At 38.8% G+C, this 143,709-nt stretch overlaps 12 protein-coding genes and 1 long non-coding RNA gene across 13 annotated transcripts; 6 read left to right on the top strand and 7 right to left on the bottom strand.

Annotated features, from left to right (window-relative positions):
• Window positions 1–19,004: 19,004 nt before the first annotated feature.
• LOC124199355 lies at window positions 19,005–20,097 on the top strand. The gene is made up of 3 exons (XR_006876793.1): window positions 19,005–19,199; window positions 19,267–19,349; window positions 19,412–20,097. It is a non-coding gene; the product is annotated as an uncharacterized LOC124199355 (long non-coding RNA).
• A 35,876-nt stretch (window positions 20,098–55,973) lies between these two features.
• Window positions 55,974–58,663, bottom strand: LOC124199354 (MAM and LDL-receptor class A domain-containing protein 1-like). The gene is made up of 9 exons (XM_046595165.1): window positions 58,397–58,663; window positions 58,116–58,304; window positions 57,836–58,003; window positions 57,589–57,771; window positions 57,379–57,528; window positions 57,102–57,238; window positions 56,882–56,999; window positions 56,541–56,639; window positions 55,974–56,408 (listed from the first exon to the last, which is right to left on the bottom strand). The coding sequence occupies exons 1-9, from the start codon at window positions 58,488–58,490 to the stop codon at window positions 56,239–56,241; spliced, it is 1,308 nt and encodes a 435-aa protein (XP_046451121.1). The 5' UTR covers window positions 58,491–58,663; the 3' UTR covers window positions 55,974–56,238.
• A 749-nt stretch (window positions 58,664–59,412) lies between these two features.
• Window positions 59,413–60,964, bottom strand: LOC124199353 (speckle-type POZ protein B-like). The gene has a single exon (XM_046595164.1). It carries the CDS (start codon window positions 60,809–60,811, stop codon window positions 59,657–59,659), a length of 1,155 nt encoding a protein of 384 aa, XP_046451120.1. The 5' UTR covers window positions 60,812–60,964; the 3' UTR covers window positions 59,413–59,656.
• A 960-nt stretch (window positions 60,965–61,924) lies between these two features.
• On the top strand, window positions 61,925–63,010 carry LOC124200554 (speckle-type POZ protein-like). The gene has a single exon (XM_046596822.1). It carries the CDS (start codon window positions 61,925–61,927, stop codon window positions 63,008–63,010), a length of 1,086 nt encoding a protein of 361 aa, XP_046452778.1.
• A 928-nt stretch (window positions 63,011–63,938) lies between these two features.
• On the bottom strand, window positions 63,939–65,216 carry LOC124199352 (methylmalonic aciduria type A homolog, mitochondrial-like). Its single transcript, XM_046595163.1, has 5 exons — window positions 65,022–65,216; window positions 64,869–64,954; window positions 64,654–64,803; window positions 64,432–64,594; window positions 63,939–64,365 (listed from the first exon to the last, which is right to left on the bottom strand). The coding sequence occupies exons 1-5, from the start codon at window positions 65,182–65,184 to the stop codon at window positions 64,205–64,207; spliced, it is 723 nt and encodes a 240-aa protein (XP_046451119.1). The 5' UTR covers window positions 65,185–65,216; the 3' UTR covers window positions 63,939–64,204.
• Window positions 65,217–66,341: 1,125 nt separating this feature from the next.
• LOC124199351 lies at window positions 66,342–68,992 on the top strand. Its single transcript, XM_046595162.1, has 4 exons — window positions 66,342–66,618; window positions 66,704–68,183; window positions 68,249–68,465; window positions 68,610–68,992. Exons 2-4 carry the CDS (start codon window positions 66,731–66,733, stop codon window positions 68,800–68,802), a joined length of 1,863 nt encoding a protein of 620 aa, XP_046451118.1. The 5' UTR covers window positions 66,342–66,618; window positions 66,704–66,730; the 3' UTR covers window positions 68,803–68,992.
• A 1,084-nt stretch (window positions 68,993–70,076) lies between these two features.
• On the top strand, window positions 70,077–71,174 carry LOC124200553 (speckle-type POZ protein B-like). The gene has a single exon (XM_046596821.1). The coding sequence runs from the start codon at window positions 70,077–70,079 to the stop codon at window positions 71,172–71,174; it is 1,098 nt and encodes a 365-aa protein (XP_046452777.1).
• A 4,852-nt stretch (window positions 71,175–76,026) lies between these two features.
• LOC124199349 lies at window positions 76,027–80,447 on the bottom strand. The gene is made up of 4 exons (XM_046595159.1): window positions 80,094–80,447; window positions 76,979–80,029; window positions 76,816–76,908; window positions 76,027–76,727 (listed from the first exon to the last, which is right to left on the bottom strand). The coding sequence occupies exons 1-4, from the start codon at window positions 80,373–80,375 to the stop codon at window positions 76,251–76,253; spliced, it is 3,903 nt and encodes a 1,300-aa protein (XP_046451115.1). The 5' UTR covers window positions 80,376–80,447; the 3' UTR covers window positions 76,027–76,250.
• On the bottom strand, window positions 80,420–84,438 carry LOC124199350 (E3 ubiquitin-protein ligase RNF213-like). The gene is made up of 3 exons (XM_046595160.1): window positions 83,388–84,438; window positions 81,032–83,314; window positions 80,420–80,962 (listed from the first exon to the last, which is right to left on the bottom strand). Exons 1-3 carry the CDS (start codon window positions 84,397–84,399, stop codon window positions 80,514–80,516), a joined length of 3,744 nt encoding a protein of 1,247 aa, XP_046451116.1. The 5' UTR covers window positions 84,400–84,438; the 3' UTR covers window positions 80,420–80,513.
• Window positions 84,439–86,434: 1,996 nt separating this feature from the next.
• Window positions 86,435–88,866, bottom strand: LOC124199348. Its single transcript, XM_046595158.1, has 2 exons — window positions 88,176–88,866; window positions 86,435–88,097 (listed from the first exon to the last, which is right to left on the bottom strand). Exons 1-2 carry the CDS (start codon window positions 88,821–88,823, stop codon window positions 87,114–87,116), a joined length of 1,632 nt encoding a protein of 543 aa, XP_046451114.1. The 5' UTR covers window positions 88,824–88,866; the 3' UTR covers window positions 86,435–87,113.
• A 5,195-nt stretch (window positions 88,867–94,061) lies between these two features.
• LOC124200552 (speckle-type POZ protein B-like) lies at window positions 94,062–95,080 on the top strand. The gene is made up of 2 exons (XM_046596820.1): window positions 94,062–94,649; window positions 94,706–95,080. Exons 1-2 carry the CDS (start codon window positions 94,062–94,064, stop codon window positions 95,078–95,080), a joined length of 963 nt encoding a protein of 320 aa, XP_046452776.1.
• A 993-nt stretch (window positions 95,081–96,073) lies between these two features.
• Window positions 96,074–97,712, bottom strand: LOC124199347 (speckle-type POZ protein-like). The gene is made up of 2 exons (XM_046595157.1): window positions 97,449–97,712; window positions 96,074–97,377 (listed from the first exon to the last, which is right to left on the bottom strand). The coding sequence occupies exon 2, from the start codon at window positions 97,304–97,306 to the stop codon at window positions 96,239–96,241; it is 1,068 nt and encodes a 355-aa protein (XP_046451113.1). The 5' UTR covers window positions 97,307–97,377; window positions 97,449–97,712; the 3' UTR covers window positions 96,074–96,238.
• A 269-nt stretch (window positions 97,713–97,981) lies between these two features.
• Window positions 97,982–99,389, top strand: LOC124199346 (protein roadkill-like). The gene is made up of 2 exons (XM_046595156.1): window positions 97,982–98,073; window positions 98,168–99,389. The coding sequence occupies exon 2, from the start codon at window positions 98,457–98,459 to the stop codon at window positions 99,261–99,263; it is 807 nt and encodes a 268-aa protein (XP_046451112.1). The 5' UTR covers window positions 97,982–98,073; window positions 98,168–98,456; the 3' UTR covers window positions 99,264–99,389.
• The last annotated feature ends 44,320 nt before the right edge of the window (window positions 99,390–143,709 follow it).

Here is a 143,709-nt window from a genome sequence, read left to right as displayed (position 1 = left end):
ACGATATTAATTTGTTAAAATTCAATTTTTTTATATAATTTGTAATCATAAATTAAATTTTTCCATTAGTTTCCTCTAGTGAGTTGACGAAAAACAATGGGAATTAAAGGCTGTTGTTTTGGCGAAGAGACGAATGACGGAGTCCGCTATTTCACCGTTCGTTGGGCTGATTCATTGCTACCCGAAGAACAAGTGACACTAGCTTCTCCTGCTCCTGTAAAATCATACTTAAGAAAGAAGGAGAAAAATTTTCTTGTACCAAGTATTGTTTTTTCTACAATAAATTGATTTCTTTCTTTGATTGTTCCTGTTGGTTTAGTAATAGTTTTTCAAACTTTCTCAAATTGCCTGTTGGATGTAACCCTTCTTAGTTCTTTCTCGTTTCTTTGGTTTCTCGTCGAGTTTTTCCATGTTTTCTTCTGAAAAATAAAAATGAAAATCACTACGAAATTGTTTGATACATCTAGGGTTACGAGACAGCAAGTTTTAACGATAAATACACATTCGTTATCTTGAGGTTGAAAATCGCGTGTGTATTTAGAACAAAACAACAAACATGGATGTACAGACACATTCTTTTGTAGTGCAGTCAAGGCGATTTTATCCTTATTTAGGCCGTTACGCCAACCAAGGTGGAATTGTGGCGAGTATTACGTATCATCCATCATCAAATCCTCTGGCATCATCCTAAGTGTCCACCTTAAGGATAACCAACACGGGGCAAAAGATTTCTTCGTAATTATACGCTATAGAAGGTTAAAAACATTTTTATATTGTAAGTTAGAATTCTTTGTAAAAAATAGGTTATGTTATATTTACCGTGACTTCAGTCAAAATGGTTGGGCCAACAACTATCAACAACCAACCATTTAAAGGTTCATTTTGAAGAAGAGAGAGAGAGAGATAAAGTCTTCTTAAGGGTCAGGACCGTGTCGAAGATAGTTTTCTCGATTCAATTCAAAGCAAACAAATTTTGAAAGAATCTGACGTTAAAGCCATAGATTTTTCAACAACTTTTAAAAAGCTAAGATTTACTTAATGGCGTTTAACAGTAATCTCCTATTTGGATTTTTCAAAATAAAAAATCATTAGAGCTCAGTAACACATAGAGGTTACGACAAATAGTCCAAATTTATACCTGGACCACATGATGGCGTCCAACAATACACTGAATTGTTGAATCGCTTCCTGGCTTCTTAAATCCTTGTGCAAAATGATGAACGATGGTAATATCGATGGAGCGACCCCCTAAGGCAGAATCAAAGGTGCAGGCCAACATCTATAGATCATAAAACTTTTAATGCACAATGTTTTCAGATGAAGTAATAACAATAACAATGTATACCTTCAATTTGCCTTTCTTGGAATGCCAAAATAGGAATCTGCAAAGCCGAAGAACCAAAATCAACGAAAGCGACATGACGGGGTGGCTGTTCGGCATTTGGCAGGTCAGTGGAAGTGACCTGCCAAGCAGAGTCTCGGAGCCAAGCATTCCGTCCGTTTCTGCAATTTGAAAAGGCAATGCAAGGTCTTTGATGGTTGCCATCTACATCATCACGAATTGCTCCATGACCCATCAAGAGCAGCCGATCGGGTGCCGACAGAGTCATCCAGGGGAATAGGAAACCCAGGCCCACAAGGAGTTGCCATGGGGATGATTCCCCTTAAGATCCTGGATGCTGACGGAAATGCGGTATGTCAATGCCTTCATTGAAGAAGGAAGCGATTCGACATTGATGCGGCAAGGATTCGCCAACCCAAATAAGATTTTCAGCGTTCATCAGATCCTGACAGTAGAAGGAGCAAGCGGAGTCGTGACGAAGTATCGATCTCAACGTGTGAATTTCAAGATTAACGCTGATCTGGAGAAACTTTGGATTATGTGTTTCTACTCTGTCTTCTACCGTAGCGAGCACCACTCCTGTGACAGACAGGGGAGCTCTCAAGAACCGCTGGTCTCATCTTTCCGACCTTTCGGTTGGGAATACTGGTGGAAGAGTTGATATTCTGATCGGCCAGGACCTAAATCATCTTACCGTAGCACTTGAATCTAGAGTTGGAAACGATTACGAACCCATAGCTACCAGGAGCCGACTGGGTTGGCTCATTCGTGATTTAATATTAGATAGCACCACTGTTTCAGCTTTCCGTATCCATACCGTCACCAGCTCTACTCAGCTATAAGACATCGCTTCCAAATTACGCCGCTTTTGCGATACCGAAAACTTTGGAACGGAATCTACGTTGGTGGCCATATTAGAAGAAGACCGACAAGCTATCAACATCTTGGAGACTGGTACGAAGAAACTACATCTTGGCTATGAAGTCCGGCTATTACCTGGAAAACTGGGGAGCCGAGTCTAGTGTGCGATTGGAAGATGGCTCAACAGCGACTTGGCGGATTACTCAGACATTTCAGCAGAGATCCAGCATTTGAAGTAGACTATCGAGCGATTCGAGCCGCTGTACAGAAGACCATCGACAAGGGTTACGCAACCATCTTATCTGAAGAAGAATACCTTTCAGCGAAATATTTTCTGGTTCATCATGGCGTGTACAAGGAACCAAAACTTAGAGTTGTCTTTGATGAAGCAGCCCCATTCCAGGGAATATGTTTGAACGATGCTGTTCTAAGCGGTACCGCTCTTCAGCCTTCTCTTCCGTTAGTCTTGATCTAGTTCAGAGAAGGAGCAGTCACATGGGCTTCTGACGTAAAAGCTATGTTTTGCCGGTTCAGGCTTAATCCATCTGACGCCAGTTATTTTTGCTTTCTGTGGCAGGATCTTTCTGCCAAAGCTTTAGTGTGTCGAATGGATCGGTTACCTTTTGGTGCGACATGTTCTCCCTTCATTGCCATTTAAACCACACATTGATCTGTTGCGGATGCAAAGGTTGGAGAGGAAGCTGTCAACACGGTGAAAAAGAAAATGTATGTTGGCGACTATTTGGGGTCCGAAAGAAGCGTTGATGAAGGATTGAAGAAAGCGTCTCTCATCCGAAAGACATTCGCCGACGCTGATTTGCATTTTCAAGACTGGATCTCCAATTCGGAAGAATTTGTTCAAGTGATCCAAGGCGAGAAGCGGACCAACTCACCAGATGTTCTCTTGATCGATGATGGCAACAAGAAGGTGCTGGGTGTCGTGTGAAATACCCGAGATGACGCGCTTGGTTTTTGAGTCGAAAACATGATGGAGGAGGAATATACGCGTGTCAGCCTTACCAGCAAAGTAGCCAATGTTTTAATGGGATTAGCTGCGGCGCTCATCGTCAAGGCCAAGGTCCGTCTCCAATAACTGGGAGTCAAAGGATTGAGATGGTCTGATCCAGCAGATGAAACGAATCATGTTTGGTGGGAATATTGGTTTGCAATCACGCTTGAACTTATTCACGTTTCCATTGAACGTTGTCTATTTCCGGAAGAAACTGAAATTGTCAATTCTCAGCTGCATGTGTTCGAGGACGCTTTGCAGGATGATAATCCGACTGGTAAAGGCTTGCAGCAAACTAGCGCCCAAGAAGACTTTATCCGTACTAAAATTGAAGCTGAATGCTGCTCTACTTTCTTCTCGCGTTGCTGCCGCCATCCAGTGCTGTATCACTCATCCAGTTCATCAGAGATACTTCTGGACGGACAGCAGCTCTGTGCGTAATTGGATACGTGCTACCGCGTCATTTTATCAGATCTTTGTATCTAACAGGATCGGAGAAATTAAAACTTTAACGGAAACACAAGAATGGCGGTTTGTCCCCGGAAGATTGAATCCTGCTGAAGCTGCTACTTGTTCTGCCATTGGAGAAGAAGTTTGGCCCTAGATCTGGCAAGACAGTCCTGAATTTCTCCTCAAACCCGAATCTGATTGGACCGACTGATCTACCTTGGTTGGCTGCTACAACGGAAGTCAAACAAACGAAGCAATATCACATTCAAGCAGCCGTTGATCCATTCAACTGGTCGGAGTTTTGTCTGAATCAAACTATTATCTCCTCTTTTCTTAAATTAGATGGCAGTGCTCTTAAGTTTGTGAAGCAGTGTCAAATGAAAGCCTTTTCTGACGACATCTATCGGCTCAGATGAAGACAAGCGTTAGCTATGAGTCCGACCATAGGAGAAGATGATTTATTGCACCTAGGAGGTCGAATTGGACGAGCGGAGCTGCCTTACGATGCTTGTCATCCACCTCTGCTGCTGAACAAACATCTGTTGACTGAGAGAGTTGTCAGAATTCTACACGAACAGATGCATCATGCTGGGACGGATTATCTAGTCGCAAAGCTCTGTCAGCATTTATGTATTATTTGAGGATGAGAACTCATCAAGAAAACAAGTCGGAGAGAACTCCCGCTGCCCAGATGATGGGTGATCTTCCAGCCAAACGCCTGAATTCCTGCTCTCCACCCTTTACACATGTAGCCGAGGACTATTTAGGACCTATTGAAACCAGTGCGGATCAGAATCGAGTTGTCAAGCGTTATGGAGCTCTATTCAACTGCCTAGTGAAAAGAGCAGTTCATCTCTTCAGCTGAATCTCTTTTAACCGAAGATTTTTTGTTAGTCTTTCGGAGATTCATCGGTCCTTTCGGCAAACCAGCATCGGTCCATTCGGATAACGGAACAAACTTCGTAGGAGCAGAGCGTGAATTGAACAAGTTGATCCTGTTGCTGAACGACGACCCGAAGCTTGCTAAATTCAAGACCGAAAAACTCATCGATTGACATATTCAGCCACCGCGAGCGCCGCATTTTGATTTGGAGCTCATGAAAGTCTGGTGCGATCTACCAAGAGAGCTCTAAATCGGGCACTGGATTTGGAAAAGGCTGGACTTCGCTACCCAACGGATGAGATGAAGCGGACTCTGCTAGCAGACATCGTAGGCTTCCTGAACGCGCGTCCTTTAACTTACGCGAGTTCTGATCTGGAAGACTTCCGACCATTGACACCAAACGACTTCCTCAATCGTCCGCCAACATCCGATCTACTACCAGGATCTTTCGATGATGTTCTACCGAGAGAACGATTTCGCTATGTCCAGCAAATGGCCCAGCCATTTTGGGATCCCTGGACGAAATCTTACCTGCCATCCCTAGTTCCACGAAAGAAATGGCAATCCGCCCAGCCTTTGGCGTCCGTTGGCGACATCGTTATGATGCTCGATCCTAATCAACCACGCGGACAGTGGAAAATTGGTCATGTGAGACAAGTTCATCCTGGAGACGATGGCCTCGTTCGAGTCGTCAAGTTTCAAACTGAAGATTGGATTCATTCCAGAGTGATTCATCGTTTAAGTCTACTAGAGCAGGCTCCTATCTCCGATGCCGAGTACAAAAAAGCTCCGATCAACGCCCAAGTCACCTCTCTTCAAACAACTAATTGTCTTTATTTGAAACGAATGTTTTCCGCCATGTAAGAAGATCATCAGTATTCCTATTCCACTAGATCGTAATCTGATTCGGGGGAGAATGTTCCAGCGAGAAAAACATTTAGTTTCATCATTTGCCATTTGAAAACATTTAAGCTTTAAGTAAAAATTCTCCTTCCCGTTGTCTTCGTCTGCTATTTAATGAATGTGCAAAACCACGCAAGTGAACTTCTCTTTAAGTTACCTCTGAACATATTTCTATTTTATGTGGGTTCTAACTTCTGTCAATCAGGTATGATAATGTGAAAATTATGTAAGTAACTCTTTTTTCAACTAGCTTTGTGTTCCCTTATAAAGTTTTTATATTGATTTGGCATGTCTATCAGTCTATGTCTGATCTGTTCAGTGAGTGTTTGGTTACCCAACTCACTTGGTAATTATTTTGTTCCTATATTATTTCAACTTTACTTTATATTCATGCTTCCCTTCCTTAAGGTCATTACCTTTGTCTATTTATCTGTGGTCTATGGTCTGGGTGGCATCTCAGCATTTTACTCGTGCCATCCCAGCTATTGATTCTTATATTTTTTTCCGTGCTTTATTCTTAACACCTTTCTTGTCTTACAGATACCACTGCTCCATACCTCTTGCCAGTCGTACTCATTTACTATCACACTGGCATTTATCTATTTGTCACTTGTATCGCTGCGACTCAAATGCAACACTTGTAATCAGAATATATCCGAGTGCCTTGCAAAGACTTTGAGTAAAGTAACGAGGCTCCTTATAATCGTAGCGTCGAAACAAATTGTTTTGGTAAATCGATTGATCAAACTGTAAGTTACGGTGTGTCACGCTGACTGTAATCATTGATAAGAACTTCAATGCCTCCATCTCTTTCAACAATGAAGCAAGACTCATTGCCAAAATCCATTCCAATTACTGATGGCCATCTTCCTATTACAACAAAAAATGTTCCGAATAATGCTTACAACTCGGTATGGGACTATAATTAATATATTATATACGGTCTGGGACTATATTCATCTCCAACGTTCAAAATTTGGCCGCGGTACAAGCCATTATCATGGATAAACTGGGCGAAACTGGCAACACCAACTTCGATTCAACCAAGAGGCTCTTTAAGAGCGACTGAAAAGTTAAATAATAATCGTGTTCAGTAGTGATCCTTTTAAAAATAATTTCTTTCAAATTTACCAAAGAATGCTGTCGCTAAATCGTCCATTAACTTTTCGAGAAGTGCAACAGCCTCAATTAAGTGGCAGTACAAGCTGTTCGGGTCCTCGACACAAACAATGTCAAGGTTTTTGTTTGCGCCTTGATTCCGGCTGGCACTGAAACGAGTAGAACTCACCAAAGAAACTAATGTAATAAAGAATAAAAGTTGTTCTCTCTAACTCGAAAAGATGGCCGAAAAACCAGACAACGTGTAGAAACCACGCCACACCACACTGGGCAAACCAGAATCAAGTGCAGAAGTAGACGGAATCTGGAATCCTGGAATCTCCCGAATTCGTGGCAGAAACCAGCGATGTTGAAATCGTGGCATGAACCAACGATGTTGTAATCGTGGCATAAACCAACTATGATGAAATCGTGGTTGGAATTTTTTTTTACCAATCATGGATAGTGTTGAGGAGGAAGGTCTAGTTTTCACAAATTTTCCCCGGATGGACGGCCAAAGTGATTTATTCTGTGAAATTGACGCGTGTATCAGAGAAGAGTGCAATTTGTGGAAAAGGTACAGAAACGAGGTCTTTTTGTGCTTGTGATGTAGTGAACCTCACGGAAAAAGGAATGTCCACCATGCCCTTGACTCCTTTTTCTAGGTAACGATGGAGTACTGTGCTTTTGTGGACGGCTGAGCCACGCAAAGAAAGCGCATGGAATCTTCAATCCGTCAACACTGTCTGGTAGGAATCCACTGATATTAATTATCATCCTAGCTTTTCAAGAAACCATGCACCACCTTGGAACAGATTTCGTTCTGTCCCATTTACGTCCACTCTCCACTCTCCCAGTTTGGTTGAAAAAGAGGGGATGGGTAGAAAAAGCTATACTATGGGGGAATAGCTCGAAAAATGGCCTAGGGTTAACCCTCGGCCAAGCATTTTCTTTTTCTGAAACTTTGCTGACTTGAGAAAAGCAATTAGAACATGCAACATGCGCCTCTTGTGGTGCAAAACACAATTTTAGTCTTTCGACTATGATAAGTATTCTTTGAAAAGAAAGAAAATTTTGATTTATAGAAATTACATTTAGGGAGTAAACGTAGGGTCTAAATAATTGAATTATAGTTCCGCCACTGAGTATAGGTCTTCGAGATTTTATTAGTTGGAGGTGGGCAAGGTTGGAATGTTTGAAAGGGTGGGCCTGGACGGCTTCTATTACACTGCTGACTGCTGACTTTCATCACATACTAGTCCACATTACTTGTCTAATATTAGCAGTAGTCTTAATTTCCACAGACTGATAATGTATAGAAACCACACTCCTATACATTTAAAGATTTAACAAGCGATCCACGACTCTAGTAGACCGAATTCCCGGAGCGGCTTTCCAGATCTAAATCCGGAAAAGGCCTTAAAAATATATAAAAAATATAGTCATGTTCTTCTCTGCACTCCAAATTTACCTGCGTTTGCAGAATGACGAAATTCCCACCCGTTTAGGAGTTATTTGGCTGTAAAGTTTTTTTTTTAATTTGTTGGAAAGTGGGGGTACTTTTGCATCGCTTTTTGTGAGGGGAAAAGAGCAAAAACAATTTTTTTAAAAAGGGTTATTGCTACCTCGACCACCGGAATCCAAAAGGAATTTCCTTTCCGGATTTTATTGGTTGGGATATGACTAATTTCCTGAGAGGCTCATTTTTCCCTTTTCCCTCGCTGCCTGGCAGCCATTTTTGTACTTCCTTGTAGTCCCATTAAATTTAAGACAAACATTGGGAGTCTTCAATTACCGTCCCTAAAACAATTTCGTGTGAAAACCAAATTTGATAGAATCCTTTTGCTTTTGCGTGAAATGTGGCATCCAAGTGTACCTTGACGGGATTCAGTAATGCGGACAATGGTTGTGAAACATTGAGTTTCTGCGTCCCCCAAAGTCACTCTTCTGAATAAAATGGATATTAATCATTCAAATCCATTCTTAAAAATTTAATAGAACATAGAAATCGGTATTTACGTTTTAAACAAAATATTTCATTCAATTTACCTATATCTTTCATTTGTGTTTATCAGCTTCTAGAAATGTTGTGCATTACGTGGGATTCCCGCAATATTTTGTTAGCGGGCGTGTTACATTATACTGCGGAAGAAAACAAATTGAGCCGGTGGACGGCCTTGAAATAACCGAAGATTCAACATATAAATGGCATGAAGAGATGTGTTTGTGCTCACAGCTTGTGCGCGGCACCACTTCGTGACTGATATTTTCTGATTAGGAACTGAAGATTTTCATGGTTGTGGTAGCCGTTAGCCGAAAATATTTCTTGCTCATTTTTCGTTTAACTTGCTAGCTGCATCTTCTAGTGGTAGTATAACTACAACATCGATACCTAAAGTATTTTGAATAATGAAAGATTATAATGTTGTTCCACTAAGAAAACAGAAAATTGTGATTTAACACGGATTACCCACTAAGTTTAATAATAAAATTAAATATAGAACTTATTGGGAATCATTCATGGCCTACGCTTGTAACCATGTTCAATGACTATTCTAAGAAGCCATTCATCAGAGAATCAGGCGGACCAGGGATGCGTCAATACATATACGTGCCTTTCAAATGGAGCAGTCCTGCTACACCATATCATACGACGTTATGGTACGGGTGTATCTTACCAGGCTAGGGCAATTGGGCTTGTTTAAGTCTCACTAGGTGAACGATTACTAGCTTCAAGTCCCATTATAACCGTGGCCACACCCGGGGGTGTCTAAAATTGCAAGGCAACTGAAAGACACACTATGAACAAGGTTTTAAACATGGAGAGCCAAGAAATAAAAGAAACATTGGGAAAATTAAATTTGAAAATTAACAAATAAAGATAAGGTAAAGAAAATATATGCTTCCGAACGCTCGCCTCTTGAATATGGGTTAAACTCACGGGGTAAAGGGTAATGGTGGACGAGGGGTTGGATAACACCTGGAGTCGATGGGATGTTATAAATAAGTTTTAAATAATAATTTGCAGATAATGAAAGATTAATTCAGAATTCTTGACAGAAACGAGGGCAAATGTGACATCCGAATTACAGGGCGGGGCAAGATCTGGGTTTAATCAATTCCTACATTTAGAAACAGTAGCAATTGCTTGGAAGAAAATTATATTCCTGAAGATAATATATATCTTGGTAATATAAATTACTTTCTATGCTAGTACGTTTTGTTTAAATCTTAAATTGGTCTATGTAACCAACTTAATATTTCTAGGACTTCTGGCAGATGATTCTTTGAAGGACTTGCCAGCTGGAGAAAAGCGAAAATTTCGTGTAAACTGCAGAAATTTTTATATCGCCGTGACTGATCATTTTCAGGCGAGATTTGACTTTGATGATCCCTACTTTCAATGTTGTCATCTTGAACTCCCGGAAAATGCCCGTAAAGCCGACCCAAAGCTCTTTTAGTCCATTTCCAACAAGATTTCACTTGTTAAAAGGCATACAATCTCTTGCAGAAAGGAAGTGGAGACAAAATGCACTGTTTAACAAGTCCAATTTCAATCGATATTAAGAGACCGATGTTGCGAGAATGTTTGTCGAAGACTACTGGAAAATTCTTTTGAATTTGGAGAAAGGAAAAACCAAAGAAAAAAGTTTTCAAATTTAGCTTTTTGCATTCAGCTCCTTTTACTACAACCTTGCAGCAATGCTTACAGCGAGAGAGCTTTCAGTGTGATGTGTAGTATCGAGAATAAAAGAACCGAAACAGGTTATGCAACGTAACTATAGCCAGTCTCATGAGAATAAAAAACTGAATGAAATCTGAAGATATGTCAGCTGACACAGCTTTGATTGATCAACGATGTCTTAGTCCAATGTGTAGAAAACTAAAGGCTAATGCGACAATCTTTCATCAGTCTCAGGAGTAAGCCAGCCGAGATTAAACTAGACTATTAACGAATAAACTTGTCATACCGCCATGTGAAAATTCTGATTTATTCCACTGATACTCGAGATATTTTTCTCAACAATACTGGTCATTTCATTTTTTAAATCTTTTGTGTGAATGATATCCTTAAACTATGAATATTTGTTGATTTCTAATGTGATGTTTTTGTGATTGTTTCATGCGGCACATTCATTTCAGTAAATAAAAGTACAAAGATTTTCTTGTTTTTTTATTGAAAAGTAACGACTAAGGTTTATAAATTTAGAACAGTTATTGAAAAATCTACAGTAAAATTTAGGGATTTAGAAAAAAAATACATTTAGGGATTTTTCTGGGTATTTTTTGGGGGAGGGGGAGGTGTGGGTTGGGTCCCTAGACTGACAACCTTCTAGGTGAGCCCCTTCTCAAAAAGTGGCAGTCCTGATTAAAAAAACACCCTTTTTATAGCTATTATTAGAAAAATCTATCAAGAAAAACAAAAGTTCGACAGATTTAAGTTGTTGTCCAAGACGTTTACAAAAAAGGGGTATGTCAACGCAGAAAAATTAGACATAGCATCGAATTAAGTTTCAATGAACTGGTTCGTGTAGTTTTCTTTCTTATGTGGCCACATACACAGTGGTCTAGATCAGTGTATTTATAACCGGACACAGGCAAGCGAAAACACTCGGGAAACTTCGAATGGCTCTAGGAAATCGGCCTATCGCGCGGACACGTGAAAACAGCTGAGTTTGAGCGGTTGGTTTCTGATGGATACTGTTGCCACATTAAATAAAAAAAGAGTAATTAGATAATGAACCTGTCAATATCTGGAACACTAATGTTCTTTGTTGCTAGCCACGTGATATGTCTTAGTTAGCAAGCAGAACACACAAATTCTGTGGTATTTAAAATATATCGACCTTCCTTGGTAATTTTGGAAATGATTACTTAGGAATGTCGATTCGATTCGCTGCTGTAATTACTGATAACAGCTATTTTGTAAGACCACAGCTAAGCAAAATGAGATTTACAACTGAACAAGACTTTTTACAACAATCGGTGTGCACGCAAAGTCACAAAGAGGAATTATTTACGAAGTAAATATGTCATTTTACCTGTTTTACACTCAGTGAACGTATATCCATGAATAATTTTTTTGTGTGCGTTCAAGAAACGTAAATAAATCCCAGTTTCGAATTAATATTCATTGGAAGTGATTTGGTCGATAAATATCAAATCACAAAAATCCAAGCCAATTAAGTTTTTTAATTATTACAATCTGCAAATTTAAATATATTATTCTATGCACCAAAAATTTGTTTAGGTTTTGCAAATAATTGTTATTGCCTTCAATACAAGAGCAAAAACTGAAACGTATTCCTTGTTTGTGTTTTATGAAATATTTTATTAATTGAACATATTTTGTTCATACTAGTTGCGGCTGTTTTCAACGATTTTGGAAAAATCTTGGGATTGATCAGAAAATTTATTTACTGATGTGATTGGTGATGGTGAATCAATTTTCAAAAACAGTTACTTAATAAACAAATCAATTTGATCAATTTAATCAATGTTATATTTGGCATATCATTCTATGTTGTGGCTATATCTTACCACGAAGCAAGTGGCAAGATATCTGTGGAGTTTTCTGTTCAACTAGTGGCGAAATAATTTCTATGGCAGCACAAATATAACACTCACTAACAGATAAGATGTGTCTCCACAAAAGACAAAGAAATTGAAGAATCTACATCTAGCTCTATATAGGTTGTTGAGCCATTCTTTTGGATGTGAATAACTGGTCCACGCTGACCATAAAACTCAGCTAGATTTTCAAGAGACACTTTTACACAGAGATGAAGAATAGAAGGACGAAAGTCGCAGTCTGCGAGAAAAAATTACAATTACTTGTTGCTTTGATTGTAGTTTTAACCTTTTTTATTATCTGATTTTTTTTATATATTTTTTATTTTCTGTAGAAACAAGAAACAGGCACTGTTTCGACGGTAGTTGATGAAAGTACTTCCTTGTTAACGCTTACCGATGAAATAGTTGACAGTATATTCACTGTTACAACTTCAGTAGTCTGAGTGGATGAGGACCGAAAAATCATCTAATTTGAATATTTTTTCAATTATTAATTGTGAAATTTAAATTAATTTACACAAAACTTACGAGTACAGCAGTACAGTATTTGATCTGGGTGGAACTTTATCCCTTCAGTTTCAAATCCTTCGTCATCGTTCTAAGATTCGTTCACTTTACTGTGGAACCAACACGGATACCATCTACACCAACAATATCACTTTCCTAAAACTGCAATTCACTATTCGCGTTAACGAACGTAAGCAACATAGCAGTATCATAATAGCGTCCAATTAAGATAGGGAAATGACAAGAGTTGAAACGACTTTAACAAGAACTAGAGCTTTCATGGGCGCGCTCGCTCATTTTGTGAGCTTTGAGCTCTTAAAAAAGTGCAAGCTTGAGCTTGAGCTTCTGCTTCTTAGAACGGAAGCTCACCGCCTGCCACGCCATCAAACCAAAAGTTTAAGTTGTTACAGAAATTAGACAATTTGGCTCTTCCCTAGCAAGACAAGTTTTCTGCTATCGACAAACAATTAATACAGGGTTTTAGATCTTTTCATGTTGGTCATTTTTAATATATGCTTTAGGGCGTGTAAATACAAGTCTAGATCTTGAAGTTGGAAAGCTGTCTGGTGTGTACTGTGGCTAATACTTGCTTACAGATTAGTGATTGACTTGAATTTAGCAACTAAAAAAAATTAAGTTGTTACCTTGTGAGTAAATCTTACTATTATATCAGTTTTCTGTATTGAATTCACACATTTTTTTAAAATTTGAAGCCAGAGAATCTAAAATTGAAAGTATTAAGAGACTAATCTGAATGGCGTCAAAAAATATAATAGCTTATAGAAGTTTACAAACTAAAAGTCTTGTGGCCACTGAAGGTGGTGATGATAAATTTGATTATAGAACTGTAACTTTAAAGAGTAATCATGACTCCGGCAGTGAAAAGTAAAGAAAATCCATTGAAATTCGGCTATATAGATCTATTGAATGTGTCAGTTGAATGTTGTCGACTGACTTTTCCTTTTGTGTTTCTTTTGTAACTCCTCGAGGAGTGGCCTGATCACTGATCCTGAATTGAGTGATCAACTGATTCTTTGACAATTTCAGCAGGGAATTCAGTGAGAATGACTGTAGGCTAACGAGACAATGGCCAGTACTTATGCGGGACATTCATGTGTGAAAAGAGTTATTGAGCTGCCAACCAAATTATTTCATTTAATCGAGCTTAAGAAAAATGGTAAAGGGTTTCTTGTTTAATTTTTAAAGTTTTATCTGTTACCAGGAACTCTGTGTTTAATAGGAGAAATATGGAGGTATTTCACTTTCTTTCATCTGGGTCTTGAATGGTAACTGAACATTACATTTATGTTTTTGTACATTATAATTATAGCTTTAAGCACCCTGAATCTCTATAAGAATTCAATTTTCTCTGGTCTGAAAAAGTAAATGACCATAAGACCAAAAATACTGACAAGTCACACTTGGTTTTTTTTTTCTGCAAACCCTCGTCGGTTCACTCGCCCCCATACTTCTAAAGAGAAGACGATTCCTACCCCAGAACCACCTCACGCCTCCTCCAAAGAGGCGTGGCTTAATTAGCTAATACCACATCTGTCTGCCAGAGGAAACACAACATCGCTGATCTCATTGCCTCACTTGGATGCGATTTTCTTGCAATTACTGAGACTTTGCTCAATGTCACCCACGGTGACCACATCCTAAGGTCGGCATGCCCCCTGGCTACACATCAATAGGCCTAGATGTTCCTCGTCCTGTTGCCACCAGGAAAAGGGTGGTGGCGTCGGGCTAATTTTCAATATTGGACAACACAATCAAAGTGCCAAAGTTTTTGGTGATATTCAAAAGCGCCTTGGCAAACTGTTTATCATAAACAATGACACCAGATGGAATTCGTAATACAATGCCCTGAAACGAGTCAATCATTTAATCAACAAGAAGCGTTCCGAGCATAAAGATTTTTTTTTAAGTCTATGGTATTCAGTATTTTCTCACGGCAGAAGAAGAACTGGTGCGTGAATACGTGAAAATGATGAAACCTATTGTCAGAAGCTCTGGATGTCCTTCAAGCGGATGTGAAGGTTTCAATCGGATATGCCAACGCTGACCATTCTTTTAAAAGGATAATGTTACATTTGTAATGGTCATCGCAGTACAATTTTGATTGAATATATGGAATATCTCACTGATTTTATTTATAGGTTTCACTCAACAATAAAAACTGTCTTAAATCACAAGAAAGTGAAGTTTCATGAGGTTTTTCAAGTTCTTCTTGATAAATATCTAAATCACTCTTTTCCGAACCATGGATTCTGACGGAAACAAAATTGAGGGGAGATTGAAATTCTCAACTAGGAAACCTCGTCCAGTCTTTCAAGGTCTAGCCAAATTATCCACTCCTTATGCATTAAAACTGTTAGAAAAAGAAATGTGTAGGAAAGGAGTTAAATCTTATTCTATTTTTGAGGTATGAGATTTTATGGAGAAATATTTTAGATATCAATTTAATTTTCATTTCACTAAATTGTTTTCAGTCAGGTTATGTCTTCCGTTTGACATCCAGTGTTGGTGAAAATGTTACTTCGGCCAATTTGCATACATGCAGCTGTTCCTTTTTCATGTCATATGGACTACCATGTAGCCATATCATTTACTTAGCTACTGAAAACAAGGTTTCTTTTCAAGAAACAGCATATAACTCTTGTTGGAATGTTTAAATTGTGAAAACGTGAAATGTTGTCGAAATCCGGAATGAAATGAGTTTGCCGTTTTCCCAATAAAGAGATTCAAAGCTAAAGTAGTGAGTCGAGAAATGTGTTTTAAAACAAACGCATTAGCAAGAAGTTGGTCCAACGCTTTGCACACTCTCAAACAAATGATTGCTACTTAATACCTTGTCATAGTTGACACATATTTACCTCGTGTCCTTCCCAACAAAAAAATTAGTTCAAAGATCTCTATATAACAGTTTGGCAATGCTGAAAGTGTTTTGATCTTGAGGTGGTTTCACTTTCGACCTAACTTTCAGCAACGCCATTGGTTTTCAAAGATCACGTGACCAAAACTAATTCAATCGGATACCGTCTGGACGCACCATTTGACGCTCTAAACGTTGCCGATATGTTGGAAATATTCAAATTTTCATGACGTTGCCATGCCATAAAATAAGCCGAGATTTTGATGACACAGAAAAAACATACAACTTGGAACATAGATTTAGATACAAGCACTATGGATATTTAAACACTTTTGAATAGAGATTGTGATGCGAGACGTCATGGGAATAAACACAGTTTGTTGTAAATGCAGAGTATACGACTCCAGAGTCAGACATTTCAAAAATTATACTATATTACGGGGATTAACATAGGAGATGCCATTCCATTTGTAGCTTGTAACTATAGATAACGGCTCACAATCTTGGATTTTATTAAATTAAAACAAAGCACGAAGGGGTGGTTTTTCTTCATGTAGTTCAAAAGCATGAAAATGTTTATCAAATAATGAATTGAAATGAGACACAATAAAAGCAATCTCGTCATTTTGAACAACTATTTTTTGGATTTTTCCAAACTCGGGATAACGAGAAATGGTTTCGAAGCTTTTTTTGGTACAATAGTAGAATTTGTCCGATACATCCAGCCATTAACTAATACCCAAGAAGGGGGAAGAACTGGGTGAATTGGTTTTACAAATTATTCTACTAGTGGGAATTTTTCTACTGCATTCAGGCTACTTAACACGAATAAATGGGGGCCAACCTCAACTAAATGTTTTTTAAATCCGTCATCGCTTTGCATATTTTCACAAAAGATACTTTGAAGGTGTTGAGCGATAGATTTAGAAATATTAGTAAAATTGAAATTCAATTGAGCTTTACGTTTTACAATGTTGTGAAAAGCCTCATATCTCATACACCAATAGCGAATAGGAGAGCCATGCATTTTTATGATGTTGGGATAGTGAATCATATGATGAAACTTGTTAATTGGATTCGTCCGGAAAAAGTCGGTTAAAATCAAAGTAAAAGTAGTCAATCATCTCACGTAACTGGGAAATATGAACGGGAGACAGAACTGGAGAGAAAATTATGTCCATAATATCTATAACGACAAAACTAATGAAAAGTAGGGATCTTTTCTAGGGATTAAGTCACCGAAAATATGTGGGAAATTTTTTATCAAACACCATGCCTGAGCGGCACGTTGTTTTATATTATAGTTGCCTTGTTCTCGTAAATTTTCTTGAGTAAATCTTGGTGATGGCTTGTTCGAGGAGTCAGAACTTCCATATGAATACATCCGAATTATGTCATTTAAAACTTAAGCAGAAATTCCATATTCTTTAACATTCAGTACAAAGTAACTTAATACTAACTTTAAAATGAAGGGGACAACGCCCTCAAGAAAATCGTGCATTGCGTCAAGCACAGGATGCAACAAAAAATTAAAAAAGCGACTTTTATTTAAGGCGCAATTTCTTTTTAAACTCGTATTGGAATCCCCTTGATTCATGTGTTCTGCAATTCGAACCCCAACATCGTAGTTTTCTGGAGTTCGTAATTCCAAATTGTCTGCATTACTGTGTGATCGAATATCAATGTTCCTGATAAGACAAATTCGGCAAAACCGATCGCAGGATGGCGACATCAACCCTCCCAACTCATGAGCACCCTTAGTGTCTGCGCAAAAACTTACTATTGTTCCCCTGATCCTGAAACCAGGGCGACACACGAAAATTGCGGGGATGGTCTAGAGGTCGTACGCGTTGCTGACCACTAGTGCCCGGCCCTTCATCATCCGTCTCGGCATCTTCTTCGTGCTTTTTTGGAAAGAAAAACAAATTTCTTTTACATAAATTATGACATAAAAAATGTTACACAATGTCGCAAAGGGAATACACACCATATTACTAAGTAACTAATTATTAGCCTACTTTTAAATTTTTAACATCGTACCATTATCACCATCCAGTATTCTATTTCCTTCTCCCGTCCGCAATTGTTCTTGAATATTTGTTTGTTCTTGTTGTTTCAAAAACTAGTTGTAGACAGCATCCGTAATCTTCTTTTTAAAATTTGGATCTATGAACCAAATGCACACCAAAGTATTTTTATCTTTTATTTTTAACTTTAACCTATTTGAATTATCTGCATTAAGTCGCCAATTTTCTTGTTCTGACACTTTAAGAAAACTATTTCCACCACAGGTCAATATAAATTTAACTACAACCTTTTCTTTTGCAATTAATTCATTCATGCCTGTTTATAAACCAAAACCTTCTCTGCATTAATGTGGGAATTGAATTAAACGTTTTCCTATATAAAAGTCCTGCGCAGGATTTATCATACCGTACCCTTTCAGAGCTAAACAAATTCTAACATGGAGAATATAATACGCGTGTAATTTTTAGTCTCTTTGTTGGCCTAAACGTTCCAAACCCTTCCCTCTCAACAAAAATAATGTCCTTCTATCCTTTTTGCTTGTTCTGTTGTTTCCTAATATAGGAAAAATTATCTTAAAATAATCAAAAACTAAATTGATAGCTGAATTGTATATATTTTTCGTTCCATTATCCGCAACGAAATGTTTCTAAAATAAAATTTAACTTCTTCTTTAGTTATACTTTTACATTTATAGTAGCATTTAATGTATTTATTTGAATTTTTTTGCATAATTTCATATTTCCGCTTTTATATCGACTTCGTCTGCTTGGCAGTAAAAATTTCTTGTAGAACAGCAATCCAAGCTGAAATTTTAGCAACTTGATACGACCCTTATCCTGGTGGGACAAATAGATAACTACCTCTTGACAAGAAAGTTTTAAAATATAGGTACTTTATTGTTGGTGGTAGGACTTCATTGAGCTTTCAGTGCAAACATTACTACTGCAAGCAAAACACGATTCTAAACAAATATAATTAAACTTAAGGAGGGGATAACGAGCTGAGGTGTGTGTGTTTTTTTGGCCATTTTACTTTTACTAGGCATGTTTTAGTCTACCGTGTATCTATCTTTGCGTCCGTTTGCTTAGCTCTAGGCCCTAGGATTTTCTTAGACCTTAGAGCTTAACGCATAGAGTCAAGTTGGTCTTGGGTCTCCTCCTCCTCCTTTCTCCTGTCGGAGGTGAGAGTGAGTCGATTTCAGCGACTCTATTGTCTTCACGCCCATTCTCAATCACCATACTTATCTACGCAGCTAAGCCGTAAATTTTCTCACTGCATCTGTGTGCATCGATGGCCGTCGATTGGCGGCCTAAAAGGTACAACCAAACCTAATTGGCTTCTATATGCCAAGCAGAGCTCGCGTATGCGACGCTCAACCAGTGTGGTGTAAATAGGTCCAGGTTCTCGCTGTACTAATGTTCCTTACTCATTTATTTCAGTCGTGAATTAACAGAATGGACTAGAAATGCTTGTTCCGGCGAAATTCTGTCTTTGAGCCGATTTATTGCAATCTGGCAACGTCCTCGCCTTTATTTCTCGCTGTCACTATATTTTCCTATTAGTCGTCTGCTTCTTGCACGTTTTGAAGTCGAGTGTGACATTCTGTTCTCGAAGATCACCGTTACTTGTCTTTCTTTCTGTGATTTCTGTTCGGTCTTTGTCTCACAAGGTTAGTCCAACGTGTTGTGTTGTATGTATATATTATTTATTAATTTCGTGTCATTGTCTTATCGCAGTTCACCCTGGAACTATTCTGCCTTGCCTTATTTCTGTGGTCAAATAGCCTGTGAGCCATTTTCTTCTATTTTCTGCTTCGCAGGTATTGCCCTATTCTGTTTATTATGTTATTCTTATTTCCTAAAATCTGTCTTTGCCTTTCAGGCACCATCGCTAATACCATTGCTACGTCAACATCGTTATCTCTCATAGTCATACTGCCATTCTGGCAGACAAATCTTTACTCGCAATACATTGAAGAGAAAACCCACTGCCGGCCTATGCTGAAATTTAGCTTCTGAACAATGCTAGTTGTTATTCTCAACCTGTCTTATGAACATGCGTTTATTTGCTATCTTCAATCGAGCTAATAGTTAAGTTCTGTTTTTATCTTTTTTATTTTCAGTCCACGATTCCTCGGCCATAAATACTATTAGAAGAACTCCTTCGCCACCTGATTCAACCGAGAATGCTTTGGATGGTCCTGTACTGCAAAATGTGAAGGTTGAACTCCTGGCGTTGCTTGAACTTGTAATAAACATCATCGTTGACTTCAGGTTGGAATGATGGAATGATGGAATCACCGCAAATTTTTTCTCGTGTTTAGTAGCATTGGGACATATGGGATTGTTGATGTATCTCTTTGTTTTTCAATATCGGCGAAGAAAAGAACGCAAAGCTTTTCAAAATTAGTTCCTATGTTGTATATGTTGTCGGTTATGTTCATTTTTGGTTGAAACTGTTAAAGGAAGGTTTTGCTACAAAGTGTTCGATTTTTTAAATAATTTTAGTCAGTAAATCTTAATATTTCATGTCAATCCTCTTTTTAAATTGAAAACAACTGCTTCAAAATTTGAATACAGATTTGATTAAAGACCATACTGTTCATGTTTGATATTGGGTAGAGGAGACGGAGAATTTTGGTTTGTTAATTTGTCTTCCGAGGTGTGTGTTTTTTGGCCATTTTACTTTTACTAGACATGTTTTAGTCTACCGTGTCGATCTCTGCGTCCGTTTGCTTTTAGCTCCAGGCCATATGATCTTCTTAGGCCTTAGAGCTTAGCGCGTAGAGTTCAGTTGATCTTGAGTCTCCTCCCCCTCCTTTTTCCCCGTCGGCCAGGTGAGAGTGAGTCAATCTTAGCGACTATATTGTCTTCATGCCCATTCTCAATTACCCTCTCTCTCTACGCAGCTAAGCCACAGATTTTCCCACTGCAACTGTGGGCATCGATGGCCGTCGGTTGGGGGCCTCGAAGGAGCAACCAAACCGAATTGCCTCCTATAAGCCAAACAGAACTCGCGTATGCAACGCTCGACAAGTGTGGTGTAAAAAGGCCCAGCTAGGTTCTCGCTGTAATAATGTTCCTTACTCATTTATCTCTGTCGTGAAGTATTTTATTCTCGTGTTTAGCTCATGCACTGATGTTCCTGCATGATACCTTATACTGATTTCTCATGATAGACTTATATGTAGACTTATACTTTATACTGTATTTCATTCCCAAAAGTAGTTTTCAATCAGGTCATCGCATCGTAATAGAGGAACTAACCCTCCCCTCCCTCCTCCACAAAATAAAATAAAAAAATAAAGTCAAATCAATGTTAAAAGGAAAAAATGCAGTCAACGTTTTTGCAAACCCACCTAGAAACAGATTGATGCTGCAGAAGAATCCAAAAAAAATTAACGTGGAATCTGAATTCAATAAACAATTAAACACGATTGATTTTTTGGTTTGAACGCGCCAATAAGAATCCGTTTCAAAGACACGAGGAAACCAAAATTCCCGTCCGTCCGTTTCATTGGCTGCTCACGCGCTTACATCTCTCATTCTCCCTTTTTTTCTCTTATCTTATTTTCTGTGTGTGTTTGACTCCATCATTTCTAGCTCGTTTTTTATTTTTCAACTTTATTCCACTTAAAGTTACGCAGTTAAAGCAAACTGATGTAATAAGAATCGGTACAAGGGAATTGGATGAAGTAGAAAACAAGAAAAACGGACCCGCAACCAATTTGCATTTGAAATGAATTTCAAGAAATTCTTAATGCTAAAGAACCATATTTTTTTCTGTAGTGTCATTGCAGTGTAAAAGAAGCAGTTGTGGCAACCACCGTGTCGGATCCTCCTCCTTAACATCAGGCTGCTGGCGGGGAACTTCGGTTGGAAGATTGGTTCACCAGACGAGTATGGAAGCAGAGCCGTCATAATCGATAAACCGAGAGAGATGACAACTATCCACTCCAATGGAGAATGAAAATGTATTTGTAGTACCTCAGATTATATCGCCCATCTTACGCTAAGGGCAACTAAGGGAAGACACTGTTGAACTACGACAGCCAGACCTTCCAAATTTTCAAGGTGAGCAGATTCAAGATGAAACGGAAGATGTTGAATCAGCCTATGATGATGGTGAGGAGTGAAGAACCGCTATCCAAGTGTCAGGGCTGGGGAGCCTAGCACGACGTTATCAAAGAGGTTGTATATCCACCCAGATGAGGCTAACGGATTGTTGTCGGAGGGAGTCCAGATTGATTGTCGGGATATGCTGGGCGATCCTCAGGAAGCCCAAACGCATCGTTACCGATTTGTTAACGAAGAAAACATGAACAAACCAAGATGACAGAAATTTCCCTTCTTTATGTAAAGTGGAGAATGCGTTTGGTGGTATTTTCTTTGTAAACCCTAAAATCCAACGAATCCTTTCATCAAATTGGTCATTCGTAAAAAATCTTTCATATGTTTGTATTAATGTGATGCCGCTCCTCTTTCATTTTTATGCCTCGTGTGTTATACTGTACTTTCCTCTTGCGCGTCAAGATTATGACTAATTTTCATTCTTAACTGAAACTTTTCTTCTGTAAAACAAGAGCTGCGTGAAGCTTTAACGTAATAGCAAAATGAAAAAAGATAATTGCGGGAAAAATTACAAACAAACGTACAAATTTATTAAAATCTATAAAATCTCCACAAAACTGAGAGATGTAGCCAAAAATGGTATTATTGCCTATTTATGAAATATTAATTTTAATTCTGGTAGTTTCAACTACTTTATGTCTTTCATAAATTTTTCGATGATGGCTCGGAAACCATTTTTTGTGTATTGCAATATAACAGACAGCCAATAAATTAACGCTGGGCAGCAACAGCTAAAGTGAACTGGCGAATTCTGACCACGTACAGCGATGGTAACATCGACGCGATATAAGCCACCTAGCGCTCGCGAAAACAACATTTCCCCCTCTTTGCCTTTAGGGTTTCTTGGGGTGGTCTCCCTTATAGCGTCAGTCTACACCTATCGAGGGGGGAGGGGGTGATCACCCCAACAGACCCTAAAGGCAATGAGGAGAAAATTTTGTTTTCACGAGCGCTAGGTGGCTTATAGGATGAAGCCCGGTATGGCCAAAAAACGAAGAAATTTTGGGAAATTTTTTCCAAAATTTCAATCATTAATATCTCGGCTTCTAAGCCGAGTATTTAAAAAATATTAAAACGGTTTGAAGAGACGGGCTATCGCATCATTTTAAACCAATTCGATTTTTTTAGGTGCAGCAGTTGACGAGAAAACTGCTGCACAAAAACCAAGAAAAAGTCAAAATTTCGGCTACCCCCTCTCAGTTTTTCTCAAATATCTCCTAAACTGGTAAAGCTAGGCGATTGCTATTTTCACCAATCTAATTAGCGAAAAATTTCGCACAAAACCCCTATATTTTTATATTTTTAGGACCCAGAGCGATGATTTCCGTAAAATCGAAAACCCCCAAAACGATCTCTTTGAGTCGTAGACGGCTTGTTAAAACGGACCGCACGCCATTTTTGGTGGGCGGTCCTTGAAATGTGATGAATTTTGTCTTTTTCCCCCCTTTTCACCCTTTTCGTCTTTCGCGGTCCTTGAAATGGTATGAATTTTTCTCTTTTTCTTTTTCACCCCTTTTTACCTTTTTTCGTACTGCCTATACCCCCTCTTTTGCCCTTAGGGCTGAAAGGCGAAATACGAAAAGGGTGAAAATGGGGGGGGAAGAGCAAAATTCATCCTCTGCTAAACGATCAGATCCACCCAGCGGATGATTTGAAGAAAAATGCAGTGGACTTCTTTCGGCGTTTTCCAAGCGAAGTGATGGCGACTGACGGGTGGAAAAAGGCGAAACAGGAGCATCCCAATCATTCTATTTGGGTTCTTGTTGTAGATATTTTGGAGAACGTTCATCGTCGTTAGTTTAGTTTTTTCCTATATATTCATTTAATTTTAATGATGTAGTGACGATGTTTTATCTGTATCCAGCAATTTCTTTTTCTATTAATTTCCCTCCGTCATGTTTGAAACGAATTTGCAGAATATGGCCTGTAGGTATCCAAAATAAAATTTGATTTTCATCACATTCTCATGCATTCGTAAACATAAACATCGTATGCATTCCAGTTTTATTAGGTCTTCTTCTTTTCAATCCCCTTCAGAATCCCACCGTGGCACCGTCAGCGTTTGACTTCAACGACAATGAACGTGATGGCTGTGGGAATTTGAGTGGTTTCCGTCATTTTTTAAATCTTATTTATTTATTTTTCTTTGTTTTTTTTTATTATTTCAATAATCATCTCAAGTTTCCAAATTGTCCAGCTAAAAAGCTGCTGACAAACACTTAGAAAATATTCTATTTATTTTATTATCTAACATTCTCGTCATCCTTGCTGATATGACAGGGAGAATATTCTGTAAAAAATAAATTTTAAACTGCAATTAACTGCTGCATACTGATGACAGTTAACTATAGCGCAGCGTACGGGAGCATCCAAGTTTCATTTTCATATAAAAATAACGAGTTAAAAATACATGTGCCAAACTTACAGAATTTATGGATGTATAGGCTTTAAACTCTATGCTTAATATTCACCACGCGTATTGTGTAATATAAGAGTTAAATTTAAGCTAAAACGAAAACATTTAGAGAGCGCAAGAAACTGAATAACTGTAGCGACCATGGTAACGACTTATTCCCACTGCGTCATTGTTCGTTAACCTGACGTCTAAATAAAAATGTGTTGCATTTCAATTCGCGTTCATAGAAAAACGACGTATATTTTACGAATTACAGGAAAATGTCTCTGATGAAGAAAGTAGATTATATCCGTTCTATTCTGTGGCTATAGCCACAGAAAAGAACTTTTCTTATTATATATAAAAAGAAAAGCAAATGAAATGTACGACATTATATTTATTCAAAATTAAGCCAATTTACAGAAAAAAGCTCATCAAAGCAATTCGTCATCATTTTATACTAAATTAAATAAATCAAACAAAAAAAAACACTTTCTTGGCCATCTGCTGACACGGAATATCTTTTCGAGTATCTTTTACGTTGCTTTTACGGTTTTCCTTGTATCAGTTTATGCTTTGTTATTTATTCTCGTTCGATGTTTCCACGAAAAGAAAAGTTTGACGTCTTTTTAATTGATCCGATGGAAAAAAACGATTCCTTGTCAATCTATACCAGCAGGCAGCACAGCCATGGGGCATGGGCTAATAGAACAGGATCAACTTGCTAAAAATAAAAAAAATAGGGAAAATGGAAATATAATACAAGTCGTAAAACGCCAGCTGCTGCCCTCCGGCCATTAGCGGATAACTATTGCATTTCTGTAATGCGCCAGTATTAGATAATGCTGACACTCTGCAATTGCAAATTATATATTGGATTACAAGGGACTTGATGATACTTGATGCTGAATCGACAGTTATATTCAGCTATATAGTATAAGTAGTATAAGTATAAGTAGAGAACGAGAGGGTTTTGCTGTTCTTGCAATAGCACAAAATATGGTTTGGATTGGTTTTCAGGCACAAGATTACGTTTACAGGCGTAACTTAATCTGAAGAACAAACTTTTGCTACACTTGCCCCAATTGATCACTTACTGATCGAGTTTGCGTGGGTTGCGTTTTCAGTTTCGAGCAAAAGTTTGTAAGTTGTGCAAGTTGTGCAAAACCCAACACAAGTTTAATTTGAGAAAACAACACAACTTTTTATTTCTCGATATTATTTTTTTAAAGTTTATTTAAAAATACTTTCGCTTACATTTTGTCTAAATACTCTTTAGTTTTAGAGATATTGATTTAAAAAAATTGATTTTTTTATTAATTTTATCAAATCTGGCAATAATTGAGCAGAAGACGTATTTCCCCAGTATTCCAATTTCACTACGGTTATCCTATCTTTACTTAAGTTTATATTTATGCGTAATAAATACGTTTTACCTCAGCTCCGTGGACACTACATACACATTTCACTGTTTAATTTTGTCGATACTTAAAATGTTTAGACTGTGTCCATTTAAAGTTGGGTGACTTGTTTTTTTAGTGTTTAGTAAACTTTTTTGAAGCCAGAATTACTTGCTTTCTCCTACAAATTTTGCAATAAAAATTTTAGGATCAAGCAAACTTGAAACTCGTTTCAAAAAGTTTATCAAACTTAACTCAAGTTTATTGAATTTTTTCAACTTTGAAGTTAAAAGAATATTTTTAGAAATTAAAAGTATTTCATTTCATCATAACGGAAATATTTTGAAAGTGCTTCTCCCGTGCCGAAATCTTAGTCCTTAGGCTTACAAAAATAGTATTTTCGATGTCCCATAGCATACTTTCTCTTATTCTCCCTCTTATTCTCCCATAGTATGCTCTCTCTTATTCTCCCTCTTATTCTCCCTTTTTGTCTACCGATATGCAGTATGCCCCTTCTCGTTCATTCTCTCGCTCCTTTCTACTCCTTTTTTCATTCTTTGTTATGTTCTTCAATCTTCTTTTTCTTTCTCACCCTTCCCTGTATTTCCTACTGCTCATTCTTTCTTTCTTTCGCATATTTACTGAACTATTTTTTTGTATTTATTTTTTTTTTATTTTTCTTATTTGATTCATTAAGGTTAAGTATATTTTTCTGGGATAAGCATATCAGAGAATATAAATGCGTAATAAGCATGTAAAAGCATTACACAGGCCTACATTGGCAAAAAAAAACAAAATAAACAAACAAAGACATTTTGGCTGAAAAGCAGGACAAAATTTTTTTAAATTTTCGGGACTTCCTTCCTCTTCTCGCTCCCAGTCCTCCGCAGGCAACCCGCTCCGATTGTAACGGCCTACGTTTCCTTGTTGAATCCACTTAGGAATATCTTCGATTAGCTGGGGCGCTGCCGGTGGGTCCCAATACATTCCCCACTCTTCTGGGCGTGGGTCTACTGGGCTTCTTCTGGGTGATGCTATGGCCCACGCATCTGGTTCGTCTCCCCATGCGTCTCCATTGTTGATACCTTGAACTTGTTCTTGTCTCTATCTCACGAACGGGGATACGTGGCCATCATTCTCTTCTCTTTGGTCGTCGTTGAAATCTTGAATGCGTTCTTCCCGTCGTCTCACGAACGGGACTCCGTAGTCTTCGTATTCTTCTTCTCGTTCTACTTCCCTATCTATCGCGCCAACGGGCTCGTAGTGGAAGTAATGCTGCTCCTGATCCTGTACGTTCCAGTTCAGTGGTGAAGGTCTCATGGCCGGATCCACATCAAGTATTGCCCTCATATTTTCCCTCACTTTGTCCCAATCGTCGTTTGTGACGGCCGCCGAGAGCCTTTTCATGTACACTGCTGTAATTAATCTTTTTGAGTTTTCACTTCGGTGGCCTAGAGCCTCCCAGTGGTCCTCACCTGGACCTAGGCAAATGTCTCCCGCGTTGTAGCGGTGATAAAATTCTAGGTCCTGCCGACTGCTACGCAATTCCCTAACCCTTTCATCGGGCATATTGTTCGGGAGGTATACTACCCGCCCGTCTTCGAACTCGACCCTTCGGTCATCACTTTCGTTGGAACTTTCACTTCGTGGGGATTCCATTTTAAAAGAGAACTTGAACTTTTAAGAGAACACACAATGGAATATAGCACACGGTACAAAGGTGAATGTTGGATTGGGTGAACAAGGATCAATCTCTTGGCTAATAATCCTCTTTCCTCCTATTGAATCCGTCGTGGGCGTTTCTATTGTTTTATTAGATTTTTAATTCGGTCAAGCTCTTTTTTTTTTTTTTTTTTTGTATTTTGGGTATTTGTTTGTCCATAAGCTGTTGTTCAGGCGCGTTTGCTTGCGCCGCGGCTTCATCAAATCTCCCGGTTTCAATTTTTAACCAAATAATAATAGGTAAAAATTGAGTAGCGCACATTTTCCGTATTTTAAGAATAGGAAAAGTAACATACATGTAATGCAGAGATTACACTGAGATAAAGAGACCGGGTTGAGTGGTAGTAGAAGATGTATTACGCGTGAGCTACTAGACGAGGGTACAGCGGGAGAGAGAGATAAGGGGAAGAAGCGGTGGCTTAAATGTGGCGGGATCGCCGCATCGGCATGTCTGTTGGCCGATCCGTGCTGTCTTCGTGGTTGGTCCGGTTTGTAACGCCGGTTGGTCCGAGCGTGAGTGAGGGCCAGTCCGGCCTAGACGAGTGCTGACTTGGGAGTTGCTGAGTCCGCGTTGTCCGATGCCGTGACGTTGGGGTGATGCCGTTCCTGACGTCATGGCGTGACGTCGGCGTGACGTCCTTGATGTGACGTCCTTGGCGGCGGCCATCTTGAAGAGGCGGGGCTGCCGCCGGGGCATTACAGAGCCGTCTCCTTTAGAGACGACTCTCGGAGTCGACATTTTAATATATTTAATTCAGCACACAACATAATGGGAAACTGGGGAACGTTGGATAGATATAAAAACGATGGTTATGGAAAAAAAAAATATGTATATATTGAGGGCAGATGGTTTTTAGAGAGAGAGAGAAAAAATGAACGCGGGGGAAACTGGGGCGGAAGACGGGTATGCTTGTTGTAAGATGGTATTGAAAAACGAGCTTGGGGATATATTCGGGAAAACAATCCCAGTAGTGTTCCAACAAGCACAAAACAATGGCCAAATAATTCGCCTCGAGCGAATGCTGCGTCTTAAAGTCGTAAGGCTCGAAATGGCTCGAGGAACCCTCCGACGACACCAGTGGCGGCGGGAAGCCATCATCTGTAGAACTCGCAGCCACCAAAGTCAGCGGCCAAAGAAAGAGGGAGAGAAAAAAAATATAGATTGTAATGTTGATAGTTGCGGATAAGTGTAGGAAGAGAGAGACAAAGGGTGGAATATTACGGGCACATGTGTCATAAGAATGCGATGGTGGGGGAAATTGGGGTGGAAGGCGGATTTAAATGAATATGGCACGTATACTATTTGAAGTGAGAAAACCAAGTTGGTACCTATGAAGGAATATAAGAAAGAAAACGAAATGGATAAGTGGGACTGTAAGGAGTAGAAGGAAAAAATAAAGCGCATATGATTGACGCTGCCTTTTTGTACCAGCGTCGGAAATAATGAGGCAAGAGGGAGGTGGAGAGTATGGCGGGTCGTCCGACCAACCAGGTGGCGGAAATTAAAGTTTGCATATCAGAATGCAAAATCTTGGGAAGAATCAAAGAATCAATTGAAAAATAATGTCGTCATCCTATTTTACTTGGTTTTCTCACTATAAACTGTTTCATAGCAGGCCCCTGAAATTCTCCTTGGGTCCGGGTTGCAAGGGAAAATTATTTAAAACTAGTTTCCGAGAGTTTTAGTTCCAAGTGAAACTCTACACCTATCAAGTCAGCATCTGGGCCTTGGTAGAGGCTTGTCTGAGCTTGATTGGTAGCCGGTCTGGCCGTCAACGCTCATTTTTTTTTTTTATTATTCTTTCTTTTCCCTGACATTGTCTTGATATGAAGGCACTTGCAACGAATAATCATGGACAAATAAAGATGCATAATTCAAAGACATAATATTCAAAATGCTGGTCATCCTCTTTTTATTCCATCTGGATCCGTTTCCAATTTCCATCATCCTCTCGCCTACAAGTTGCTGGATGCCGATCTGTATGAGGTCAGCGTCATATGCTAAGCGGCGAACTTGGTCCAAGTTTTGCCTGGCCTGTTTTGCGGTCTCCCGAAGACGTGTAAGAGTACGCCGGAGCTCTTTTAAGTGCCCTGGCAGGCTGTCTTCCACGTCGAACGGTCACTCGAGATGACGCTTGGAATCCTCGCTCTTACTTTTTCTGGATTTTTTCTCTGCTGGCTCGGGGTCCACAATGTCCCAGCTGCTTTGATATTTCATTATCTCTTCAACTTCCCGGTCAGTTGTATAAGCCGACCACTTATTCATTCGGATAGGAGGAAGCGCAGGTCCTTCGGTAGGCTCCTTCTCTCGTTCGCGCTCTTCCGGCGATGCAGGTGACGTGCGCATCAGTGATTGATGCAGCTGTCTCCAATCGCTGATGATTTTTTCTGCAATTACCTCGACTTCTACGTCGATTATTCCATCTTTGGTTGGCTCTGGTTCTGCTGGGCTGTTGGTCTGTTTGTCGTCGACAATGACTTCTCGTATACAGGTTAATGCTGATTTGTATGCTGGAGGATTTGGTTGAATTAAAAAATGGTTGAATTAAAAATGAAAAATTCTTTATTAAAATCGGGAAAGGCGACGACATGCAGCACGATGAGACATTCGCGAAGAATCTCAAAAACGGCCTGTTCCTTGTAACCCCAAATAAATGCGTCGGTACTGTTTCTGTCTTCCTTCATAATCAGACCCTTTTTCTTGTCTTTTTTTATCCAGTTTAACTTTCTTTTTTCTTGTAAGTTCAATCAGTGGATGGGCAATGTTGGCGAAGTTTCGAATAATACGCCGGTAGTAGGATGCCAGCCCTAAAAAGGATTGGATTTCTGTGATGGTTGTGGGACGTTTGACATTTTTCAGGAACTCCACTTGTCGCAGGGTCTGGTAAGATGCCATTTACTGAAATCACGTACCCTAGATATTGCACGGACTCACACACAAACTTGCATTTGAAGAGGCCAAGTTTTAAATTGGCCTCTTTTAAAAGGTTAAATATTTGTTCTAAATTTGTCAAATATTCTTCTTTTGATCTCGAAAACACAATTATGTCATCGAGGTACACCAAGCAGTTTTTCCCAATCACTGAGTGCAAAACAAAATTCATCAGGCGCTGGAAGGTACCAGGCGCGTTGGTTAAACCGAATGCTAGACGGTTCCAATCATATAAGTTATTTTCTACAATAAAGGCAGTCTTTTCTTTGGAGCTGTCGTCCATTTCAATTTGCCAGTATCTTGACGCTAAATCAAGCGTCGAAAAATCTCGCTAGCCATGGAACATGTCTAAAACGTCATCAATTCTCGAGCAATGGGAATGAATCTTTTTTCGTGATTTTATTTAATTTCCGATAATCCATGCAAAGCCTTATCCCCCTGTTCTTCTTCTTTACTAATACTACGGGTGCCGCCCATGGGGAAACTGACGGTCTTATAATTTTATTAGCCAATAATTCTTGTAAAATGCTCTCTTATTCGCTTCTGTAGTTTTGGTAAATTCGATAAGCGCGTAATTGAATTACTTACCCGCTTACTCCGCATCTGGAGCATGTCGGACTGGTTACTGATCTTGCGGGGTGGCGGTACGGGCAGACTACGAGTGTTAGCGGCCAAGAGATGCACATTTCCAAAAACTTTAGTTGGAAGTCGACGCTCCGCATATAGTCTAGGCCTAAAATTATAGGGGTAGTGATTTTTGAAATCAATACACAAAATTTCGGGTTGGTGGGGAGAGGCATGTGTATCTTTCCAGTGATGAAAAAATTAGACCTGGTCACGCAGTCGTAGTATTGGTCCGGGGCGTCATGTGGTACGACTGCCGTTTCCGATTTTGATGCGTATGCCGGTGACGCAAGGGAGACACCGAGCCCGGTGGCCCACACCGGTTTTGTATAAAGCACTTTTTCGTCCCCCGGCATTGGGAAGAGGGGATTTGTGTGTTCCTCCTCGTCTATTATTATAGTACCTTTGAGTGCTATAATTGTATCCATTCCAATGATTATCGATGCTCCTATTTCTTCGTCTTGCACGATGTACGCCATCGTCGATATTGGCTGATCTTTAGTCGTGAGGGTGAAGCGTATTTCCCACAAAAGTGGAAATACGCGGGCCGTTGCCGGGTCGATGAATGATACGTCCGGGCCAGATACCAGTTACAGAACACATTTCATCCCTTCCGCCACGGGTTTGCGGATGAGGGTTATCGCCAAATTTGTAGCGAAGTAGGTTAGACACGGATGTTGTTTACCACCACTGGAACATAAAATTTCGTCTCCATTTCTGGAATTGAAAGTTTAGTACAAAAGTTTTAACTTGTTGAAAGTGAAACTGTCAAATAGGTGGAGTGGGCACTGTGGTCACTGCAAGTGTTAATAAATTTCCGTCGGGGAGAGAAAAACTGGGGCTAGTGGCTCCGGTTCGTTGATGGCACTATACGTGTCAAACTAATAATAGGAATGAAGGTGTAAAGGAGGAATGGGCATGTAGGAAGAGTAAAGAAAATGTGGATAGGGATATATCCCCATAATTCGGGGAATTTAAATGGTAGGACGATAGAGAAAGAGAAGTGAGATAAGAAAAGAGACAAACAAAATGTATATATTGAGGCACACAAAAAAAATGGGTGCGGGTTTTATTTCAACGGCGTGTTGCCATCTTTCTCTTTCTTTTCTCGCCTATAACCAACTTGGAGAAAATACTGAACCATCCGACTGCTGTCATATCTGACAGCAGCCATGAATGGGGTGTTGCCATCCCTATCAGTAATCTCCATATCTATTCTGAACACATCGCGACTTAATTGTTTTGCCAAGTGAGGACTATTACTAATTGACAGAAAATGCATTGCGGTTCGTCCAACAGAGTTGGGAATATTGAAATTCGCGTCGAGGGGTCGCCGACTCTTTTTGGAAGTGAACCAAGGGAAAAATATTTTTTCCATTTTTTCTATTTTTTTCCCATTTTTCCATATTTTCCTATTTTTTCCAATTTTTCCATATTTTCCCAAATTTTTCCATATTTTCCCAAATTTTTCAAATTTTTCCCATTTTTCCCAATTTTTCCTAACTTTTCCCAATTTTTCCTAACTTAACCCATTTTTCCTTAGTTTTTCCTAAAATTTCCCATTTAAGCATAATTTTCCCCTTATTTCTCAAATTCTCCTTCATATAAGTATTCACCAACAAAATATGAATCATAAACAAATGATATCACAATACAATTGCAGGGCATTTATTTCAGTTTTGATAACAAAGGTTCTGCATCATCTACAATGTTTTGGGGATACACAATTTTATTACATGAAGGGATTGTTGGTGGAGGGAGACTGCAGATATAGCTAGGGAAAGGATGAAAAGCATGAACAAGAATAGCCAACTTTGTTCCAGTTGAGGACATTTTTTTAGTCCGTTTGTTTGATCATCGAATTTGTAACATGTACAATTGAAACCAATGTCTTTATCGGCTTTCTTATCTATACCAATTTGCCACTCGTAAATTTGTTTCTGCTTATTGCCTGACAAAAATTGAAATAGTAATACTCGCCCTAATAGAAACAAATATTCTCGCGTGTTACCCGGAAGTGTTTCAAATAAACACCAGTCTCCGATTCTTACAATCGCTGTTTTTCCCACTGTCTTCACAATAAATTTTCGGGAGTCAGGAAATGAAGCTAGCTGGAGGATCCTGTTCGACTTCACTTTCGGCGCAATCGTCACCGTCATCACGATCCTCTTGCTCTTCGTCTCTTTCTTCAAATTCAATTTCGAAATCGTCCTGTTTCTTATGGTTTTGCCATACGACGGATCAAACTGAAAGTTAATAGTATCCCTACCGTCTAATTCAATTCCCAGATCGTTCATCTTTTTCTTTGCAATTTGCATGCATATTTTAAGTTCATTCGATATATCCTCATCTGATGGTAACACGATCTTTTGTAGTGCGTAAGACGAACCCCCCATTCGGTTACTCTTTTCGATATCGCGACGATAAATAACCCCATCCTTGGCACACTGCTGCTGTAGAATAAGATTTACGTCTATTTTCCTCGCTCGATCTAAAAATTGATATTCCGTGACATTTGGTTGGTTCAGGCCAACAGGACATAAAGAACGCAATTGGCGGAAATTTTTTTCACATTGTTGACTGCCGAGTAACCAAGGGAGCAGTAGTTCTGGATTTTTCTCAGCTCGACACTTGCGAATAAGAAGGAGGAGAGAGTGGGCATTGATCTCAATTAACAAATAAGCATTAGAAGAAATAAAGTTTTTTCCCAGGGTATAAACTCTATCGCATGTCAGCCATAAGCGCCAGTACCGCAAGCAAAACACTACAGTCCAGATTTTGTTGATGCGCTGAAGAGGTGAAATATTCTTTTCTAGGAAAGATGACTTTACGAGATCCATCATTTCAAGATAAAAAGATGTACCAGCAGCATCCCCCTATTATATTTTTAGAAATTAGGAACTTTAATTATTGGCGATTAAAGTATTAGCTATATATAATACTATATACCTTCCAAACCTCGGCCAACATCTCACGAACTTTGGGATGACAGATTCGCTCAGCTGCATCAAAGTTCATCTTGTCAACCAAAGACAGATCGACTGCACAAAAAATTAAAAAATATATTAAGACATTGATAAAAACCAAAATTGAAATAAATTTAACCTAACCGTACCTTTTCTAATCAGCATTTTATCTTAGACTTTTGATCAATCAGACAGTGAAGGTCGTTTGACGTAGCAACATAATTGCCAAGGGCAATCAAATCTGTCTTAAGCAACTTAGTTCGAAGTTTCGTTAAGATGTGAGGAACATCTTGAATGTCGAAATCACCAGTTCGGATGTCACATGACAATACTGGACATAATCTCAAAAAACGATACTCTTCCGGGGTGTTCCTAAACTATGGAATTGGAACTTCCAAAATGGAAGTATAAAATCTGGAATTCGACAGAAAACTATGGAATCCGCTAGGTGGCGTTAGGTGTCTCAAACACTGGAAGTAGGAGCCTAAAGTATGGAAGTAGACGAAAAATATGGAATTCCAAAATTGAACACAGAAGTTAAAAAAAAAAATGGAACACGAATTAAATTCTTGAATTTTTATAGTTTATTATTATTCATTACAACATAATGAATTTATATATGTTAAGAAAGATCAAGCAAATAAAGAAAAATACGATTGCATATAAATAAAAGTTATGGCGGCGACCGTAGAACTCTAAAGACAGAAGAACTCGACCGACAATAGAACCCCAATATTTTAAATAATTTAAAAAATTTCTTTGTATGCGACAGTAGAACTCCGACGACAGTAGAAATCCAACGACATATAAGAACTTATTTTTTATATTATTTTAAATACCTGACAATAGAACTCCACTGCCCGACAGTATAACTCCACTACGCGACAATAGAATTCAAATAAATTCTTTAATTATTTTGAATGCTGCAACCTAACGCCGTCCGGCGCCAGTAATATTATAACCACTTTAGAATTAGAGCCATCCATAAATTGTGTGTTAATGTGTTAGTTCCCATAGTGTTAGGCCTACCCCAGAATAATATTGACAAGTGATCGTTTCACACGTCAACGTATTTGGGGGTACCCTTTACACAGGGCGATTATTAGTGAATAATGTGCCTTTGTCGCTGGACCAGATGGGCCCAGCTGTATGCAAAGTTTCGTCGCAAATGTGTGACAAACAGTTAGTTAGTCTCGTTCGACTCTCCGACTAGTTAGTAGAGCTCTTCCTAATTTCTGATTAGCTAGTTACTTATCGACTCCTTTCATTTTTCTCCGTTCTTCTTCAGTTAACCCAGTTCAGTGCCGATTACGAGTTATCTTTCCCATTTCTATTTCTCTACCTCCGTGTCGGTTTTGTGTGCGCATTTGCGCTTGCCTTGTCGTGTGTGTACGCACGTCTGCCACCGTGCGATTATCATCCGTGTGCTCTTTTGTGCCGGGTTCGACATCCCACAATATTTCTCATTAAGCGGTATTTTACATATACAAATCAAATTTATGCTCAGTTGCAAGTTTAGAGGCCACCCATTCGAAAATTGTGCGCACTGATTCCCCCTCTCTAAAGCATGGTTTTTCTCCCTGGGGACTAAGTCGCTAACCTTCTTAACTCACCCAATTTCAAAGGTGCGATTTAAAAAATCAATTTTTCAAAATAAAAATATATAGATTTCTTAGTTTATTCAGCTTCCTTATATTTTACAAAAAAATTGTAGGACAAGCAAAAAAAAATCTAAAAAAATAGAACAATATGTGGGTTGGGCAGTATTGGTGGCACTTATAAATAAATATGAATATGAAATGTATATGCCATCTAGTGCCACAAAAAAAAATGTGAATTTTTAGAATTTTTAGTTGAATTCCATTAATTTTTGGAAGTTCCATTTCCATATTTTAGACGGCAGAAATTTTGCTAAAATCTGGAAAGTCGGCCCTTGAATTCCATAGTTTTCGATCGAATTCCATATTTTATACTTCCATTTTGGAAGTTCCAATTCCATACTTTAGTAACACCCACTCTTCCGAGTTTTTTGGGAAATCAGAAATTTTCATTCCAATTCCCGTATGCTCTAGCATGAATTTCATTTCCCGACTGTCACCATCGGATCCATTCGCAATCACATCGATTCCTGCCTTTTTTAAGCACTCTTTAACGTAGGTATGCCTATTCTTCACATCAAGTGATGTCATTTTATTGTCACTGGCAAAAGTTCCAATTCGAATAGCAGGAGCGTCATCGGCCATCGGTTGTGCCATTATAACGAACATAACTATGGCTGCCTTGAAGTGCTTGAAGTACTGAACTATGTCTTCGACTGAATTCACGACGCCACAATATTTCCTATCAGGCAAACCATTATCCCCAAGCGGAAGGCTTCCGCCAAGGATGCGATTATATCTCAGATGGAACTCCCTTTTCGAAATGATGGCAGTAGCGTCTTCCGAAATCGAGACGACCATCGGATAGTTATTTGTTTTGATTGAGTCCAGCAACAGATCCAAATGTATGCTACCTGAAGAGTAGAAAAATTAATTATAAAATTAACCAATAGATCTATCGTCTATCAGCAATTATCAAATCTACCTGGCATGCAAGATGTGCTGAATTTTGCTAATTTTTCTCGAACGGTAGTAGGAGACGGAAGTACACCAGGCATATTCTCATGTAAAATCTCGTAAATCTTGCTTCCACAAGGATCCAAATGTTAAGAGAAAAATCCAAGAGGACACCATCCTTGTATCGCCTTCACCTTTTTTTTGTTTGATTGCGACTTGGCTTGCTCCATCATACGCTTTAAAAGAGAAATGGGATTAATTTCACTTTTGGCATGGTTTCCGATTCGAGTTTCCCTAACAGCTATAAAATCCTGCTGCTCTTTAGCTTTCACAGCCATTTCTTTCAGTTTGCCCAACGAGACGTTTTTCTTTGCAAGAAGGGAAATTTCGTCAAGAACATTGAAGTGGTTATGAATATAGGTTTGGTAAAGATCGGTGGCACCTACTCTTAGCATGCTTTGCTTTCTCTTTTCCGATCTTGATTGTTTTTCTCGAGCGTTTAATATCTTTTTCATGCAGGTGTTTCCATCAATGAATGAAGATGAGCGATAAAGTTTAGAACCCGATGTATTTCCCTTAGATCCTGATTTTACAACTTTATGTGGAGTAGCTGTAGGGGAAGCTTTAATACGTTTTCGAGATGCTTTATTCTTCCAATTATGATTTGTTCGGTCTTCGTTTGTGTTTTCTTGCTCTTCTTCTTGCTCGTCTTCTTGCTCGTCTTCTTGCTCGTCTTCTTGCTCGTCTTCTTGCTCGTCTTCTTGCTTGTCTTTTTGTTCGTCTTCCACAAAATCTTCCTTGTCATGTTCAGATTCCAGATCACTGTCGTCTTCATCACTTTCTTCCGGAAGCAGTATAGGCCTAAGTGAAGCACCATTTGCGATTTCTTCACTTCCTTGTCCCCCTTTTCCTGTATAAATCATATATAAAGGTTACACGATTTATTATAAAACTGTTAAATGTTAAGACAAATATTCTAATCTACCAGAGAGGGCTTTTTTTCAACTGATTTCCCATCCTTTTTTTATTTTAAATCCATCTTCTTATCTGTTAAAGAAAATTTCACCCCAAAATTACAAAGGTCTTTTCCATAATAAAAAATTGTTTATAATGTTAAAATACCTGATGTTTGTAGAGAATTGCGCTTTAGTATGTGATCAGTAAAAGTGGTTTTCCAGTACCCAGTAGTACTCAAAATGTACCGTGAATGTAATTTACAAGTCAAGCAGAAAATACGACCACTCGATTGAATCTCATAATTCTCAGCACCATAGATAAATTCACCGTGCTTTCTCTCGCACCAATCGTTGATGTAATTGGAAATGGTTCTGCCACAAGCATCCAATATATTTCTTCTATCAACTTCTTGATTTGCCTGATTTTTTCTTGTTTTGCCAGCCTTAATGGTGAATTGTTCAACTGCAGTATTGTTTTCTGGTATGGAAGGAGAGGCATACAGTGAAGGTATTTTATCCATCAGTGACATACACAACGATTTAATTGAAATAAGTGCTGCCCTCTCTCCTGGTAAAAACTTAAATTTGGAAGGATTTCCCCAGTACATCGGGGAAATCCTTCGTACAAACACTTTTTCTATAAAATATAATATCTATAATATAACAAACACGCGTTTTTGGTTCCACCTCCGTGCTGGTGTCGTGTACAGACTGCAAAAAATAGATTATTATGCCGTGCATTAGGTACATATAAAGCCCAATAAATGCCTAGCTCTACGTATATAAGTGGCGTGATGCGAAGATTCGCGGTCTACTGCTTTAATATACAGCAGAAAAATTTTCTGTGTGTAAATAATACAGTGGATCAAATTAGCGCGCGTGCATCAGCTGTTTGCGCTTATATCCTCCCTCGCCTGAAAATATTTAAAACAAGTTAAGATTATGGGCGCATAAACGAACTGGGTCAAAGACGATGTCGCTATACTTTTTTTTCCAAAGCGCACTGATTAAAGAAGGGTATACTCTTTAGAGTGAGAAAAAGAGAGAGATTGTATTTTATTTTATTTCTTTCTTGCTTCTATAGATCTTATTGCATTTCAAAAGTACGCGATTCCGTGGTAGTAGGTGGGAGTATAGGATTAGTCAAGCATAAAACAAATTCTAGTTCGGCTATAGGCCACAGTGGTGCGCATTGGCGTAAGCTGCGTACGACTTTTGGCTATGTCGCGTACTTTTGAATTGCAATAAGATCTATAGATTGTCGAAGGACGTATCAAAATTATTATTTCGCACCGTAGTCCTCCGTTTTTTTAATTTTACGATTTCGCCCGGGAGTATAAACAATTAAATATGACAACTTTTTAATTAAAATGTTTAAGAACATAATTACTTGGGACTTGAATTACTTATGGCTTATGGCTATCCACAGGAAGACCAGGATCGGCAACATCAGGCCTAGCTGAAGCCCCCTCATGTAGGGCATCTGAGTCTTCGGAAGCTGCTGATTCATCAAGACCTGAATCTTCGATGTCATTAGCCCTAGATGAAGCTGTAATTGCCGCTCGATTTGGAGCTCCAAAAACTGATTTAGAATTGTCTAAACTAATACTTTGGAAATCAGAGATAGTCTGGATGAAGAGCTTTTACCTCATAATGTTCATCTTAAGGTAAGATTTGAATAATAATAAAACACAATTTTTATTTATTTGTATTATAATTTGGACAGATCGAAATTTTGAGAAACAAGATTATCTATGAAATTTGTGTTTGGAATACTCCCATTCCTGTGGAGTAATAGTATTTGTTGAAATGGAATGATCATTTATTTCAGTCTATGGTTCTACTCAACTACTGTTCTAATTGCAAAATTAAAATTTAAAGCATAACAATTTTAAGTTTTTGCCACTTAATTGTTTAAAGATATAGTTTATACAGTATTTAATTGTAGCTACTACTTATATAGTTTGGTGTTTTCTTGTGATGATGACAGGTTGTGGAAGGAAAGCTAACTTTTTTGGTAGGTGGCCATTTCATCTGGTAACTTTGACATTCAAACTACAACAATATTTCATTCACATGCTGCTGTTTCTGAAAATTTTTACTTGTGACACAGGTAAAATGTATATGTTAATCTTTTATTTGGACAAACACATTGCAATTAAATATATACTTTGCTCACTATTGAAGCTGGTAGATTGCCAAACCCTGCAAGAATAACTTGCCTTCAACATGTTTTACTACACTGCTTCACCCATTAAACAGGCAGAATAGCCATGGGAAAAATAAGTTAAATACACACATTTTTGGTGTTATGTGAATATTTCATTTTACATTTTTCTTTCCATAAATGAAATGAGCTACTTTAGAATAACGATTTTTTTGTTTTGACTCATTATATTATCCCATATTGTAGACATTTAAAACTTGATCAGGGTTACCATATGTAATTTTTTGTTGTCATATGGTTATCACATAATTCATTAATTCATTTCACACTAGCAAGGGTAAGGGTAACTAAGGAGGGATTGCTCCTTACTTGTGAATTTAATTACTTGCAAAAAGGAAATACTTGTCTTGGTTGGCTAAATTACTTGTTGCCAGTATTACTTACTACCTTAATTACTTAGCTGACAGAAAATAATTACTCATGAATTTTATTATTCAATTCCGTATTTACTTAAGAGAAAAATTACTTACACCCATAATTATTGATCTTATTTACTTAATACCCCAAGTGCTTCTGAAAATAATTACTTGTGGTAAGGACTCAACCAGATGCAGGGATTAAAATTTCAATATTTTATGAAAAATTTACGATACCTACGGATACCTATTAATCAAAGAATCAAGGTAGTGAAATTTAATCAGGGCAATCAAAGTAATAAGTATTTAAAGTACTCGAAAGTACTCAGGAAATTTACGAGACTTGAGCATTGACAAGTCCTTAGCTATATAACACTATAACAGGCCTAGAAACGAGCCTAGAAACGCTAGAAAAAACGCTGTTGCCATTTGTTTGACAAAGCTAAATCCAGTACAGAGGCGCCAAATATGTCATATTTATTAATACTAAACATCAAAATCCAATATTTCAGTATGTTTCATAATTTTTCTAAATTTTCCCAATTTTTCCCATTTTTCCCATTTTTTCAAATTTTTCCCTTTTTTCCAATTTTTCCAATTTTCCCAAATTTTCCCAAATTTTCCCAAATTTTTCCCAATTTTTTCCAATTTTCCAAACTTTTTTCCCATTTTTTCCAACGAGTGAACCACGGAAAAAAGAGTCGGCGAGCCCTCGATTCGCGTACATGTACGAGAGAGAATCAATAGCCCTCTCTGATGAATTTAGAACCGCGTAATGCAAAGCTGTGTTTCCTTGGGCGTCTTGCGCGTCGGCGTCAGCTCCCAGAGCTGTTAAGGATGAGATGGCGCGGATTGCGCTAGCTTGTTCCGCCACAATCAATGGAGTCTCTATACGATTGTTCTGGCAATTTACCCACGGCCCGGCGACACTTTCGCTAACTCTTTTATTGTAGTTGTTTTGTCTGGCCAAACGGTGGAGCAGTCCATCGCCGTTTAACGGTTCACAATTGGCACGGACTTCGTTAACTCTACGTGAATTACTCATGGCACAGCACAGGGATGGGTTAATTAGGGAAAACTTTCACGAAAACTGAACTCGATGAAGTCTTGGGGCACACTGACAAAGTTTTTCGAGAACTATCGAACAGCTTTTTGTTAATTGTTTAATAGTTTGCTGAGGAGGTAGAAATGCGATATCAATTTCGAAATGTGTTTTGTTCAAGTGGGGGCAGTATATTGCTGTGTTTCCGATTTTTATTTTTCTTGGGTGGCTACTCTGTCAGCACATTATTTTGTCGTCGTCTGCGTTCTTGCACCCCCACAGCGAAATGGATCACAATTTTTTGCAGCCCCCCTATTCTTGATTTATACTTACATAGAAGAAAAATCACACAGATGGTGAGGATGAAAACTGAAACTTCTGTAATTAACGATGCTTTGATTTTCGCTGCCCAACTGCTGAAACTCCAGAAACGCGATTCCTCTTTTTCGTTAACTGAAATCGCTGACAAGCTTCTTGTATTAGATTCGTGGATCTTATTTACGATTTCGTTGACAGCATTAATTTTTTCGTATTCCGGTCTCTCAAAAATATCGTGGGAATTTAACAAATACTGAGCTTCGTTATCTTCTAGCTCTGTAAACTTTGATGTAAGTTTGAGCGTAGAGAGATGAACCGTTGGTTTTATTGCACTCCATTCATTGTCTTTCCAAATATATAGTTTTCCATTTAAATTGATGAAACTATTGAACTATTGAAGTATGAACTGACTAGAACTTTTCACATGCCAAGAGTGACAATTTTCTCCCCCCTTCCGTGGTATTTAATCCACTCTTTCCCTCTTTCCCGCAGATTTTGAATTTAATATTTCTCTTTTTGTTTTATATAGCGCCTTGACACACTCCGCCGTGTGGCTTATAACAGCGTCTTAGCTTTGGCGGTGGTTGCCTCGGCTAATTTGCTGTTATAGTGGGCACACGTCCGACGGTCAGCAGAATATTTGTAAAAGGATAGAAAAAGGAAAAATTTGTTGTAGTGGGGGGGGGACGAAAGGCTTTTCCCTTTAAAAAAAACAAATAACTTTACACACAGTCTAATTTTCGTCGCGGCATCCGTTCGCCACGAACGGATTACATCGCTGCTCTGACGGATCATCAGGTCTTCCCGATCGCTGGATTTTTCCAGGCCCACTTTTATGTTACGCTTCCCCCCGTAAAAAAAAATCTCACATTTCACATTTTATCGGCCTGCCCAAACGACTATACCAAGGTCGGTGAGGCATGTCTTCTATCTTATCTTCCGGTTCCCGTCCGTCCAAACATTCGACGGTGTTAACGGTACACTCTTTTAAATTCCTCTTCCGACGAAAGGAAGGAAAAAGAGAGGAAAAATTGTTTTAGTTTAGTCAACTGCTTTTACAATCCGAACATCTTTTAAGTAAGACGTTATGACTTCCGTCACAATAAAAAAAACTTTTTGAGGTAGTTTGTTACTATTTCCCTTTTCCTTCTTTTTTTTAAGCGAACTCGTCTGTACCGAATATTCCAGTCAACTCCCCCTTATCTGTTTGTAAACCGTTCCCTAGGATTGGTTAAAGTGATTTGTTTTACAAAATTAACCAAAAAATGTTTTCTGTGGTTTCGTTTTGCCATCACATTTCTCCCCGTACAGCGGAGCCTCACCGTGGGCTTCCTTTCTTCACTTTTTCTTAGGCCCATTTGTTCCCTTTTGTCTAGTACTCCTGTACTGTTTTCCTTTGTTCCAAATTTTCCTTGCTTATACTAGTTGCAAGATGGGTTCCACAACAATTCGCAACCGCAAGTTGCCTTATCTTTAACCCTTGTAAGCACAGCCTTACATATTATCTCCATAGCCGAGCTGGAAAAAATCAAACCGGTCGTCCGACCAACCAGGTGGTGGAAATCAAAGCCTGCATATAAGCGTGAAAAACCATGGGACGTTACCTTTCATTCGGAAAAATAATGCCGTCGTCATATTTTACTTCCGACTCTTCTAAGCTACTGTTTCACAGCAAGCCTTGTGAATGCTTCTTTTTTAAATATTATTATTGTGACAATGTCACTTTGACAGGCGTGTATTTGGTAAGTACTACAACTGAACACGTCTAGAAGCAGAAAGAGAGAGAGAAAGAGAAAGAGAGAGAGAAGGCACACTTTCCCCGTCTATTTAAGGGAAAGCGACCAACTACGCAAACCCACAAAGAACACTGCTACAGTTACATGGTTCCCTGATGGCCAGGCCATACACATGTCTGTTAAGGCCTAACACGTCTGATAACCTTTCTAGCTGGGAAGGAAACCCAATGAGGGGTATACGAGGAACCGGCCGTGAGCCCTAGTTCCTCGTGAACTAGTTACAAGTGAAAACCAATGAGGGGTGTCCTGTACGAAGAACCGGCCGTAAGCCCTAGTTCCTCGTGACATTATTGACCGGATGTCAATACATCTGTCTGATGCTTCAACTATTTAAATCCCAAACGCCTAAGTGCTCATTTTACCGACGGTTTTTCGTCATTTTCCAACTGACACCGTAGGTCAGCTGGATAATCTAAACTGTTTTTTTTTTCGATCAACCGAGTGTCCGAAATAAAGGCATGTAAAATGGTGTGTAAGATTACATCACACTAATAGTTATACGGTAATGATAACGCCGTCACGTGATAACGTTGTATTTTCCGTTTGATTTTATTTTTCTCACACGTGGCACGAAAAATTCAACCGATGTTTGCGTCTGCACGCCGTTCATCGTTACGGCCACCAGGTTGATACCATTAATAATCAACAGGTCAAAGTTTTTATTTCGCGTATTTGCAAAATTCAAGCAATCACAAAATGATTTTTAACGGGCGTAAGCGAAGTATTTAACGCCTAAGAGACTCTATGCAATTAACTGGAGGGAATAATAAACTAGGGGCCTGTAGGCCAAACGACTACTGGAAAAAAACCTTTTTTTTCTGGTGATTGAAAAACTTAAAGATCGGTCGGGTTTATTAACACCCTCAGACACAAACGCTGCGTATCCCCCATATAACCGCAAAAAATTAGTCACACATTTGCAATGCGTAAACCGAAAGTTGCCTGGATATCAATATGGAAAACGCACCGTCAACGTCCGCACTAATCACTATACGTAGTGAGGGGAACGAGTTTCCTAATGACTGTCTTCCCAAGCCCGCAATTTTAGATAGATTTTTGGGAATTCCCAGTAATGCTGACGGCCCTGAAGGTTTTCCAAAAAATACCGCAAATAATTACTTATTAAAATGTACTGAAAGACCAATTAGCACTGGAGCTACCAGTGCTTGATGGTAGGGGGAATGAAACGTAATCGTTCTAGCGAGTAAGAGAGAGAGAAAAATAATAGTTAAACTGGGGTTAATTGATCCTTTTCGGAGGAGCGTTATAGACCTCTTGCACCGTGCGGATAGCAGGATTCTTGTAGTCCGACAATGCTGCAATCCGCCATCTTAATAAAACCACACCCTTTTTTTACATGGGCTCTTATGGAAGTATTTTTTCAAAGTGTTTTTTCTCTGAGCTGGATAACAACTTCGATCAAAGAAAAAGATAGAAAAATACTACATCATTCAGATAATCTGTAGCATGTAAGTTTTCCACTATTGAAGTAGTGGAAGTCATATTAATTAAATGTTTTGTACAGGGCATATGGGCATTGTTTACATATGTAGGACCCAAACATGTATAGTATACTTATAATTTTTAACATTTTCCCACTGAAACACTTGGTAATTGATTTTTCCTTATTATTTAGATTGTTATTTAGATTTGATTCAATAGCTATTTGGAAAGGTGTCTTATTTAATCGCGTTCTAGTCGTGGGATGGATGGAGAAAGTAATCTACCATTCTAAGGCTGCCGTGTACGACAGCCACAATAAACGGATTGTATTCGTTGCGGTCGATTAAATCCATTTTTAAAAGGGGCAACTTTTTACATATCAGTTTAGCTAATTTAAAATGGTTTGCGAGAGCCAGCAAGTGCACCGCCGTTTGCTCGTCGGAATTTAGGATGTTAAAATCCGCTGCAGCGGTCGAGAGAATCTCATCCGCTTTTTCGACACGGTCAAAACGGCATAATGCAGAGCTGATTCCATTCCATTCCAGATTGGCAAGCGGTTTCAAGAATATCGTTGTTGTTGTTGTGGATAAGGTGGTTATGAGAGCTTGGCATTGCAGAACGGCATTGCAGTCAGCAATCCGGGATGGGAATTTGGTCGCCCCATAATGCCATGAATTCGATGCCCCATGATGGTTTTCGTCGATGAAAACGACAACTGACACAAGCAACTGTGCCAGTAAAGGGGAAAGGCACCAGCAACAATGGTGATGTGGGGTGTAGTGGCTAGAGCGTCAATGCTTTGGAAAAAGGCATTGATGCTCTGGGTTCGATCCCCTGCTGAACCCGTCATAAAACTGTTGGCCTGCGCCTTGAGGCTGCGGCATAACACTAAAAATGTTATTAGACAGGATCTTTGATTGCTTTCAAGGATATGACGTTAAATTCGCGTCATTAGAACTTTACTTGGATAGTGCGCGTTACAAATAAATCAAAAATCAAAAAAAAAAATCAACAATGGTTTGAGTGCCTATTTGTCGGCCGACTCGGTAAACGAAAGTGACTTGAGCTCCACTGTCGTCCTCTTCATCTGCTGCTTGGCTTGATTCCAGAAAATCACCGAACCAAAGTTAGCTCAAGTCCACAGATTTTTTATCAAAGCGCAGGTGCGAATTGATGCCTGGTGAAACGGGTATGAATAATAACAGTAGTCAATCCCATGCCGCTTTTACCCTCACAATTAATCAGGGTTTTTTTTACAAAAATCGATTGATCTATCTACTAATGTCAATTTTATATTGCTTTAGATTAAAAAAAGGGAGCTCCTCAACAATTACAACTAAGTACCATCCTGTTGACCTCGCTGGACGGGCTAGCAAAACGTATGCGGTTGGAGAAAGATTGTCTGAGGGAGTCTTTTATGAAGGTTTACTATCGCTTGGCATTGTGATGGATTCCCTATGCAAAAGGGCTAGAGTGGATATTCCATACCGACAATCAGATCTTACACGCTTTCTTCAAGATTCCCTTGGTATGTATTGGGTGCAGTGTAGTGGGTCTGCAGTTCCCATTGAAAAGGTCTTGCCAGAGCCTGTTTGGCCATTGGCAGGAATAGCAACATTGTAACCTTTAAAAATTTTCCCTACAATACTTTTTGCAGCAATGTCATACACTTTGGCTTTGGCTTTCATCTGGGCCAAATCGTATGTGAAACTGAAAGCTTCATTTGGACGTTGGATGTTCACTTGTGGTTGGTTAAAAACTTTGCTGATACATTGTTGAGATCTTTCTTTGGTCTCTTTGGGAAATAATGACCGAAATCTTACTGTCTTAGTGAAAAGGAATAATCAAAAAAAGTTAATTACGAGAATAAAATAAAAATTATAGTACAAAAAAAACATACCACTCGAATAGGAATCGCTTTGCCACTCATTTTAATTCAAGATTGCAACAAAATTCTTAAAATACACAGAGAATCAATTAAAATTGGATGTAATAAACCTTAAAAAATGACTGATAGTCAAACCAAGCACCACAAATATTCTATGACAGCAAAAAGCATTCAAAATTGTAATAATTTTCGACTTGTAAAAAACGCAACGACTTGTCAATTTTTTCTAAAAAGAAAGATATGTGCAGTGATGACGACACTGATGATCGTGATGAACGCATGAGATCGCCTAACCCCATGCGTCTGATGTCTGATGCACTTATGTCTGATGCACTGATGATCACCTCTGTAAGTCCAGCATCCTCTAACTACAAAGAAACTCTTGATACTCTTCGATTTGCGGCCGAGTCAGGAAAATTAAGAACAATCCAATCGTAAATTAGGTGGCGATGGTGGCAGAAGTCACGACCCAACGAGTCAAGCTCTTGGCGTCCAGCATTGATGAAAGCCTTAGTTATGCTAATTGGGCAGAAAATCAAATTATCCAACTTGTTCAACAACTCACAATGGCTGAAGAAAAGAACGTGAAACTTCCTCAACAATTCACAATGGCTGAAAAAAAGAACATGAAGCTAGCCCTTGCGTTACAGAATGCGAATGAGGGGAGACCAGTCGAAAACCTGCAAGTGGAGCTGATTATGGAAATACTTGAGTATGAAAATAATTTTGCGTAAATTGTATTCAGCATTCTCAATATTTTTTTTGTGTGTTTTAGACGCTTGGACAATAAAGAAGAGGCCACAGCATCTAACAATAATAGGAATAATAGGAAAGGAGTTTGTAGGTACGTAATTTCTAAATTGTAAAGAATTTTTGATTTGATGTTTTTTCTCTTTTAGTCGCCTGGACAATGAAGAGGCTAACAAAAAACTCGAATCGCCCGAGAAATTTACCACACCCTATTACCAGTGTGGTAAGAAAAATAAAAAAGCAGAATTGTATGTACGTAAATTCAAAGTTCATTAAAAGAATTTTGGATTTGATGTTTTACCTAATTTTCTCAGCAACTGTTCTTGTAGAAAGATGAATCGTAAGTGTACACCGAAGTGTTTGTGTATAAAGTTATGTAAAATGTGTACTAACGGAAGAACAGACCATATTTCCGTAAGGATTCTTAACAGGTTACACATTTTATTCATTTTATTTAAAACAGCTTTTCTTTATTAATATAAACAGATGAACACGATAAGAAGTCAACACGAGGCCATAGTTCCACAGCTAATTAGGCAGAAAATCAAATTATCCAACTTGTTCAACAACTCACAATGGCTGAAGAAAAGAACGTGAAACTTCCTCAACAATTCACAATGGCTGAAAAAAAGAACATGAAGCTAGCCCTTGCGTTACAGAATGCGAATGAGGGGAGACCAGTCGAAAACCTGCAAGTGGAGCTGATTATGGAAATACTTGAGTATGAAAATAATTTTGCGTAAATTGTATTCAGCATTCTCGATATTTTTTTGGTGAGTTTTAGACGCTTGGACAATAAAGAAGAGGCCACAGCATCTAACAATAATAGGAATAATAGGAAAGGAGTTTGTAGGTACCTAATTTCTAAATTGTAAAGAATTTTTGATTTGATGTTTTTTCTCTTTTAGTCGCCTGGACAATAAAGAAGAGGCTAACAAAAAACTCGAATCGCCCGAGAAATTTACCACACCCTATTGCCAGTGTGGTAAGAAAAATAAAAAAGCAGAATTGTGTGTACGTTAATTCTAAGTTAGGTTATGTATTCCGTTTGACATCCAGTCTTCGTGAAAATGTTACTTCAGCCAATTTGCATACATGCAGCTGTTCTTTTTTCATGTCATATGGACTACCATGTAGCCATATCATTTACTTAGCTACTGAAAACAAGGTTTCTTTTCAAGAAACAGCATATAACTCTTGTTGGAATGTTTAAATTGTGAAAACGTGAAATGTTGTCGAAATCAGGAATTAAATGAGTTTGCCGTTTTCCTAATAAAGAGATTCAAAGCTTAAGTAGTGAGTCGAGAAATTTGTTTTAAAGTAAACGCATTAGCAAGAAGTTGGTCCAACGCTTTGCACACTCTCAAACAAATGAGTGCTACTTAATACCTGGTCATAGTTGACAAATATTTATCTCGTGTCCTTCCCAACAAAAAAATTAGTTCAAAGATCTCTATATAACAGTTTGGCAATGCTGAAAGTGTTTTGATCTTGAGGTGGTTTCACTTTTGACCTAACTTTCAGCAACGCCATTGGTTTTCAGAGATCACGTGACCAAAACTAATTCAATCGGATACCGTATGGACGCACCATTTGACGCTGTAAACGTTGCCGATATGTTGGAAATATTCAAATTTTCATGACGTTGCCATGCCATGAAAATAAGCCGAGATTTTGATGACACAGAAAAAACGTACAACTTGGAACATAGATTTGGATACAAGCACTATGGATATTTAAACACTTTTGAATAGAGATTGTGATGCGAGACGTCATGGGAATAAACATAGTTTGTTGTAAATGCAGAGTATACGACTCCAGAGTCAGACATTTCAAAAATTATACTATATTACGGGGATTAACATAGGAGATGCCATTCCATTTGTAGCTTGTAACTATAGATAACGGCTCACAATCTGGGATGTCATTTAATAAAAACAAAGCACGAAGGGGTGGTTTTTCTTCATGTAGTTCAAAAGCATGAAAATGTTTATCAAATAATGAATTGAAATGAGACGCAATAAAAGCAATCTCGTCATTTTGAATAAATATTTTTTGGATTTTTCCAAACTCGGGATAACGAGAAATGGTTTCGAAGCTTTTTTTGGTACAATAGTAGAATTTGTCCGATACATCCAGCCATTAACTAATACCCAAGAAGGGGAAAGAAATGGGTGGTTTGGTTTTACATACATTACATACACATATACATTCTACTAGTGGGAATTTTTCTACTGCATTCAGGCTACTTAACACGAATAAAGGGGTCAACCTCAACTCAATGTTTTTTAAATCTGTCATCGCTTTGCATATTTGCACAAAAGACACTTTGAAGGTGATGAGCGATAGATTTAGGAATATTAGTAAAATTGCCATTCAATTGAGCTTTACGTTTTACAATGTTGTGAAAAGCCTCATATCGCATACACCAATAGCGAATAGGAGAGCCATGCATTTTTATGATGTTGGGATAGTGAATCATATGATGAAACTTGTTAATTGGATTTAAGTCCGGAAAAAATCGGTTAAAATCAAAGTAAAAGTAGTCAATCATCTCACGTAACTGGGAAATATGAACGGGAGACAGAACTGGAGAGAAAATTATGCCCATAATATCTATAACGACAAAACTAATGAAAAGTAGGGATCTTTTCTAGGGATTAAGTCGCCGAAAATAAGTGGGAAATTTTTTATCAAACACCATGCCTGAGCGGCACGTTGTTTTATATTATAGTTGCCTTGTTTTCGTAAATTTTCTTGAGTAAATCTTGGTGATGGCTTGTTCGAGCAGTCAGAACTTCCATATGAATACATCCGAATTATGTCATTTAAAACTTAAGCAGAAATTCCATATTCTTTATGATTCAGTACAAAGTACCTTAATACTAACTTTAAAATAAAGGGGACAACGCCCTCAAGAAAATCGTGCATTGCGTCAAGCACAGGATGCAACAAAAAATTAAAAAAGCGACTTTTATTTAAGGCGCAATTTCCCTTTAAACTCGTATTGGAATCCCCTTGATTAATGTCTTCTGCAATTCGAACCCCAACATCGTAGTTTTCTGGAGTTCATAATTCCAAATTGTCTGCATTGCTGTGTGATCGAATATCAATCTTCCTGATAAGACAAATTCGGCAAAACCAATCGCAGGATGGCGACATCAACCCTCCCAACTCATGAGCACCCTTAGTGTCTGCGCAAAAACTTACTATTATTCCCCTGATCCTGAAACCAGGGTGACACACGAAAATTGCGGGGATGGCCTAGAGGTCGTACGCGTTGCTGACCACTAGTGCCCGGCCCTTCATCATCCATCTCGGCATCTTCTTCGTGGTTTTTTGGAAAAAAACAAATTTCTTTTAAATAAATTATGACATAAAAATGTTTCACAATGTCGCAAACGGAATACACACCATATTACTAAGTAACTAATTATTAGCCTACTTTTAAATTTTTAACATCGAACCATTATCCCCATCCAGTATTCTATTTTCTTCTTCCGTCAGCAATTGTTCTTGAATATTTGTTTGTTCTTGTTGTTTCAAAAACTAGTTGTAGACAGCATCCGTAATCTTCTTTTTAAAATTTGGATCTGTGAACCAAATGCACACAAAATTATTTGTATCTCTTATTTTTAACTTTAACCTATTTGAATTATCTGCATCAAGTCGCCATTTTTCTTGTTCTGACACTTTGAGAAAACTATTTCAACACACAGGTTAATATAAATTTAATCTTTTCTTTTGCAATTAATTCATTCCTGCCTGTTTATAAACCAAAACCTTCTCTGCATTAATGTGGGAATTGAATTAAACGTTTTCCTATATAAAAGTCCTGCAAAGTCCTGCAAGGATTTATCATACCGTACCCTTTCAGAGCTAAACAAATTCTAACATGGAGAATATAATACGCGTGTAATTTTTAGTCTCTTTGTGGGCCTAAACGTTCCAAACCCTTCCCTCTCGACAAAAATAATGTCCTTCTATCCTTTTTGCTTGTTCTGTTGTTTCCTAATCGGAAAAATTATCTTAAAATAATCAAAAACTAAATTGATAGCTGAATTGTATATATTTTTCGTTCCATTATCCGCAACGAAATGTTTCTAAAATAAAATTTAACTTCTTCTTTAGTTATACTTTTATATTTATAGCTGCATTTCATGTATTTATTTGAAAAAATTTTGCATAATTTCATATTTCCGCTTTTATATCGACTTCGTCTGCTTGGCAGTAAAAATTTTCTGTAGAACAGCAATCCAAGCTGAAATTTTAGCTACTTGATACGACCCTTATCCTGGTGGGACAACTAGATTACTACCTCTTGACAAGAAGGTTTTAAAATATAGGTACTTTATTGTTGGTGGTAGGTACTTCATTGAGCTTTCAGTGCAAACATTACTACTGCAAGCAAAACACGATTCTAAACAAATATAATTAAACTTAAGGAAGGGTTGAACGAGCTGAGGTGTGTGTGTTTTTTGGCCGTTTTACTTTTACTAGGCATGTTTTAGTCTACCGTGTATCTATCTTTGCGTCCGTTTGCTTAGCTCTAGGCCCTATGATTTTCTTAGACCTTAGAGCTTAACGCATAGAGTCAAGTTGGTCTTGGGTCTCCTCCTCCTCCTTTCTCCTGTCGGAGGTGAGAGTGAGTCGATTTCAGCGACTCTATTGTCTTCACGCCCATTCTCAATCACTATAATTCTCTACGCAGCTAAGCCGTAGATTTTCTCACTGCATCTGTGTGCATCGATGGCCGTCGATTGGCGGCCTCAAAGGTACAACCAAACCTAATTGGCTTCTATAAGCCAAGCAGAGCTCGCGTATGCGACGCTCAACCAGTGTGGTGTAAATAGGCCCAGGTTCTCGCTGTACTAATGTTCCTTACTCATTTATTTCAGTCGTGAATTAACAGAATGGACTAGAAATGCTAGTTGTTATTCTCAACCTGTCTTATGAACATGCGTTTATTTGCTATCTTCAATCGCGCTAATAGTTAAGTTCTGTTTTTATCTTTTTTTTATTTTCAGTTCACGATTCCTCGGCCATAAATGCTATTAGAAGAACTCCTTCACCACCTGATTCAACCGAAAATGCTTTGGATGGTCCTGTACTGCAAAATTTGAAGGTTGAACTCCTGGCTTTGCTTGAACTTGTAACAAACATCATCGTTTGACTTCAGGTTGGAATTAAGGAATGATGGAATCACCGCAAATTTTTTCTCGTGTTTAGTAACATTGGGACATATGGGATTGTTGATGTGTCTCGTTTTTTTTTCAATATCGGCAAAGAAAAGAACGCAAAGCTTTTCAAAATTACTTCCTATGTTGTATATGTTGTCGGTTATGTTCATTTTTGGTTTAAACTGTTAAAGGAAGCCTTTGATACAAAGTGTTTGATTTTTAAATAATTTTAGTCAGTAAATCTTAATATTTCCTGTCAATCCTCTTTTTTAATTGAAAACAACTGCTTCAAAATGTGAATACAGATTTAATTAAAGACCATACTGTTCATGTTTGATATTATGTAGAGGAGACGGAGAATTTTGGTTTGTTAATTTGTCTTCCGAGGTGTTTGTGTTTTGGCCGTTTTTCTTTTGCTAGACATGTTTTAGTCTACCGTGTATCTATCTCTGCGTCCGTTTGCTTTTAGCTCCAGGCCATATGATCTTCTTAGGCCTTCGGGCTTAGCGCGTAGAGTTTAGTTGATCTTGGGTCTCCTCTCCCTCCTTTTTCCCCGTCGGCCAGGTGAGAGTGAGTAAATCTTAGCGACTATATTTTCTTCATGCCCATTCTCAATTACCCTCTCTCTCTACGCAGCTAAGCCACAGATTTTTCCACTGCAACTGTGGGCGTCGATGGCCGTCGGTTGGGGGCCTAAAAGGAGCAACCAAACCGAATTGGCTCCTATAAGCCAAGCAGAACTCGCGTATGCAACGCTCGACAAGTGTGGTGTAAATAGGCCTAGCTAGGTTCTCGCTGCAATAATGTTCCTTACTCATTTATTTCTGTCTTGAAGTATTTTATTCTTATGCTCATGAAGTGATGTTCCTGCATCATACCTTATACTGAATTCTTTATGATAGACTTATATGTAGACTTATACTTTATACTGTATTCCATTCCCAAAAGTAGTTTTTCCATCAGGTCATATATCCACTCCAATGGAGTATGTAACAGTTGGTTAAAGGCAGTAAAAACACGTAAACGAAGTGAGGGAGAACAGTTTGTATTGACGAGACACAGGTCTAGATGTTACATACAGTAACAGTGTACATCGTATAGTCTCCGCGGAGTCTCAGGTGGGCTCCGCTTAAGTAGTGGTGGGTTGCTGACGTGGCTGTGCCTTGCGGGTACAGACTGGAGGTCACTTTCCAGACGATCCAGATACGTGTTGATCACGTGCATCTAGCGTGCGGGTTGCCAGCTACTACCAATTAAGGAGTGTGTCGAGGCTGTCGCTAAGTGAACGGTCAAGCAACCGTTACAAGTATGAAGATGTATTTGTAGTACCTCAGAATATATCGCCCATCTTACACTTAGGGCAACTAAGGGAAGACACTGTTGAACTACGACAGCCAGACCTTCCAAATTTTCAAGGTGAGCAGATTCAAGATGAAACGGAAGATGTTGAATCAGCCTATGATGATGGTGAGGAGTGAAGAACCGCTATCCAAGTGTCAGGGCTGGGGAGCCTAGCATGACGTTAGCAAAGAGGTTGAATATCCACCCAGATGAGGCTAACGGATTGTTGTCGGAGAGAGTCCATAATTGATTGTCGGGATATGCTGGGCGATCCTCAGGAAGCCCAAACGCATCGTTACCGATTTGGTAACGAAGAAAACATGAACAAACCAAGATGACAGAAATTTCCCTTCTTTATGTAAAGACGAGAATGCGTTTGGTGGTATTTTCTTTGTAAACCCTAAAATCCAACGAATCCTTTCATCAAATTAGTCATTCGTAAAAAAAACTTTCATATGTTTGTATTAATGTGATGCCACTCCTCTTTCATTTTTATGCATCGTGTGTTATACTGTACTTTCCTCTTGTACGTCAAGATTATGACTAATTTTCATTCTTAACTGAAACTTTTCTTCTGTAAAACAAGAGCTGCGTGAAGCTTTAACGTAGTAGCAAAATGAAAAAAGATAATTGCGGGAAAAATTACAAACAAACGTACAAATTTATTAAAATCTATAAAATCTCCACAAAACTGAGAGATGTAGCCAAAAATGCTAACATTGCCTATTTATGAAATATTAATTTTAATTCTGGTAGTTTCAACTACTTTATGTCTTCCATAAATTTTTCGATGATGGCTCGGAAACCATTTTTGTGTATTGCAATATAACAGACGGCCAATAAATTAACGCTGGGCAGCAACAGCTAAAGTGAACTGGCGAATTCTGACCACGTACAGCGATGGTAACATCGACGCGATATAAGCCACCTAGCGCTCGCGAAAACAACATTTCCCCCTCTTTGCCTTTAGGGTTTCTTGGGGTGGTCTCCCTTATAGCGTCAGTCTACACCTATCGAGGGGGGGGGGGGTGGTCACCCCAACAGACCCTAAAGGCAATGAGGAGAAAATTTTGTTTTCGCGAGCGCTAGGTGGCTTATAGGATGAAGCCCGGCATGGCCAAAAAACGAAGAAATTTTGGGAAATTTTTTCCAAAATTTCAATCATTAATATCTCGGCTTCTAAGCCGAGAATTTAAAAAATATTAAAACGGTTTGAAGAGACGGTCTATCCCATCATTTTAAACCAATTCGATGTTTATAAGGTGCAGCAGTTGACGAGAAAACTGCTGCACAAAAACCAAGAAAAAGTCAAAATTTCGGCTACCCCCTCTCAGTTTTTCTCAAATATCTCCTAAACTGGAAAAGTTAGGCGATTGCGATTTTCACCAATGGAATTAGCAAAAAATTTCGCACAAAACCCCTATATTTTCATATTTTTAGGACCCAGAGCGATGATTTCCGCAAAATCGAAAACCCCCCAAAACGATCTCTTTGAGTCGTAGACGGCTTGTTAAAACGGACCCCACGCCATTTTTGGTGGGCGGTCCTAAAAATGTGATGAATTTTGTCTTTTTCCCCCCTTTTCACCCTTTTCGTCTTTCGCGGTCCTTGAAATGGCATGAATTTTGCTCTTTTTCACCCCTTTTTACCCTTTTTCGTGCTGCCTATCTCTTTTGCCATTAGGGCCGAAATGCGAAATACGAAAAGGGTGAAAAGGGGGGAAAAGAGCAAAATTCATCCCATTTCAAGGACCGCCCACCAAAAATGGCGTGGGGTCCGTTTTAAAATGGGGGGAGCTAATCTCCACTTTGAAGTGAGATTACGGGGGAAAATTATTATTTCAAAAATAAAAAAAAAAATACCAGAGAATCAGCGTGAAAAACTTATTCTTAGAAATTTTTTTTCAAACAAATTACCTATTCATGCACCAACCCTATTATTTGGTCGGTTTTCCACCCGGCCTAGCCACCAGCATTTTCTTAAAAGTTCCTCCCCTCCCCTCAAAGATGAAAGCCATAGCTAGTAGTTTTCCGCACCTTGGGGAAATAAATATGGAACTCGATGGAACTCTTAGCTAGATAAATGGGCCTGTAGCATGTGCCAAGGTCTATTATGAAGGGCGAGTACAATCAGTTTTGAAAATGCCAACTAATTATGAAAAAAATTGATTAGCTGACGAAGGTAATATTTACCAACGTCAAGCCGTTAGATTTATAATGAGGCAGTGAAAACTAAATTGTTTCGTTATTTTGCAACTGTACTTAGAACCAACTGATCAATTTTTTCTTATCGGATTTTTTTGTTTTGATGTTCATTTTTTTTACAATTTACTCGCTTAACGTTGTTAGTCTCTCAGTAATTGCAAGGGTTAAAATGAAGAATTTTAATAAAAAATCAAGATTGAGTGTTTAAGAAAAATTGCTCTTGTGGAAGATTTGCATGTGACACCTGCATTATTGTATTTGTGTGTCCACACATTTACACTTTTACCGTGAAATGTGTATGGTGTAGTGATATAGTATCCTAATGTAGCACGTGGTAGTGTCGCTATGTAATGTGTGCGTGGTTTTTAAGTGTTAATATACCCAACTAAAATAGACTTTTGTCTCTTCCCCAGCTGATCCGGATGGCTCAATCGCAGCTTGGGTCTATCCGCCAACTAACCGAGATGGATTTACATAATTGGATCACAGTCTACGACGACACCAACCATCACGAGCTAAAGAGTCGCCAAGTGCGGCGACTACGACGGTGACGACAATCATCCAATTTGGCAATGAAACTTGGATGCTGGCACCGGATGATGATGATTGCTGATTGGCCGTGATGACTGGTTGTTCATCTGCAGGCAGTCCCCCTGGGAAGCAAGTGAAAAAAGAATATACACAAAGGCGGGGAATAACCGAAGGGAATTCCGGAGAAGCAAATGATAATCAGTGATAGTAGTTAAATAGTAATAGTTAATCAGTACGAATAAACGTTTTATTACCTTGGGGAGGATCGCCATTTAATAATACACTAGTCGTTGACGCCGTCGTAGGGTTAGACGGCGGTGGGATCGTGCTCGACGGCTGGGTGGTCGTTGTTTCTAAACGAAAAACAAAGCGATTAATAAATCAAATGCAAATTCGTTTCAATCAAAATTGATAAACGAATTTATCCTGTCCATAAATAGCACTGCACATAATGTACAAGTATTTCAGTTGACTTGTTGATTATAGTTTGATGTCATTCTTTTTCATCGTGTGTTTTGCTTTCGTGAAATGAACGCAACTTGTTGCTGAGTTGTAACAACTCGAGCGCCTATATGAAAAGGTTAAATAGATATACCTGTGTCAGGCATCATTCTCTTCAGAGCTGCCAGACATTCCTCGCCCTTTGTCAACTGGACGTCGTCAATGGCCGAGTCGCCGGTGTCACCCGATCCTCGTACGCCTTCAATCACAACCTATATGGTGAAAAAAAAATCAAAAATAAAACGTGCTCCAACAAACAACAGAGAAGTTAAATAGACATTAGTACATCAAGTTGCGTAATGTAAACTATTTACCTGGAAGTTTTCAGTGACCGTGTCCAGCGAAATGTAACCTTGACGCCAATGATTGCCCTGATCTCCAGAGCGGATAAAGACCGGCTTCAGTTCCGACATTTTTTTACTTTCCGGTTTGATGTAGACATGAAGTTGACCTAAAATATAAGTTTTCAAAATAAATAAAAACAATAATAAGTTATTATATGCTATAATTAATAAGGAATAGCAACTGATCAGTAATAAAAATAACTAAACTTATATAGAATGATATCCGGATGAAGCTCGACAATCTTACCGGTTGTGCTGCCGTACATGTGGAACCAAAAAGAGAAACAAACTTCTTCGTTGACCGTGGCGGATGCTTTCGGTGGGCCGTAAATGGGCGAGAAGAGGCGGGCCGTACCGTTCAGGACTCGATTGGAAAACTCGATGAATAGATAATGACCTGCGCCCACAAGACACAAAAAATAATTAAAAATACCGAAATAAATAAATAAAAACTAACCGGCTTTTCCTTCGCCCAGAGTGTGATCAAACGACGGTCCGGTTCCAAGGTGAAACGACGATGTTCCGTTATCGTTTCGCCAAGCCCAGTCAAACTCGTCAGTCCGCGTGTCCTGGACCCATCCGCAAAGGTCTTGGCTCTCAAAGTCGCAACGCGTCGCCAACTGCTGCACGTCGCCGTTGGCTATAAGACGACATAACCAACTTATCGATATGAAATAAACAAATAAAACAAACACTGGACTGACCTTGGCAATGGGGGGCTGTTCCGTTCCAGACGAATCTGTCGACACAGTAGATCAAGGGCCAACCGGATGGTCTATAGCCCGGATCGCACTCGAGTCTCGTGACGGCCCCTCCGTCGCTGGGGATGAATCGTCCCGACGGAGGCGACAGAACGGACTGGCAGCCGTCAGCTGCGGCAAATAACAACAGCGAAAAAGCAGAAACGAAATACAATCATTAATACGAGTATAGTGTATAACATATAATTTACTCATGGATGTCAACCAAAAATCCTATACTCACTGGCACAGACTGGAGTCTCCGATGTCCACTCGCCCTGCTGGAGACACGTCGACGTGTTTTGGCCGACCAGGACGTAATATTGATTGCAGCTGTACTTAGCTTCACGGCCGCCCGAACCCAATTTAATTTTGCCATTTTTCGGGGGTGAAGCGTTGGGGCAAGTTAATTTCTTCCGGCTGATATTGCTAGCTGGACGCAGCAGAGAAAAAATACGAAATAATGTTATAGCTGCAATCTATATAAACGACGAGGATATAAACTCGAGTCAAATATTTCATTACCGGTTTGCTGCTGGCAATTGGCTGCGTTCAACCAGAGGACGACGGTTATTAACAACAGGGTCGGGCACTTCCAATGCCTTCTGGCCGCCATCATCTTCGCAGCGTCGTTTTCGTTTCACGAAGCAAACAAACAGTCAAAAATAATTGTGTGTGCAACAAAGCATATAGTACGACGGCGGTGGGCGTATAAATCAACAACTTTTACTAACGATGGTACAACGCGGGCCAACTGATTCGACTCGTATCACTTCGACTTTGTTACTGACGCCCAACTTGACGGAAAAAGTAAACCAAAATAACTTCAAAACGATTTATATAAAATTGAAAACAAAGCCTGACTCATTTGTTTCGTCATATCGCTTCGTTAATTTATTTCCTATATTTGGCCCGGCCCTCCTATATAGAAGCGGAAACTGGTCAGAAGCAGTGCTATAATATAATATCAAAAGTCTATAAAAAAAATTTGACTCACAATGTGGTCGGAACTAAAAGAAAGCTGCGAAGGATGTAAGTGCGTATTTTATCCCAGCCTTCAAAAATTTTTCCACCACTTCCCCTTTCCCCTTACCAAAAAACTGATAAGCCGATTATCAGCTCCATTATTATAGCTGAAAAACCCAGACAGCCAAATCTGTGAAAGGGGTGATTTTTTAAAAACACATTTTACCAATTTGTTATTAATTAAGCGCCGATGGATTTCCCGTATACTTCTTTTCTTTGAATGATAAATCTTCTTGGTTTTTAGCCAAACTATTGCCGAGTAGCCATCACTGTATCGCTTCATTCAGGCGCGAATCAGCGTAACTTCGGTACAACCGTGATGCATGCCAAGGTGTTTCCGGGTGTTTCCATCATGGTACCGCTCTACTGATTGGCGACTGAGCGCGCTAAAATTGATAAAAATCTTCATTTAATGAAATACACGAGCTGCGATCAAGGGTGCAAAGCCGAAACTCAATCCATGAAAATGAAATCCAAAAATGTGTATACATCAGAATAGAAAAATTAAAAAACGGTAAATTGAAAAATGTCTGTATTTTGTAACACCACTTAATAAACATGAACACTTCAGCGACACAAAAAAGTGAAAAATTCTTTATAGAAAGTACATGATTTCAGGGGACGAATTAATATTTTTTCAAGCGATACAAAGCCAAATCTTTTGCTGAAAATTATTCGCGTAAATTCTGCGTATTCTGCTAAAGTTTGAGTAAAAATTTGTTTGAAGATAACGTCTCATTTTTGTTTCTCTCTCTCTTCCTATAGGATAAATGATGGTGCTGAACTCCTCGGACGGTATACCTTCTCCATGATATCTAGGGCGAAAGTCCACAAGGCATGATTGACGGGAAATTCTTTTTTGGCCTTTTTCCATCCGTCGGTCGCCATCACTTCTCCTGGAGAACGCCGGAAGAAATCGACAGCAGCCTGTTTCAAATCATCTGCTGGCGGGTTCCGGTCGGTGAGTAGAAGCAATTCGAGACAATCGTCAGCAGACATTTGACGAATCAAATGATTTTCGCACTCGATTTTCAGTTGATCCAACAAGTATTTATCGGCGGCAGCCATGAGTCCAATAGCCATCTGTTCCATCTTCGCCAAAGGCATCCGGCCTGTGTAAATAAAATGGAGGAGCTCTTGAAACACGTCCGGATCAATGCCTTCAATCACTACGTTATTAGACAATTTTTCAGTGGTCTGATGTTCGAACATGGCAGCAAATACTTTGCTTCTTGTCGCCAAAATGTTCTTGTGCGCTTGGAATTCACGTCCACCAACGTTGATGACGACGTCACTGAACTTCTTGCTTTCGTATAATTCTTCGAGTTGGCCCACCAATTGATCGCTGCAACTAATACAGCCATCGTTTACACCAGCAGCAAGTTTCCCTGTCACGTTTTTAGTGTCAACTACACATTCAATGTCATAGCAAATGGTGAGACTGCCATCCAACTGCAAAGAATCGAACGCCAAATATTTGCCAACCTTAAAAATGACATGAGGAGTTACGGTATTTTTTGGTAAGAAGACTTCCTGGGCTGAAACCTTTTCTTTTTTTTTATTTACAATTGCGGTTGTCACTCGATACACTTTAGGGGTATGATGTAATTCTATTCTGGATCCGGTAAAGTCGTGTCTGCCGTATATCTTCAGAGCGACAGAAATCTCCCGTTGGTCTCCACCGACTATTTCCAGACTAAAGTCTTCAAATCCGTTAACTAGAATCACATCTGACTCACAATTAGTACCATTTCGAAGCTCAAAATGTTTTATGTTCCACTCAAAATGAAATGTTTCGATATCACATTGTGAAACGCACCAACTTCCCCCAGATGGTTGAAAGTTACCCGACGGTAATAATGCCACTAGTTTTCTTTTCTTATGAACTTGTTCAAAAGCCTCGCGTTCATTCATTCTAGAATTTAAAAGTGACTGCCACTGCTGACAAAGCTACCAGTTATTAAATTAAATTTGACTGGCAAATTACTATAGCAGGGAGGAAGAATAAGCAAAAGGACAATTTTTCACTTGAATTTCTCTAATACAATCCAAACCTGTCCCGGAGAAAGGAATAAATACAACTGAGTAGGGCTACAGTGCTACACTGAGCACTATCGCAGCAAGAAAATAATAGGCTACATTTTTATCTATATATTCGCGACCTTGGTCGGTTTGAGGAATACAAATCGCTTCATTTTCCGAGATCCCATCCTTGAAATTTAACAATATACCAAAATTTGTCAGCATTCGTCAACCCCATAGGTTCATCTATACCCTTGATATTCTTGCATTTCCCGGTTCCCCATTACAAACAAATTTAATGTGGACTCTGGACTCACATTTTTTTTTTCTAGAAGAAAGAAAGTTTTATTTTTATTAAAATAAGCCTTAATATACATTATTACTTGCTAGTCATTTCAGATTTTCTCCCAAGTAAACACTGATATGGTATATAGTTAAAAACATATGCAGATACTTTTAATTCCTTACAAAATTTGAAAAATTATTCAAATTATATAAGTCTCTTCAAGCAATTTTCCGTAGCAAACCGCTCAACTCAATTCAATGTCATGAAATATTACGTATTACCTTTCGTTGCATCTAGATCATCAGTTCATCACCAATTCGCCATGCAATTTTTAAAAGACAGCAGCTAAAATGCTTTAGAATTATAATAACATATTCATTTTATCCCACTTATCGCTAATAATACTAGGCCTATATAGGCCAATTCCTGATGAAGGTCAGATAACATCATGACAACCTTACCTTAAATTTCTAGCTATATCTGCTACGTAGTTGTCTCGTTTTCACTTGAAACCGATTGAAACGAATCAAGCGATGACGATTGCTCTTCGTCGCCATCTCTATCGTTTCTATTCTGTTGCTTCGTATTAGTCGTGTTTGCTCTCTATTCAAGAGAGGTTGTTGTCGTCGTCCTACTAGCTACTCTTAATTAGTCGTACTACGTTTCATTTAATTGCTGGTGAATTCGGTGTTGTTGTATACTATTTTTTTTCTTTCAAAATGAATCGAGCCGTGAAGATTAGCGAAACACCGAAACGTGTGTTAATGCCTTCCGCAGCCTTTCGACCGGAAGCGAAGAAATGGTGCGTTTCTAAATGTGACGTCGAGAAATTTCACTTTGAGTGGAACATTCAGCAATTTTTGCTTGTAGCTGCCGAGGATCAGCGTTATCAGCGATCTAGCATTGAATTTCAAGAAGAACCTTCAAGCTTTAAGTGGAATTTAGCCATCAACAACAGACAAAAAGAATTCGGTTTCGTTGTGACCCATGGCTATGATTCTAAAAATAGATGTTACCGAATAAAGCTGGCAATTCTTAATAAAAAAAGGGAAAAGCTTTGGCCTCAGGAGTTTGATAATTTTCAAAATAACGTCACTAGTAATTATTTTGTTGACAAGAAATCAATATCAAATGACGTTTTGTTAACGGACGGAAGTCTAACCATTTGCTGCGAGATTGAGTATGCAGGCGATAAAAGGGAAAAAGTAACAGATAAGGAAATCATTTACCCTCAACCTATAAATTGCATCAATCAAATGGCCACACAGCAGGAACGATTATTTGAAGACATGCAATTCAGCGACGTCACTCTTAACGTCCATGGGCGCCAATTTGAAGCTCACAAATGTATTTTGGCATCCAGCAGCAATGTATTCAAGGCCATGTTCCAGCATCACACCAAGGAGAAGATCACGAATCAAGTTGTGATTGAAGACATTCAACCTGAAGTATTTCACCAACTTCTCCGTTTCATTTATACCGGCCGCTTGACTTCAACCACCCTGGAAACAATGGCCACCAGACTGTTTGCGGCTGCCGACAAATATTTGCTGGATCAACTGAAATCCGAATGCGAGTCTCATTTGCGTCTTCGAATGTCGGCTGACAATTGTCTGGAATTACTTCTGCTCAACGACCAGATCCACCCAGCAGATAATTTGAAGCAGAGTGCGGTGGATTTCTTCCGGCGTTATCCAAGCGAAGTGATGGCGACCGACGGATGGAAAAAGGCGAAACAGGAGCATCCCAATCATTCTTTTTGGATTCTTTTTGTGGAAATTATGGAGAACGTCCATCGTTGTTAGTTCGATTTTTTTTCCTATTCATTTCATTTCAATTATGTGGTGACGCCTTTTTTTCTATATCCAGCAATTCCCTTTTTCTAAATTTCCCTCAGCCATGTCTGAAACTGTTTTGTAAAGTAATATGACCTATCCCGGACCTATCCAAATAAAAATGAGATTTTCATCAGATTCCCATGCGCAGCATACGCGAGCATTACGTAAATAGTAGTCTGATTTTTATTTGGTCTTTTTCATGAACTTCTTTTCAATTCCATCGTGGCACATCGTCAGTCGTTTGACTTCAATGACAATGAAGTCAATGGTTGTTGGAATCGTGAGTGGCTGATGCCATAAATAATTATCTCGAGTTACCAAAACGTCCAGTTAATTGTTGACAAATTATTGATAGATGTCCTAAATGTGAGAAAATTCTAGTAAAAAAGAAATTTAAACTGCAATAACCACGCAATTACTGCCTGCAGGCATTTATTAATTGCTGTCTAGCACACCAAAGTTCATTTTCATTTTAATGTAACGTGTTAAATAAAACACATCATGCACAAACTTAAAGTATTTTAGGTTTTGTCTTGTCGATGCTTGATATTTTCGCTAATGTTAAATTAATTTAAAGCTATAACGAATATAAAGAAACTTCCAGAAACTGCTGGTATAGAGACCAGCAGCATAACTAGTACGATCAATTCCCACTACGTTTAACCTGACTTCTAAATAAAAAAGGATTGCATTTAAATCCGCTTTTTCATAGAAAATAACAAACGACGTATATGTTACGAATTGCAGGAAAATGTAGTTTCAATTTTCCGATGAAGAAAGTAATGACATACTATTCTGCGGCTAATGTGCCGTGGCTGCAAGTTAAACAAAACATGCGCGAAAACATCTTTTATTTCAATCAATAAGCCAATTCAAAGAAAAAAAACTTTCAAAGCAATTTTTCATCATAGATTTAACGTATTAGACTAAATGAATAAAGAAAAAAAGAAAAACAACAATTTTCTTGGCCATATATCTGCTGATATTTAGTTGAATATCTTTTACTGTTTTCCTAGTCATAGCTTTTATTTTGGTTCTATTATTCTCGGTGTTTCCCAGTGTTTCCACGAGAAGAAAATTTTGATTCCGTCTTTCTAATTGAAACGATGAATGAAATTATTCCTTCTCAACACACCAGCAGGGCTCCTCGGGCTAACAGGATCAAGTTGCTAATATAAAAAAGGGAAAACGGAAAACTCCAGTCGTAACGCCAGCTGCTGCCCTCCGGCTATAAGCGGATAACTTGCATTTCTTTATAATGCGCCAGTAGATCAAGACCCATTGGCAAGAGCTAGTTTCACTCGGGGATCCTCGCGAAACACCTAAAGAAGCGAGAAAAACCTTCAAACATCAAACTCGGACACAACTCGGTCGACTACGAACTATACCTGCATGATATGCTGAGTGATGTAGTTCCACATCCAAACGCGTTGCTGCTTGCGACGCGTTTCCAGTAGCTCGCCCGTTCTCAACATGGTCTGATGGAACTCCTGCATGACGGCCCACAGCTCGGGGCAGTCCTTCCTTGGTTAGCGAAGAGACTTTCATGACCTAAAACAGAACAAAATGTCACTGGATTGATTCAATGATTTAATTGTATGGGTCGATACTTTCGGCCGCCAATTCGGTGATATTGGTCGCATGAACTTGTTCGATGAAGTATATTCGTACTGCATTCTCATCGCGGCTTCCATCAAATCTCCATCGGCTTTGTTCACAACTACCAGGTGACTGTGCTCCATTATACCGCGCTTCAACCCCTGGGCAAATGACAAAAAGTTGGGTTGCAAGTAGGGAGAAAAGCAAAATGAATTGGGGGTGTTACCTGAAGTTCGTCTCCTCCAGCCGGCGGAATCAGAACAACAAACATGTCGACCATATCGGCTACGGCGTATTCAGACTGTCCTACACCTAAAAATTGAGAACACAGAGGCTGCTGTTGACAAGTCAATATTTGGCAAGGAGATGGGAAGCTTACCAACCGTTTCAATGAAAACCGTCTTGTAACCAGCTGTTTCGCACATAATTATGGCCTCATTTGTGGAACGAGTGACACCACCCAAATGTCCACTGGTCGGCGAAGGACGTATAAAAGCATTCAGGTCTCGTGAAAGTTCTTGCATTCTTGTTTTGTCACCCATCAGTGATCCTAGCAAAATCTGAACAGTTAATTTGATATATAAATTAATTTCGCACACAGCATTTTGGATGTACCTTAATTTATGGTAGAAGATGGATCAACTGCTAAAACAGCAATTTTTTCACCCGACTGGGTAAGAAACTTGCCCATATTTTCTAGGAAAGTTGATTTTCCGGCATGGTAGCCCTGATAATCCTGATATTTATCACAAAGTTAAAATAACAAATTTTGTTTCACACACTTATTAAATTCTAAACCATATTAAATTACCAATTCGAAAACTGAATGAATTGTCGTGTTGTTGACATTGTTTGCAGTGCTGCAGAGCTTTCTTTAACAGTGATCTGGCCTGCAATCGTTTTCTTGGATGGGTTGACTCTGTTAAAGTTATTGATTTAGCCAAACAAGCTATTCGACGATAATAAACCGTTATAGTGTATCTACAACATTTTCTTCAAGATTTAGAAGTTCATTGCGATGCTTGAACCAGCTTGAACGATTTGAAACGATTTTTATAAAGTAGGCCTATGGATATTTTTCTGACGTCCTACCCGTTGGTATATTCTGTACATTCAGAATCTTGAAAGCCCCAGGAAAAGATAATCTTAACATTTCACTATCACTTAAGTTTTAAACTAACAAGTTTGACGTAGGTTTAAAGGTTAAATATTGAGAGAATTTACAAGTAAAACGTAAACAAGTTGTGTGTTAAGCAGACGACGATTTCCACTCGAAATAAACAACATCACATTGAGGCTTCCTAAATCGCAGTGATTGAAGGCTAAAATGCGGAATCCATTGTGAGAGTCTAAAACAAAACAAAAAACACGGTGGCATTGGAACGCTCGTGTTTTGATTTGATTTGAATTTGAACATTTGAACATACACAACATTGAAGTTGAGTGAAGTTCCGTACGTCACTGACGAGTGACGAAACGTAAAAAAAAAAGGTCTGATACAATCGTAGCCAACCCTAACTTGCACAACACGTTTCTAAAGTCAGGTTAATTAATTAAATGTTTAAATGACGACGGATCAAATATTTGAAAGGCCTCAAGTTTCTTTTACATTTCTTTAGACTAGCCAGATTAGCTGTAGAAATTCATCGACGTGTTTTTTGCAATAAAACTTGAGACGATCGAATGCCGAAATAAACCATGTTCCTCCAATAAATCACGTTTCACCTTGCGTTTCACCAATCATATGACACATGAGAGTATCGTTAGGACACATGAGACACACATCAGACCGTTAGGACACGATACCGTTTTCGTATAGCTACGTTAAATTGCATTGCAATCCAGTCTCGTATTAGCTTTCGTTCGGAGGTCTAGCTACGTCGTGAGAACATTTGTGCAAAACCAGTTCGCTGTAAAGGTATAACTAACATTCAAAAAGAAACTATACTTCCATTACAACTTCAATAATAAGAGAGGTAAATGCCACATACATTTTCAATTTAAAAACTTAAAATTCTCACATATTTAAAATTCCACTTTATTTTTTCTCACATTTTCTAGTATAACACTCAAAACTAGAATAATAAAATGGGTTTCGTCAATGTTGTGGTTCAACTGGCATTATTCCTCGTATTCTCAATAAACTGTCAAAATACGACCGGAGTTGATTATCATGAGCATCACGCATTGGAAACAGCATTATTCTTGGCCAAAGTCGATACGCAATGCATAAGTTACCGCTACGTCCCATGCCGCAAGCATACGAAAACCACGACTGTTATTTACGAAGATGAAGAAATGGACGATCCGAATTTATCCGAATCGAACAACACCATCAGGTATGATTTTCAATGTATTTCCTATGGATTCATTCCGTGTCGAGAGGTTTCGCAAAATCTGATCCTCAAAGTCGCGGATGAACAAGAACGACTTCAAAAAACAAGATCAACTTACAGCAAACGACTAAGAAAGTGCGAAAAGGACAAAAATGACGACCTGTCTCTCCTGGCAACCGAATCCTACTGCTTAACCAGTCGATTAACGGAATGTGAAATTTCTCAGTTGATTTCACTTGAAAAAATGAAAATGTCAAATGAGAAAGAACAGATTTTAACCCAACAGTTGGCCGTGACTAAAAACCAGAAGTTTGTCCTGCTAAAAGACAAAATAAGCTTAATCGACAGAGTAAAAAATTCTGATGAAAATTTGAAAGTGTGCAAAGAACTGGTACATAATGTAACCTTACAACTGGCTGATTCCAAAATGGAGAACATCAAAGCGGCGGCCAATGACGCCAAAAATCAGTTGGGCCTTATACGTCAGGAATTCAATGATGAAACCAAACTCATGTACACTTCCATCGCTAAAACTTTCAGTGGCACTCCTTTTTCGGGAGATTTGCTAAGTTACACCCTTTACCAAATGGGCCGTATGAGAATTGTACCAAAACCGAATATACAACCACTTTTGCCCCAATACGGCATAGTTTTCAACGATGTCACATCGATAAGATACAACCTCGCCATTTCACCGTGTAAGAATTCAGCAGACAACAATCGAAGCGTTTTTATTGCCGTAATATCTGCACCTGAAAACCGAGAAAGCCGAGACAAAATTCGACAGACGTGGAAAAAACATGTGGAAGAGATCAATAGACTCAATAGAAACAGCGACAGGAATTGCCCCTTGTTTTGCACTATTGAGTTTGCTTTTGTTTTAGGACCAACGACAAACACATCATCCCAAATCAGTATTACGGAAGAAAGCGCAAAATATAAGGACATCATTCAGATTTCGGATACGCAAGATTTTCCAAGTTATATGACGATGCCTGGGGTTATCAATTGGATATACTCTCGCTGTCCCCAAATCGATTTTCTATTTAAAGTCGAAGATGACATGCATGTCAACGTACACAAACTAGCGTACTTTGTTCGAGACTTTTACCATTTCGGCAATAATGGAAATATGACCATTTACAGTCAGCAGAACGGCGATGAGAGTAATATTGGCCGGTTAAACAAGTACAAACCCAACAGAAGTATGCAAGCGAATAGTTTTTCATTAAATTTTAAACATATTATCAATTATATACTTTAATCAAAGGTGAGGAGAAGATGGTTACGTTGGACGAGTGGCCATGGAATACGTATCCGAAATACTTTAATGGACCTGCCTATTTGATGCACAAAAGTACCATCCTCCCACTATTGGCGGCCATTCAAACAACGCCTGCATTTTTCTTAGAAGAGGTCTACATAACCGGAATTTGTGCGGATAAAGCCGGAATAAGTAGAAGAGCAAGCAGCAGAAGCTTACCAGTGTGAGTTTTCTCCTTTTGAGCTAGCGCAAAATAATTCCGCTTCATTTATTTTCACTGTATAATATTAAATCATCGTCAGTAATCGATGGTTCATTTCGCTGTTCAATACTAATAATTCTTTGCATATCCTATTCAAAAATATAGCATGTGGCCATGGGCACCGAAAACTGTGAACACTACATGGGACGCTATTAACCTGTATCTAACCTGGAAGAATACGGTCTCTTACATATCCCACAAGGAAATAGACGCATTCTACAGTGGACTGGCGTCCAATCCTATGAGTTGTAATAATTACAGAGACAGCCAAAATTTCGTTTTCTTCCCTTTGGATTAAAAGGTGTTATTAGGCCTACTACTTCATATTTTTTAAATCTTTATATTCTTTACACAATTCTTGAATGTAGTTTGTAGTTTGTGGTTTGTAGAAAGGAAATATTCAATTCAAAGAATCTTTCCGCACAGCACGTGTGTAGTGTGTGTATCAGCCATTCTATTCAGTTGGATTAATAAATCTTTCAGCACGGTTTTCCTATATTGTCACATTTTTTGTTTTGGTTATTCTCGGTGTTTCCACGAGAAGAAGAATTTCATTCCGTCTTTTTAATTGAAACGATGAGTAAAATGATTCCTTCTCAGTACACCTGCAGCCATGGGCTACCAGGATCAAGTTGCTAATATAAAGGAATAGGGAAAACGGAAAAACCCAAGTCGTAACGCCAGCTGCTGCCCTCCAGCTATTAGCGGATAACTTGCATTTCTATTATAATGCGCCATTTCTATATGATATTCGCCACGCATCTAAGTATATATAATGCGAGTTAAACTAAAGCTATGACGGAAAAAATTAAAGAGCACAAGAAACTGAGAAACTGCTGGTAAGATAGGGCGACAATGGCACGACTCGATTTCCATTCCATTGCGATGTTGACCATGTTCGAGCATTTTTCCCAAAGGAAAGGTTATAATATCATCACGTCAATTTGAGATTGTAGCTATTTACCGATTACAGCGTGTCAGGATTTATTTCGTTTTATTTACACCTGCCATACTGGCCGAGTAGCTCTGGCACAAATAGAAAAACCAAATGCCTTGAAATGTGTTTTGCCAATCAGATCATATATCCAGTGAATGATTACAAGCAGTGCGATATTTTCTGCGAATGCGATACTCACTAAGTTGTTTATAAGCGATTCTCAGAAGCATTAGCCTGTAGCCTATGTATAGCATGGATCGCTGAACTCAATTCAATGCCACAGAAATGTACGTCTTGCTTTCATTATAGTTTTCCATCATCGCCATGCAGGTTAAAAGGCAGCTAGAGCCTTAAAAAAATGAAGTATTTCATTGGAAATTCTACACCACTATACGCGCATTCCTCCAGGGTCGTGCAATGAAAATTCCGGAAAATTCGAACGACTATTGTTCGTCAGCTTCTTCATCATTTGTTTTTCCTTTCATCGTGTCGTCAATCCATTCAGTCGTGTTTGCTGTTCTTTTTGTTCAGGATATAGGTTGTTTTAGTCGTCCTACTCTTAATTGTGCCACATTTATTGATTTAATTGCTGGCGAATTATGTTGTGTTATATACTGTAATTTCTCTCTAGAAAAATGAAACGAACCATCGTGAAGTCTAGTGAAATACCTTTCGCAGTCTTTCGACCGACGGCAGAGAACTGGTGCGTTTCTAAATGTGACGTCGAAAAAGTTCCTTTTGAGTGGAACATTCAACAGTTTTTTCTTATCGAGGATCAAGTTACTAAATCAGTTGAATTTCAAGATAAGAAACGTCCTTATGCTGGTAAATGGTGTTTAACACTCCAAAGGACTTACGACTGCGATAGACGACCTACGACAAATGAAGTCTTTTTCAGTATCTCTCGTTACCAAGACAAATGTTTCAAAGTGAAGATGGCAATTCTAAATAAAAAAAGGGAAATGATTTGGCCACAAGAAGTTTTTGTGCCGAAACATTGTTATTCAAAGTGTGAAGTTTTGAGGGTTAAAAAAGAATTAATATTGTCAAATGACGTTTTGCTAACGGACGGCAGTCTAACCATTTGCTGCGAGATTGAGTATGCAGGTAAAGAAGAAATCGTATCTGCTGCTGCGGATAAATGCATTAGGCCTGTTCCTTTATTCCCTCAGTCAACAATTAGCGACCAACAGGAACGATTATTTGAAGACATGCAATTCAGCGATGTCACTCTTAACGTCCATGGGCGCCAATTTCAAGCTCACAAATGTATTTTGGCATCCAGCAGCAAAGTATTTGAGGCCATGTTCAACCACCCTACCAAGGAAAATATCACAAATCAAGTTGTGATTGAAGACATTCAACCTGAAGTATTTTCCGAACTTCTCCGTTTCATTTATTCCGGCCGCTTGACTTTAGCCACAATGGAAACTATGGCCGTCAGACTGTTTGCGGCTGCCGACAAATATTTGCTGGATCAACTGAAATCTGCATGCGAGTCTCATTTGCGTTCTCAAATGTCGGCTGAGAATTGCATGGAATTGCTTCTGCTCAGCGACCAGATCCACCCAGCGGATGATTTGAAGCAGAGTGCGGTGGACTTCTTCCGGCGTTATCCACGTGAAGTGATGGCGACCGACGGATGGAAAAAGGCGAAACACGAGCATCCCAATCATTCTATTTGGGTTCTTGTTGTAGATATTTTGGAGAACCTTTTTTTATCGTCAGTTTAGCTTTATTTTCGATTTTGTTTAATTTCAATTATATTGTGATTATATACATCCAGAAATTCTTTTTTCTATTTTCCCCTCATCAGTTATGTCAGAAACTGATTTGTATAGAGTTGCCTATCCAAAAATAAATTTACTTTTCATTAGATTTTTACGTAAATAGTTTGATTTTGATTCGGGCTGTTTCAGAAAATTTTCAGTCATTTGACTTCAACGATGACGATATGAATGCGATGACTGTCAAAATAGATTCGTTAAAATCTGAGTGGTTGCCGATAATTATTTATATCTGGCTGCTTTTTTGTTTTTCAATAATTACCTCAAGTTACTAAATTGTCCCGCTTAACAACTGAGAACTGACAAACGCTTGCTAAATATTCTATTTTATTAGAACATTCTCGTCGTATCCTTTTTGAAATGTCCTAATCCTAACGATGAGAAAATTCTTGTTAAAAAATTAATTTAAACTGCAATGAACTGCCTGCATACAGACAGTTAACTAGAGCATCCAAGTTTCATTTTCATATCAAAATAAAGAGTTAAAAACACGTGCCAAACTTAAAACTTGCCAACTTTTGGTAGTTAAAATTCTGTGATTGATATTACCACGTATATTAGGTAATGACCGCGTACCGGGAATGAGTTAAATTTAATAAAGCTAATAATATGAAAAAATTTAGAGAGTGCAAGAAACGGAAAATGGCACGACTTATTTATTCCCATTACGTCATTGTTCGTTAACCTGACGTCTAAATAAAAACGTTTGGCTTAATCCGCTTTCATAGAAAATAACAAACGACGTATATGTGTCGAATTGCAGGAAAATGTCTTGTCAATAATTTTTCGATGACTCCATTCTATTCTGTGGCTGCAAGAAAAACAAAAACAAAGATGCGCGGAAACATTATTTATTCCAATCAAGCCAATTTACAGAAAAAGCTCATCATAGTCATCAAGGCAATTCGTTGTATAATATTTAACGTAGACTAAATAAATCAAGCGATTAAAAAAACACACTTTTCGATACTTTCTTGGCCATCTGCTGGCATTCAGCTGGAACATCTTTTACGGTTTTCCTTGTCACAGATTTTGTTTTGATTATTCTTGGTGTTTCCACGAAAAGAAAAAAAAAATACTTGATTCCGTCTCCTCTAACTAAAACGATGAATAAAATGATTCCTTCTCAGTACACCAGCAGCCATGGGCTATAACAGGATCAAGTTGCTAAAATAAACACTCCCAAGTCGTAACGCCAGCTGCTTCCCTCCGGCCATTAGCGGATAACTTGCATTTCTATAATGCGCCAGCTTATTACATAATGACACTCTGCAATTGCAAATTATATATTGGATTGCAATTTTGCAAGGGACTTGATGATACTTGATGCTGTATCGACAGTTATATGCAGCAATAGAAATCCTTCTTGTTCAATAAATTAAGCAATTTACGCTCACAAGGCACAAACAACATGTTGCTGAGCGTGAAAAAGGTCCAGCAATATCCGCACCAGCACACACCGGTTACCCTTACGGAAAAATCTCATCAAACTATATGAGAAATCATATGTTTATTAATGACATCAATGATTTTTTAATAATTTTTGATGATCTCATATATTTCTCATTAAATTGATGAGAATTTTCACCCTCATATTTATCATTAAAAGTGTTTAAAATATTTTTGTCTCATTTTATATGAGATATAACCCAATCCGTAGTAAGAAATCAGAAAGAAATCATATAAATTTCATGATTTTACCACAGACTTTTCGCATGAGAAATATGCAAGAAACTGGTGATAATTAACCATAAATATCATGATATTTTCTTAAAATAAATCAGTAATATATCATGTATTCTTAGTTTTTAATCATTAATTTCTATTGGTATTTTGTAATGAGATACTCGTATAAAATCATGTGGAAATCAATAAAATGTCATGATTTTCCCGCAGTTTTTTTCGCATGAAAAATCTGCAAAAAATCAGTGATTATTAAGCGGGAATATCATGATATATTCTTATAATCAATAAGTAATTTGTCATAAATTCTGAGTTATTAATCATTAATTTCTATTGATGTTTTGTCAAGAGATTCTTGTATAAATTCATGTGAAAATCAATAAAATGTCATGATTTTCCCGCAGTTTTTTTCGCATGAAAAATCTGCAAAAAATCAGTGATTATTAAGCGGGAATATCATGATATATTCTTATAATCAATAAGTAATTTGTCATAAATTCTGAGTTATTAATCATTAATTTCTATTGATGTTTTGTCAAGAGATTCTTGTATAAATTCATGTGAAAATCAATTTTACCTATGACATTATACGATTTTTTTGGTTTTCTTTTATACAGTTTTTTGGCTTAAAAATCATGAAATTTATTATTAAATGTCTATCAGAAATCAGGTAGATTTAGGTGTGAGATCATGATATTTAATTATAATTATTTTGTATATTATCATTTATTAAGAGCTTTTTATCAATAATTTCTCTAATGCTTTATAGTGAGATTTTTCATTAAAATCATGTGAAAATCAGTTCCCACTAAGGAATCAAAAGATTTTTTGGTATTATTTTCACCCAATTTTGGGCTTTAAAATCTTCAAATTCATAACAAAAAGTCAGTAATAATCAGCTACAATTCAACAGATCAGATGTGAAATTATAACTATTTAATCGTCAATATTTTCTTATGTTTTGTAATGATGTGTGAAAAATCAAGGGAAAATTTCTACATATATGACATCAAAATATTTTCTTGTATTCTTTTAATACAATCCTAAAAATATCCGTTAAAATCAGCAAATAAGTATATAGGCCTACCTGGAATGAAATATTCTGACTTTAAATTCTTTTTGGACTTTTACATTTTTTATTTTTTACCTTTCGTAAATATATGGTAGCTATCTAATTCTCACAAAAATTACACGATGTTTTTATAATCACAAGATAGGCTGGGATAACTATTTTTTTTAACGCGCTAAGTAAATTTGAGTGAAAGTTCTATTTTACTCTGGTGTGTTTTTTTTTTGTGTGAATTATTCTAAGTCCCGAAATCTGGCTTTTATCTAACTAAACTAACCAATTGATTATATGGTATGTCAAAACGCATCATAGAAATTTTTACTAAGTTTTTTCACGCGCTAAGTAAATTTGAGTGCAATTTCTATTTGACTCTGGTATGTGTTTTTTGTGTAAATTATTCTAAGTCCCATAACCCTGTTGTTATATCACTAAACTAACCAATTTATTAATTTCCACGTTAAAAAGCTTCAATTATAACATCAATTGGTGGTGTAGTGGTTAGCAGATTGGCAAGCCACCCTGGAAGTCGAGGTTCTATTCCTAGTCAGGGCAATTCTTTTTTCAATTTATATAATTAAAATCTCATTTAAAAGCGCTCAAATTCTCATTCAAATTTTAGTGAGAAAATCATTAACATTTTTGTGGAAAAAGAGAAATTAAGCGAGATTACAGTAAACCCTCAGTCAGAAATCATTATATTTACGCGACTAATCATTTATATTTAGATGAGAAATAACATAATTCTCACTTTGTTCACATGAAATTAATGATTAACGGCTGATTTTAAACTTGAAAATGTCCCAAATTCTCATCAAAAGTCATCAAATAAATGATATTTTGCTGTTAATCTCACCAAAATATCACGACAAAATGAATGAGAATTAAGGTTATTCTCATGTATTTCTTTATGAGTTTTAATGAGATTTTTCCGTAAGGGTAGATTGCTGTGTTTTATTCCTCATTTATCTCATGTTATTATCGTCTCCCCCTGTCCTCGCCTGTCCTTATACACAAACGCAATCCCACTCTCAGCTTCGTTTTACTTCAGCAGCTATCCTCCTCCTCCAGGCTGGCTCCTCCTAGTCTCAAAATAAAAAATTTTAGTTTGGAAATTATTCGGTTTATATTCCACCACCATTATGAAAAGTTCGTGCAATCGTCGTAAGGGAAAGTCCAATGACGTTGAGAACGTATAGGCGTATCATCGGTTATACCTTGTGAACAACATACGATTTCTTTTGTTTACTGATTTTTTTTTACACAGACTCACTGACCGAAGAGCTCTGGGACAGATAGATGGTAAATGATGTCTCGGTTCTTATGTTTTTTTTTTACCAGCCAGATCATTCGGCGTATGAAATGCTGGCTTTGAATCATTTCGATTGTTAACACAAAATTAATTATAAGTTAGGCAATAACGAATTGGATATCTTGATTTTATGAATTTTATTTTTCTGTATACAGTCATGACTCATGACACATTGAAGGAAAAAAAGAAGAAAAAGAAATGCGAACTCAAACTCGATCAGCCAAATCCTCTTCAAATCCAAGTCTCCAATTAGCAAGCGTCGATTTGGTGCGATTATCCGTCGATGGGCTGACGGTGTTTGCTCGGAGAATATTGTATTAGATCGTCTTGATGTGGTCGTCAGGTCTTGAGAGCGACTTACAGAAGTGGTGGCGTCTGCCTGCCTAAACTTGGCTGTGCTGCGGCTTGTTTTGACAGTTCGTTTCTCTCAAAAACGCGCCGTTTGATTTCAGAAACCATTAGCCTAGTGGTACAGTCTTTGCCTGGCACGCTGTTCTTCTGGGTTCAAATCCTAGGTAAATTGAAACAATCATTCATTGAATTTATTCTTTCGTTTTCTTTATGTAACTTATTAATTTTGTGTTGACAATGTTTGAGATGATAAAAGACCAATTACCACGGCGGAGTAACAAAAAAGAACTTCGCCTAAGGGAAAAGAAGGAGTTACGCACGCGAAAAATCGAATATTAACGACTTTGTTGGAATACGCGTTGGTACTAATAAAATAGTTCTTTGCGTCAGAAACATAAAAAACCAGGTTATATTGATTTTAAAACAGATTACATTAAGACGGATGACCATAAAACGCTTTAAGTATTAAGCATTGCTACAACAACTTAAAAGGTCATGACTTGAAACACGGACTTGCGATTGATTAATGGATAATAATTCTGGATTTTAAAAAACAAAAAACAAACGAGAAGAAAGTTAAAACAGGGAGTGCAATAATGAAGAAGAGGAACTATTTGTTGTCAAGGGACTCTGCAATCAGCAGCACATGACCAAGATGTTCCATCTTTAGCTCAGCGGGAATTCCGTCCCATTCAGGGCCTTCGATTTGTCGGATGGCGTACAGCAGAGAGTTGTCGGGCGAAAGATCAACAGGAACGGGCTGGGAGGCAGAAACAATGTTGACTATTTGCAACAAAGTCTCCAGAACTCCATCACCTGATTGCGTATCAGCACGCAACTTTTGGCTCGACAGCTGAGCCAAGTGTTCGGGCATCATCGTTGTCCAGCCCTCTGGGATTCGGCCGCCAAAAATATCGTCACCCTTCATTCTAGACACGATGGCTTTGAGCAAACCAAACACGTGACGAACTTCCAGTCTCAAATGACGATTGAGAACGCCCAGCGTGGCGTTCGACATGTGACGCTCAGTCAGGACTTCTGCCCGCAATAGTTCGTCCAGGACGTCCGATATGTAATACTTTCGCACCTATGGCAAGAAAAAGTAACATTAGAAATGTTAAATGGCTTAGTTTTTAATTAATCGCTGCATCAGCAGTCGAAAATGCGTTTATTACCTTGCTAATGATAAGAGGCTCAGTATTAGAATGGAGATGTGTGATTGCCGAAATCAGGATCGATCTAGCCTCAGCTAAGCTTCGATTCTTCTCCTGTAATTTTACAAAAGATAATTTCACGTAAGACAGCACAAGAACGGAAAACGATAAAAATAAATCATACCAAATCCGCCAGGATGAGTTCCTGCAATTGTGGAGGAATGGAAGACGGCTGCCAAGGTAGAGAACGTCTCTCGAGGATCGCCTGAAAATTTCCCGATTCCACGTCTTCTTTGAAAATAAATTCGGGGATCGTTTCAAAAGAAAGGTCTTCTGCAATAGTGCTGCCGGCCGATCCTAAAACGGCAGTCATGGCAAAGGATTCTGCTAGTGGCAGAGTGGTGTGATCGATGACGTGATCGCGGATAAAGCGATCGACTTCTTCAGTGGAAACGTGAGCGTACAAAGACTCGTCAAAGTCGGCCAAAGCTGCTGTACTGCTGCAAGAGAGCCGGACGCGACCCGAGCCTGTCCGGCAAAGAGGCTGGATGAAGCTGGTGAGAGCGATAGAAGATGCGGCTTCCACAGCGTGACTCAATAATTGGCAACTGAAAGTACTCTCAGGCAGTTCACTGCCGGCCAAAATGAGGATAAGAGGAGCTGTCGGATCCAGCACGGTTTTGGGCCGGATGTTGACATCGACTTGTTGGCATTCGAAGTAATCCAAGAAAGTTTTCTTCTCCACGTTCTCCAACTGACTGAATCGATCCCACAGTTGCTTGAAACCGTCAAAGAGATGCATCACGTGGTCTCGGGAGGCAACCGGACGTCCTCGATCCAGAAGGATCGTTTTCTGCAAAACGATTTCCGTGATCTTTTCCAATCCCTGGGAGATGGACATACGATTGGCTTCTTCTAGAGTTATTTCTCCAAGTAAAACAGTGCGAACAAGGGCGATGAAACGCATAGCTTCGCCAAGGTATTGCAAAGCGTTCAGCTTCCGCATTCCATTTTCGTCATCCAGCAATAAATCCAGGAACGGGAAACTCCGGCGCAATTGTCCATTTCTGGCGAGTTCTAGTTGAACGGATTGTCGATCGGCAAAGATCCTTCTAGCGTAGGCCCAGTGCGACGTTTCATTGTGCAATAAAGATTGGCGGAACGCCTTCGATGCTTCGTTAGCTTGTCCGGCGATGTGGTCGAGCTCTTCCGCCAGATTGACCTGCTGGGCCAGCAGTTCAGCTAATCCATTTTCAAATGCTTCTCTGGCCTGTGTTCCGTTCGTGAAATTGGCCGCGTTGGCAACAAATGAGGGATTTGTCGAAGCAAACAATTTATGCAGCAACAAATGTCCGATTCGGAATTTGTCCGTCATATTGAGCTGCGGTCTAGTGGTCACCAGCAACTGACAAAGGAGATCCAGATGGATGATGATGTGATTCGAAAGCAGTCGAAGGAGCGAACGACGATCCTCAACCGGCTGGCGTTCCGCCAATGGCAACGTGAGCAGCACAGTGGCGATTTGAGCGGGACCGGTCCGTGGATTCAAGGCTGCAACCATCAAGGCGAGTGCATTGAGCAAATGTGCAAATCGGGTAACGGCTGGAGAACAGTTTCTCACAGCAAAAGTTGGTGTCCTAGAGGGCGTTCGGGTTACGTGCATGCCTCTGGGCGGAACAAAGTCTTGGGGCGTAGCGTGACGGACGCCTGGACGGAGTATATGATTATGGCCAAGTGCTGTGCCGCAATTAGGGCAGACAGACACCGCCATTGGCTGCCCACAGTCGCCAATGCAGTTTAAGGCACCGCAGCTGCAAAAATACCAGTGAGTTGGTTCCAAATTAAAACTGTGCAGGTAGGGATGATTGTCGATTCCGGGTAAAAGAAATTCGGCCGAAGCGACCAGATTGGTAGTCATTACTCTCAGGAAGTTGATTCTTTTGGCTTCAAAGATGTCAAACGCGTGATAAGCCAATCGAGCGACGAAGGGAGCCCAGTCGGGTTGGAGGTCCAGCAGCAAACGATAATGTTCGAAGGCTCCATTACCAAAGATCTCACCATTCAAAAGGCGCTCTTGAAAAGGGTTGACTGTAACGGTCGCAGATTCCAGGGGGAAACCCAGCGACAGCGGTGATAAGGAATTGACGTAGTCTTTAATAATTTTGTGACGGTTAAGATGTTCAACTATTCTCTGATTGCGAAACATGTTGCACAGCCGAGTGTCATCTCCCTCGGCGGAGGAGAAGCGCAGGATGAAGAAGAGCAGAGAGTCTGATACGATTTGATCTGACTGACTTTTCCGCCAACGAGCCCATTCTTCGATGACATTCTCTACTCCACTATCATTCCTGGAGAGTTGCTGTCGGATGAGGGCTAGTTGTCGAATCCGTCCAACCGTCCAGTTGCCCGTCATGGCGGCTTGAAGCACATCTTGGGCTGTTTCCTCCTCTTCCGGGTCATTTTCAACATCCTGGTCGGCGCAAGCGAGTAACGCAAGCAATAAACTGTGAGCGTTGACGTTGAGTTGGCGAGTCAGCCGATTGCAGCGGGTTGACAACAGGAGCTCGTCGATGATTCTAACGCCGGATCGAGTCGACAAGATTGTCCGTACGATGACGGTCAGAAATCGCCAAGAGACGCGGATACGGAAATCGGAGCTTAGAATGCGCTGCAAAAAGTCTCGGATATTGCGCGGATTGTTCTTGTGCTGCTGAATAAAGAGTTCGGCCACACGTTCGAAGAAGAACATGAATTTCTGATGATCCTGGAAGAGGGATTCGATTGTTTCGGCACTTGGCGCCATTAAATGGAAGGCCTGGATCTCGTCTTCTTCTGTAGTCAGTGGATGAGCGCAACTGGAACAATGCCCATTGATACCTGCTCCGGTGACATTCTCTTCAAGCAGCACGATGGAATGAGTGGTGGGGCATTCTCCAAGGATTTGGCCAAGTTCTTCCGGAGACCTACAAGCTGACGTGCTCTTGAGCAAGGCGTATAAATCCGCCTGGCGGACAATCCTTCTCGCTTGATTTCCACTAGAGACTCTTGGTCGGATGACTGAGGTGATGACCAACTCCGTCAAGTTGCCAAACAGCCTCTCAGAAACCTGCAATTCCGGCAGTTTAATCTCCGACTCGGGATCAAAGAGCAGGATCCGTTTGGTGATTCTCAAACCCAGCCAGAGTTGAGATATGTCTTCCACGCGATCCAGTAAATTTGTAAGAGCTGGACTCGCCTAATAAAAAGTCAAGAACGTTTAGAAAACTGGCAAATTCAATAAAATGCGATAATAAAAGTACTTCAATGGATGAGATCACTTGCATATATCTTTCGTGAGTCCTGATGACATCGGGTGAAGCCAACCCTGCCATCGACAAGCGAGCCGCTGCTTCCGTGAACAGTTTCCAATCACGCATCCGGACGGGGGAATCGCACCAAAAGTCGCCATTATCCAGGTCCGCCCTTGCGAAGGAAGCAATGCTTACCAGTTCAAGGGCAGCAATCACTTCATTTTGCCACTTTTGCCAGTCGAGAAAAAACTCGTTGGTTTCTTCAAACAGGCTGTCGATAATAGTACTCATTTTAGACAACGGTACTTTTCTCAAAAAGCGATGCAGATGCGGAGGAATGCGTAACAGAAACCAATCAAGAAAATAAGCCTGATTGAAATGAAAAAACAAAATTTATAAATTAGCTATCAAGATCCCCACGGATTTCTTTCATATACGTACTTCTTTAATTTCTTGGGATTCTTCTTCTTGGTTTCCAGCCACACTATCGATTAGCCACTGCAGCGGGCCATTCAAGCACGAGTCAGAGCGTTGGGCGTAACCAAGGTCGAAATTGGCCAACAACCGGCCGAAAAGTCGAGTACAAGAGCGAAAACCGAACGGCATTTGAACGAGGGAATCGGATGAGTTGGGCGCCAATAATCGATCAGGATAGTTGGCGACGACAAAGTCACACCACAGATTCATTGTCGATTTGTCGGATACGCGCCAGACATCACTGACGAGTAAAAGATTGGCAAGTGGGTTACTGATTTTGTGCTTGAAAACACCCCACAGACTCAGTGTCAATGAAGAAGAAGAATCAAAATTGGAGTCACTGAAGGCCTCGACTACGTTCCAGGTGATTCTGCTCTCTTTTACTTGGGCTATTAAGCACTCTGTTGATAAAAATTCAAATTCAAAATCAAAATGTTTCTTCAAATATAAAATACTAGGCCTGTGAATACCTTTCAGCAATTCGAGCAAGAGTTCATTGCCTGGTAGTCCTAAGGCCGTCCGCATTCCACTGTAGAATTGCCCCAAGAAAGAACGTAAGCTGGCAAGGCTTGTCTGCAAAACGGGACCGAGCATTTCCAGCAGCAATGACTTGAACGAATCGTTCGGCAAATTTTCGATAAACTTCGACAACATTTGGTCACCAGGCGATCGGATGAGCTCTCTTAATGGTATTTGGTGTTGATTTGCTGAACCGCTGTGAAGGACCTCGTCAACGAAGCAATAATCCCAACCATCGCCAAAAGAAAAGACCCAGTGCATGTTGATTGGGCGTGGATCGACGTGAACGACGAAAGTGACACGGCATTTGGTTTTTTGAAAACGTTGGTCTACTTCGAACTTGGCCAGTTGAAATTGCTCGATCGGACCAGTCACCACGTCGTACTGGACAATGAGACAGAAGTCGGGATCAGCTAAATCTTCATCGTCGATGGAATCCAGCAGCCGGATGAATTCAAGTTCACTTTGGACGTCAAACAGTCGGATGGTGAATGAGTCGTCCAGGGTAATCTCCAAATGACGAAGCGTTTTGGTCATGATGACCATTCGATTCGATCTGACATTCCGGAGAGCGTCGTCAATGCTTTCCAAAACAAAGTTGTTGCGGTAGTACGAGCAAAAATCCCTCAATGAGGGACAATGGCAACTGGAATTCCGTTCCAATTTGATCATGGCCATTGGGTCGGCGGCTCGCATCCAGATAGTATTCGCAAAATTTGGACCCTCTTCGTCTACTTTTTCGAAGTCCATCTTGATTCCTCCTTCTTGCAAATGGAGAGCCAAGGAAGCGAAGGATTCTTCGTGATAACCGTAGATCAGCTTTTGTCTCTTAATCACTTCCGGAACAGCTAACCAGATGGAATGAGACTCAATAGCATTAAGCCATGTTTTCCCGGTGTTATCTAGGAGATGAGAAGGTCTCAGTTCGTGTTTTTCAAATCTGGACAAAATGGCTGGAGACATCAACTCCCGATTGAGTGCTACGTTGGTATCCTGCAGGGCGATGATTCGAAACGGGCCGTTGGGAAGAGCAATGGCTCGGATGGAAGGACCCAGAGCAATCTGAGTCATGGTGACTTCACCTTGAGCCCAGTATTGTTGATTCAGGACCATGTAGAGTGATTCGAACAACTGATCAGCGTGACACAGGATGAGTACGCCGCCCGCCCGGATGGCTTGTTCCACTTGGCGCAATTTTCTCGTCACGGCTGTAACTTGTAGATCGCCTGGGAAACAGGAACCGAAGAGAACGTTCCAGTTGATTCCCTCGTCCAATTTACTTTTAACGTGGCGGTTGAGGAGTTGTAAACCAATCAGGGACCGGTTGAGAATCATCAAATGTCTGGCGATGTGAATAGATAGCGGTTTAGAAGAATCCTGGATGTTGGAGACGATGAGACCTAGCGGCGACGTCGCTGGTAGGCAATTTACATTCATGGCAAGGTTAGCAGCCATCGTCTTTCTGACCAACTCTCGAGCTTCTTCGTGACCACCAAAGTTCCGAATAGCCGACTGAATCAAAAGATGTCGAGAAATACGAACATCGCCCACATCTCCCATACGACTGACAGTCTCGAAAACCGAACAGACGAAATTCTTGACGCAGAAGAAGAAATCTCTCATGGAGAAGAAATGTCCGCCACCGATGTCATCTCTTCCGTCCAATTCTTGATAGGTGCTGACAACACTCTCTAGGCTTTCAATCAGCGTCTGACGGATGCGCATCCTATCCGAGTCTTTGGCGTATTTGGCGATTAAAGAATCGGCCAACTGTTCGGCCGATCCCAGTAGATCCTTCTTGTCAGCTTGCGTACGTAAAATCAGGATACCACGATTCACCTGGGCAGCGTCCACCACCCAATTACTGAGGGCAACTACCGAAAAGGGGGATTGTTGCTTTTCGCCGGATGTCAAAACTGATTGGCGTTCTAGTTCGACGTGCAACACTTTGATTGGTTTTTCAGGTGACATGTCAGCCAGGCCGAGTTCATCCAGCACCACCATGGCCAGCATAGTCTTCGGGTCAACACTGAGTCGCTGGGCCGATTCAAAAAGGGCTTTGAATCCGGAAGATGTTGACATCGGAGAGCACTGGAAATAAAGTTCAGTGATGGCTGGCAAGTCTCCTAAACTGTGCCGGAGTGTGTGATTGCCAGGAGATAGAACCAGCTTGAGGATTTCCACTGACAAGGATTTCGATGATCCAGGGCGTCCGACAATAATCAAGAAAATTCCTAAATTGTTAACACGAAAAGGAGAAAATTAACATTTGATGACTAATTCCAAATAACGGATAATAATAATTACCATTTAGTACGCAAACGTACAAGGCGAAAAGATTCTCGCAAAGGGCGTCGTTCAATGCAATGGCACCGGAGCCAATGGAAGCTCCGTGCGCCTGCTCGTACAGCATTTCGGCGATAATTCTAGACACTTCCGTCATATTCTTGGATGCGGATTGATTTTTTCCAAAGACATTCTCCAAAAAAATCTTGCGTTGGTGAAACCGAAATGCGTAGACCAGATAGATGGTCAAATCTGCGGCTTTTCTCGCATCATTTTTGGACATTTTTTGAGCTGCCGGCGCTTGACGAAACCAGCGAAAGAGTTGAACTGCTCGAGCAGCATCACGAAGGGACACGGCCGAATCAGGATCGACACTCAACGCTCTGGCTACTCGGTGACTTTTTTTAATGAGATCGGAGAACCATTTGACGCAATCCACATGGAATTTCGATTTCGGCAGTCCGTGTTCACAAATTTCATCATTGTAGGTGTCTTCGGCTTCGTCACAGAGATGACCAAAATCGTAAATGTGATCATAAAAAGCTAGCGGTAACTCGTTGACGCGGTACACCAAACTCCGCACGTCAGTTCCAGTGTTGCTCCCATCGTCGTTTTGGGTTGGCTGGGCAAAGCGAAAAGCCAGTCCAACAGCAGCTTCTTTGTCAACTTCGTGCAAGTGTCGGTAAGGATTGGCGGCGCCCATTAGATGCACATTTTTGGGCAAAATAGTTCCACGATAGTGGCGATCGAGCATCAACTCTTTGAAGAAAGCGATGACAGGAGGATCGGCCGTGTTCATTTCGTCGAAAAATAGAAAGATTTGAGCTCCAGGTTTCATGGCGTTTCTCATTGCCAACTCGATAATCTCCGTCACGTCTTGAATTGTAGTTCCGCTGTTCACGTTACACACTTCGAATGTGTGCCCCAGCAAGGTTTCAATCAGGAATCGGAAAAGAGCACTTTTGCCAACGCCAGCTTCTCCAAAGGCAACAACGGGCAGGCCACAGCGAATCCGATAAAGAGCAAACATCATTTTCGTGATATTATCTCCTGTCAGCGCGTACCTACCGAACAAAAGTTGCGATTTTAATTAAAGAAATATTGGACAATGTTTAAATAATGTTTCAACTTACCCTTGTTCCTGCTCAGTAAGTTGGCTTAAACGTAGACTAGCTGAAGTGTTTTTAGGGTGGCTGTCCAGTTGGGTGACTTTGACAGCACTGGAGGCGGTTCCGTCCAAGAGCAAGAGCGATCGCATTGCGTTCAAAATGACTTCGGCGCCGTGTGTAGTCTCAATCAAATTTCTAAATCCATGGAGCTCCTGAAACCGCAGACACTGCAGCTCCAGAATGGGCAGCAAGCTGGCGTGAAACATATTTTGCAAGGCGACCGCGTCACGTCCGACAATGTTCATACCGGTGAACAATCCCTCCTCATCGACTCCGAGCAAGATCATAGCTCGTTGACGGTTGATCCAATCCATCTCGGCCATTTTCCTTCCCTGGTCGACTATTGACCAGCACCGGGCAATGCTGTCATTGGCCACTTTGAGAAGCATGTTGAAAACATTCAGCTTGAAGAGTTGAGCCAAATCTTCGCGCTCAAACAGGTGAACAGCCGAGCTATTGAACCACACACATTTCATCATGGCCGAGATATGGCGATAAAGAAAGGAGGCCATTGCATTCAGGGCGCTGAAAGTGGGAGCATTTCGATTTTCTGAATGCTGGAAGGCGGCTACTAAAAGATCAAAAGTTTCTTCTGCCGGTAGAGGATCTACAGTGATGGTTTCGGGCAGTGAAGAGAGATCATCCCACACGCGTAATCCTTCTAGTCCAGCTTCTTTGAGTTGGAGGAACTTTCCAGTAGCTACAAGGACATTGGAGCGGTTGACTGTAATTTGCTGGCCAAGGATCCGTGGCATCACGGGTAAATCGTACGTGAAAAAGGATTTGTTGCATTCACAAACGTGATGTTCTCCAAGGTAAGAAATGACGAGAAATTCGTCCGGTCCATAAGGCGAGGCGAATTCCAGAGCGATGATGGTCTGTGGAGAGATCGTCCAGTATCCTAGCTTGGCCTTTTTGGGATCGTAAAGAGCTCCATGGATGAGTAAAGAGAGCAAAATGTCGTTGAACTCGAGCGACACGGAGTGGGCGACATCCAGATGAAGAAAAACAGCGCGTTTCCTCGACTGACTGGAAAGGTTTTCTATTTTCTTCAAGCTGGCCAGCAATTCTTCGACGGATCCAGTTCTTACACAAATGCGATAATAATCGGGGAGTGACATCAGGTCCGAAGCTTTTCGCATCGCTTGTTGACTTTTTCCACAACCTGGAAATTTTGACGTGAAGAAATGAAGATTCACTGCATTGGGCAAAAGGATTGAAAAGCACTGCCGCAAATGGTCGGCTGTAAAGTTGATTTCAATCAGACGGTCGGAAACGAGACCGAGTCGAGCGCCGAGTGCTTTCGTTGAATGGACACGGTGATGATGCTGAGCCAGTAGCAGGAGCTTACATTGGTTTTCCGGTAAAACCCGATTCACACCTTCACGGACAGCATTTGCAGCAGCCGCAGAAAGTCTCTCCATGTGCACAATCACGAAGAAGTCTTGGTCAACGTTAGCCACAGACCAAAGTTTCATGAATCGTTCCACCTCAATTTTTCCCGTATTGGTCGTCACGAAAAGAATTCGGCTGGGTTCAATGGGCTGACGAGTCAGTGAGATGTAGGCGGCCAATGCAGTTCCAACCAAAAGTTCTCGCGAAACGTTTAAAATAACGACTGCTTTGTCAATAAAGTGCAGCTGTAGGGTCCGACCATAGGAAACGAGAAATGGCGGGAGTACGAATTCTGGGCTTCTTTCTCGAAACACGACTTCAATTAGTTGATGCAGATCTCGAAGAATTTGAAACAGCTGGGCGGTTGAGAGCCAATCTTCGTCGTCGATGCGAGGGGACCGTTGAACCAATTGATCGACTAACGTCTCCATTTTCAATGATGCTGATGGCAGTAAAATCCTTATAATCGACAGGACATCTTTTACTTTGTTTCGACCAATCAAGTCGGCCAGCTGAAGCAGATAATCGCGAGATAAGAGCGCTAAAAGGGGCAACTCTTCGACTTCTTTCCAATGACCAGTCCAACTTTCGAGCTGCTCACGCATGAGTTGAATGTCTTTTTCCAAATCATCCAATTCAATGACAATTCCATCGCTGAAAGTGTATCTGATGCACCCAGAGACGAAAAGATGACCGAAAACTTCTGCCAGTTTCTCGATTAGCCCAACGTTTCTTCGGATTCGGCTAGCAAGGATTTGGCTATCGACATCGTCATCCATGAGAGTCATGTCCAGCAGCTGGAAAGCTTGCTTGAGTTCTTCCATTGAAAGCGATCCTGTCGGTTCCAAGTGGATTTCAATCGAGTAGGATTCGTTTTGGGGATTGATAGCAACTTGTCGGAGCTTTATTAGTTTCTTTTTCGCATCTTCAGATGGTGAAATTATACTGGCGCGAATAGCAGCTTGAATCTCGGGAAGCATGTTGGTGATCCAATTGCAATCAATCGGCTGAACGCGGCCAGAAAGGCGCTGGGAAAAACGTTCTTCTGAGTTACGAACTTCTAGCAACAATTCCTGGTACATATTGAATTCCTTCTGCAGAAAAGGAGCGATCCGAGTTCTGAGAGTCTGCAGCTGACCTGAAGTAAAAATATCACGTTAAATAACAACTAAAATGAGATTTTTTAAACCAAATTACCGTAGACCTCCAACAGATTTCCTTGTAGAATTTTCCCCATAGCTTCCATGTCTTTTTCGTCCTTTTCTCTCAGCCATTCTATAAGGGGATAACGATTTTCCTTTTTGGTTGTTAGGGAACCAACAAACTGCATTGCATTCCGTGTTTCAGGTCGTTCCAAGTCGATGTTCAGTTCTTCATTCACTAGTCGGAGAATTCCCGTTTCTGCGATCTGGACCAAAGTCGTACTATCCCAATTTCCTAACAAGTTTTTGCACACGAAATCGTACAGACTGTCGATGGGGCCTTTTTCTTTGATCGAGAAGAATCGAAGAGCCGTCACAAATGGGCCGATGAGGTGTCGTAAATCTTGAAGATTTCGGAATTCCTTGTATGCTTTTGCAACGCCTTTAACTGGTTGAGGCGTCAGATGACTTTGCGAAAGAACATTGGGATCCGGTTGTAATTTGCTGATTTCATCCATTTGCTTGAATGAAACGGTTCCGCGGGCAACGGTGCTGGCCAATTCCTTCCATGTAACGGCGCATTCACGTACGAAAACTTTCAAATCCTCTTTGCACAATGGATAAATAACCTGAGACTTGACGTTTGGATGCCATACTTTATCCATGAACAAAGCACAATCCTTGAGTCCAAACAGCCATTGTGCAGAAATGGTTGATAGAGGTACCGGCAATGATAAGGCTTCTTCCAGAGTTAAATTACTCATCTCCGAATCAATGTCGTTCAGGTAAGCCTCCCATTCTGTGGAATCAAAGAGTTGAGTGGTTTTTAGATGGCTGACATTTGCATCGTCATCTTCATGGCTGTCTTCGGGATTTTGGGTGATCACATCAGAACGGGAATATCTGCTGTAGAGAAAGGCGTACAGGCAATGTCGTTGTCTCAATTCTTCGACTTCTTGGCGAAATTTAACTTGTTTACATTCTGTTAGACCAAGATTCTTCAAACAATCTTGTACTTGTGGATCCTAGCATTAAACGTATAACCGTTAATATATTTGTAGGAAAAATAATTATAAAAATAAGAGACAACAAGATGAACTTACATTGAGACTTGCCAATTCGATCAGTGGAACTTTCCGGCTTTGTATTTTCTTAAGAATTTCGTCTAGCTGGTCAAAGTGATTCTCTAGCTGCACAACTACGCTTCGTGTACTTCCGTTGCGGTAAGGTTTCAAAGTTTTGTCGACCAGAATTCCAGGTTTCTTCACAACAGAGTGCAAATTCTGGAAGAATTTTAGAGGCAAACTGCTCATAGCTTCTCTGAGATCTACTATCTTTGGGCGCTTGAGAAAAGGAATGCTACCCTCAATTTCAGTCAATCCTAGCAAGACTAGTTTTAATGAAGCAACGTCCTGAAACGATCCTGATTTCACAAGGTCAACATTCATCTTCGAAACCATGGCTTCGATCCCTTGTTTACATTGAGGAAAATTGACGAAAGTAATATCTTCTTGTTGGGCAAAGTAGCGATAGTCTTCCCTGCTAAAACTTGAGAGCGTTTTCAATTTCGTTTCGACAATAGGCACGACGAACGGTAGTAAATAATCGGGTGTAGAATTTGCTAGTCTTGCGACATCCATGGGCTTCTGATTGAAAATTTTGCGGATTGTCTCATGGAATAATACGGCCACACCATTGGACTGCGGATCATTCAAATCAGCTGGTTCGTCGACGGTGATACTCGAAGGCATGGTTGGCACTGTTTCAATATTTGCACTGAGGTTGACACTTCGTGGGACTATAGGGATGAAGATGCGCTGGAAATTTTTTTCCAAAAATTTTGAATTGAGAATTTTTTTTAAATCTTCAGTGGTCGTTTTGTGGAGCAAGAGGTTTGTTAGCAGAAGTGTATCTAAAGATTGCTGATGGTTCACACTTTGTTCATATTCGAACACGGGACGTAGATCAGCATATAAATCATCAATGTCTTTCCATCGGATTAAATAGTCGACGATTCTTGTCGTGCTCTCTTGATTTTTTAGCAACACCTGTGGGATATCTTGAAGTGTCTTCAGGATTGCCACGGTTACCTCTTGATTTTTGTAATTTCTAAGAACTTCAAAATGGCGATTTAGGTGAAACAAAATCCACCAGAAATTGCGCCCAGCATTGATGGCGATGTGTTCGAGAATGGCGATAAGATCTTGACAATTTCGCTTCAGACTTCTAAAGTTATGCAAATAAAGAGAGAATTCTTTGCTTCGGGCTTCCAAAACTTGTTTCATTTTCTCTGGAAATACGTCCATCCTGCAAGCCCCTACTGTGAGTAAGAACAGATGATCGAGACTGACTTGTAGTTCTGGATTCTGAAGACGCAGGGTAAGAAAGGCAAGAAAACCGTCGGATGAATCAGAGTCTACTTCCTTTCGTATCTTTTGAATGCCATCACTCACAAATTCAAAGGCACTATCCCAGTCTACATCAATAGAAAACGAAACATAGAAAATATAGAATACTTATCGTATAAATTTAATGTGGAAAAGGTACCTGGCAAAACATTTGAGACCGCGTGGTTGAATAAAAAACCGCAGAAATCAGATGTTATTCTTCTTTTCGTCTCCGACTTGTGGAGAAACGTTGTTGGACCACGCGTTGTTTGACTTCCCCACCATTTTCCGACAATGGACTCGCGTTTCTGCTTGAATACGAAAAAATTCCACGAGTCAGGTAACAATTCTTCTTCGCGATTGTCACATGGTCCTCGACCTTCATACTCTTTATTTTGGTCATTGATGTTGACGTGAACGAATTTGAATTTTGATCCGGGCAATGCAGGAATCGGAACAGTTCCCTTAAAGATGAATAAGTCTGTACTGATTTGCAAAATTGTCTCAAATTCTCCTTGAGGCGTCTTCCATTCTCCTAAATGCTTGTCTTGTCCAATTATCTTCAAGTTGTGATTTTTTAGTAGTGGTGCTGCAATAAATACTGTGGCCGTCAATGGTGATTCTTGCATCTTGTTTAAGAGATCAGCATCTGACTGCGGTTGCAAATCAGTGTTGGTGTTTTTTTCCATCTCTGAAGTAATTGCTGGTACATCTACACTATTTTTCCCGGTTTCCTCAAGTGGTTTCACATCATCTGTAAGGGCTATTGGGGGTTCTGGAACATCAGCTGACTCATCTTCTTTCTTCATGGTTTCAACTTTGGTAGTGTTTTGTTGGCAGGCTTGGTTATTGAAATTCATCCTTCATCATATTTCAATTCATTTCTAGCACCAACCACTCCTAAAAATAAATAGGTCAATATATTATTAAAAGAAGGAACATAACAAAGTAAGCTTTAGGAGTGGAGTTATGAACTAATTGTTGAATTCCCAAAATTTAAGATAAAATGAACAATATAAGCAGTCATGGGAAATCGTGAAGATATTTCAATTTTGTTCACACTTGTGCTTGTCACTGTCAGTAAAAAAGATCTAATGGAAATGAAAACAAGGTTTTAAATCAAGCACTATCTATAATTCAGTTGCATTGCAACATTTGACATTACACGTGAGATAAGGTTACCTTGATGAAGAATTTCTACTAATGATTAATACGCAACTATATCAATCAACAGTTGGTAGAGCTGTAAGATGAGTTCAAGATTTAACGATTTATATGAATATTGCCTTACCTTTCTCATTACTGCCTTGCCGTTAAAAATCAAATCCAAGACTTATCAATCTGAAAATTTCAAACTGCTGCAATAAAAAATAAATCTAGTTCATTACTGAATAACTGTTAATGCTGAGTACAGCGATAGTAACAAAAAAAGTTGAAAGAAGCTTACAACCTTTTTAATAATGGCAGAATAAACTCGTTCGTATCTGTTTCGTGAGGACACGAAAATCAAAAGACTAGTTAGAGATCAAATCTGTTTTCGTAATTTTCAATTTTTAAGATTACCATTAAAATCATTAAAACGTCCAATTTTATTTTGCTTTCAACGTGCGAAACTTGCAAATGGGATTCTTTAATGCATCGATAACATGTTCGATTTCATCAGTTCGACGACATTTTGTTTTAACTAGTTTAGCATTTAGTCGCTATGCCTGATGGCCGAGATCTAGCGGTCAAAATGTATAACTGTGTGAAAAATGTAAATCAAAATGTAAATCTTGCCGCTAGATGTGCCACCTCCTAGCTTTGTTATACAGAAGAGGATGAGTAGAAAAAAACTCTCCATACCCACTAACATAGTAGAAGAGGGGATGGTATGTTCATTGTTCAATTGTTCACTTAATAGAAATTTCAAATCCCAAATTTCAATTCCTTTCAAATCCCTCCCATCGTTCATGCCAGTACAGTATTCTGTCGGGGTCGGCTACTGCTATAATAGACCGGCTTGAGAGATGGCGAAAGCCTAAATGGACAACATTTTTGTTTCACATCCATGTAAAACAAAATAAAGACGGAGAATGAAATAGGAAAGGAAGAAAGCGCTATAGCGCTAGCGGAGCAACTATCAACAAATTAACCAATAACGTTTCGGTTATTTTTAGAATGACTAATACAAAAAATAAATCAGTTTTTAATATCACTAATTATAGAATAACAGGAATATTCCTAACCCAGAAGAGAAATTACTTAAGTTTCGAGGCAAAATTGTAGCAATTGATTCAGCCATAAAAAATAACGAAGGAAAAGAAGAATGAACATTGAAAATGATGCGATCCTGTGGACCTGTGCTGATTGGTGCTGAGTTTGTTTTTAAATTCAGCCACAGCCCGTTAGTGGCGCCACCTACCCTTTCGCTATTTCGTACGCGGAGTTCGAATTCTCGTTTTCGTAATAATTTAATTAGCTAAACATTCTTTTGACTTTAAAGTTGTTGAAATAAATGTGAAAATATATCAACTTTGATTATGTTAAGATTGCAAGTAATTGGAATCAAAATTCAATTGATAAACTTGAGAAAATGAGAGGAAATTCGTGTTGCGAACAGAGAATGCTTTGCCAACTACATAAAAGAGAAGGCCATCTTAATTGAAATCATTTCAGTTTACCAAAACTAAAATTATTCGACAATGGAAAGTCTGTGTTTTCTCTTTGAATGTTTGTCGTTGTCTGAAAAGCGGAAACGTACCTTTGAGTACGAGGATGAAGGAATTCAACACCGCAGACCCAAGCGACTTCGGTTCGCCAAATCATCAGAGTTAAATATTGTTGGGCTGCAGAGCCGTGAAGAAAATATTCGTTCGAAAAATTCTGGTAACCGCCCCCCAAAAGTGGACGCCGGTATCAGTCCCCTCCTGAGAGGTAACGCAATGGAAGTTGAGGAAGACGTCACGGCAAATGCGCGTATTAACTTGCCACGAAACAAATTGAAGAATCGCAAGCGTCCCGATAATATTCATCATCTGACCCCCGCGTCCGTCGCCATCAGCAAAAACCGACTTAAGAATAACTTGTCGACTGGCCACCCCGGCAAAGGACAACAGCAGACCCGCCAACCCGATCGCGGAATTAACCGTTTGAAGAATTTGGTTTCGTCCAATCACGGCCGCATCGTTAACTTGACGGGGTCTAAACCTAACGTGACTGCTGTTAAAATATCGAAAGTGACGCCAAAACCGATGATGGCTAATAAACGGAACGTGACTGCTGAAGAAGCTGAGGATCCCAGGTCTCATCTGGACTCTAAGAAAAGAAGAACTGTTCAAGCAAGCCGCAGCACAGCCAAGTTTGGGCAGGCAGACGCCATCCCTTCTGCTGTAAGTCGCTCTCTTGACCTGACGACAACATCAAGACGATCTAATACAATATTGTCCGAGCAAACACCGTCAGCCCATCGGCGGATAATCGCACCAAATCGACGCCTCATCATGAACTTGTCGACCCTTTAGTCCTTTAGTCTTCGGTATAATGTAATCAACACCTTTACGGCGATAACCTTTACCGTCTTGCTGCTTTACGGAGAAGAGTATTTGGACGTTTCACTGGATATTGGGATAAGTTGGACAAGATAATTGATTGGCATGGTGCTGGATGGCTGATTAGAGTCAGCATGGATTTGAAGAAGGACTGGCTGGACGAGTTTCAGTTTGCAAAATTTGCTTCATTTTTTCTTTCTTTTTCTTTCAATGTGTCATGAGTCATGACTTATGTGCAGCATAATAAAATTCATTAAATAAAAATACCCTCTTTGTTGCCTAATTGATTAATTTTGTGTGCAAACATCAGCAGCGTGTTTGAGATGATGGAGCATTTCATATAACGGTATTAACAACGGAGTCTATATAGCAGCTCAACTTGATAGCTCAATGTCCTGAAAATACGTAAGTTTAGCCTACAGCCAGCGAGTGCCTTCAAAAATGTCGATAAAATAATAAATGTTGAAATAATAATGAATTGAAATAATAAAATGACCGGAAAAAATCGATATAATAGAGATTAAGATATAAAGAAGAGTTATACGTACTGTGTAATTGGATCCACTTCAGTTCGACGATGTCCAAAGTCCGGATGTATTAATCCGATGCGCTGTCCAATCGGCCGATAGGGTCCAGTAGATCCAAGATTTTAAAACTAAAGATTCCTTTTTATCGAATAAAATTTATTAAAGTGGCTGAGACTAAATTTTTGTCACCCATTTATTTTTATTGTTTAACTACTTTTCCGTTTTCCCTAATCTATATAAATGAAGTCGCTGACGCTAAAAGTAATATTCCTCAAGGCCAGACATTGAAAGCCCACCCCTCCGTACGTCTGTCTACATAGCCTACAGCAGCTAGCAACGTAATTCTTTCGTTCTTTTTTGATGATTTCCACCCCCTTTTTTTTAAATTCTTATTCGCTTTTGACCTTGGTTCTTCAGTCGCCCTTGTTCTTTAGTCAGGAGAGGGTGTTGTTTGTCGTACGTCCAATTCCATTCCTACTTAATTTTGCCACACTTAATTTAATTGCTATCTCGTTTATCTCTCCATCATTACGTTATACGAAAGAATGTCCACAGTGTTTCGACCGAAAGCGGAGAACTGGTGCATTTCGAAATGTGACGTCGAGAAAGTTCATTTTGAGTGGAACATTCAACAGTGGTTGCTCGTAACTTCCGAGGGTCAAGATGATTTATCCGTGCAATTTCAAGAGAAGAAAAGACCCTCTGTGATTTGGTGTTTGACACTCCACAATAGAAAAGGTCACGTCACTCTTGGTGTGTCCCAGCCGTCCCGTCATTACACAGACCAATCCTACCGAGTGGAGATGACAATTCTGAATGAAAAAGGAGGAAAGGTTTGGTTCCAGAAAGTTATCGTGCCGAAGAAATTTGATGGGATTTATGAATTTATGAAGATTGACAAACTTCTGATGGAATACCAGTACATGTTATCGGACGGCAGTGTAACCGTTGGTTGTGAGATTGAGTATATAACTAAGGAAGAATCGGTATCGGATAAGGGCATTACTCATTGCGCTCAGTCAGCATCAATTAATTGCACCAATCAATTGGTTACCCAGCAGGAACGATTATTTGAAGACAATTCAGCGACGTCACTCTTAACGTCCATGGGCGCCAATTTCAAGCTCACAAATGTATTTTGGTATCCAGCAGCAAAGTATTTGGGGCCATGTTCAACCACCCTACCAAGGAAAATATCACAAATCAAGTTGTGATTGAAGACATTCAACCTGAAGTATTTTACCAACTCCTTCGTTTCATTTACACCGGCCGCTTGACTTCAACCACCATGGAAACAATGGCTGCCAGACTGTTTGCGGCTGCCGACAAATATTTGCTGGATCAACTGAAATCCGAATGCGAGTCTCATTTGCTTCGTCAAATGTCGGCCGAGAATTGCATGGAATTGCTTCTGCTCAGCAGCGACCAGATCCACCCAGCGGATAATTTGAAGACAAAGGCAGTGGATTTCTTCCGGCGTTATCCACGTGAAGTGATGGCGACCGAAGGATGGAAAAAGGCGAGACAAGAACATCCCAATCATTCTATTTGGAATTTGTTGTAACGAGATTATATGGACACTGCCATTTTGGTTTATATAATCGTAAACAAAGAAAATCATTTTTTTTTTCGGCTTGTTCCAGTCCTGATTTAATGGTATTGATGCCTTAACACAGAAATTCTTTTTTGAATACCCTCGGTCAGGTGTGACACTGATTTGTAGAGTATATTCTGAAATAAAAATAATTCCATTCTCAACTTTTAAGTAGTTCAATTATTATTTCCCGATTATTTCGCTGTTATTTCACATAAATCTTCTTCGTTTCATGACTTTATTGAGAAAGAAAGCGATGTTAAGCAGATTTTAAGGTCAATTGAAAACAGTGCGGAATCATTTGTTGCGTTTAAGTACCTGTGTTATTCACGTGATTGTTGATCATTTTCTCGAGTTAAGTTATTTGCTCCAAGCTGAAAGTCCTCCTCTCCAGAGCTAATCAATCTGTGGTAATGGTAAGTCATATTCTTACCGTTTCACACAGCAGACGACGATTTGGCAACGATATGGGAGGAAAAGGCTTCGTCAATCTGCCCAGCACACCTAATACCGACACATCCCGCCTTGTTGTTGGCAAACGATGAAAGAATGGACACACTAAACAGCCAATAAAGCTGATAATTGGGGGGTTCAAAAAAGGTATTATTTTGAAAATACTGCTGGTCCGGAATCGAATCCGCACAAGAGCTAATGCCTGTATAAGAGAGATGGACACAGAGAAAACGAATCAACAAGAGGGAATTGTTAGGAAATAGGGCAACAGCAGCAACAAAATCAGTAGTATAATCTCCTGAACGTGCTCCAGCAATATCTTAAAATCTAATCCAGCTTCCGGAATTTCGTTCATATATCTTGTCGTTTCCTCCAGCTGATGGAATAAAAAGCTTTTGGCCACAGCTCACAATCTAAAAAACAAGTCTACAGCATATCTAAGACTAACGTATTTTGAATTTGGTTTAAATCTACTGTAACATGTAAAAATGTGTTAGTTGGAATCAAATGTACAACGCAATCGATTCTGTATTTGCAATTCTGAATCAACAAATTTTCTCCATTCTAAGATTCTACACACAGTAGAGCAGATTCTCAAAAGATTCAAAGGTTATTTTCAATTTAAAAAAATTACAGAAGGTAATCATAGCATAGTTAAGAAAATTCTGAATACTTTCATTTCCATGAATTTTGGACATAACAGAGAGCAAGGGAGTGAGCCTTGGACAAATGTTGAATGTAACTTTCTTGAATGTCGCACAACAAACGCGGGTTCTCTTCTTTCATCTTTTTCCATCCGTCGGACGCCATGACTTCGACTGGGTGACGCCGGAAGAATTTGATGGCTTCCTCCCGGAACCGATCGGCTGGATATTGTTGGTCGATCAACAGCAACTCGAAACAATTGTCAACTGACATGTGGCAATGCAAATGTTTTTCGCACTCGGCTTTCAGTTGATCCAGTAGATATTTGTCAGCAGCGACCAACAGTCCAGAGGCCAATTTGTTCATCTTGTCCAAAGGCACACGTCCGGTGTAAATAAAACGAAGAAGTTCGTAGAACACGTCTGGCTCAGTATCTTCAATGACGACGAGACTCGACAGATTTTCTTTAGTCGGATGCTGGAACATGGCGGCAAAGACTTCACTTCTTGTCGCCAAAATACATTTGTGAGCTTGAAATTCGCGACCACGGACGTTGAAAGTGAAGTCGCTGAACAGCATGCCGTCGAATAGTTCTTCTAGTTGATCAATCAATTGACCACTGCAAATAACTGGTAGGGGGTGTGCAGTTTCAGCCTCGTCCATTACAGTAGATTCTTCATTGAAGTAAGATAGAATCTCACAGTGAAAAGTGAGGCTCCCATTCGCTTGTTGGCAGTCAGAGTTCAGGATTTCTTCTTTGGTTAATTTGAATGGAACCTCATACACACCTGGCTTTGATGACATTACTTGCTGGTGAATCTTCTCTCCTTTTTGGTTTGCAATTGATAGCTTCACTAAAACTGGGTTGACAATATTTATGCATTCTCCCTCTGTATTAATGTGGACCACATAAATTCCTAACGTGGTAACCTTGTCAATCAGTTGCAGTTTCCATAGATAATTTGGAGTTTCTTTCGCTGAAAATGGAGGTGACCACAGATATGAATGGTATGACTCTGATTTTGGTGACCTCAGAGTAGTTAAAAATGGCACTTGAATGTTAAACACATTATTCACTTGAGCAACTTTCAATTCCATATTTTAAAAATTAACTGGTATTTGGGAGATATTGGTAGGATAGGCCCAAGCAACAAAAATGTGAGTCCGACCTGAATTGACAACCAATAAGTGTGATTATTAATTCCAAAAAGCATAAATATTTACTTGATGCACAACTTACTGTTTTATTTGAGCACCTCGTTGTGCTGTCTGTGATTTGAAGATGCGTTTGCAATGTCGGAGAAATTACGAGGCAATAAATGTCTTTGATCGTCTGTGTGCTACTGATGTGCTTAATCACTTCGACTTTGCATACAAAACTTTATCAGACAATTTGAAACAGCGGTTTGAAAATAACAGCTATTTTTCTGGTTAAATTTGATACGAAAGCAAATGACAAAAAGAACAAGTTTGGGCCAACGATTCTTTATACCTAGAGGGTATCAGCAGGGTCGTTCGCAGATGGCAATATGGCATTATGGCAACAACGACTCACAGAATTTAACCATTATTCAACTCATAATAATCATTGAAAAAATTTACTAAAAAAAAATTTTTATTTATTTTTTAATGTTCAAATTTATTTTCTGTAATCTTGGGGTTTTATTATTATATTTGTTATAGAAAATTGTTTTCGTTCGCTGCAGGGTTTTATTTCGAGATTCTCTCCCCAGGGGGCTGACTTTTTTCAAATAGACAAAGAATCAAAGTCCTCACTGTTTAAAGTTGCAATTCAGCATAAGCATATTAACGTTTCGGGCTTTTGTCATCGTCGTTCGTCGAACATTTCTCGTGAATTCATCATTGTAAGTTCGCTTTCGTTTTTCGTATCGAAATATCTGATTATCTTGCTTAATAAATAACACATGCTTTCTTCGTTACGTTTTGTTTGTTCCTCAGAAAAATGGACCAAAACTTTGCTAAGAAAAGAAAACGAGACCCAAGGCCAACACCATACCGACCGCTAGAGGATTCTTGGTGAATTTCCAAATGTACTATCGAAAAAGTCCGTTTTGAGTGGAATATTCAACATTTTGTCTTTCAAAATACGGATTGTGATTTTGAATCGATTCAATTTTCACTCAAAGATTCCCCTGATTATTTGTGGAATCTGAAATTAGTCGCTGGACCAACTGAACGACCATCAGATTTTTCAGTCGCTTTCTCATCACGCACTTACCCCAACAAAATGTATCGATTTACGACAGCCATTTTCAATCAAAGAAGTGAAAAGATATCAGCACAGGAAGTCATCTTGCAGAAAAATTCCCAGCCATCTCTCATCATTTTTACGGTTGACAAACAATTAGCCGTGGATTCTTTGCTGCCAGACGGCAGTCTTACCATTCATTGTGAAGTTGAATATGCAGTTGGGAAAGAAAACGTGTCAGATACAAACGAAGATTGTCGAGGCCACCAGATCGAATGCAGCGATCAATTCTCAGCTAATATCGGAAATTTATTTAACAACGAAACGTTTAGTGACGTCACATTCAAAGTCTTCGGCCAGGAATTTAAAGCGCACAAGAACATTTTGGCCGCAAGAAGCGAAGTGTTTGCGGCCATGTTTGAATATCCGACGAAAAAACAGTCGTCAAATAAGGTGGAAATTGTGGAAATTTTCTATGAACCTGACGTGTTCGAGGAAGTTCTACGCTTCATCTACACCGGTTTGGTGCCCTTGGACAAGATGGAAAGCATGGCCGATTTACTCCTCGAAGCTGCCAACGAGTACTCACTGGAAAAACTGAAAATCTCGTGCGAAAATCACGAGATTCATAACATGTCTGCTGACGCTTGTTTTCGTCATCTTACGGGCACCGACCACATCAATCCAGAGGAAAGATTGAAGAAAAGTGCCATCCTTTACTTTCGTCGTTTCCCAGGTAAAGTCATGGCGACCGACGAATGGAAAGAGTATAAAGAGTGGGCCGATGATCCGGTTTGGACCCTTATCCGAGATATCATGGAGACGATACATCTTCCACAAGTTTAATACACTCAAATCTGTTTTTCCTATTGATCATTTCATCTAATGCAATGACCTAGATCTATAAATTGATTGAAATAATTTTCCCTTTATCTTCAACTGTTTGGAAAATTGTTGGAAAATACAAAGACATTTGAGTATAATCCCCTTGTATTTCCGATTTTCTTTTCCATCACGCCGACTTATCGATTATTTATTATATACTTTTGTTTTCAGTTTAATTCGTCAGAAGAGAAGGTCAATCACTTTGAGATTTTAGACATCAGTTAGAACGTTTATTACGATTGTTTTCCTTTTCATTAAACCGACCGAGTGGCTCTGGCAAAGAGTTGGAAAATAATGTCTCATATTGTTTTGTTTTTTACCGACCAGATCCATCAAGTGAAAAATTTGAAGCAATGCGACATTTTTTGCGAATGCGAAACTAACACTTTTAATAATTCAGCCACAGTGCGTTAGTGACCCCACCTACCAATGCTGCACTGTTAAAAAGGGTACCAATTTTTGGGGGTTGCCAACCACCAAAAATTTGTAAATGCACGAAATTTTGACTTTTTTCGAAAATTCTGGGGTTTTACGTACCACTTTCATTTTTTCAAATTTAACTACAAATATTTGGGGAAAACTACCCCCAAATTTTTGGGCATGGCCAGACATTTAGGGAGTGCATAATATATAAGCATACTTGGGACATAGATTTTAGTCATGATTAGCAAAGTAATCCCGTCGGCAACCGGCAGAGACATAATGACAAGTTCAGCTTTTCTATAAACTATGCAGCAGCGATAGAATTATTTCAAGTACATTTAAAATTTTTATAGTTTATTCATTTTTATATTAATCAAAGTATTTGCAAACTACTTGTCAAGTAGATCAATTTTCCAACTTGAAATATTTTCAAGCATGCATCCCTTTCCTTAAAAATTATATCGATTTCTGAAAACGTAAGTATTCTATCGTATAATATTAAGTCTAAGTACTAGTATTTTCGACAAACACGCCCGCTACCCTCTAACTCTTATTTTCTATACTAACAAAGACTATAAAACTTTTTAAGTCCTTACGTACAGGAAATCAAATCTAATTCATAAATATATAACATGTTAATAAGTCAATTGGTCAAGTGGTTAGCGAGCTGAGCTAGCAAGTCAAAGGTTGAAGGTTCGATTCTGGCCCAAGTCACATCTTTTATTTGTCTTCTATACAACCCCGAACTTTTCGTATTGCGATACGATACAAATTTTTCGGGTTTGGGAACCCCAGATCTGGTCTAGCGAGAATTTAGGGCGTTTAACCCCGAAATAGTTGTTAAGTTTTTTAACAGTGTGTGCTATTTCGTATGCGCAGACATATAATTATTATTTTCGTTATCGATTCTAATTTCGTTTACAAAATTCCACTAACCCTTCAGGTAATGCGAATAAACATGTTCAAAGTTCTAAAAATAATAACCGAATAATTTTATTTATGAAAATGATAACATTTTTACGAAAAAAAAAAAAAAGAAAACAACCTTATTACAAAGAAATCATTTCCGAATTTAACGTTTACTGGACTCAAACGCAGGACAGCATGCAAGCCAGTTAAAGGTTTTGACACTAGGCTATATAAGTATATATTACTTTATTAAAAGTCTTAATTAAAACATTCAAGTAAAATACCCTCAGACAATTGCTGTTGAGGTATATAGGCTAATCGACTTCCGGAAATAGTTATGAGGTTTAATAATCCGTCCTCCGGGTTAAATGCCTTTCAGCTCGTCGTCGATGTCTGTATACCTGGTCTGTACTGTCTCCCACGGCTTCCCATGTCAGCTGTCTGTCTGTGTAAAATAACCATGCGTACTCACTTAACTCAACTCACTATACGATATAATTAACACAAACATTTTCTAACTTAACGCAACTAACCAAAAAACTAATTCTAGTGCCTATACTCACACATACGCTGTCGCATATAATAATTCAAAACAAACATGAGGTAAACCGTTCAGGCAAGCCAGATCGATTGTCGTCATAAGACGTGGGACAATCTTGTACGCCGTTGTACTCGAGCGTTGGCTTAATAGACCGGCATCAGAGATATATCACGAACCCTGAATGAAATGGACAACTGTTTTTGGAAGCGTGCTAGCGGAGTAATGCACATCAAATACGAATAAACCGATAACGTATTTGAAAGTTTTAGTGGGCTACGCCAATTCAATAAAATTGAAAATATATCACAAGCTTCCAAATTGGCGGTAAAACAGACGAGAAGAAGCGAGGAAGAAGGAACTTTTAGCCGAAATGGATGGACGATTGAGGGCACTGGATCTCTAAACTCAACAACCGTTATTTTCCTACTACTAGAAATAATTCAAATTTTGAGGTAAAATTTCAACTTGAATAGTACGTGTCAGACTAGGACAAGTCTTATCTAATTTAAGCTTTCTCCGGAATTAGAACCCGGAACTCTAGCATGGCAGTCGAGGTCCATACCACTAGGCTACTATACGATATCAACAGTCACATAAAATATTGGTAAAAAACTTAGCCAATCGCTGGTGAGGATATGATCTATACAATTCTACACCCGGAAATAGTTCTACCCGGATGTGCGACCATGATATAGTGGTTATGGCACCTTATGTTGATACGAAAGGTACCGGGTTCGATACCTGCTCTCGGTTAAATGCCTTTCAAATCCCTCTCATCGTTCATGCCTGTATACTGTATACTCTCTCCCTCTGTTTCCCATGTCCACTGTCTGTCTGTATATAAAATAACCCTGAATGTACTAACTTAACTCAACTAATGACTAACTTAAAACCACTAACAAAAACCAACAAACTAACCTAATAACACTCACTAACGCAGAAGAAGAAAACAACTTGAGATAAACAATTCAGGGCAAGTTATAGATCAATTGTCATCGTAAGACGTGGGACGCTCTTGTACGCCGTAGTAGGCCTACTCGAGGGCTACTGCTGTAATAGACCGGCTTGAGAGATGGCGAAACCCTGAATCGACAACATTTTTGTTTTAAAACAAAATAAAGACGGAGGATGAACAAAGGGAAAGGAATAAAGCGCTATAGCGCTAGCGGAGCAACTATCAACAAATAAACCAATAATGTTTCGGTTATTTTTAGAATGACTACAAAAAATAAATCAGTTTTTAATATATCTCCTCAAGACTGTCGGTGTAACAGAGATGTGAGACCTGTTAGCCAAAATGGAAGGCACGGTTTTGCATACGGATGATTAAAAAAACAAAAATTTGTTTGGGGGAATGGGGTTGACCATGAAAAGTGACTTCACGATCAAGGAACGATTGGTGATTTTTATCACTTGCCTTCGTAATGTCGAATGCTATTTTGAAAAAACTTAGCCGGCCATAAACGGAAGAATTTCTACGTCGCATTGCAAACGGACTTGTATTCTTTGACCACCTGCACCTTGATGAATGCTGTATACCCGGAGGGAAAGGCAAGGCTTGGAATTACCCAAAGTGGGAGTGGCACTGTGGTGCATCACAGATCGTTATTCGCCTTGCTAAATAAGTAGATCCGCTGGTAACAATTTTCGTTCTGACCAATTCTTCGACTCTTCAGACCTGCCCTTATTAACAGTCGTCTAAAATTGGCAAAATATGTTGTTAATTTTAATGCTATTGAGTGTCGCGGTAAACCAGCACGACGCTTCTCCGGTCTCTCCCGAATACGAAGCCCGGGTAATCGTCGTGTAAAAAAGCTGTCACCATGACGACTAAATATTTTTTTTTCACTTTAATTTTTGTCTAGAATTATCTGGCGAGTTTCGGCTTCCTGGAACCGAAATGAAAGAATTCATCCACTTCGTCCGTTTCCGATAATACTATGCGAAATGCCTTAAGTGATTTCCAATCCTGTGCTGGCTTAAATCCAACAGGTGGGATGATTTACATACAAAATCACATGATGCAATTAATACTGTAGGCTATTATCCTTAACAAAGGCTATATTTAAAAAAAAATTGTTTTCAGGTATTGTGGTCAAGGAAACATTGAAATTGATGAGGAAGCCTCGTTGCGGACTTCCGCAGCCGCATCGAATCACACGAGGTTCTTTCTCTCTCAACTTAAATAGTAAAGGTTCGTAATGATTTTTCTGTGCTCTCTTCTTGCACTTGATTGTTATTTGGGGTGACTTATTTCACGTTTTAGAAGGAAACCATTGGAATAATAAAACTGATTTGACTTGTAACATTTACCGATACACTCCGGATTTGGAAAAATCCGTTGTGGATCGAGAAATCGCCAAAGACTTTCGGCTATGGCAGGAACCAGGAAGTGACCCCGTTGACTTTCACTCTTGTTGAGACGACAGAAGCCGACATTAAAATTTGGTAACTAGTCGATAACTTGGCGTATATTGCGATTACATCTGCTATTAATTAAATAACGAATTCTTTATTTTTTTGGGCAGTTTTGAGTTCACTGTTAAAAAGGGTACCAATTTTTGGGGGTTGTCAACCACCAAAAATTTGTAAATGCACGAAATTTTGACTTTTTTCGAAAATTCTGGGGTTTTACGTACCACTTTCATTTTTTCAGATTTAACTACAAATATTTGGGGAAAATTACCCCCAAATTTTTGGCATGGCCAGACATTTAGGGAGTGTATAATATATAAGCCTACTTGGGACATAGATTTTAGTCATGATTAGCAAAGTAATCCCGTCGGCAACCGGCAGAGACATAATGAAAAGTTCAGCTTTTCTATAAACTATGCAGCAGCGATAGAATTATTTCAAGTACATTTAAAATTTTTATAGTTTATTCATTTTTATATTAATCAAAGTATTTGCAAACTACTTGTCAAGTAGATCAATTTTCCAACTTGAAATATTTTCAAGCATGCATCCCTTTCCTTAAAAATTATATCGATTTCTGAAAACGTAAGTATTCTAACGTATAATATTAAGTCTAAGTACTAGTATTTTCGACAAACACGCCCGCTACCCTCTAACTCTTATTTTCTATACTAACAAAGACTATAAAACTTTCTAAGTCCTTACGTACAGGAAATCAAATCAAATTCATAAATATATATTGTGATTATAAGTCAATTGGTCAAGTGGTTAGCGAGCTGAGCTAGCAAGTCAAAGGTTGAAGGTTCGATTCTGGCCTAAGTCGCATCTTTTATTTGTCTTCTGTACAACCCCGAACGTTTCGTATTGCGATACGATACAAATATTTCGGGTTTGGGAACCCCAGATCTCAGTTGCCGAGAATTTAGGGCGTTTAACCCCGAAATAGTTGGGAAGTTTTTTAACAGTGATTTGGCGCTTATTCCGACGGGACAGGTGATATATCGTTTGACGGTCCGGGTGGCGATTTGGCTCACGCTTTCCTTTCAAATTTGGATTATAAAGGCATAGTACATTTCGATGAAGCCGAAACATGGAGCAGTTGGAGCAGCAGCAGTAACGGTATAAACATTTTCATCAGCGAAATTCCCTTGATTTTGCATATACTGCGGATATACTGCTCCTGCGTGTTTTGAGCTTATGAAGTAGATCTTATCGTTACAAAACACATTGATTCAGGTACAAATCTGTTCCAGTTGGCTACATACCAATTTGACCATGTACTTGGACTGAAAGATTCCAAAGTCCAAACGGCTGTTATATGCACTCAATCCACGATTACCCCACTGATTTCAAATTGGAAACCGACGACATAAACAAAATACAGGTATACACTCATTTTCGTGTTGTACTCAACTAATGAATGTACATAACACTTTATGCTGAAACGATTTCGCTAATTTTCATTATTTGTTAAAAGGAAATTTATGGCGCGAAAATGAATGAAACTTCGAAAGAAATCGCATCAGACATGAAGAAATTTGAAAAGGAATAATTAAAAAAAAGGTAACTTGCACATTATGAACAACGAGAAATTCCTTGTAGGATATGTTATAACAGAAATTCGTCCCTTGCTGGCATTATCAGCAACGAAAACAGAGTTGGCGGAAGGGAAGGCAATCATCGAGGATTTGGAAACCACATTAAAGATCTCACCGACCAAAATTACGCTTGGAGCACTTAGGCTACTGATTTCAAAGAGGAATAATTTGGAACAGATGGGAATAAACGCCCAGTAGGCCTATTCGTCTGAATGATTTCTCTTTTGGTCGTGGATTCTCTTTTCTTTTGTTTTGCATATACGGTTGATAATTTAAACAAAAACTTGTTTTACTAACAAATAGAAAAACAAAAACTTGCTTTGTAACCAAACTTATTTTTATGGGGTTGACCGTGAAGAGTAACTTCACGATCCAGAACGATTAGTGATGATCCATAGCATCCCTTTGCCCCTGTTGACTAAAGCTATTAAAACCTAACCGGCCATATAAACCGATTTAAACGGAAGGAGTTTGTTCTTTTTGAGTTTTTGGGATGACACATATATAAAAGGTTTAGGCCTACTAAAAAAATGCAACTAGCAACGCAATTCCCGCTTCAAATTCCGAGTCAGAGATGAGAGGTGGAGCCTCACCTAGTAATGAACGAAGGGCAGCTTGCGCTGTAGGCTCTTGCCGTCCGATCACTTTTTTGAGTTTGATCGCGATTAAACTCAAAAGACGATGAGTTGATCTTGCGATCAAACTCAAACAATTGAGTTTGATCGCGATTAAAATTTTTGCAATAAAACTCAAAATCATTTTTCTCACAATTTGCGCCATCTAGCGGTCAATATAACAAACTCACGTATATCTCGTCCAGTTGTCCGACAAACGCGGGAAGTAGATTGTACAATTGAAAAAGAAATTACACTGCTGGTAGGCTAGTGTAGTACATCAGTCTAATACGATGCTAAATCATATCAGAAAATTAAAATACAAAAATAAACTATGTTTCCAAAATACATGTTGTCATCAAGATTCAAGATTTTATTGACAAAAGCGAACATGAAACAATTATTTATTCTTTAAACTTCTATTTTCTTTTCTTTTCTTATTTAAACATAAAATAAAACAAGAAAATAAACGTGAATGAATTTTTCATTCACGTAGTTAGGTTAGATTCGGGGCTAGATTATGAACTAGTTGCTGGAAACCCGGCTTCTCGGCGGTAAATATAGGTAATACGTCAACAATGAGGAAATTATAAAAAGAAATATTTACATTAATGAAAGAAATACATTACAGTCTATATTCAATGAATTAATTACCAAGAACCCAACTATCAAGGTATTCTTGTGAAATCATGACACGTTTATTTACTGAAGTGGCTGTGTTGTTGAGAGTTGTCGAATTATCTAGTAGTTTTACAGCATCTTCCCAAAGTTTTGAATGAATGTCGAGCACAAGCGTCGGCAATGGCAATCAGATCAGAAGATGGAACAAAAAGATAGAACAAAAAAGGAGCTGCTGCTTGCTCCTAGCCCAATCAAGTGTGGTCCTCGGCAATGAGCCTTTGGGGATCTAACGGATCAAACCCTTGAGGATCAAGGATATGAGTGAGGCACAACCATCAGCAGCCTGTCTGCGGTTTTCGGCCTGGATTGTGTTGCCGTTTGAGATCCTCGTTCAGAAAGGTTTTCCTGTTAAGCTATCGTATGCATACGATAGCTGCTTACACAAAAAACCAAAAGGAGATTTTTTTTGGGTTTGAATTGTGCCCAATGCCGTTTTTTATTTTTTACCCGCACAATTGTTATTCATTTTTTAGGTTGCCGGATATTGGAAAAAATTTAAAGTTTAAAATCAGAAGTGGAAATGTACCTAATAAAAAATAGAAGTGTATCGTACTACACACCACTTGGTTGTTTCACCAGGGGTATAGAAAAGATGGTTGCCCAACTTGTATCTTTTTTCTCCATAAGTCTCTGAAGATTTTTCTTACATGAGAGCAGCGCCATCTTTTGCGGGAAAAAGAGAATAATTTCAAACTTTTAGGCGGTAAACTGCGACTACTGTGACTTTTAATCCAGGAATAAATTGAATTTTTAAATGCAGCGTGTTATATTGTTAATCTGTCTAACTAAATATAGTCATTTAAATTAGTTGACAAAATGAAAATAATTAAAATGAACAACAGAATTAAGTGATTTCAGTCGATCAGACAAACTGGAGTATTTTATTTCTAAACGATATAAAAAACAAAGTTTTGATCAGTTTTGATTTGAATACATAATAATAGAAATAAGACAAATTAAACGTTTTTTGTTATTTTCTTATAAGTATGTACTGAACTATTGTAGGACGCAAACAAATTATTTCTGTAGCGTTTTGACTCGAAGTGGAACCTAATCTGCATGTATTCCATAATCAGAAAGGGAAGAACATCTTAATGGTCGTCACAACAGATATAGTATAGTCAAATAAGCAATTTGACCCAAAACAAATTATAAACAGTTATTTCTTTCGTGAGCACCGTTTATATCATTACAATATAGTTTTGTTCAAAATCCATGTGAAAAATATCGTGTAGAACAAGTTTTAAAAAGTGATTTGAATTTTTTTAAAACCCGTGTTTGCACACTTTCTGGTGGAAATAAAAGATAAAAAAAATGAAATTGTAGTAAATCTTTCATTCTCTGATTGTATCAATTTTGGTGCAATTATGAATAAATTTAGTGACAGTGCAAAAAAAAATCAAACGAAAACACATATTTTTTCCGCGCGAAAAAGTGTTTCCGTTTTTAACACAGCGCTTATGGGAAAAATAGTTTGTTTAAAAAGTATTTTCATGAAATCTTAGCACATAAAAATCCCCCCTTGGGTTCATTCTAAATAAGTAAACTCTTACTAACGTTTACCCTAAAACCGAGATGGGGAAGCCAACACAGCCGTGAACCGACCAGGAGTCTATGGCTCTGCCCTGGTTTCGCTGACGGAAATGTCCTTTTCGCACCCAATTTCTTCACATGTTGCAATGCTGTCCCCCCTCATTTTGCTACTCTCACCCCCTTTTCTACCCTTTGTAAACGTTAAAATACAATTGCTTGCAGTTGCCACACTGAATCTATTTCTCTTATTTGGGAAGCTGTAATATGAATTCAACATTGATAATTTTAGGTGTATTCATATCTTTTTTTTTTATTTCTTGACCTTTTTTCATACTTTTTTATCGATGCAATTTCCTCATTTATTCTTTGCAACGTATTTGCTGCCCGATTGAACTTTGGCTTTCAACGAAGCAAGCTTAGCAGGTAGCTTCTTTGGGCGAGAAGCGCGACCAAATCGAATTGTGATGGGCTGAACCTGGTCACCTTCTGGTACAGTTGCATCAGTAGAATTTTCATGTGTAGCGCACGTATTTTCGCTGGAAGCATCAGATTGCCCGTTATGCCTCTCTAAAGCTTTGCATGGCATCTCTTTATATTTTTCAGCAGAACTAGAATTGTGGGCCTTCTCTGATTGACCTTCAAATATATAAAATTAACAATTTAGTTGGCCTTACACTGTTAAAACCCCTTTAAATTGCCAATGAACCTGGTGGTGTAACCTGTCTTGCAAGGCTGATGTTAATGGAAGAGTTTCCGACAGACTTAGGGCTTGTTTGAATGTTTTTCTGAAAATAAACAAAAGTTTGAAACAAACTTATTATAATTACTGTCATAACAAACTATATCCCACTTCGTAGTGCATCCCATCTTTTGATTTCTCCAGCTGTCATGTTTTCCCTTTTTTCAGTCTTAGCTCACCTTGTTTCCTTGCTATACTGATGTCAATTGAGCAACAGGTGGTTTTTTCCCAACAGCAATAGCTTTTCTTTTCTCATGAAGATTATCCTATTTTATCAGTAGATCAGAAGGTTTTTGGGCAGTGGACCAGGACCTAAAAACAACATCTGTAAGTAATGGACTGTAATAAAAATTTATAACACCAAATGTTACATGTAATTACTTACGTGGAATTCTTGAACAGTGCACCGAAAGATCTCTGGCAATACGCTGCCAAGTTTCAGTAGCCTGTAATAGGGTTTACATGTGAGGACCGACCATGTTGAATTGGAAATTGTTTTTACTGATGGTGGATACATTTGAATGGCCATCGATTGGATTCCCAATGCTTTCCATAGATAGTTTGGCTGCAGAAAATAATAGAAAGCAAATAAAATCAATAAGATGAGGGGAATTGATTTTACTCTGGGTAACAGCTAGGCATGTTGATTGGATTTGATCTGAAAGCAGGGAGTGGGCATCACTTTTTTTAAATGTTGCTGATAGCTAGAATTGTAAAACATAAAACCATTAAAAATACAATTCAATGGGTGGACATGCTTACTAGCAAAGTAGAGAGTTTAGCTAAGTATCTTTTCCGGCTAGCCTCACTCTCTTCAGTGTATCAATCTCTCACCAAGGACTTTAAGACCCCTTTTTTCGACAAACTGGGTGGGATTTTGCTTATCCGGTCACCCTCCTCGTTAAAATACGTACACAGGTGAAATCTGGGGCCTGTCACCGTTTCTTTATTTTATTCGTAATGGTCACTTTCTCCAGCCATGTTACGACAATGAGCTGGATCAAAACTCAAAAGGCTAATGAGTCAATAGCACTTTTTTCAACAAATCAGTTGTTGAATCTGAAAAAAATGCCGCTAGTTGTTACGGGCTTGCCCATGTGAAAAAGTGCCCCCCTGGCCTCATCTCCGTCTTCATCAGCCGGCTTCACTGTTTCAGCTGGCTCAGCTAGCAGAGTCAGAAAACGTGAGAAAGTGTTGGGTACAACAAGACAATTTAACTGAAAAAGGGTTTGTTTCAGTTGTGATCGTGTAAATCTTTCAATCAACACAAACAAAAACAAATACAATTAATACATTCATCTTGTCAGCAGCAATGTCAGTGCCAATCATCGTAACAATTCAACGATACAATCAAAACAAAAAGAAATTGGAATTAACGCAGTAAAATTACTTCATGATTTGATTTAAAGTAACCATTAAGAAAACATTTCTCAAGCTGATTTCCGAGTTATTTTTATTGATGGAATACCTTTGACAAAAAAACGGTGTATTTTTTCAAATTTTTTTTCGTGAGAGTCTAAGTCTAACATAGAATGTGAGTGCGTCAAATCTCAAATTTAGACCAAAGAATACAAGTAATAAAATACACAAAGTTAAAATTGATTATTTTTGGTGAGTCTTCGATGGAGAACTCTTCCATTTCCTAGATGACATGCCGTTTTGTTTCATGAAGACGAGTTTATTGAAGTTGGAATGGGACAAATTACTTCGTTTCTGTACAAAAGCGAGACCTACTGAACCAAAAATTCGTTTGCATGCTGCGGAGAATATAAACGCACTGTTAAATTCCCTGTATATTTAAATTGTTTTTATTTCCTTGTTACCAAAAGGGTAAATGATATCATTAACTAAGAACGTGTTAGGCGGGCACTTGCAAAAAAAATTTATGGTCGGAAAACGATCGAAATCCTTAAGGGAGTATTTAAGGGATCATTCGTATAAAAAACGATCTGCCTCTTTGACTTCTGTAAATGCTCTTCGCAGAATACGTAATTATATTGTAATAAATATTATTACAAGACATTTAGTGCTTTCTTCTATCCCAATTTGTCTTAGCATCAAGGAAGTATCGTTTTTATTCGAAACATGATTTGGCCCTACCTTTGAATAGCTTGCAACAATATATCGGAAAAAACATGTCGACCGCTGCTTTAAATTCTTTTTTTAGTGGTATCTGGAGGTAGATTTGAAATCAAGATGTTTTAGTGATACATAAAAATTTGATTGATTAGATATACGACCGATGTCGTAGTCTTAAAAATAATTACAATCAGAATTTAAAGTTTATTATCATTTTGTAATTAAGTGAATAGAAATGGGAATTACGGACATATTTATACCCCGGTCAACTTCTTGCTGATTTGGAGTGTATCCTGCTCTAATATGCGCTGTAGCATTCCTGAAATTCAATTCCGTAACTGCTTCTGCAATTACAAAAGATTCCGTTGTGATTGCCCCCTGGTCAATGAAAGCTGTCACACTTCAAGCATTCCAGCCTCTGAGTCCAGTGCATAAGGCTCTTGTTAAGGTCTTACTGAAGCCATTATTGGTGCAGAAAGGTTTGAACTTGACGAGCAGACAATTTTTTTCATAAATCAATAAAGTAGAAACAAAAAAAAGTATATATTGGAAACAAAGTTGCTACAGAGGTGAGTGACATAGTAAGAAAAATAACTATTGATTCAACTAGCCCTCTTTGAGTCAAAGTGTTTCTTAGTAGATACTGCTGTTAAAAAATATTGTACAGCTAAAAATATTCACTTACCTACTTGTCGCACCTTTACACTAGGACTTACGATTAATGACACAAAAAGGAAAGCAAGAAAAGGTTTGATAGAAAATGCTTAACTTTGCCGGTCAAAAAGTTTTTTCTACTCGTTTCCGTTTTTGAATTAAAGAAAAAAACAGAGTTGTTAACGATACTTAAAATAATACTGGCGACATAGATACCGATACTCGTTTTTTTTCTATCGTCGATACCGCGCGTTACCGGTACTGATTTTCGAAAGTATCGCGATACCAATACCGATACCGGTACCGATACTTTGGAAACATATTTAGACTAAAAAAATTACAAACTTTTCATTCAAAATTTATTTTTTCATGTATGAATACAACTCTTATCTAGAAAAGGCAAGCATTTTATCTAAGACAAACCAGCGATTCTAAATGTTGGTCACTCTGTTGCGTATGCATAGGAGTTAAGACTCTGCCACCAAGAGAGAAAAGCCGTTCTACTGCGGCGCTTCACAGCAAACCAGTATTCAATTGAATAACTAATTTACGGATATAGGGAAAAGAATAATCGAGGCATCTGAGATCATTAGTAGTTTTGGATTGAAAAAATCTACTGATTTCATCATCCGCAGGAGAAAAAATGGGCATTTGGCTGAAGATAGGTTTAAGAGGCGAAACAAATTCTTTAGGGTCAATGGGCAAATTAATATCTAGGCAAATTATATTATTAGTCGCACCTGAAATCGCTTTGGTATCAGCCTAGATCATGATTTCTATTTTTCTTTTTAATTCAGGGATGAAACTAATTTTACTGGCATCAATTTCTTATTCTGAAGAGTATCCATCTGACAACCAATTGAATTTAAATTTTGGGTTAATGACGGAAGCAAGTCGAAGTTCATCAGAGAAAAAGTAATTATTGAATCTTTTTTCTATCCCCTTAAGCAAAGCATCTGCTAGTGGCTCGCAAACAATAAGCTTCTTTGAATTCCTAAGCTATTGCATTTTTCCTTTGATAACAACTATGGCTGGTATTAAATGACCAGCTGTGACTTTGTTTCCAGTTTCGCCCTGTAAAACATCTAACGCTATAGCATAAGAATACAAATTCTTGCATAAACAAAATTTCTTGTGATTAAAAATCTCCGATCCCATGATGCTCACAAAGTAAATTAAGGTTTTCTGACACTTTCTCTTGTTGTTCAATATTTCCATTGGCGTCGAGTAGTTTAACTACGTGGTCGACAGAATAAAACAAAGCCTTCCAGCGTGTCACATTTGGAATGACAAACAGAACACCTCCTATCAAAAGAAACAGCTGAGTCATGATTCTTTTTGGGTAATTGTAAAATGGTTACCTAAAAGTTATTTTTTTTTCAGAAGCCAAAGTACTACGACTTTGTTTATAAAAAAGAGAGTCTGGAGCTTGGAAAAAGTCGATCGATAATTAAGTGATGAATATATTGTTACGGATGAAATTCGGACTGAATTCGCAGTATTCGAATGACTCACAATTTCAGGCGAAGACGAGATGACTTCTGCCTTTCCGCGTAGACCTTGGTCACAAGGTCTTTTTGTATTTTTGTGTTAAAGTTGAATTGAGTCGGAGGCTCATAAAGAGTGCCGAGCGAAAAGAGACGAGTCGCAACAATATGAATCATGTTTGGGAGCAGTCTCACAATCGACAGTCGCAATGTGGTTTAACAAGTGACAGGCACACTTTCTGTGTGGTGGCAGTGAATAAATTTCCTGTACTACATTATCACTCCACTCGTCTAATATGTGATCAATTCAAAAGTATAAAATAAAATGTACAAAGAATTAGTTGTTACTTTTATGATGTATTTATATTATAAATCACATAAATATAATTTTTAAATACTTTAAAAGACTTAGGAATTACGTATACCCACAATCTGAGATGACGGGATAATATTACTAGGTTTATTACTTGTTCTCGTAGAAAAAAACAAACATGTTGTGTTAACACCATAAGCCATAAGTACAAATGTCCGAAGAGAATATTAATTCACGGCACGTGATTGTACCATAAATGTAAATCCTACTCGGAAACATTTATGTAAACCGCTTAAAAAATACAATTTAAAAATTAGTCCATCACTCAAGGAGGCTGGATTTTATGGTTTTGGGGTTTTTCATTTTTTGGGAATTAACGTTAACTAGGCGTCGCATCTAGTCCCTGAATCAACTATTTTATTCGGAATTTTGTGGAAAACCGAATTGTGGAATTCTTGATTTTCTACCTGCAATAGTTGTTTTAGTTATTTAAGAAAAACTAAGGTGGCCCACCAGAAATTGTAGTTTTCGAGTAAACCAGACCGTTAAAAAAAAACTTATTTTTCAGAATGAAATATTTTGCCCCCCTTTACAGATATCTCGTCCTGTTTTTTTAAATCTGTGCTTCATTAACAGAGTTAATAACGATTAAAAATATAGAAAATTTGACACTATTTTCTAAATATTTTCATCATCAATCGACTTCATTTCGCCACGTCATCTAGCGACCAATTTTCGATAAGGCAAGGAAAAATTTTTCTCGGCTATTTATAATTGTTTAAAAAATAGCATAAATAACATAAATTGCCAAATGTAATTGTTCATTAAAATTTTTAGAAGATTTTAGATTCCTACCAAAAACGTGAAACGATTGGTTATCTAACAAAGGCCTGATGGATTACTCCAGAAATATTAGAGCACCATCTGTTGTTTTGCTATTGTGTTAAAAAACAGCACTAGATGGCGTGAAAACAAACGCTACCGCACGGTACTGAGAACTAACGCGGTAGTGCGCGGTAACGGTAGTACCGGGTAAAAAGTTTATCGCGGTGATCCAGCCTTGAAGTTTATTAATAAGAAGAGGGAGCCAACAGAAGCCGAAGCTTGATGCTGACCAATCTAGAATTGAAGAAAAAAATTGCTCGTTTAAAATGCCCCTAATGTCTACAAATTTGTTGTTATTTGGGAGATTAAAATTTTTACAAAAAAAATGGTTAATCTTGACACAAAATTAGGAAAATATGAAGGCTTACAGCGTTGTGTTGATGTAAGAAAGAAAAACTTGCGAACATAAATATTGAACTATGAGATTCCAACTCACAGGACCTCAGCTCTTTTGTAAGGAACCAAATTTCTCTTTGCTTAGGGCTAGGCATACCCTTTGCAGTCTGTATTGTTCGGAGGTAGCCTATAGAGTTTTTTAAAATACACAAATCAAAAATTTGTTACAATGTAAAACTAGCTACTTGTAAAATTGATGGATAGAAAAAATTGCTAGGTGGAATGAAATTAAAAGAAGTCTTATATAACGGATAGAGGAATATAATAAAAAAAAAATATTAATCAAATTAATCTGGAATTTCCCAGATAGCACACTGCCGTCCCAAATACGTCACTTTGAGACGTCTGAGATTCCCAAGTTTACATTCCTTGGACGTCTTTTACGTATGGCCAATGTCCGCTTCGACAAGATCCGATAGCGGTCCCTATCCGTTCCCATGGGATGGACCTTGGACGGGATTTGGACGGGATTGAGATGTAAACGGAACAATTGAGATGCGTTATAAACGTCTGATATACGAATAATATCCTCGTTCTTTTTTAATTTCACCGCTGATGCATACATGGATGAATAATTGAATATTAATGAAACACGCACTATTTGTTATAAAATAAAGAGACTCTGTATTTTTTTAGAAAAAAACTCAAATTTATTTTTATTCTTCAGTTACCATATGAAACATAAAATAGTCAAATTATTCACTTACAATGTGAGACTCACAATACTTAAATTTCACAGGTACAGTATGAAACTCATAATAGTTAAATTTTCTCAAATGAACATTATATAACTCAGCGCATTAAAAATTGCACTTCACAGAGACAATGATTAATTAGTCTGTAGTTTAGTCGGAATCTTCTTGTTGTTCCTCGTCTTCTCCAGTTCGGCTTCCATCATTTTTCTTCATGGCGTATCTCGGGCAGTGACGCAACCAATTCTTTATTTTTGATTGATGCATCTCTTGTCAAAGAGTTGTGTGCTTCACGAACTCCATCTAAAATGGTAAAAGTATAAAAAACGTTTAAAAATTGACGGAATAAATGATAGAAGAAAAATGTATTCTAACTTCTAATTATAATCTCCAATTATAATCTCACAAATAGTGGTTGACTTGAAAGCCACTTTATCTTCATTTAGGCCTAGCAGAAATAACAGAAATAACTGCCACACTGGTAGGTCATGATTGTCATGACCCTTCCAACCATGGAATTAGTAGTCCCTCTTATCCCAATGACGAACGTCTTCTACAATAACCAAGATAAATATAAAAATTAGATCATTATTTATTAGAGGAATGTTTGGAATGTACCATTTTTGATGCATTATTTTGAACTCGGAGTAGCTTTGTCAAGTTCTTCGCAAAGTTTAGAGTCTTCATAGGCAGCTGAAACAATTCCTTAATGGAAGGTAAATCCGGTTGGGGTGGAGCACTGTTTTTCAACAGCAACCTCAGTAGGTCTAGCACCTACCGCTGATTAGCCTTCACAACTTCAATGCCTCTAGCTTACGACTCCACCCGTTGCAAGATAACACCTATTTTTTCTGAGATAAAGAAAATGCATATAAAAAATAGATTCTCTGGAAGCAACACTACATGACAAACTTACTTGCATCCCCATCCTGGCTGGTGGGAGCTGATGGAGTTGATTTCATAGTTAGTGGAGCTGATGATGGTGATGGAGTTGATTTCCTAGCTACGGCTAGCTGCTGCCGTGGTATAACAGGAGAGGACATAATCTCATCCGAAACACTGTTTCTGTAATAAAAGAAATTTGATCTTTCTAAATGGATAGAAAAGAGAAATGTTATACTCAACATTTACCACTGCTTTCTGTACTCGTACTTACCGTTCTCAGAAGATTCGATTTTTGGCCTGATGTGGATAACTTCATTTGAAGATTGAGAAGGAAAGGGGGGAACATGGGCCCGTGTAGTATGGCCCAGGTAAATCCCCCTTTCACTCACCCCTCTCCCAAGCGTGCGCGCAGTCCCCTCCGCTCGACCCCCCTTTAGGCCGGCTTGGGCAGTGCGTCAGCTCCGTAAAACTAAAAACTTTGAACGCGTTTTACGGGCACTTCCGCTCGTTTGCACACCCTAATGTATGTTAAAAATGATCAACGTAACGAGATCTACAACCCTGTATTAATCTTTTTTCAATATTAGAAAACCTGTCTTGCTAGGGAAGAGCCAAATTGCATTCTTCATAGTTTCCAGTTGATGTGCATGGCCATTAGGGCATTAACTTCTTCTAAAGATGTGGATGAGCACTTTTTTGGAGAAAATGATAAATTAATCAACAATTAGGGGAGAGTTGTACTAGTTGACGCGATTTTTTGTTTTTTGGCCTGCATACTTTTAAAAATAAACTTTCGAAACTCCCGATTATCTTAAAAAAGAGGGGACAATTAGCTATCTGCCTCGTATTTTTAATTTACAGAAACTCCCCTTTATTAGGCCGAAAAGTAAATGTGAAATCATAAAAATTAAAAGACGAGATGCCCCGTTCAAAGGGGCACTTCGCTCCATGTATGGGGGCATGAAAGTCCATGTTATTCCTATGGACTAACAGTTCAAGGGAAGGTACATCAGTTAAACTATAAAAGAATATACAGAACGTTAGGATTCAAATGTATATATTCTTCTTAGAAATATTTATGATACATGACGAATGTACAAATGACAAACAAAAATGGCCATCAATCAAGACATGCTTTGAATAATCAACACACAAAACCGCCTACTCTAAGTAAAAAAATTTGCAAGAGCCCTAATCAACATTTCACACACAGACACTGCACTGGTTATCGAGTAATAAAATAACTTCGTTCTCTTTCGAAAGCCGAACGTGCTGTATGAAGCGTTTCATGAACAGAACGAAATCTTGGTCTGACATCCAGCCAGACTTGTTGGCTGATCCAGCAGAACCGAGAAGGGCACCATTGAGGAAATATTCCTTAAAATGAACTCTGAAAGAAACAGACAAATTTCTTAGCAAAAGACCATATTGAATTGAAAAAATATTACCGTGGAAAGACAAAGAGTGGTGGAATGGAATTCCCTGTGGTAGATACTGCAAGGCAGACGGGGAGGGACAATACATTTTTCTTGGGTAGCGTTCTGATAAGCCAATCTTCTCATGTCTGTGACTCTGTGGTAGTGATTCCATGATAAATGTCACTAACCCTTTTGACGTAATTGCTAAGGTTGCTTTCTTGTTTGCTGCTGAAAACCTAGAGCGAACAAGAAAGAGTTAACATTGCAACACATATACAGTAAAACTTATAAGTGGATTTACCTTACGAGGTTTTTGGTAACCCCCAATGATTGTAGTTGCTTCAGCCTCATCTTCAATTCCAGCAGCCAAGAAATTTTTAACATACAGTACCTACCGAAAGTCTTTGGAAGCCCGAGAGGACCTTATGCAAAAACAACTACAGTTTTTAACCAAATGCTTTCAAATTTGGTATGTACATAGCTTGAGATAGTGAGAACATTTCTGATTTTTTTCTGATTTTTGTTTACATTTCCTGAAGTACTTTTAGCCGGTTCTAAAAGTCTTTGGAATGACGAGAGGTCCTTATCCAAATTAGGCCACTTTGGCCTTTTTTTGCAGTTGAACGGCTAGGGCTAGGGAAACTCGACTTTTTTTAAATAGGCCTGCGTTAGCTTTATATCAGGTCTGATTTTATATATTTTTTTAAATATTATCTAAGTTGAATTTTAAGTTGAAAAACGAAAAAGTAGAATTCCCCTTTTTTCCGCTCCCATCCCTTTGTTTTCTCTCGCGCCAACGAAAAGTGAGCGAAAAGGAGCGCCACGAGCAGCGAAGGGCTAATGCGAAAAGACAAGAAAATATATTTTGCACCTCAGCATCGCTCAAGCAATCTATGACAGGGGTTCGTTAAGTGAACAACTTTTTTGTCGTTTTGCGGCATTATCAGATTTAATAAAATGTAATCGTAGTAGGAAAAAAAGTATAAAAACAATAGGGAATTTACGTATTTTGCTTGACGGAAAAACGGCGACGCATGTCAGAAGAATTTTTTTTTTGTGTCTTACTAAATAAACTTGATTTTACAACTCACTATACGAAATGTCCAAGTCAATTGATACTAAAAAAATGCGAAAGTCGGAGATTTTTCTAACGCCATGACTTTCTTCGTCATTTTCGGCTGCTAAAAGTTTGTAAAAAAAGATATTTTTATTTTTTGGCTACAGCGCTGCCATATCGCCTTAACAAAAGTTGTAATTCGCATCACTTCTTTCTCATCAAAAATGAAAGATAGAAAGAGGTCTGGCGTTTATTGCTAGAAAACTCTACTCTGTATTGGCTAAGAAACATTGTCACGTGACATTTGGCAACGTTGATTGGGTGGTATGCAAGTCGTTCACTTAACGAACCCCAGGATTAATACGAACCAGAAAATAGTGTTATACAAAGTTTAAAAAGATTACGATAGGCTTCAAATCTTGGTTTTATTGAACAGTCGAAAAATTAAAATAGGAATATCACAAATTAAATTGAATACAACATGAATAATACAATTTATATAGAAGTGAACATTGAAATCAGTTTTTTTTGGCAGATATTAAATTTTCATGGTTATAATTAGGACATTTTTCGTGACTGATGTCTATGACTATTTTTTTTTAAACTTCTTGTACCTTTTTCCACTTTGCCTGAAAAGTGAAAACGAAAGTGAATTACGATATACTCGTATAGACCTTTTTCACAATGCGGAAAGTCGGGAATTTACAATCTGGCAACGCCGTAATCGGCCATTTAAGATTTCATTAATTTTTCCCTGTGTAAATTCCCATAAGGAATCGGACTACCTTTAGTTTAAATTAATTTTTTAATTATTGGTGTCTTACAGCCAATTTATTTTTCATCGATCGTGTTCCCCAATTAACGGGTAACATTTTCATATATATATATTTTTTAACATTATCTGTGTAATATAGTATGTTAACTTGAACTTGTTTGTTTTGATTCAGTCTCTGATGAGCGCATCAACAGCAAGGAAGGAAATTGGCTTTAGTTTTTCGAGTTTTTCAATAAATTTTAGCAACGATGTAAAACGTGAATACTGTCAAAAATTAAGTGATCTAGGGTTGTTTTTTTGCCCTTTTGGCATAGAAGAACGTAAAGTAATAGTTAACGTTGATAAATTTCAAAAGTGTTTACCGAACATAACAAACCTTGAGGTACTCGACTATTTATACTACAGTAAAAGTAGAACTGAAGAAAATAGATGAGAAAATCTTAAAAGTTTGAACAGACACAAGAAATTCAAAGAAGGATATGTAATTTACAGAGCCTTGATTACTTTGAAAAGTGGTAGTGTAATCGTATTGGGAAAGGTATATTAAGTTATGGAACAAGGATGACAACAGCAGGAAAACTTTGGTAATAACAAACAATGTTGTGCACGACTTCTATATTAATATCAGTAACATTTCTTTTACTAAGACTTTTACTAACACACTTGGAGATTTAACGGTTGGGAAACCAAAAACTGTTGTTTTTGGCTCCCCTTGTTGGTTTTGCACAGAAATTCTTGAAGGCTCTTTGTGCTTCAGATTTATGTTTGAGTTGTTGAGCTTCACACCAACCGGAGTAATCATCTTTAAATACGATGTAGTAACGTTTGTCATGTTTTTTTAGTTACCTCCATCAGACCACAGACGTCCGAATGTGTTACCTGCAATGTTTCACCTGTAAATTGTCACATGTCACATTACATTACAGGCTGTAATGTAATGTGAACCTGTAACATATCACCATGTACTGTATCACCTGGCCGATACGAGTTGTTCTGATACGTGTGGACGAAAATGGGGCTCGGCACATTTTTCCTCGAAGACATCCTTGACAGCGACTGGATGAGCGTAGATCTTTGAATGGTGCAAGGCCTTTCACACTGCCCAAGGAAGCCATCTTCATGAATTTCTTGTTATTTAGATTCTCCAAGCGTTGATACCAGAGTGAAAGGGGCTCAACAAGAGCCAAAACCTAGGCTCTCTCCGTTCTTATGTTGTTTTCTTCTGCTTAAATATCCAGGTGGTAGAGAGCTTCTTTCTGGGATCTTTTTCGTTTCATGATGACTGTTCCATTTCTCGAGAAAGAGACAGTATTGTTGCTGAAGAGCACCTCAATGCTGGCATCAATGACTGTCCCAATAGAATAGAGTAGAGATTAATTATCAATCCTGGAACACATAAAAATCTTCTCATGGTTCCACTCAGAGTGCTCCCATTCACCGTTGCGTATAGATTTACATGTCCTTGTACATCACCTACTAAAAGTTTTGCTTCACCGATTCCGGATACCGTCTATTTGTCATGTTCAACTGACACAAAATTGATGAGTAGTCCTTGATTGTATTTCATATGCTGCGTTGCACCAGAATCTGCATAACATCATCTTTATTGATTTTTCTTCTCGTCCTTTGAAGGCATTGTCAAGTAGCTATGCTCTCTGCAACCCCTATTTTCATCTCGCCAGTTGTTTTTTGTTCTTTTAATTTTGGTCGTGATATCTGTCATTGCTTCGGTTCTTTACCGATCTCTCGTATCTTCTTCTCTTACTATTTCGATCGTCTTCATCAATTTATTTTTCGAGGCGACGCTTGAAGATCCGAAATCTTGCTCTGACACCTAACTTTTGTTTCTTGTTCTGGAGTACTATCCTATACCACTCCAAAGTTCAGCTTTAGGCTAGGTGGAAGAGACATCAGAACTCGGGTAAGAATCTGGTCATCTAAGATAACAATTATTCCTTCAATTGCTCTTAGCCTAGAGACTTTCTGCTTCACTTCAGTCTTGAACTGCATGAAACTTTGTCCTTGTTGGAACTAAGATCCATAAAGCTTGCTCCTTAGTACCGGAGCAATTTCATCAGCAGTTTTTGAATATGTGGTTTCCATTCGGCTCTATATCTCTTGGGCAAGGTTGCAGGACATAAGAGTTCTTGACTTCTCCAGAATGGATAAATAGATGATCCTCATTGCAGAGATGTTACTCTTTTCCCAGGCTCCAATTGCTACCGCGTTGACAACTGGTCCCTCGTTCAGGATCTACAACGAAAGAAAAGAGAATCTTGAATTGTTGCTGCCAATCATCTCATACTTCCAGTGTGGAAAATCTCTTTTTCTCTCATATGACCAGCATATGGAAATCTTCTCATGTGCCCTACACATGGAAAATCTCTTTTCTCACATGACCTACATGTTGAAAATCACTTATTGCCTTTTTTTGTTAGTTTTCTTACCTTCCTTCCTTCAAAACCCTGTTAAGGTTGTGACATCTAGTTAGGGTATGCTGAATTTTTTTGTTTTGCGATATGCCAAAGCTCACTTTGTAGAACCAGTCTTACTCCAAACTGCCATGACTAAAAATTTGTACCATCGAATCTTATTCCTGTGTAATGGGTGCGGCTATCTTTTCTCGCCATTTTACTCTAAACTTGCACACAAAACATAATAATTAATTTAATTTCTGATCATCTGGAAACACACACACAACTTTAGACCGAGAGACTGACCAACGGTCGTCCTTCTTTTAGCAAACAAGAGAGGAAGAGAGAAAGTGTTTTCATGTAAACGTTCAGTTTGCCATTTTCAACATTATGGAGTGTTGAGTGTTCCGTGTGTTGTTCCATTTCAAAGAATTTTTTTTCAAACATTTCTTGTGGGTGTAGAATCAAAATTAAAGGATCTCCTTCAGTGCCACCCAAGGATATTACATTTTAATCATAGATCATTCCATAGATCTTTGTTGTCGTAAATAATACTGGTGGTAAAGCAATGGACACGGGGCACCTTTTCCGAAACGAAACAGGTTTTTTTACCTTCCATTTTAAAATAGAAGACATATCTCTGACTCTCTTAATCTTTGGATTTATGACTTTCACCAGCAAGGGCTTCTTCCTCAACACGTCTTGGAGTGTTAGCGTTGTCTGGATGAATAACATGATCGAGAATAGACCGCATAACGTCATATGAATCAACATTTTAAACTTATTCCAAATTTGGTTTCTTATTTTCATATCCTCTTCCGTTTCATAAGTTCTTGAATATTTTTCACCCTGCCTTGTCAGGTACTAATGGAGATTTTGCAACAACTTCTGCAAATTATGCAGTAATCTGAAGCATCTAGAGTAGGGGATCTCCTCTTTGGCAACTCCCATGACGCATATCCTTTGGGGCCTCTCCCCCTTCTAGAACTTTTGTCCCATGTTAAAGGTTAGAGCTAAATTCTAAATTTAAATAAATCATAACTAGTTAACAACAATCTGGCCCAAAATGAAAATTTTTATAGAGATATACGTTGTTGTTATCTACATGCTATAAAAATTACAAATCTCTACTGCAAACGAGATTTCATTAAATCAATTTGAAGTTGAAAACTTTGAATTGTCATTAAGGTAATTTATTAAAACATAATTTAATATCTGAAAAAAGAATCAGAAAGGCTGAATTATTTACGATTTTTTCCTGTAATATTTTTTTATTCCGTTAGAAAAAACGGATTAAAAAACGTGAAAAACCGTAACTTCCGGAAAATTGTTTTATGGAAAACCGGAAACTTCAATTTTGATTATCCAGCCTACTGTTTGCTTTAAAAGTCTTAAAATTTACGAAGTTCATATTCGTTGTATAGGGAACGTGCTGTAAAAAAATCAGAATATTCTGTTTTTTTCCGCGACGTCAGTATCTGCCAGTCGTTCATATAGCTACAGATTTTAACATTCATCACAAACTGGCACAAAAACACAACAAATCCTTGAGTTTTATTTGTATAGTTCACAATAAGGGATTTCCAAATATGTCAGAAAATACTTAGGAATCTTCAAATATTGGTTCAAGTAAAAAATATTGTTAATTTCCGTCAAGTTTTGAACAGTAGCCATGTCCCAGACTTTAATACTCCGAAAATGGTTAAGATCAATTTCATCCCTGCTTGGGTAATAGTTCGATCATTTTTAAGCTATCAAAGAAGAGATTTGGGCAATCCCAGTATATCTTCTCCTAACCTAGATTCAGCGTTGCACTAACACAAAACCCTCAAATCCAATATCAGAGGTATCACATCCTGCATCTAGTACTTTACAAAATAAACTAAATTGTTTTAAACAAAGTTGTCAAATATTTATTATGTAGATTACGTTGGCGTTTATATTGTTTTATTGGCTGCGTTTGCGGCAAATCAACAGCAGCAGCAACAGCAGATCCAGCTCCAGCAGCAGCAGATGCAGCAACAACAAGCCTATCAACAGCAAATGCAAAAAAATTTCGACTTCAACAAGATCTGGTGACTGCTCTCGCAAACCGACTTTTAGCCGCACCGGCACCTGCCCAAGTAGTTGTTCCGGCTCCTGCCCTTGCTGTTCCCGTCGCGGCAGTTCGTGCTGCCCTCGATCTGGAGGTGAAATTCTCGGGGTGTGTTTGTTGTTTTTAACCTTCTCTCTACTTCTGAGAATGTTTTCTTTCGACGTTGCTTCAACGTATTGTGTGATACGTCAACGTTCGTTCTCTATCTTTTTCTTGAGTAAGCGAGACTTGTGTCGTCTTGCTTTTCACTCTCTCTTGTCTCAACAAAGAATGCAGTTCATTCTTTCTTAGCACCAAAGTGTTCAACTAAACTAAAAGGTATTGCACCATAGTTTCTAATCTCAACAGTGTGACTGAGTCCCTGTCTGATTGGTTACAGCTAGTCAACCGGAAGGCACTCGCGGAGAATTGGGGTGATGACGTAAAAAGAAGAGCCGCCATAAGCACCCTATTTGGGAAGGCGCTCACCTGGAAGTAAGAGATCGGTACCAATCTACCTCAATGGTACGATTGGATCCAAGGATTGCGTGGTGCGTTCGAAGTGCAGCTAACAGAGAGTCAATGGCAGACTCTGGTGGAAGGAAGGAAACAACAGCTGAACCAAACTGGATCCGCCTATGTTCTTGACAAAGTAAAGCTTTGTCGTCGACGCTCCGTTCCCCTAACCGACGTTGAATTGATACCTTTTCTAATCCGCGGATTACATCGACCCGAGATGCGGTCCGTCATGATGGGTAACCCGCCTGTCTCAGTTAACGATTTTTTCATCGAGGTCCGCCGCCAGGAAGACATCGTAGACTTACTAGCTGGCTCCACAGAGAAGGAGGATGTGAAGAAGACGGCCAACGATTCTTTATTTCAAGCTGTGGAGGCATTGACCAACCAAGTGGCGATCTTGACTCGTGCAGCGGTCAGACCTGTTTCGCCCGGCCTTAGTAAACCAGCGATCAAACAAGTCAGTTTCAAACGTCGGCCTCCCAGATCCGGAGAGGAAATTCAGTGTTACAACTGTAACGATTTTGGCCACTTTTCGCGCGATTGTACTCGTCCAAACCTCCGCTGGAACAGACCGAGACCGGAAAACGAGTCAGCCGACTCCTCGGGGCAGAGTCGGCCATAAACACAGTTCAAGCCCCCACAACATCGCCAAGTGGAAGCCCAATCATCGAAGTGGACATCTTCAGAGTGGGCACGCAAAGAGCTATGGTTGATACAGGATCATGAAAAAGTGTTATTTGTGCTAATTTGGTTCGAGAGCGGTCATCTTTCAATATTCAGTCCCCTCTAAAAAACTGGAGATCATTAGATGGTAACATTCTAGCTGTGTTAGGAGAAACTAATTCGATCGTAAGATATAGTGGCGAAACAATAGATCTAAAACAAGTGATTGTGATGGAAAACGTGGCTTACCCAGTTGTATTGGGGATGGATTGGATTGGAAAAGCAGGAACCGTCATCTACGTCGAAGATGAGAGGCCGGTAGTGAACGTTTCGAAGAATTAAAAAAAAAAAATATGTTCGCCGAGAGTAAATCGAGAAAAAGAGGAAGTTGTTGGTGATGATGCTTCAAAGGATATAACTGAACAAGAATTCGTCGATGATGGTTAGAAAAAAGCAGAAATCGTCTCTGTAGAAACCAACAACTCATTTGAAAAAGCCACCGATCAATTTCTTTTAATGGATGCTATGAGAGAAGACGAAGTGATTGCTCCGAAAAGAGAGCATAAAACGCGTATTCGGTTAAAAAAGGTGAAACGAATTCTCGCGTCGAGTGTCCAATTTGTTGAAAGTCACGGTGGAAAAGTTGCCCGTCGTCTAATAGAAACAAAACAACGAAAGAGTAAGGTCATCTATAGCCATTAGCTGCCATCACCGCAACAAGTCGAATCCTAGCTACGAACCGGGTGATTTATTCCTTGTTTCCCGAAAGCCACGTTCCAATGGATGGACAAAGAAATTCATAGAACCGTACCAAGTGTTGAAACAAGTCTCGAAAACCCGTCTAAAAGTGGAAGACCTCCCCGCGTATAGAAGAAGAAGAATTTGGCGTCGCTTCAATGTACAGCTACCCGAAGAAGATGGCACAAAAAGTCACCAAGTCGAGCCATCCGGAAGTCAACAGTCCAAACAAAACAATTACTTGTTCCTTTGGTCTCATGGGCCGGAAGAGATGTACGACCAAAAAAACCAGCGACCATAATTTCAGTTACTCGTGGTACTAATACTCGTATCATGTCAGAAGAATTGCCAGAATCCGGAGATTCCTCTCACGCTCTGCGCTATGTCAGCTCGTCCATGCCTTTCAACAAGTCAGAACAGACTGCAACGTATGCAGAACTCGGTGGCTAGACTTATCTCTGGTGTTCGTCTTCGTGAATCTATCACCCCGACTCTTCGTTCTTTTCACTGGCTTCCTATTTATCAACGAATTGAGTTTAAGATAGCTGTGCTTGTGTTTCGCTGTCTCATTGGTCTTGCTCCTCTGTATCTTACTGCATTGATTAGTATTCGTGATTCTGGTCGTGAGACACGTTCATCTTCTAAACTCCTTCTTCACTCTCACCGAACCCGTACGAAAGGCTTTGGTGATCGTGCCTTCTCTGCTGCTGCACCTCGAATATGGAATTCTTTACCCCTTGAGTTGCGCTTGCTAGCTCTTTTTCCCTATTCTTCTCGTTTCTCTCTCACACAATTCCAATGTCATCTAAAAACATTCTTGTTCCGAAATGCTTATCCCTTTATCGACGTGAGCCAATAAAAGTTTTCAACTTCTAGACGCCAAGTCAACAAGGATTCAGAGAGGATTCCCTATAGGGATTTGTCCCGACAGGCATTAGAACGATCCAGAGGATCTCGCCACGGATGTCCCAACGGCCGATAAAGGGTTATGGAAACTAAGTGTCACAAGTTTTCTGTTGGGAGCAATAGCGCCTTTGATAAGTCTATGGAAAAGGCGCTATACAATATCAAATTCAATACATTATTATTATTATTATTATCAACTTGTTCGTTTCATGTTTCCTTTTTCTTATTGTCGAAACATTTTTGATTATCCGTTTCTGTTTAATTGTTATGTGATGTTCAATAATTCAGTTCATGTGTGTCGCTTTCCCCCCCCCCTTTAATTGGTTCTCCTCATGTGCAGTTGTCGTGATTACCTGTCCCAAAATGTAGACAATCTGTTAAGATCAGGAGATCTTGTTTTGTCAGGATGGGCCGAATGTTGTGAAACGGTTTGGCAATGCTGCAACCCTGTCCCTCCCGTCCTCGTCTTCACAATAATTTTTGGCTTGGAAAAGCAAACATGACAGCAGCTCCACTTGCAGCTATAAACTTCAACAGCAGCTTTATAGGCTGATTCTGTCATTGTTTCATCCCATCCACTTTCCACTTGATCATCAAGGATTTTCTTTTCTTTTGTTTTGATTGTTTTTACAGGTTCTGTCGGATAGTCTTTTTCTGTAAATTTCAGAAAATTTATGCATTCCTCCTGGTTATCTGTTGTCAAAAGGATTGTTAAATCATTAAATAAAAATTTTATGGTTCATAAAATATATTTCATATGTTAGTACAACTGAAACAAATCTATGAATTCTTTTGTGTAATCTGCAGGAAAAATGTGGGGAGTTTCTAGTGTTTCGTTCGAAATAGTTTCACTTCCAGTGTCTAGAATAAAATATATATTTTTATTAATTATCTATATAAAGGATAAAAGTATTTAAATTTCTCACCGCATTCCATGTCATGGGGTTGTTCATTATTTAAAACCAGGCCTGCTGCTGTTGTTGAGGGAACTTCAACTGGGGAGCGAGCACTAAATTTTGACTTTTTATGCCTACTAGACAATGGTTTACCTTTAATTTTACTTTCCGTATGATTGTATGGTTTTCTTTCTTGACTTTGACCATATCCCTTGTTTTTCATTTTTCTCTTTTCTGCCTTTTCTCTTTTGGCTTTTTCCTGAGCCATTTCCCTATCAGCTCTCTGTTGTTCTAACTCTTCCTTGGATAAACCGAGAATTTTGGGACGACCCACGAACCTCATTTCACAGCAGGCTGGTGTATTTAGAGTCAAGAAATGCAATATTTCACCAGTAAAAACTAAAAGTTTAAAACAATCACATTCACTAACTGGTGAAATCAAACCAACACTGAGGTGAGCATGCTCAGCCAGCCTGCTCAGCTGGTGTTGACTTTGTGTTTTGACTTTTGAGTGAGTTGCGATCTTCTGCCGCAGGAACGCAGTAATCGGGAACAAAATATGCGCAGGGTGGCAGAGCATCGACGTTTGAGCAGGCAAAATAAATTGATTCAAACAAATCATACTCGAGGCTCATTTGAACGCGTTTATTTCTTAGTCGTTGTTCTTAACCTTTACATTCTTTCAATTGCAGTGAAACAATAGGAGCCATTTATATTTTAACAATAAAATTCCTCGTTGTTCATGTTATCATCTGCCTACAATTCAAAGGAATTGGTGTTGGTGTCTTGCGTACAGTGGGATCATTGTTCAATGAAAGGGAGTCATTGTTTCCGGAAAAGGTTGTTGGTGTAGTTCGGCAACTCAAGTATCGTGATCCGAAGGTGAAACGACGCCCGGTCTTCGATGAAATAAGAATTAATTTAAAACGTATAAAAATGTAGTTGTGTGAAAGTGGAATTACTTACGATGGCGTATAGGGTGCAGATGTACATTAGTGAAAAAGCAGCTATAACGATCGCAATCACTATACAAGTAGCAAACATTACAGCCAATCAATTGTGATTTTCCGGATTTCAGAAAGAAGGTAATCCACTGAACACTTTGAAATGTTCATTTTCAAAATACACTATTGGCGGTACTACCAATTCTTAAGGCAATTTTGTACCGTAGTTCTGCATTTTTCTTACAATCTTTCGATTCTGATTATTAGTTCCTTAGGACACAGAATCTTTGCCAAATCGGCTTGTTTGCTTGTTGTTGAATTGGAAGCCAATTTCCTGGTAAGTGATTTTTCAATTTTTCCAGGTACAGTTTTTTTCAGGAAGACTTTTCTATTTTTAACAATTGTTTCATCATTGTTACAACCATCACCATCTTCTGAAAGCAGGGAGGAACAAGCTTTTATAAGAAAATAAGTCAAAATATTTCAAAACTTATTGTTATTATACCGTTTGCATCGCTTCATTCTTTGAGTAGGACCTCATTCGTGAACGGCAGTTTGTAGTAATGCACTGCTTAGGCTGTGTCTTCATCATGATCGTCATCGTGACCGTGATTGTCATTCCTCCATGAACATTGTAGTTCCTTTCTAAATTCTTTTTCGTATTTTTCATATTCATTGCATTCTGTGGACGTTGATTGTTTGCAATTTGGTCCGTTATCGGTTCTGGTGACAACCATTATTGGCTTGTATTGCTTGGCAAAAAATCGAATAGGGTGCGCTGCTGCAATGGGCCAGTTTTGCGAGGAATGGAATCATTGGCCACATCACCGGCGCCACGGTTATGATCCTGCTGTCGAAGAATCGACGATCTGTCATACGAGGAGGCCGAAGGAGCTAGAAAATCACTTCGCCTAGAAGAAGAGGAAAGGCGCAATTGTTCCCTCGACGGTGGTGCTCCAATTGGCAGCGGGAACATCCCTTGAATGGACATTTGCGGTGGTACGCTCTTACCAGTTTCCAGTGGCATTGCTTTGGCAGCGAATCCTGTTACTTGATGATGACGCCCTTGTTCTCGGATCGGTTTGTTACCGTCTACAGACCCTGGTCGATGATGTTGTTGCGGTGGATGTTGTTGCTGTATGCTGGAGACATGAGGCGAAGAATGTTGGAAAGGTTGAGTCAACGGTTGCCCAACTGCCGGCGCTCCGGAAATGTTAAAAAAAAGTACGTGAACCGCCATCCAATTCGGTTTCGACTGTACTCGGATGAACGGCCGTTCGAGGAACCTGATCATGTTGTGATTGTTGCAGGCGATCCTCTTCGTATCTTTTCTTCTTCTGCGCTTGGCCTTGGAATTTAGGGTAACCGGACGGTCCTGAACTCTGATGATAATCAGATGATGATGGCAACGGCGAGGTGATTGATATCGGGTGACGAGAATTGCTCGTTGGAGAGACTGCGTTGACGACGGGATTCTCCCCTGCAATCATCCTGTTCTTGCTGGTACTGCTGTGAGCGGTGGAGTTGTTCACTTTAGGCACTTTCCTTTTGGTTCCACGTTTGTTTTCCATGTCTCCCATTAGTTTTTCAACTTTTTCCTAATAAAAGTTAAAGTCATTCGATTAATTTTTTTTAAAATAAAGAATAATTATATTATACCTTTAGGCTTGGAGTTCGAAAAATGACAAATAATTCTTGTCCTGCAATCTCGGATTTAAGTTCCTCAACAGCCATTTTAAACTGTTCATCGGCTAGTTGGTCGGAATAATAGTATAATTTTTCAGTTATGTTCTTGAAGTATCCACTGTGTTCGGCAATTAGGTGATAGTTTAGTGCCGCTGGACTGTTGAACACAGCGAGATGTGAACAATATTCACACATTGAATTGTGGAATTGTTTCAAGTTGCCATTTGTTATCTTCCTAATGTAATGTACCACAGTTTTCATTTCTGGGATTTTAAGGTTAGGATCCAGCCGATTAATCTTCTTTGTGTGGGAAAGAGAGAGAGAAGAGAAAAAAAAAATCACGTGGGTGAGAAACAAAAAATTCTGACAAGACACCATTCACCACCAAACAGCAGCAGCTGCAGCAGAATAATAATAACAATAATGAAAAAGATAGTAATACAAATAGAAAAAAAGAAAATAATGCCACACACATGATTTCCAATTCATAAAGAAATGCACACACTTCCTACTTCATTGCCATTGCCTCCTCCACCCATTTCTTATTAAATAACTCGTATTTGTCCTTCAACTATCATCTAATCTTTTATAATTACAATAAATTATAATTAAGTAATTGGGGCACTCATTAAGCGCATAAATAAAGTCCCTATAGCTTCTATCCTCGTCTTGTCTGACTTCAAATAATGGATGTAGGAAATAACTATGTTAATTAATCTACTTGGTTTTGAATTTGGTCCGGAGACAGAATTAGTGAAAGTTTTGCTGTTATTTTCATCAGTTACACTAGCTCTTAAAACTTTCTCGTTAGGAATCAACGATCTGCAATCATATACAATCTGATTAGTAAAACACCAGAATAACAGCCACCAAAAGGCAACAACAAATATTATTTCTTATGGTAGCTGCTATCCGTATCCGTCAATGCGCTCAGCCACAAGATATTGTGACGAGATAACGCGATGGTTAAACGGCGCCAGTAGAATGAGTAACCCAGAGTCGAAGAGTACGGTGGTACATTCGATTCTTTGCAAAAAAGACAGAAACTCATTAAGAGCTCTATCTTCCGCAAATCTTTGAAACGGGTTTTGAGCAAGTGCATCTGCTGGTTCTAACAGATTTTCAAAATCTTTGGCAGATAATACGATTGGCTTAAACAATTTTCTTATTTTTTCACGCTTTAGCAATTGATCAACATCCAAAATGTTTAAACCTTCTTGAAACGGATGACCATCTGGTAACGCATAATTTTAATTTAAGATAAACGGTGAACACAATTGAAGTTGGACAATTCCAATCGCACACCAAACTCCATATGCGTAGAGGATTCAAAATGATCCTTTTCTGTTTCGCAATATTTTCCATTTTAAAAAGATGAAATTGGGGAGAACGGTGTCATCTTGGACAAAAATCTTAATTTCCGATTATTTCTCTTTTTATTTACTTTTCATTAAATATTTTTTACTTGTATTGTAAGGTATTCTCTTGTCTACCTTCCCATTTTTTTTTTATTTTTCCAGTTGAAAATAAAGGAGTTGTAACGATTTAAAAAAAGTCATGTATGCTAAAAAAATGACGTATGCTAAAAGTATACTTCTGTACATATTTCTCTATACATCCCTGTACAGCCCTGAGCTCCGATACATTGTGTATAGGAAAAAAATACATTCCACTATACTGGGAAAACAATATACTTGGTCTATATGAATTTGTCCCTAGAAGGTAGCGGTTATATCGGTCTCTCCTCCTTCTTATAAACTTGATTTAAAATGTCCTTGTTCGCATCATGGCCCCCAAAACAAAACCAGAAAATTAGCTGAAAAACCCTTGAGTTGCTTCTTTATATAACCTTGATTGCCTTTTGTAATGCAATAATATTTTTACACCGATAGTGTATAATTGTATAAGAATTTATTCAATAATCGTGACGAAGGCTGATATGAAATTGGCTTTTATTGAATTACGTTTAAATTGTATTGATACTATGATGGCTCGATATCATATTAAATCTTATTTCATTAACTTAAGGCTGATCCAATATACCGCTACGTATCTCATTCGTAAAGTACGCGCAGACGCCTTTATTCAAAAAGTTATCTACGTTGTCTTTATATACACAAGCCAATTTATGCGGATTTTTCTCATAGAGAACAACTACTTCAAATGAAAAAAAGAAAATCCCTTTGATCCAACGTATCTTATCTTTCAAGTGTGGTATTTTTAGACTTGTCAAGCAGCCAAAAGGCTTTGTAAATTTTCCACACCAGTATTTTTGATCGAAGGTGGCATACCAAACAAGGTCTCAAAAAAACAAACACAAAATTAAGCGGAACAGGATATTGAAGATTCAGCACATGATAATAACCAACTACATAGGCTAACCCTAATTCAAAACTAGCATTTTCAATCTTTATAAATAACTGATCTATTTTAATATAGCAGTCATTGCCGATAATGAAAAGCTGGCTGGATCATGTCACTTGCATTACTTAGTGCTTCGTGCATAGGGGAACATATAAGATTGACGTGAGCAGGGGATTTACTTCTAAAATTCAGATGATACAATTACGTCGAATTGATATGATGACTATACACGTCAAAACAAACCTTGTGAAATCAATCCTAAAAGGCTTTCAGCAGCAATGTATTTAGTGGAATGGAATTACACCACATACCAACTTTTAACGAAAACTTTCGTAATTTGTCAATGAAAACCTAAGTCAACTAACACTATAATTTAGTGAGAAACTGAATAACTGTTTCCGTACAGAAATTTATAGTTAACTGAGGGGGGATGTATCCCGATTGTTCCTTCCCCCACAATGTTGCTTACGGCCTGGTAACAACAGGGTAATGGAAAACAAAAAAAAGAAGGTGTGGAAACAAAACAATAAGTGAAAATACCTTGAAAATAACGCGGTGAAGGACATATTTCCATCTTTCCATTTCTCTTATCATAACTCCCTTTCTCCTATCTCCTCTCCTCCTTCGTTAAATCCCCTTTTTCTCTTCATTTCCACAATTCTTTCCGTCCTCTTTTTTTCACTACCGTTGTTAATGAGGCTGGAAAACCGACGGCATTTTAACATGATGGCCGCCATAAAATACTTTTTTCCTCTTTCTTATGTACACGGATGTATTACATTTTCTGCATACAATGTACAGAAAATTAACTATACAAACAAGTGTATAGCTTTTTCAATACTCGATTTTTTAGAATGCGGGACTTGCACCAATAAAAGAATATATTCCTTTGAAATGAAGAAACCACAACCGGAATATTTAAACGGTGAATAGTGTCCTTTATCACTAAGCTTCTTCAGAAATGACTCTCTTAAAATTTGCTCGTTTTCAATTCCCCATTTTAAGGACGGTGGCATCAAAGAGGATTTCTTTTCAAATTTCTTCTATAAAGAAATTCAAATGTTAAGATACTCAGTTTGTAGAATCACGTTAACCATGAACAGAGTACGATAAATTACCAGGGTTAATCCTGATGCAGCGGGATAGCAGTTTTTCTTGATCAAGGAATATGAAGGTTTTTCAACATTAGCAGAAATAGCTTATTGAAATGTTTATCCAGAGATTCTGCCAACTCTGTACGTTGACCAATATTTTCTCTCTCTTTGTTGACGTGTAAGGTTCTCTATAATTGCACACTGATCTTTGTTGATTAATAGGGAGGTTATTGCATCTTTGCACACATTTAACACAGTCTCGTATGTTGCCTGAGACAAATGTTTCCTTAAAAGATTCTTGAAAGAAGGTGGTGGTGGATTTTTCACTGCTTCTGGTATGTTATCACTATAATTGTCTGGATCGAGAGCACCTATGGGAGCAGGTTTCTTCATTTCAACAAGTCTCTTTCGAACCCTTGTTATCTGTTCTTGTGTTGGATTTTTAAACGATGACCGTGACGTTACCGGCTTTAGATGAGTACCAAAAATGCCAAACCTTCTGAAACATTCCTATGAAATACAATGTTTATTAAGTAAAGACACAACGATGCTGACAAATGTTTTTATTCCCTCTTAGCTTCCAAGAGGGTCCGGGGGGGGGGGGTGTTATTAGGACTTGTTTCTCGGACAATTTGCGGTTTCGTACAAATTGTCTCTTTGATCCTGTCTGTGGTGGGCAGGTGAAGTCACACTTGATGAGACGGACAAGTTGAAAAAAAAAATATCACGATCCGTTCAGCGGATCGAGAGCGCTGTCAATTAAACCGCTTTTTTCGTTTTTGCGGTTCGGATTGAGGTAAGGAGTCGGATTTTCGGCTAGGGTAGGTTGGAAAGGCCCAATTTTTTTTGTGCGGGGGTGAGTGGGAAGGGGTCAATTTTTGGAGGGAGAGGAGTGGGTGAGGAGAACATGATTTTTCTACCGGGGGGCCTACCCCCCCCCCTCCTATTGTTAAAGTGTCGTCTGCTTTCTTTTTTTTTTGTTTCCGTCGTTAAGCAGACAATACGACACACACACACGAAAAAAATACAAACATCAAGAGGAACCTGCCACCACACCAGCACCTCCTGGTTACCGGCTTGGAAGTGTTGTCTATCTAAGCACATATTTATTTTGTGCAACTAGTGTTTGTCTTAACTTCATGAGCTGATATCACTGCATGCAAAAGGGTTGCGACATGTGTGCACATTTCATCTAGACTGGAAGACAATTTAACTATTATGTAGACTAATGATATTGTTAAAATAGCAAAAAAGTTAAATAAAAATTTTTACCCTGCTGGACATGTGCAATGAGCAAATTGAGCCATTCCGTCCTTAGCACAGGCTACACAAGAATAATACATTGTACTTAATGTTGGTGATGCTGTAACCTATGTATAAATACAATATAAAATGCGATTCACATAACACGAAGAAATAGTTTGATGAATATACCTTGGCTTTCAGCACGACTGTGCTGCTTGTCAGCTCTAACCCACTAAAGTACCTAAACCATTGGTTATCCAGATTCTGCTCCATGGCAGCAATAACTTCTTTTTGAACTTGCAGTGGTTCTCCAGAATTTAAATTTTTTCATTTTGGAAATGGTAATTAGCTTAGGCCACGTCACTGCCGGAACAATTGGAACGGCATCACGATATTTTTCCAAAGATTATCGTCAATCCAGTTTGGATCATCAATTTTCAATGACGACAACAGCTCTAACAACCGATTCTTTGCTTTCGGTTCAAGATTTTTAGAAAATATTGAAAGTTCAGACATTGTAAACTACACCCATTACAAAAATTGTTCACTTTCATTCGTTTCCCACCAAAATTACTAAACAAGCCAATGCTTTTTTGTTTGAGGTTGCACCAAACTAATAACTATCCAAGATGGCAACCTCGAACCACTCTATAGTTAGCGTTGTCCAAATGTCCAAATACACCCCCAAAACTGCTGTCCAATTTGCTCCAAACCTACAGTTTTTTTTTGTATTTTGCTTCTATATTTTAATGTACTTGACATTAAAATGTAATTTCTACGGTAGGCCTAAACATAAAGGAATGAATACTCTAGTTATTCTATAATTTGTTTATTAAGGCACGGTCTAACAGGAGAGGTAGACTAACGCCTATGGCAGCAGACTAATCAAGGGACTTAGATGGTTCCTTAAAATGCCGCTTGGATCGCGGGCGTAGGTTGGTCACCAGCTGTTGTGTGTTGCACAGTCTCCCTCTCCCTTCTCCTTCTATATATTCGGGGAATCCCACCCCAAGCCGCCAGCGGCAATTGGCGGCAATGGCAGCATTGAAGAGTTGTGACCAAGCTACGCCTACGATCCAAGTGGCATTTTAAGGAAGCTTCTAAGTCCCTTGATTATTCCGGCTGATCAGAAGGATAGGGCGTTTGTCTACCTCTCCTGTTAGACCGTGATTAAGGTATCACGTTTTTATTAGTTATTTAAAGAGTCTTCAATCCAATTAGTTAAAAAAACGGATGTGTGCAGGCTGAAATTAGGTAGGAATTATCAAGAAACAGATGACCAAACCTGAAAAGGAAAATTCTGCTCAATATATAAAGTACACTGACAATGTTACACATTTCATACCTATCCTGAATTCTCGACAATATTTGGTCACGTAGAGGCCCAAGATTTGGAAATACTCTTTGGTTCAATTGCTTCTTGAGCTTTGTAAGCAAAGGCAGAACAACTCCTATTCCGAGAAAGCAGCCTTTGTCTCCTTGAAAAATATCTAAAATCGCAGCCGATGGCTTAACGCATTGCATGTACTCGATGAATAAGTCCAAGTCGTCTTTCGTAGGAACAGGAATGCCAAGTGAACGAAATACTGTGCCTGCTGCGTCCAGGCTCTTGTAGTGTTTCAGAAAAGAAGACAGACTATTATACAGAGAGTTCCATCGAGTAGGACACGGTGTTGGGAGGGCAATACCAAATACTTCTTTGACTTTTTCAGCTGCACTGATTGATCTGCCAATTTTGCTTGATAGCCAATCAGCGGCCCTACTATTAGCCATCTCTGCCTGATCGGATACAAAGTATTCAAAATTAATTATTAAAAAATTCAAGCAAAACTTAATTGTAAACTTACTGAGAATTCTTTAAAAGCTTTCAAGAAATTGGATGCATTATCAGTAACAAGAAGCTTTGCCATGCAAAAGAAATTCTTCCATAATTTCATCAAGTAGTTTTGCTTTATTTTCAAAGTTGTGTGTTCCTGATGAAAAATTAAAATTATGACGAAATGTAAACAAAAAAGCCGCATCAAATAGTTTTAATGTTTACCTGGGAACCGTATGCAAGAAATTGCAGCTGATTTTTTCTTCAGTACTCCAAAATCGTCTGAAATGAGCCAGTGAGCGGTAACCCCTAAGAAACTTCTATTTTTTTACCCCCACACATCAGCTGTCAAACATACCGAACTGGCCACAGCAAAATCTTTCTTTAAGTTTTCTTTAAATTCACTAAATTTCTTTGCAATTAACTTCTTCAAAGATTTTACGCAAAACACTTCGACTCTTGAGTCGATTTCCCTCAGAAGATTGATGAAATGAATACTTTCAACTGTGATAAAAAAGGCTGGGCTTCACCAACAATATAGCTAAATATCTTAAGATTATTTTTTTCTTGAACCTCTTGTGGTAGTTTTTTCTTCTCTGCCTCTACAACTTTTTATTAGCAATAGCTGCTGGAACTAAAGCAGTGACAATGTCTTCTTGGCAAGATTTTTTGGAAGCTGTACTGGGGGAAAACGTAGATGAAGGGGATCGATCACGTTTTCTTTTCTTGGCTACAGATTCTTTGTAGATTTTATGCACATCAGGATGTTACTATAACACAGCAGATAATAGGTAACAGCTTTAAGGATGTAAAAAAAAGTAAAGATTTACGAGAAGATGTCGAACCCAGGTTGAAAGATTTCCAAAGGCAACCCTGTTGAGTGTAAAAGATAAACAAACTGGACAGTGCGGCAACGCAGCATAGCCAGTAAAGAAGGGAGAAGGAGAAGGACCTACCGAGACAAAAGAATCAGAGAGGGAGACTCAGTGCTGTGGAGGATTGTGGCTAGGCTGGCAGCGGTACAGGGTGTTCTTTTCGGCGGGCAGGTTCAGGTGTTAATTTACACATCAACAGGTTATGGGCCCAGCTGTACGCACAGCTAACAGCTACTCTGTTGGATCAATTTATTTTCTTTTTCTGTTACTCACTAACAAAATGTCTTTGTTTAAAAATCTAAATTTCCATGCTTGTGGGGAAACTCCCAAAAATGTCAGTTGCTAAATCCAAGATACTTTAACGGGGGTAAATCGATTGCTGTACAGTTTTTTTTTTGTTTTTTTCGAAGAAGGAGGGAAAGAAAACGAAGAACGAAAAAAGGTAAAGAAAAGGGAGAGGAAAAAGGGAGAAAAACTCATTTTATTGAGATTTAAGAACACAGTACAGCAAAACATGGGGAAAGGAACTACTAATCATCATTCCAGAACAAGAGGGGGGAATACAAATTTGCGTACAATGGTCAGCCGGAATTGGCTCCAAAGGGAACATGTAAACAAAAGCGGGCCTAGTGGCTTTTGGCACCGGCTCCATCACCGCCTCCGCCTCCAGCGGCACCTCCAGTGGCACCTCCAATAGCTCCTCCACTCGGATCATGATTTTCAGCATTTTGGCCCGTAGCTCAAAACACCATCCACGCCATTACTTTGAGATTTTCCCCGATAAGGACCAGGGGTTTCGCGGTTAACGTCATTTGAACAGCTTCGCGTTCAAAGAAGGTTATAAAAACCGATCTATTGATCCCTGCCCGGGGATCAATAGAATTGTTGATCTAGATAGAATCGTTACAGCTTCGCAATAAGTATCATCTACTTAGTGCGCGACAAAACTGACTAGATTACCGTTAACATTTAAACTTTGAGTTTCATCCTTCGTCATCTTCAATGTCGTAGTCATCGTAAGGGTAGGTTGGTAGCTGACTCAAGGCCCCTTTCATCTTTGTAACGTCCTAATAATAATAAAATTTTTTTTATTCAACTTGTTTTTTTTAGAACAAGGACACTCACTTGTCGTAGGAAATCTCAATCGTCGCCGTCAGCATTCCAAAATTCAATCAGCTTTCCGTGGAAAAGTCTTGTGGGAGTTTCATTATGTTCCGTACTAAGAGGGTGGTTGTTCCATCCTTGGACAAAACATTCAATAGTTTTTGTCAAGAGAGGTTTACATGTGATATGAAGGGAAACCAGATCGATCATGTTCGATTGATGCAAATGTCCGTTGCCCTCCCATGCACTTAAACACAAAAAGGAAAATGATGAAAATGTATTGTGAAAAATAAAAAGTATTGAAAAGTATATTAACGTAGTATATTAAACGTATACAGTCGCGACTGGAAGTTTGTATACCTTGTGCTCAAATATACGACTTTTTACTCTGTATTGGCGTATAGTGTGATACTATCACAAGTGAAAGGGGTTATTATTTGTACGCATTTTTCCTTGTTAACCCAAACCCCTCTACCCCCTCTTTTCTTAACTCTACCCTTTAACATCACTAACTATTTTACCGCTTTGCGGCAGACAGTTAAGCATCCCTTTTACGGAACGCTAAATGAATAGATAATAAGGCTGATAGATAAATTCTATTAATTGCCACTATTCTGTCACACCACCGTTGAATTCTAGAACTCTTGCTAATCTAGAGTTTGAAAATTTCATTTAGCGAATTTATTTATTTATTTAGCGCTGCCTTTTGCCATCTCTTTCTTATCATCGTCGTCACGCTTTGCCTCCTCTACGCCTACCGATCCGAGAGATGCTGTTTCGTCTGCCATTCTTCTAATCTCTTTTGTGAATTTTTTCTTCAGCAATCCTTTTTTTTTTGCCTGTTCCCGTTCAAGGTGGGGGTGGCTTTAAGTCGACCGATCTGGATAGGTAAATAAATCGTCATTTCTATCACTCCTCTCTTTCCAATATTTTTTAAATCATTAGCTCACAAAATAACATAGCACATGCAGTCCACGAGATTAGATAGATTTGGTAGAGTAGTTAAAACCAAATGGCGGATATGTTGGGCTTAGGCAAGCTGTTTAGCTCTTACCTTCTTTTTGGTTGTTTCGTTAGTTTAGCTTTAGCGTGGGCGGGTCCGTGGGTTTTGAGAGGAAGGAAATGCCACATTCCTATTTTTGGGAGTGTTTGAGCTGGACTGCTTGTCAGATATATTTTTCAAATTATGTTTTGTGTTCTAGTTGGATCAGGCTTGCAATGAGTGTGCTTTCTACTATTATTGGTGTTTTAAATTTAATTATATTATATTGCACGTAAAGTAACTCTGAAAGCGAAGCGAAGAATCTTGAAGGGGATCTATTACCAAACTTAGCTGTCTACCACATGCAGAATCTAGCATGTATAATGTTCTTGTGGTAAAATTGTTGATTGAACTTTTTTTATTGTGATGTTTCCTTGAACATGTGATTTAAAGCACCTTTCAAATTATGAAACTTCACTCTTCGAATTTTGCAGTCTGTATGGAATTTTCTTTTACCTTTCTTATTAGCGTCAATAATATGCACACTGATTGAAGGCCAGTAAGTTGACATTGTTTTCAACTCTAGATTAAAAAAATTAAATGGGTTGAGTTACAAGTAAAACTTAAAAGAAAAGTTTGCTATAATAGTTCAATTTATTATGGGGATTCCAACAAGTGGTTAGTTTAATCATCCATGTATCAATCATATGTTATCAATTTTGTCAAGGGAAACATGTTCACAAAATAGTCTATAGCGAAAGAATGCTTGTTGCTAAGTGAATTCACAAAAGTTTAAATGAATTTAGAACATCTTTCATGCCTTGGGTTTTAACAATTGGAAGAGATTATTATCACATTTGGGTTAACACTGATACAATGTTAAGTTACTACTAAGTAATTTTATACATTAGGTACAAATGCAAATTTTACAACTAATGGTTTTTTTCTAATGCAGAATTTCACATGGTATTTTTTAATGTTGATCGACAAACCTTTGAAGAATTACAGGAAGTTCTTCATATCCTACGTTACAATTTCGAACAGCAACCGCAGCTAAACAAGCAAGACTGGGCACTTTGTTCAAGGTTTGGTTTAGCAGATGGTGTAATCCAGGATATGGGTTTTGCAGGCCATTGAAGGGCTCCGTTGATAGCTGACCTTTTAAGTTCCGTCGGTCGTGAAACTGATGGTGATTGTTCACGAAAAAACATTCGAACAGTGTTGGTAAATTCTTCAAACCTTCTTTGATAATTTGCCGAAATCGAGTAAAGCCACATGATGGAATTTTTTGACTCCTACTTCGATAACAAATGGAGAGGAGATGATCCTTCCGCGTTGACAACATTTGGATTCATTCCTGCCTGCAGCAATAACTGCATCAACTCGAGATCCTTGCTATTGACATCGATTGGATGGAAATGTTCACAAACTTGTAAGAGAAGATTTAATTTCGAAATATTCCACACGTTAGAAACTATAAAGCTGGCTTGAAGGGAAAGCTGCAGTAGTAACTTCTGTTGCTCTGTCTTTGGGCATAACATTAACAGTTTTAGAATTTGCAGCCTGATAGCCCTTAAGCCTATTATGACATTTATGGGGGCGTCGTCGGCCACTAGGCAAAATACTATTATTACAAACAGTTGAAATCCATGAGCTGGCAAAACACCACTTCAATGAGTTTCAAGTTTAATTGTTTCACCATTTCAAAACGTTTCATTCTTACAGGATGTGTTGATCAATGTCTAATTTATTGATTCAAGCTCTTTGGAGCAATGAATTCATAAAGGAATTCATGTAGGAATACAAATAGACTCAAGGATTTATAGAAACTCTTCCAGGAGATGGGAAAGCCACTTCAATGAGTTTGAAGTTGCGTTGTTGGTTGCATAAGATGAAAAATATCCAAAGGTATGCTCTTCTGGTCTTGTTACTCCGATTATTTGTATTCTCATATTCAGTCTAGTTTGTGTAGCTTACAAAAAGGACAGACATAGGCAGAGATTATCTATAATTTCCTTGTTAACGCTTGTAGTAAGTACATGTCGTGTCAAGCCGTCTTACATTGGTGTCAGAAAAGCTTCGACCACACAGTAACGAAGTATGTTGAAATGTCTAAAGATTATTTAAATTTTTTCAGTTTTTGGGGGCAATTTGGGGTCGTGGGAGAAGACTAAGACTGTGCTAGGGAAAATCAGACAGGCAGAAGGGAAAAGAGAGCAGGAGGAGGATGAGGCAGATACAGGGCGGAAGAGATCGACGAAGCAAACAGGTGGCCAGAGTGAAAGAGCAAATCCAAGTGGACGGAAGATAGATATCGACATTTTAAAAAGAGTTCCAGTATTCACAGGGGGAATGGACGATGTAGTACGTACGATGTAGAGGAATGTCTGTGGAATATAGATCTGATTTTCGATAGATTTTTTGACGATCAGGAGGAACTGTGGGAAGAGATTCACTCTAGTTTAGCAGGCAAGGTGGCACAGTTTTTTCGAGTGGAAGGAGAGAACGTAGATAAGGATTTGGACGATTTCAAAGAGATGTTTTTTCAAAGATTTCAGGGTGAGAACGAAAGGGTATTGGAGAGCAAGTCCAATAATGTCGGCAAACACCAGGATAACCGGTTGTAGTATGTGCTCAAAGATTTAAAGTGTAAGCGATGAGATTGTATGGGGATTACATTCAAGTGAAACCTGTGCAGATGACGGTGTTAAGACAGCTCTCAAGTTGGCTGGACGGGGAGATCCAAAATTAGGTGTGCAGCAAGAACTCCACGAATTTTGAAGAAACCTTTGCTGAGGCCAGAAGGGAGGAGAACGATGTGCTAATCAGTAAGAAGCAAGAAATGAGAATAGAAAAAGGAGAAAGCGATAGAATATCAAAGCACACAAAAGAGGTGATTGCAAGACTGGCGGTAGCAACGAGAAGAGCGATGGGGTGCTCAGGAGAGAATGATGAGAGAATGGAGTACTTAGAAGAAGTTTATTATTTGAAGAAGGAACAACCAGAGAGGAAAAAAAACGACGAACACCGGTAGAAAGAGGCCTACGGGAGGACCAGAAGAGAAGAAGCAGTCCGGAATTAACTATGGAATTAACTCAATCTTTTTCTCATGCTGTACCTATATGCAGTGTATATATGCAACCATGCTGCTTTAACCCTGCAACGAAATATATTATACCTAGAAATATATTTTCAATCGATTTTGAATTGACATGGAGACGATGAATCAATTGTTTATTACGCTTCTCAAAATATTTTGATTTTGTGAGTTTCGGTGAGTTTGAAATTAAAGGGGGAAATATTCTTTGTCATCCGTCTGCTATGTCGTATTAGAAGGGCAGCAATTATAGGGCTTATATTCATCGTGTTTTGCATGAGAACATAGTGGAAAACGGAAATGTTTCCCACTTGTTCGGTTATTTGGTCCATTTTTGTTGTTTCGCTTTGAAATTTCGTGTTAAACTTGAAACATTCCTCTGAAAGCTCTGCATTCCGGGCCGCCACTCTGCCATTGCCTTGCTGGAAAGCTGCCTTCCTAAGATTCATTTCCCTGTTGAAAGTCAATATAGAATCAAAATTATACTACACGTATAGATTATGGAATTTTTCACAAATATTTCGAATGGAAAATAAATTTATTGCGAGCCCGAAGGGCGAAGCTAATAATCGCATACGCAGAAAAAAAAAAGCCATGTCACTTTGTCTGTCTGTATGTATGTATGTATGTCCCGCTCCATAGCTCGGGTGTTTCACGACAGATTTCGGACTTTTTGGTCTTAAAAATTAGACAAAAAATATGCGGTGCGACCAGAACAAAAATAATTTTTTTTACTTAATTAGTTCTCCCATAAATAATGAAAAACTGCTAAAATAATTTTTTAACGACTGGTGACATCTTGCGGTGGCGACTACAACTTTTTCACTTAAGGGTGACATCTTGCGGTGGCGACTACAACTTTTTCACCTTAGGTTTAAATTCCACCTTCCCTTCTT

This window comes from Daphnia pulex, chromosome 8, assembly GCF_021134715.1.
Source record: "Daphnia pulex isolate KAP4 chromosome 8, ASM2113471v1".
Lineage (NCBI taxonomy): Eukaryota > Metazoa > Arthropoda > Branchiopoda > Diplostraca > Daphniidae > Daphnia > Daphnia pulex.
Note: the sequence above shows the minus strand (reverse complement) of the source record. Positions and strands in the feature narration are given on the sequence as shown.

Coding starts and splice junctions, on each gene's coding strand:
- LOC124199352 (XM_046595163.1), bottom strand. CDS start 65,184: ATGGGTGACAAAACAAGAATGCAAGAACTTTCACGAGACCTGAATGCT. Junction 64,595..64,653: donor CACCGAATTGGCGGCCGAAA/GTATCGACCCAT, acceptor GTTCTGTTTTAG/GTCATGAAAGTCTCTTCGCT. Junction 64,366..64,431: donor TCACTCAGCATATCATGCAG/GTATAGTTCGTA, acceptor TCGCTTCTTTAG/GTGTTTCGCGAGGATCCCCG.
- LOC124199349 (XM_046595159.1), bottom strand. CDS start 80,375: ATGAGTACTATTATCGACAGCCTGTTTGAAGAAACCAACGAGTTTTTT. Junction 80,030..80,093: donor AAGTGATCTCATCCATTGAA/GTACTTTTATTA, acceptor ACTTTTTATTAG/GCGAGTCCAGCTCTTACAAA. Junction 76,909..76,978: donor AACTCATCCTGGCGGATTTG/GTATGATTTATT, acceptor GTAAAATTACAG/GAGAAGAATCGAAGCTTAGC.
- LOC124199351 (XM_046595162.1), top strand. CDS start 66,731: ATGGGTTTCGTCAATGTTGTGGTTCAACTGGCATTATTCCTCGTATTC. Junction 68,184..68,248: donor CAAGTACAAACCCAACAGAA/GTATGCAAGCGA, acceptor CTTTAATCAAAG/GTGAGGAGAAGATGGTTACG. Junction 68,466..68,609: donor AGCAGCAGAAGCTTACCAGT/GTGAGTTTTCTC, acceptor TCAAAAATATAG/CATGTGGCCATGGGCACCGA.
- LOC124199354 (XM_046595165.1), bottom strand. CDS start 58,490: ATGATGGCGGCCAGAAGGCATTGGAAGTGCCCGACCCTGTTGTTAATA. Junction 57,772..57,835: donor AACAGCCCCCCATTGCCAAG/GTCAGTCCAGTG, acceptor GTCGTCTTATAG/CCAACGGCGACGTGCAGCAG. Junction 57,000..57,101: donor CGGTCACTGAAAACTTCCAG/GTAAATAGTTTA, acceptor TTCACCATATAG/GTTGTGATTGAAGGCGTACG.
- LOC124199347 (XM_046595157.1), bottom strand. CDS start 97,306: ATGGAATTGAAAGTTGCTCAAGTGAATAATGTGTTTAACATTCAAGTG.
- LOC124200554 (XM_046596822.1), top strand. CDS start 61,925: ATGAATCGAGCCGTGAAGATTAGCGAAACACCGAAACGTGTGTTAATG.
- LOC124199348 (XM_046595158.1), bottom strand. CDS start 88,823: ATGCCTTCGAGTATCACCGTCGACGAACCAGCTGATTTGAATGATCCG. Junction 88,098..88,175: donor TCGAATTGGCAAGTCTCAAT/GTAAGTTCATCT, acceptor GTTTAATGCTAG/GATCCACAAGTACAAGATTG.
- LOC124199346 (XM_046595156.1), top strand. CDS start 98,457: ATGTATCGATTTACGACAGCCATTTTCAATCAAAGAAGTGAAAAGATA.
- LOC124199353 (XM_046595164.1), bottom strand. CDS start 60,811: ATGAATGAACGCGAGGCTTTTGAACAAGTTCATAAGAAAAGAAAACTA.
- LOC124200553 (XM_046596821.1), top strand. CDS start 70,077: ATGAAACGAACCATCGTGAAGTCTAGTGAAATACCTTTCGCAGTCTTT.
- LOC124200552 (XM_046596820.1), top strand. CDS start 94,062: ATGTCCACAGTGTTTCGACCGAAAGCGGAGAACTGGTGCATTTCGAAA. Junction 94,650..94,705: donor CCAATTTCAAGCTCACAAAT/GTATTTTGGTAT, acceptor CACCCTACCAAG/GAAAATATCACAAATCAAGT.
- LOC124199350 (XM_046595160.1), bottom strand. CDS start 84,399: ATGATGTTTGCTCTTTATCGGATTCGCTGTGGCCTGCCCGTTGTTGCC. Junction 83,315..83,387: donor GTACGTTTGCGTACTAAATG/GTAATTATTATT, acceptor TTAACAATTTAG/GAATTTTCTTGATTATTGTC. Junction 80,963..81,031: donor CTTGCTCGAATTGCTGAAAG/GTATTCACAGGC, acceptor TTTTATCAACAG/AGTGCTTAATAGCCCAAGTA.